At 37.4% G+C, this 144,179-nt stretch overlaps 1 protein-coding gene and 1 long non-coding RNA gene across 15 annotated transcripts in view; both read left to right on the top strand.

The window, feature by feature from the left end:
- The window catches only part of LOC103659813, a 137,412-nt gene extending 134,715 nt beyond the window's left edge, over positions 1-2,697 (top strand). Inside the window, exon 3 of the long non-coding RNA XR_567635.2 lies at positions 2,374-2,697. This is a non-coding gene — a long non-coding RNA (uncharacterized LOC103659813). The remainder of the gene's footprint in view (positions 1-2,373) is intronic.
- A 38,189-nt stretch (positions 2,698-40,886) lies between these two features.
- MAP2 (microtubule associated protein 2) lies at positions 40,887-142,384 on the top strand. 14 transcript variants are annotated; one of them, XM_040641253.1, is made up of 15 exons: positions 40,887-40,971; positions 68,018-68,302; positions 91,612-91,725; positions 93,732-93,809; positions 105,452-109,189; positions 109,385-109,591; positions 109,762-109,896; positions 112,768-112,829; positions 117,305-117,475; positions 118,441-118,588; positions 122,879-123,219; positions 135,563-135,655; positions 137,628-137,709; positions 141,709-141,821; positions 142,043-142,384. In XM_040641253.1, exons 2-15 carry the CDS (start codon positions 68,041-68,043, stop codon positions 142,256-142,258), a joined length of 5,760 nt encoding a protein of 1,919 aa, XP_040497187.1. In that variant the 5' UTR covers positions 40,887-40,971; positions 68,018-68,040; the 3' UTR covers positions 142,259-142,384. The 14 variants fall into 14 exon arrangements, with proteins under 14 accessions (XP_040497187.1, XP_040497177.1, XP_040497194.1 ...); XM_040641243.1 differs by lacking the exon at positions 40,887-40,971 and having other exon boundaries at positions 67,852-68,302; XM_040641260.1 differs by lacking the exons at positions 40,887-40,971; positions 117,305-117,475 and having other exon boundaries at positions 67,852-68,302.
- The last annotated feature ends 1,795 nt before the right edge of the window (positions 142,385-144,179 follow it).

Raw genomic sequence — 144,179 nt, 5'->3', positions numbered from 1 at the left:
TCATGAAACTTCACACTGTCTATTAACTAGGAGGACCTTGGGAGGACAGCGCAGTCGAATTGCCCGATTTCATGCTTGCAGAAAGAACGATGCCAGGGATGATAGAGTGCCTAGTATATGATGATTAAATTCAGGCTCAACAAGATAGGATCACCAAAGGGCCATCAGGCTCAATTCTTCTGATTGCCAGGCTGGAAATAAAGAAAAGCAGTGACATCATTACCCCAGATTCTTCAGACCTCCAATACAGTACAGCACAGATACTAAGCAAGGCTAGTCTCAGAATTATTGGAACGTATTTTAAAAAACGAAGATCACTGCTTTAGCAAATAAAAGAAGGCTCACAAAATCAAAGACAAAGGATGGCTTTGGAATCGTTTTTGCTTGCACACGGAATGGGAGGGAGCGTAGAAAGAAAAGCACTTGGTAAAAGAAGAAAAGCAGGGCACCTAAGTCAGGACATGGGGATGGTGTGTCTGCTGGATCTCCAGCCTGCTTTGTGACCTTGGCCAGATTCCCTGGGCCTCAGCTTTCTCACCTATGAAACAAAGGGTGTGGACTGGGCTGAGTGTTGTCCCTGAATCCAGGATATGGACAGAGGCAAGGAGAAGTAGGAATCATTTCATACAAAAGAACCATAATTTGAATATTTATGAAAGCAAAATTAGCTCGTGATCAAAAAGTGGAGAAGAAAGGTGGCTAATGGAGAATGTAAATTCATCTTTATGTGTTCAAAAGAGAGTGTAAAACTGATAGACACAGTTCTTTCCAGAAGGCAAAGAATGAAGCATATCATTCTAAATTTCCTCCACTGGAGTCTCCTTCCCTTTTCTCTATCATCACCTTATTTTTCTCAGTACTTTCTGTTTCCAGTAACCATGGTGATGCTCCCTCCCAGCAACCTTCTTCGCTGCCGGCCCTTTTGGTATACACTGAATTTTGCTCCATTCACTGATGCAGGAAGCTAATAATGATGTAAAAATTAATTTATTTCTTAACATTTTTCCCAGCTCTTCTGCCCGGGCAATAAATTCAGGGAATTATTCCACATTTAACCTCCCTACATAAGGGGCACTGTGAAACAAGGATATTCAACTGTTAATTTCAGCTGCTAACATAAAGGAGGTACTGATTATGCCGGAGATTCAATTCCCTGGCTTGGCCCTCAGGGACTGTAAGGTCCCAATACCCAAGCTCATTGCCACCTCCTTTTGCTTCTGTCTATAAACGGAATAAAATAGATTGCCCACAGAAATCACACATCAACCCTGGTTTCCTAATCCCCTTTGTTTTTTGCTGCATTCTCCTTTGTAAGGAAAACATTGCCAAGTGTGTTATTATCACAGTTACAAGGGGATTGAATTTTCCCTTAGAAAATACAACTAAATTATTTATTTTGGACTATAAGTAAACAATAAGTAAACAAACAATTTTGGATATTCAGTTTTTAAAATGTCAGAATTAACAGCCAGGGACAAAACATCAGACAATCTCTGATGTCATTAATGTAGATAATAAATATTCCCGTAAACTACCATTTATCATGTCCAGTTTGTGTAGCCAGATTTATTTGTAATCCTATATTACGCCGGGAAACTCTCTATTTAAGCACTGTGTGTGTGTGTGTGTGTCTGTGTGTCTGGCATTAACACAAAGGAGACCAGATGATGACATTCATAGGCTTATAGACTCGACTCCTGGGGACACACTTGGATGGAGGCAATTAAAATGCCTGTCAGGCATTTGATACCAGAAGCCCCGATGGTAAACCGCTAAATCATAAGCTGGGGCTGCATCTTATTGTCAGTGAATGATGGCGGAGCTGGGTGGCTTGTCATCATTCTCGAAAATTCTGAGGCTAGTGAGCTCTCTCTCCCTCTCCCACTCGCCTTATTTTCCTTTTCGCCACTGCGGGGACTTTTTCTAATTTGCAGCTTCCCTTTCCCCGACACACACAGAGAGGAGCTGGTGGCTTGCAGACTGCGTCTGTCTGGAGCGAGAAAGCTAGAGCCAGCCCGTAGAGATAATGCTCCGGGAGAAGGATTCTGCAGCAATCCTCAAAGGCTAGACTTGGGTGGTATCGCTGCATATGCACTGGTAATGCTTCGGGGTTTTTTAAATTTTATTTCATTTTATTTTTTTTCCATTTTTCAAAAGATTTGCTTTATGTGATCTCAAAGTAAAATGCTTTAAAATTCTTTACTGAGCTTCCTAAAAATTCAAGTACTGCGTTATTTGTACTACAGATCTCAAGACATAGATTTATTATCTGGATTATAAAGAATTCATTTGCTTACTGGTGAGTTACAATTTTCAATATTTAGTTAACAAATCTGTATATGTATTTTTTTTTCTTTTGTTTTGTTTCGGTAGATTCTTCAGCTTGTTGTCTCTAACCGAAGAAACATTGATTGGGAACTACTCATTCAGAAAATTAAAAGGTACCACATGTTTTGTTTGGATGTTTAAATGAGGGGAAATCAGGGGGGATTTGGAATGTTTTTATTTAAATTAATCTCTCTATGGTTGGTCTTTTATCCGTAAGCCTACGTTGATCATTGTCTATTATAGCATGTAAGATTTCCCATGCAGAGAATGCCATTATCCAAGGCTGTTTTGATTATAAGACGTCTAAGGAATTATGTCTTTTGCCTGGGTTGCAAGTTGTTAACAAATATCAACATGTCTGGCTTATTTTCAGATTTTTATTATTGTAGCAGCTAAAAAAAAAAAAAGTCCAAAATTCTCTATCTTAATGAAAATTCAGTCATTTAAATTTAACAGAAATATACTAAAGTAAAGATTTTATCTGAGAGAATCTTACTAATAAGTGATGTTTTTAAATGGGTAAATGAAATGGCTTGCCCTTCCCAGGTAGAAGGAGCGCTAGAGATGAGAGCCTAGGAATGACTCAGTATTGTTGGGTTTTGTGAATAAAATATTGTAACTTCTTCACTGATACTTTAGTCTTTAGCACCATATCTAAAGGCTGAGGTTGCTAGCTATTCAAAGAACTGATTTTATGTATGCTTTATTGGCGTAAGAAAGTAATCCTTCGTCTTGCCATGGAAGCAGTTGAATCCATTGATCCTGGGCCTTCTGCCTTACATGAAAAATATTAATTTTGAAATTCGGCGTCAGGATGTATAGAGATGGCAGTTATGGGTATTACCTTTTGTTTAATTCTTTAAGATTATCTTTGACTTTCAACATATACTCATGTCAATAAAAGCTATATTTGTTATTTGCCTTCAAAAAAATGGAAGACATTTTCTGCCTTGCTGTAGAAGATCAGTAACATCTTTTAAATCTTTCTTCAGCATTCACACAGCATTTCCTCTCAAGCTTATCAGCCCAAAATATTTTAGTCAGTGAGGTTAGTTGTTGTTTTTTTGGTTTTTTTGGTTTTTTTAAATGTACTTCAGAAATAGTTAATGTTCAACGACTGATCCTGAAATACCAGAAGTCTGTGACTGTATACCTGAGAGTGTGAATATTTGTAGCAGTTGAAAGAGACGAATGCATTGTCCTTGTTTAATTTTCTCTGCAGTGTGTAATTATGAGAACCTTAATTTATTCATTCCACAAGCACTTCCTAAGAGCCTGCTGTGGGTAGTGATTGTGGGAGAGAGGGAAGGGGCAGATGCCTCTATCATCACCCTTCCAGAGTGTAGGCAGTATCACATAATATTTTTGCACAAGAGAATGAATTCATTAAAATAAATCAGTGTGTTCTAAAAAAGGAAACTGCATTTATTGCAGATATTGAACAAAATCGAATAGACTAGGCTCAGAGATACATGAAATATATTGCGTGTTTTCCTTAGAAATTACTCAGTAGAATCAGGTATCAAATCTCCAGACAGGGCTTACTGTTCCTCCTGGATATTGTAAAACCCTTGGGACTATTTTCTCTTTTTAGGTTCCACTCAGAGTAGGTGAATATATTTCATATTTGGTGAAAAACAAAAATCTATTTGGTATTTTCCCATCTCACAAAATCCACACAGTACGTATTTTATGTGTGAATCTGTTTTATAATCCTCAGGCTCATTTAGCCACTCATTAGATTAATTTTGAACATTGAGGTATTCACATGAATTGGAAAAGGATGATGTTATTATCTAACCACTAAAAAAATGTATTCAGTGTATTGTTAATAGGAACTAATCAGCTCTGTTGGGATTTATCTGGGTATTGGAGAAGTAGCATATTACCTCACCAAAAGTCTCTTGGTGCCTAAATTTTCTAGGACCATTTTAAATTTATCTAGGGGTGTGTTGACACATTTTGTGTAATAAACCAGAGTTTATTGAAATAGATGGTTATGGCATCAAATCAGAATTGAATTTGTTTTTTGGATTGTGAGTGAGTCAGGGATCTGTATCACGGTTTTGCTAATCAAACTCATTTTGACATTGGTTAATTATTTCACTGATTTTTCACTCATATCTTCAGCACATAAAATAGTGCCTGGACCACAGTAGGAGTTCAACAAATATTTATTTAATTATTTGATGAGTAAATGATTCATCAGCTTTTTTCCCCATTACTTTTTTGTTCTTGTTTTTCATGAGATTACACACTGTAAGACAGACATTTGGTACTTTTTTTTTCCAGCTACCCCAAATATTCATTATAGGTCTTTAGTTAATAATAATTAATTAGATAATTAATACCAGGTAGAAAATCAGGCGAACCATGTGTGAAAATTTCTCCAAGCGATATAGAAAAGGATTTTTCCAGTTTTAGGTTAAAATGGAATTTTTGAAGTGTCCCTTTTCACTTTCATCAGCAAGGGAAAGAAGCCAAACTGCAGCATGAGTGTTGCTTTATGGATGCTTCCTAAATACTACTTCCAAGCTTGACATTGTTTATTGTTCTTAGTGTCTTCAGCCAAGACTTTGCTGCAGCAGAGGGGAGGAGGCCTTCTCTCCCCCCCCCGCCCCGCCGCCCCGTAATACTAGAAATGATGTCATAGTCTTCTTAAATGCTTTGTTGCTCATTATGGACTAGTATGACATCATTTCATAATGTAAAAGGAAACTTCTAGAGTCATAGTAGTTTTAGAGAACTCTATTTTTTCTTGTTGCCCTTTATTTGTATTAATACAACTATAATTTTTTGTTATTAACTATAGGCTAGAGAATATCCTAAGCCCTTAACATATGTCATCTCATTTTAATTCTCTCTACAATCCTGGGAGGTGGGTATTGTCTCCATTTTATAGATGAATGAATGGAGATTCCAACTGGGCAATCAACACAACTCTGGCCCAAAGTCCTTCAGTATTAACCACAGCATACGACATATTTTCTAGTAGATTTTTTTGGTTCATAGCCATTGTTTTAATATTTTATTTATGCACATGATATATACTGAAATAAGGTTAAAACAGTATGCCTGCAGATAGTTGTTTTTATATACTTAAGTTAGGAGTAAATATGTCCTTGAATATGTAACATAATATTCAAATTCGGATATATTTAATATGTATTTTATATTTTATATTTAAACTGAAGAACTTTATTCTTTTTTTTAAAGAAGTTTATTCTTTAAGGAGGAATATCAGAGATAAATTAGGAAGTTTTAAAATAAATTAATTCATAAAGCGCTCCAGTGTCATTACGATGAAGATGTATTACTAAATTGCATGATCTATATAAGAAAATTAGCCAGATAATTCAAGTAGTAATTGCATAACTTGATGCCATATTTTGCAACCTTTTTTTTTTAACTTGAAATAATAGCAGAAGTTTCAAATGACCAAAAAGAAATGAATGATCAGGGAACAGTATGCAGTGTGCGTACTGTACAATGTGCAGATACCACATTCAACCTTAAATACGACTAACTAAGCCATAAAAATAACTGAGGGCACTAACAATTACACAAATGGGTATTAAGATGCTCTACTCACAAAGGCGTATATAGAACAGAACACTTTCGGAGCTCAGTTGGGTGCAACAGAACAAAACAAAGAAGTAGCCTCAAGGCTCATTGGTACCATAAGAGGCACGTGAATAATTTCTTAAGGGACTTCATTGCAGGCCAGGATTACTAACAATTGAGAAGAGACTCAACAGGAAATATTTCATGGAGGATGGGTCTTTTGAGGTGGAGGTTAGGGATGAAAAGAAGTATTCAAGGGAGAGATAATGCATGGACGAGCTCCAGGAAGAACAAACATTAGCAAAGAGACCAAAGAAAGTGAAATGTGTAGAAAGTGTAGACTGATCTCATTTATATTCTAGAGTGCAGGGCAGAAGAAAGGGGTTCTTAGAAGGTAAGGATGGAAATAGTATTCAGTCGTACCATATTTAAATGGCTAGTATTCTACCCTTTTTGAACTACAAAGTAACAATTTATTCTGTTCAACCCAATACATGTGGAAGGGGACCTTAAATGCCAACTTGAGGAAATTGTTCAGTATTTGATGGGAAGCTATTGAGTGTATTTTGAATAGCTGACCTACACTGTGTTTTCAGGTGGCTTTCTTTGTAGCTCTGTGTGAGATGGAGTTGTGGGTAGAGTATGCTGAAGAAGACATCTTGGAAGCTCTACTAGGATAATCCAGGAAATAATAAAGGCTCAAAGGGGGTGTTGACAGCAGGCAGAAAAAAAAGAGATCATAAAAATGAAAGATGTTTCTGAGCTCAAAATCATAAGCAGAATATAGCAAATGCTTAATTGGCAAGAGGAATGAAAAACAGAAGGACTCAGTGCTGACTCCAATGTTTGAATTTGATAACTGGAAAAATGCAGGGAGAAAGGTAGTTAAAAGCTGCTTGAGGAAAGAGGCTCTTGTTCATTCGTCTTGCATCCTAGTCTTACACTGCTTACTACATAGTGGACAGCCAATAAGTGCTGACTGAATGAGGAGGGGAATAAAAAGTCAAGGGACAGGTTTAGGCCACGATGGGCTGGATCTGCAGGCAAACCGGTCTGGTAGATTGCAGATGACGTTGGGCTAATGCTGAGAAGAGAAACTAGGGAGGCCGGACGTGGATGACATTATCAAGAGAGAAGAGAAGAGGACCAGACAGAATAGTCTCGGCAGCACCCACATTTAGGATGTAGAATAAGGGACAGGAAGTTGCAAAGTTAAAGGAAGACCTATTTTTTTTTTAAAGAAAAAAAAGAGGACAGGTGAAGTAAGAGAAAACAAGACTAAAATTCAAATTCTGAAGAAAAGTTGAAGAATGAGAATAAGTAAAAGACTGCTCAATATATTATTTACTTCAGTAGTGTTTTCTGTTATAAAAACAATAAATCCGCATTTTGTAAAATTTGTCAAATTTGGAAGAGTGTGCAGGAAAGAAATAATAGCCATCCATAATTACACAAGCCAGAGACTATGGTTAACACTCTGCCTGTTTAGCTTACTTCCTTTCACCTATTGCATTTAAATTTACGTAACCAGGATCAAAATGATATGATTTGAATTCTGCCATTTTTTTTTTCATTCAGAGTATCTTAAGCATCTCAAAACATTTTGCCACCTGTGTAATAAATACTCTTTTATGAAGACATTGGTTATGTTTGTTCCCTCTTGTTTTCCAATTTTTTACTATCATCTTCATGCTGGAATGGACTGGAATATTTTACTCTCAGACGATATTTCACATTATTTCCAAGGACTATTTCCTAACAACAGAATCACTGTATTTTATATTGTCAAATTTCTGGTCAAATATAATTTGATGGTTTCAAAATTAGCCTCACCTTTCCTCCAACAAAGGGAGTCTCAGATGACGTTAGCACCTGCCATGCTCCAGCCTCTGTGATGGGCACTTTAATGATCGCAGTGACTGTACATCATGTTATCTCCACTTAAACAGAGGAACAGAGACTGAGACAGTTGTGCAAGTTTCAGGGCTAGTTTTTGGTTTTTTTTTTAAATTAATTAATTGATTTATTTATTTGACAGAGATAGACAGCCAGCGAGAGAGGGAACACAAGCAGGGGGAGTGGGAGAGGAAGAAGCAGGCTCCCAGCGGAGGAGCCCGATGTGGGACTCGAACGCCGGGATCACGCTCTGAGCCGAAGGCAGACGCCTAACGACTGCGCTACCCAGGCGCCCCCTCAGGGCTAGTTTTGAATCTGGGTCTGACTCAAAACTGGTCAAATTGTGGGAACAGAAGCAAATTCTTGAAAAGTGAATGAGTAAATAAGGATATGAAAGCAATACGAAAACACATTTGAGAGGTCTAGGATTCTGTGCTGTGCAGTAGGACTTTACCGTTAGTAACCTGGGAAGTCCTAAGCTGAAGGGAGAGAGCACATAGATAGGGGGTGTTATGAATGTAAGCAGAAGGACAATATTATAGAAAAGTTCCTGAAAGAAAGGGCACAAAGAACTCAGACAAGGATTTAAGCTTGGCAAGCAAAATTCATCTTCCCTATAGATAAAAGCAAGAGAAAAGAGACTGAGACTTTTCTAGTGGTAAAGAGAAGATATGGGAGGGCCCTACCTATCATCTGGACTTCATATCAGACTAGAGGAAAATCCACTTATTCATTCAGTGAATATTTATTAAACACCAAGTCCATGCCCTTGTCCTGCCCTAATGGAACCTTATTTCTGGGGTGGCGAGTGTTGGTAATCAGTGGTTGAACAAATAAAATTAGAAGATTACTCAGGCAGCTGTGCAGAGAATGGATGGTGGTAAGAGTAGACACTGGGAGATCAGCTCCTCAAACTTTAAAGCCAAGATGAATCCACTGGGGATCCCATTTAAATGCAGATTCAGAATCATTAGGTGTGAGTAAGGTTCGGAGAGCCTCCATTTTAACAAGATCCTAGGTAATGTTGATACTGCCACGCTTTGATCAGCAAAAGGTTAGGAGGCAGATGTCCAGGCAAGAAAAATTAGAAAGGATTAGAGCAGTCGTTACGAAAAAGTCAAATGGGAACCCTTCTTTCCGTGCAGCAACACTGCATACTTTCACGCCTCTTTGATGGTGAGAGAGAATTGTCTCTTTCTGACCTTTTTCAATTCCAGCCAGCTGTTTTATGAAAGATCCATTAAACAAGCCCTAATGAGCTACTGGCATTTCAATCTTTCTGCCTATGCTCAATGTTTATTATGCCGTATAATGAATTCTCGGGGCTCAGGTTTGGGGGTGTGTTCCCATATAACACTCTGCCAGTTTCTTAACTGCAGCTCTGTTTTCCTGCTTCGTGATTTCTTTGAACTTCTAACCTCCTCTCTGCCTGGGTGTTCAGCACAGTACCAGCCTGCTAAATTCTCTGGTCCCCCAGCACTTGGCATCCCTGCAGTCCCACTGTACTTAGTGGCTAAGCTTCTGGGTGTCCACAGCGCATCTTCTTGCCACCCACCTCCTCATACAAGCCTTGGGGGACTCTACTTCAAGCAGCAGGGGACTCCTGAGTATTGAGGATAGTCTCTGATTTAAGGAATACAGTTTTTCCAACAAAATCATTTCTCTTTGGTGGAATGTTTTGGTTGGTGGCAGCAACCTGCATTCCTCTGAGGAAAGAATGTGTGTGTTTGCAGACGGTTAGAGTGTTCAAAGGGGCTAAGGGTTGACAAGAAGCCTGGACAGACTGGGGGAATGTTATCTTTCAGCCTCCACCATGAGGTTCTTAGTCCTCCTCTATGGATGCAGGAACTTATGAGCATTCATCTGTTGGATTCCTCTCACACCACACCTTGCAGCTATAAAATATCTAAGAAAATAAACAATCCAATAAATATGGCATACTCATCCATCAGGGAAACACCTTAACTGCATATCAAACATGTGTGATGTTCTCACACTCATTAGCATGTCTCCTTTGTTAAAAGGGCTGCTTCTATCTCTAGATAGAAGCCATGCCCACTACCAGATCTGTGGTCTTTGTCACTGTAATCTTGTCATTTGGTATTTACTTAAACAGCCAAGTAGATGTAAGCCGTGTCATTAGAAACTTTGAATTTAAAATTCCAATGAAATACTAGTTTTCATATGAACAGAGGTCAACTTATATTGATAACCATATTTCTTCAAGGAGAACACTTAGGAAGGCACTTGAGGAAAGAAGTCAGGTCACAAACATCTTTGCATTCACTGTGTTGTCTGCTTAGAAATGCCCTTGATATATGTGCCATGTTGAAGCTAAGAAAATGAGTGTTGCAAATGTATGTGTGTGTGTGTGTGTGTGTGTGTGTGCGTGTGTGTGTGTAACTGTGGTCTTTCTATAGTGAACAGCACTGGTCTTGCATGGTCAAACTGGAATTGGTAAAATACCCAGAATTTGATTACCATGCCTATGCTTTTTTGCCATTTATTCAATAGTTAAGAGCCTCAGAGTAGCACAGGATAATCTCTGATCTTCCTAACAAATTCTCCTTTTCTCTCAAAAAAAAAAAAGTTTGAATCAATCCCCTTTTTTTGCGGATTCCATTTGGGTCTGCCTCAGATGGTTCGAATTAACCTTCCTTCAGATTCTCTCCTAGTGTTAATGACTTTGGATTATGACTATTTAAAGCAGCCGGATGTTCATTGATCCACATCTGGCAATTGTTAAAACAAAGCTACTCTATTTAACACTTACAACCAAAATATATTTCTTTACAATGAATAGGAACTTGAGAGATGATGTTTCTTTTCAAGAAGATCTGATGTTTTATTTCCAATGTGAACAATGTTTCTACTTTATGTTCTTTAAAAGTATCTTCTTGCTCATTGTAAAATTTTCTCATGGTAAGATTTCCTGGTTGTATATACAGAATAAGATACAACATGGAGGCATTAAGGATTCTCTCAGTGCCTAAGAACAGCTAATTAGCCTGATTTTGAGCATACCTGCAGGTGAATCTGTGATATTGTTGAATCTTAAAAATAAAAAACTAGACTGCCTTAAATAGCGGGGACAGAAATCCCTAAAATGATCGACTTTTAAGATTACATTGGTAGTGGAGGAAATAATAATGACATCTAACAAAGAAAAAATTTTAAAACGATACAAGAACTTAGTCCTGAGTGAGTCATATAACTGGTCAGACTGCTATACTTTTCCTCTAAAAGATGGTGGATAGTTCAATAGGCCAAAGGGAAGTAATAAATGTAATATATAGTTTAATGTGTGCACGCATTTTTAGTTGTTTCTTATGTCATGCTCACAAAAAGGCCCAATAAAATTATTGTAATAATCCAACCAGTGAAGAAGTAGCATTTAGACTTTAAGAAAAAAATAATTTCTGTACCACTTTTTAAATCATACAAAACATATGACCTCCCAAAGCTCACAGCAATCTCTGGAATAGGAATGGCAGATCTTGTTGTTGTATTTATTACAGATGAGAAAACCGAAGTTCGAAGAATGCAAATGACCTATCCAAGTCCCTCCCCTAGGAAACGGTAAATCTTTGGCTCATATCCTTGTTCTGACTCTAAAGCTTTTACTTTCAACTAATATGCAGCCAAAGCAGATAAATGAGTGTATTATCCCAAATATAGAATATTTTAATAATGCACTGACTGGATTGCTATAATAAAGAACACATTCCAAGGTAGCCCTGGCCTGCGTTATTGCTCTGCTCTCCTAAAACACTCTTGCCCTTTAGAGTCCTGGATTAGTATGGCATAGAGCTCAGTCAATACTAGTAAAAATAGCAGTTATTACTGAAATGGCTTTATACTTTACAGTATGAAAAGGAGATGAGACTAAATATATCACAAAAAAATGTAATCTTAATGATTTAAAAAGCGTTTGACAGATTAAGAAGAATCCATTGTTTTAAGTTTCACAGCATTTTAAGCAAGTGGTAAATAACTCAGCAAGAATCTAGGATCACAAAGAAAATGATTAAACTTCAGAAAATCAGATCGATGGAGAAACATTTTTTAAAACAGGCATTTTGATTTGCCTATTTTTAGGATAATTATAAGAGCTTATAAAGAATAAGCTGGAGGCTACACATCCCAGTTCTGATCTCAGCTATAGAAAGGGAAGGATAGCATATGTAAAGAAAATTATAACCTCAGAGACCATTGAGTAGAGTTAGGGCTGGGGTTAGGTGTCTTCAGGCAGATAGCAATAGGCATGGGTCCACTGAGGACATGGTCATTGCAGTGACCTATCTCTTCCCCAAATTCTCCTTTCCATCATCTTCATCCAGGCTCTCATTATAGCTGTCAGGGTTGCTGAAATGCTTTTATCTTGTCTTCCTGTCCCAAACACCATCACCCCATTAATCTCCTAGGCAAACTATTAATACAAACTCTTCTTTGGCCTTTGTTTGCTCTCTTGAGTTGTGCTGGCCAATAACTATGGAGGCAGCTAGCCACATGCAACTATTTCAATCTAAATTAAATTAAAATGAAAATAATTAAAATTTCACCTCCTTAGGCATACTAACCACGTTTTAAGTGCTCCATAGCCACATTATTTTTATAGAAACATTACCTATTACAGTCTATTTCCACTATGACATAATTTTCATTGAAGAGGGCTGATCCAGAGCATAACCATGCCCCTCACCCAGGTATCCAAGGCCTACACTGACCTCTCCTTCTCCCTGACTACCCTTGGCACACACCCTCCACGCCACACATTTTTGTCCTCCTCTTCCTCATCACCATTGCTATGATTACAATTAAAATATTAGTTACCCTTATTTATTTAGTCCATATTATGTGCTAAGTACATACATTTTCAGAAGAAGAAGAGAGAGAGGGGTGGAGGAAGAAGAAAAAGAAGAACTCTATAGAGTGGGGTTTGAAGCCAAGTATATTTCCCAAAGATAAAGAGGTTATTATTAGTGGAGCTCGAAGAAAAACCCAGGTCTATCTGCCCCATAGCCATAGTGTTTTACCCTGAACCATTGATTCTTAACCAGGGACAATTTGCCCCTTCTGCCAGGGGTCATTTGGAGATGACCATTTGAAATTACATCTTTTTAACTCAGAGAAACTTTCCTCTGGCTTTCTTTTTCTTGCTATCCCTGCATCTGTTGTATATTTAGGAGATTCCTATTGATAAATGTTGGACTTACTGGATTGATCTGTTTTAGCTCCTTTTTCACATATTTTTAAAATCCCTTTTTTACTTTTTCTACATTCAAGGGTTTTTTTCTTCTTATCAGCCGAATTATTATTTGCCTCTAGCCCGCCAATTCTATTTTTAATTAATTCATGAACTATTTATTTGGGAAATTATATATTAATTTCCAGGAACTTTTTCTTATCCTCTAATGGATACTTTTCTAAAATTCGTTTTTGGAAGGAAGTTCATTTTAATGTATGCAGTATTCTTTCAAACCTCTCTGAGAAGGATAATTGTAAATTCCCTTGTTCCCTGAATCATCTCTATTTCCTCAGGAGTCACTTTAATATATATAGACATATACTGCTGGTTTTTCTCAAATGTCTTGATTTGGAGGATTTGGGGGGTTTTGTTTTTATGTATGAAGAACTAGGATGAGGATGATAGGTAGCTGCGGTAAATTTCCTCTGTAATCGTGCAGATCTGTACCTCCACTCACCATGAAAGCTGCCTGCAGCTTCTGTGCAAGTGGGCAGAGTCTGTCAGGAAGCAGGAATCCCAGGAGGAGCACGGAGACAGGCAACTGGCAAGTGAGGAGGTTAGGACCCCTACAATTGTGTCAGTTCTGCATAGACTTATCTATACTAGACCTGGTTCCCAAACGGATCACTTTGTTTCTTTAAAGGTTAGTTCCTGTTTTCGCTGTTGGGGGCAAAATCTTCTCCTGTCACTAAAAAATGTAGTAGCAAGGGGGAAGAAGACTCGAAAGGGTCCCAATTTTTCTCAATACTTTTCTTTCTTTCTTTCTTTCTTTCTTTCTTTCTTTCTTTCTTTCAAGACTTTTAAAATGTATTTATTTTAGAGAGAGAGAGTGTGGGCAGGGGGAAGGGACAGAGGGAGAGGGAGAGAGAGAATCTCAAGCAGACTGCCCCGAGCTCGGAGCCGATGCAGGCTGGATGTCACGACCGTGAGATCATGACCTGACCTGAAACCAAGAGTTGGATGCTTAACTGACTGAGGCCCCCTAGTAGCCCCCGAATACATTTCTTAAAGAATTGCCATGATATTAGTCTCACAGCCTCTTTAGACCCTGTATTTGATAACTGTAAGCTTGGGGTTTCTCCAGGTGTCCTTGCGATGGACCTGCTGTTAACTTGGAGCTTCCTTGCAGCAGTTTCTTCTTTCTTTCTCCATCTGTATTCTAACTTCTAGGGTATCTTAAAAATTTTTTGCTAGGGTAACATTGTTTTTCAACTTTTTTTTTTTTCAAGATTTTATTTATTTATTTATTTATTTGACAGAGAGAGAGACAGCCAGCGAGAGAGAGAACACAAGCAGGGGGAGGGGGAGAGGAAGAAGCAGGCTCCTAGCCGAGAAGCCTGATGTGGGGCTTGATCCCAGAACGCTGGGATCACACCCTGAGCCAAAGGCAGACGCTTAACGACTGCGCCACCCAGGCGCCTCTCAACATTTTTATTACTTTAATAATAATTAGGGTAAAGGAGAAGTGTGTGTGTGTGTGATGACTCTTCCATTATCGATCATATGTGGTAATCTTTACTATGAATTTTTATAGTGTTGATCTAAGTTTGTACTCTTTTACACTTCTTATTCCAGTGTTCTATCTTTCCTATTTACTAGCTAGTTGGAAAAGTTACTTCCCTTTCCTGGGCCTTTTGTTTTCTGTAAAATAAAGATCATATCTGATTTTCAGGGTTGAGATGGAACACAGGAATGCATGTTACAACCTGTACCATAGAATATAAATGTAAGCTATCTTTATATATAAGACTTTGTCATAGGTTCAGAGTAAGAAATAATGCAAATGTGGAGAATAGCCATTGTTACAAGAAAACCCTTTCCCTGTACATTAGGAAATGTAAGTGATGCCACTTTGAGACTAGAATAAATTATGTGTTAATAGCAATAATAAAATAAGCAGTTTTTCATGGATATATTTTACACCTAATGGAACACCAAAGATAAAAGCGGACCAAGAATGTGGTTGATGTACTTATATAGCTCAATTAAAACAAATTTAAATCTTAGGTTTGGCAAAGAACATATGACTTAATGCTGTGTGACCCCTTTTGCTTGGCAAAATTAGGAATGTGAATATTTGTGATACTGATGATTATAATTTAGTGTTGCTAATTAGCTGCCCCCCAAAATATTACTGATTTAAGATGGCCTCAGTTAATTGAAGGTTTCTGCTCTGTCAGTCCAGACATGAAGCACCAGTAAAAGGAAAATAAAGAAAATGAGAATAATAGTAAAGGGACTTAATTGTAAAAGTTAAAGAAATAGTAACAGAAAATTAAATGTAGGAATAAAGTTAAGAGTCCCAGCAGCCTTTGATTTCAACCTACTGGGAAACTTTTGTGGAAAATTGATGAAAGGAGTATTTTCCCTAAAATATTATTAAACCCAGCATCTTATTGATAGCCTTTATTCTTAGAAACAAACAGAACACATCAAACAGACAAAACAAAATAAATCAACGTGAATGTACGCTGAGCGATGCAGATATGATTCACTCTCTGACTGCTATTAATTCTCATTTTCTGTGTGCAGTTATTACATTCTGAAGTTGAATGTCTATAGAGGATAAGGAACCAGTCATAGTTAAATGTTAATGGATCCAGTAACATAATTTAAATTCAAGGCCTCATCCAAAGGAATGTGAATAAAATGCGTTTGTTTGCCTTTTTATGGCCACTATTAAAAGTAAAGGAAATGAAACCATAAACAACTACACTCAAATATTGGCATAGTTGAGGCTGCTTTGTAGCAATAGAAAGCCGTATTTATTGATGGGGGAGCTCTGTTTAACTTACCCAGTCTATCTCGATTACCACTGAGGTTAAAAAATGTACTTGGCGACTTAGGCAAAATGTGGAATGCTAATTTAAAGTGAGTTCATTCCGATGTATTTTAATTTTCTGTTGTTGTACAGGGCCAGTACCATTCATAAGTGTTATGTTTTCCTACTTCATCTCTAAGGCCTTAGCCCATAGTTAATGTGGTACCGATTACTTTTGCCCCCAATATTGACTATCTCTTTCTTCCTCAATAATAATAGGACCCCTGCTATTTGGAGGTTTTGTGGGCACGTGGACACTCAGAATAAGATCCAGAATTCCAGCCTCCCTAGCTATTAGGTGGAACCTATTTGACTAATTTTCAACCAATTGGATATGAACTAAAGTTGTGCGTGAAACTGACATTAACTGCTTAAAAGGAAGGAGTGCGTTCTTCGTCACTCTTTCTTCCTTTCTGCTGATAGGAAGGAATTCAGACTTGATGGCTAGAATTTCTGCAATCATGCTGAATATGATATAACCTTGTCACGAAGTTCCATTTTGCTGAAGCCACTGTTTGGAGTTCTTCCGTGACTTACAGTCTACCCTAGTCATTATTTGTATAACAACTTTGCAACTTTAGAGTTACTTTCAAAGGCTCTGAAATGTCATTTTATCAAGTGTCATTGTTCTTTATATAAATAACATTTATATTAAAATTCTTATTAAACGGGTGCCTAGCTGGCTCAGTCAGTAGAGCATGCCACTCTTGATCTTGGGTTTATGAGTTCAAGCCCCACTTTGGGTGTAGAGCTTACTTAAAAAAAAAAAAAAGTTACCTAAAATATACTAGTCCAATCAGTTACCAAGTCCTATCAATTCTACTTCCTAGACATTTTTCAAAACTATCCAGTTCATCCATATCCCCAAGGACTATGTTAGTTTCCCATCGCCTCTGATCTTGACCACAGTGATGGCTGTCTGCATCAACTCCAGCTCTACATAAGCCATTATACATATAGTCACCGGACCCATCTTTTATTTATTTATTTTTTAAAAAAGATTTTATTTCTTTATTTGACAGAGAGAGAGACAGCCAGCGAGAGAAGGAACACAAGCAGGGGGAGTGGGAGTGGGAGAGGAAGAAGCAGGCTCCCAGTGGAAGAGCCTGATGTGAGGCTCCATTCCAGGACTCTGGGATCACGCCCTGAGCCGAAGGCAGATGCTTAATGACTGAGCCACCCAGGAGCCCCTGGGCCCATCTTTTAAAAATACAATCTAATCATCATATTCCTATGTTTAAAACCATAGAATTCATAATAAGGTCAGGAATCTGGCCTCTCTGACTCTCCAGGCACATCCTGGCTTTATTACCTGGGGGCTATTACCCATATTTTATTCTCTTTGCCTGGAACACTATTTCTATGCTTTACTCCCACTTCGTCTGCCCCTCTACTTATTTAAGTCCTGTTCATTGGTTAGGTCTGAGATTTCCCAGGTAAGCCTTCTCTCAGCCTCTGGCCTCAGAGGTCTGCTCATTACATACTCCCACAGAACTCTGCATTTCTTTCATTTGTATTTGTCGGTTGAATTCACGTTTCTTCCCCAAGACTAGAACCTCCATGACTGTGTGCCTCATTCCTAACCAGAATCCCAGAACCTACTGAGGGAACTGGTACAGAGTAGGTGCTCAGACAATGGTGTTGACTAACAGACTGATCCTTTATTCTCTTCTCTTTCCCTAAAAAGCATATCCAATATTTCACCCAAAATTCAACTTAGCAAAATTCTGTCCATCCTCTGGATCATCAAGACCATGTGTGCTGTCTCCTTTTAATTAGATATTTACTTTATTCCCATCCCTTTTATGACTTTATTTTTTTTAGAACAGTTTTAAGTTTACAACAAAATTGAAAGTATGGTGATTTCCCATATACCTGCTTCCCCCACACATGGATAGCCTCCCCCAGGATCAGCATCAGTCACCGGAATGGTGCATTTTCCACCAAGGATGAACACTGACACATCATAATTTACCCAAAGTCCATAGCTTACCTTAGAATGCACTCTTGGTGTTGAACATTCAGTGGGTTTGACTAATGTATAATGACATGTATCTAAGATTGTAGTATCACGCTGTCACTGCCTTAAAAATCCTCTTTGCTCCGCCTCTTCATCCTCCCTCTTTCTGCCAATATTTACTTTTCTCGTAATCATATGCTAGACCTTAATGACAGTTATTTGTGTACAGAATTCTAAATTTTGGAGGGAACACATTCTAGAAAATATGAAGTCTTTTAGAAAAGTTTTTTTTTTTTTAATAATAATAGCCTCAATTTAAAAAGCCATTTATTATAATGCCTTCATCCCAACAGAGCAGGCTTTTCTGGAAGCTATGGCTATTACTGCTTTTTGCAAGCAGAATGTCCGGCACACACAAGGCATTTAACAAACGCTGTTCCGATGTACTGAATTAAGTACGGACTTGGAAGTTAGATACCCGTGGGTTCAAAGCCAGGCCTTGCCCCTCATCAGCTATGAGAATTTGGGAATTTATCAAGCCTCAGTTGTATAAAACAGGAATGACAATAACAACCTGATTAGGCTTTGCAGGAGTTAACGAAGGTAATTTACATAGCGGAAGCCCTGTAGTTGGTAGCCATTATTATGACTTTCTGAGTTTTCATTTCTCCACCCTCTTGGCAACAGACAAGGTAGATGCTTGGTTCTTTCTTTATGTTGTTTAGAAACTGAGGGATATAAGTTTGATAAAGACAAGGCCTAACATTAAATCAAAGAGAAGACCTGTAGAGGAGGTGTTGAAGGTGTTGTACAGTTTTATTTATCATGCCCCTTTTCTCCTTTCTGCCCACTCTACTACCAGACATAAGTAAATAAACAGGTGAAAAGCAGCAAGTCAAAAGGTGAAATAATGTTAAATCATCCAAGGTCTGAAGAAAGCCTGGAAATGATATACATTCTAAATTACACCACCTGAGGCCACTCTGCTCTTGGGAGAGAAGCTGGCTTGTGGAGATGCTAAGAGTTCAGCTGTCTCCCTTGAGGGTTATCTGCAATGCAGATTTTTCTGAGTCTTTCCTAGCTAGGTTAGCCTCCAGACTGACCAGCTGCTCTCAGCCCGCCCAGCTGGCTTAATAGGATTTGTCTCTTCTACAGCCTGCTTCCTGGGGTGTCGCCACCAGAACATGTTCTAGATAAACATTTCCCCTCCCAACTGAACATCAAAATCCCTACCAATCCCCGGAGTTACAAAGAGTCCATTATTGCCTGAGTCCAAGAAAGGTAAATTATTGAGGAATTATTTTACGCACTCTGCCTCTTGCTTCACACTTGGGTTTCGCAGAAGCTGTCAGTCCCTGTTGCAGAATAAAGAGTGGCATACTCCTTGCAGGGCTGGTAGAGCCAGGACATTGGGGGTGAGCTTGGAGGCAGCCGCCCCGGAATTTGCAGGCTTGCGCCCCCCGCCCCAGGTGTTAGTGCCGCTCAGCTATCTGATTTCATATGCTCTGCTGTTCCTTCTCGGCAGGACCCAACAAATCAGTTGAGCTGGGATTGTGACTATACCACTTTCCCTGCTTTCTCTCTGTGTACAGATTCGTGCTCAGGTTTTTATGACTGAGCCCGCATACCGTTGAGCAAGGGATAACTGAGATGAGCTCAGGTCAAGGCTTCTCTCACTGACAGCTGTGTGCTCCGGCCAGTGACTCTGTAGGGAGAGGTGTCTCACCAGTAAATGCCAGTAATCCTTACTTCAAAATCGTGAGAAACAAATGTCACATGGATGATGAAGTGCTTAACAAGATTGTCAAGTACTTTTAATGCATCTTCAGTTTTAAAGACTTACATTTTGTATCTACAAATAAAAATTAGATTGTAAAGCGGACTTTACTTAATGACATTTCTGCTACGATTGGATACTTAGAGGTGGTGAATAATAGTGGCTGGTATTCCAATTATTTTTATTTATATTTAGTGATAAACACTGTTTAGAGGGAGTCAATTAATCTTTTCCAGTTTTTCCTTGTTTTTCTCTTTAGTCATAGTAATGGAAGGACTTACTTTCAGAACATTTTCATAAGAAGTGTCTCATTCATTTCTACATCTCACATGAAAAAAAGAATTTTCCTTTTAGGCTTAATTTTAACCATGTTTCGTATTTCTGGAAAATGAATTTTTTGTATCCAGAGGGAAAAAATTACTTATCATCATAAGATATTTAATAATCTTTGCTATTTAAAACGTTGCTTTAAAAAAAGTTAAATAGCTGTTCCTTATTTAGAAAGAGAATTCTTATGAATTACGTCTGAAATGCAGTAAGCTTGGAAGCCAATATGCTACAAAGGTATGCTCCTGGGAGTTTTTATTTCTTTAATGTTTGTTCCCCTTGTGTCACTAATGATTTACCAAGTGTGCAAATGAGAAGACTGCTGATTGATTCTGGTTTCATCAGTAATGATTCTTGAGTCTACTACAAAACAGTTCTAGGAAGGTCAAATTACATTTGGCTGGCCATGTATTTTTCTGCTTAAGAAGACCTGCAGATAAGAAAGGATAAAGGGTATTCAGCGTCTTAGTCTGCTTCAAAGGAGTACTAATATTTTTTTAAATAAATCTTAAAGATCTACACTTACAAACTAAAATTAAATTGTAAAACAGACTGTTTGACAACATTTGAGGAAGGAAGTGGTTTACTTGTGTGACACACATTAACTCTCCTAAACTTTAACGTCCAACTTCATAAATTCCTTTTGTCACAGACATGGGGTGTGAAAAATTTCTCTAACTAATTTATACAACATCTGACTCACACATAGAATGTGGTTGTTGTTGTTTTTCTAAACTAATTGTTTGGCTTTTGAATTTTATCTAGTTTAAAAAGAAAATCGACCGATATGCCTTACCTTCAATTCAGCTCAAACGAGGCTTGACTATTTATTTGCTTTTTATATTCCCTCAACATGAAATAAATCCACTCTTGACTAAAAAGAAAAAAAGTTGGCAGATTTCACCTACCATTGGGGTTAAAAATATAATTGACTTTTAAAGCAAATGTAAAAGCTATTAGGGTTTTGTTTTTGTTTTTTGGGGTTTTTTTGTCCCTCAGATACCCTTAGATAGAATTAGCAAAGGATGCCAAGGGGCAGTGGGCCACCTGTTCAGTGATGAACAAAGGGTGGCTGGCCATTCTTTGCATGCCCTTCTTCCACCAGACCCAGAGCCACCGTGGCATCCCTTTGCTCTCGGAAGGCTTGAGCTTTCTTTTGGCTCACTGGATCAAAATCCCAGCACTTCGAAGAGCTAGTGTAAATAGGAAGATGAATACAGAAATAGACCCTAAACTTCTATTACTAATATTGACGGTTAATACCTGCTACCAGTAAAAGTACACATTCGCACTGGGAATCTTTTTCATCAGCTCACTGAACAGGAAGCAGCTCTCCTGACAACTGAAAGAGACCAAGAAGACTCGGGTTCTTGTAAAAACCTTAGTGGATTTTGAGCACACCCTAACTACACCAATTCTCCAAGAGGATTTTTGTAAATGTGAAGTGCTTCCTATGCGGTTTGGTGTCACTTCTCTAAAATCAATATTGCACATTGGAAGTTCTGTACCAAATTTTAAAATGGCTTCATAACTTGCCCTGTTTTCTGGAAATAGGAAGCAGCCTGACAAGAGATACTCTGGTGACCATACTTCTCTGGCAGCTGTAAGGGCGAAGCTAATGACTCAGGTGGACATCTCATGTTCAAAAATCAATGGCTTGAACTGAGCCCATGTACAACAGAAACTGTTTAATCTTAAATATCCTTAAGATTTTTAAGATAAGAGTAAATATCCTTAAGTAAATAGATCATGGGGTGTGCACAGCCATTTTTCATCTAACTGCAGCCAGGCATGAAACTGGCTTCGAGCATGAGTACAATGATAGTTGGTTGAACAGGATTGCCTTTCCAAACAGACCTGAGGCCAGGAGGTGTCTGGGGGAAATAAACCCTTTCATTTACTTAAGGTTAAAGTACAATGCAGAAACTACAATATGGCATGGCTATTCTTTTTTTTCTACCTAGTATGTTCCCCATGACTGAGGCCGTAAGAAGACCATGCCACTGATCAATAATCCATAGAGAGAGCTTCATCACCTCCAGTGTGCCTTCGTAGTTATTCTCATCTGACGTACAAACTTGAAAGTGGGGTTTAGCACTGTCAATGGCATGTACGTGAACAATATCCTCCCTAATGATGTTCCGTTGACCTTTGGTACATAGAAGAGAAAAACAGGCACAGAGAAAACATTTAAGGGTGTGCTTTCAAAGCTTTTCTGCTTGATGGTGGGCGGTTCCTTTTGCTCAGTGTTAATAGCTACGTGGGGAGAGGAGTCAGCCACCCTCTTTCATCCCTGTTTAGCCTTTGCTCATCTCTTTGTATCCCCCGTTTGTGGCCAAATACCCCAATGGCTGCAGTTTTGCACATTTGTGGCAGAATCTGTTTTCGGAATAAATGTAATGCTATATAAGAGGACCCTTCTTTTTAGTAACTGTTCTGATCTTTTCATCAGTGGAACAACCCATGAGTGCTGTTATTGGTTTGGAAGTTGATCTAACAATCTAAGGATGTGTGTGCTCAGGTGGCAAAAAAAACATTTGGGAAGGTTTATATAACACCAAGGTAAAGCCACAGATGTCCTGCTTTTGCTGGGCAGAGGAATGAGCAGTTGCCTGGGGGGACATGTTACACATTCCAGGGAGCTAAGGGTTCTGCCTCGCTGAGCTGGGGTGGGTGCCAGGGTCCGCTAGAGGATTTTGTGTTGCGTACTGTGTGCGTCCACTAGTTTGCATGAATTTGCCTCTGAGATTCACTGGATCTCTTCAGCATCAAAGAGAGGTACTAAACAGGAGGCTGTAGATTAGGGTAGGGACCAAGAAAGATGAACAGATTTTACTCGTAAAATGATTGCATTTTTTAAATCATAACTTCAAGTTGGTATTCCCAGTAGATACCAAGGTATTCAGTAAATCTGTGACCAGTGCCCTTGAAACAAGAATGCTGTGCAAATCCCTGTCTTAATCTGCCCTAATCCAGATGAGCTAATTTGGTAGTTTGGCCCTTGCATTAACTACAATGACTGTCACACAGGGAGTTCAGTGCCGTGTCTACATAATCATAAATCGTAGTAAAAAGGATTTTGCGCCGGGTCTCAAGAATCTTACCAATATTCATTTTAGTGATTCATTTGTTCTCTGGTATGAACATCAGTAGTTAAAATAGAATTATAACTAAAAAAAAAAAAAGGAGATCTTCTTAATGTGACTATCTCACTTTCTCTTGGAAGCTCTTTGTAAAGGATCTCCATAAAATTGTCATTGGTATTTTGCTGGAGTAACTTACAATGGCAGTCTGTTTTAGGGAGAGCAGTTGGGATTTTTCCATATTATGCAGACTGGCAGGCCAATAACCCTGTGCATATGAGTCTTGTTTATGGGGAGAACACTGTTAGGTTCTTTTATTACTTAAGTAAAAATAACAAATAATTATCCTTCTGTAAAAGAAAATACTGATAATTATAATTTGCCAGGCATGTTGTATATGGAGACAGGAAAGACAAAGTGTTAGTGTCGGCAAATCCCAAAACAATACCCTGCAGACTGAAATAAACTCCCACATCTAACGGCCTTCCCCCGGAAATCCTAAAAACTTCAGGGGCTGAACAAGACTATATAGTTATGATATATTAGGAGTAATCAGAGAGATGGAGATTTTAAACATAGTCCAGAATTTCCCACTTTGTTTTAGGTAGCACAGCGGAAATATACTGAGAAAGAGAGAGAGAGGTGGAGAGAGAGAATACACAAGTGAATAATAAGGTCCAAAAGGAAGATATTTAGATGGAAGTCACTAAGTCACCAGACTGTTGTAAGAAACAATTTAAAAAATTCAAGATGCTTCTAGCTCTATTCATTAGTAGTCTCCATTAAACTATTTTGGTGAGACTTGAGTCAGTATCCTAGGAAGTTCTGTATGACTTTTAGATAGCAGTTCTGGAAATAGATTTATTCAAAATGAGCTCTTTTGCATTTGACACGTACAAAATAGCTTCATTTTCTGACAATAATTGGTACATGAAAAGGACACTTAACATGACTCTTCCGCAAACACAGATCAAATTTCATTAAACACATAGTGGGGAAAAACGTGTGAGGCAATCATTAATTTGAAAAAAAATACAACCAGACATTGTGAAATAAGTTGATTATAGCTCTGCATGGAAATTTTTACATTATAATTCCACCTATAGGCTGATTCTAAGAAAAAGGAAGTGTTAACCAAGGGATAGATGGATGTTTAAGTAGACGATCATTTTATAAGTGGTCAGTTCCTTAGTGACCTGTGTTCACGTTATGATGGGAGGAGACCCAGTAGAAAAGAAATCTTCCAAATTTGTAAAATGGTCTCCCTCACTTAAAATCATATATCAAGGCTTTTCTTTAAGAAATCACCCCTTTACTTGACACCACCACGGAGGATCACCAGCAATAAGTTGTTCAGTCTTTTTGATTTCTGGTCTTTCAGAGGATCACTTGAAGACTGTTGCTAAATATATGTCCGTGGGTAAAAATAGCCACCAAGAGTGGCTGGGTAGGACGCCACGTTTTGTGTTCAGGCTCAGTAAAGGGACAGGTTGTTCCTCTTGATATTAATGTGAAAAAAGAGATAAGGCAATTGGTGTTAAAGTTCTAGCAGATTCACGTTGTGGGCCCAATTTAATCAGTAGCTGGTTAATTAGCATCTATCTCTATTAAGTTGGGCATATAGAGAAGCTTCGGAAAAATCTGTACCAATTCCTTTGTTTTGATGATATCATTTTGAATGCAACAAATAATTATGACATTTGATAGTTGAGATCATGTCTCTGAGTCATTTGCTTTTGCATCTATCAATGAGGCTGTCTTCCCTTTTTGGAGCTGAGTAACTGCATAATTAAATTGTCATTTAAGGAAACAAAAACAGCAGAATGTCAAATGCTAACTCTGGTGACACGTGATGAAGAAGATCTCATATTTGTATTATAAGAGGACTCCACAGTAAACGTACAGTATTCATGATACTAAATATATCATTTGCTATTGTGTTCCTATTAAACCCCAGCAGAAATATTTATTAACCTTAAATGTATTTTTTAAGTTGCTTTATTTTTAATGATTAGAAAAACTAATAGCATCTGCCTGTTAGTGTAATAAAATAATAGCAAACCCGTTCAGTCACCAGTACTTCTTATGTTACACTGGACGTATTCAAGGTCCATTTCCAAGTAGGAGGTATTCTATTTTCAAAAAGAGCTGGGCACTTATAAACATGGGATACAATTTATCATTTAAAACATTTTCAAAAGTTGAGGGAAGTTCTGAGTATTTAATTTTTCCCTTCTACTAAATTAAGAGAGATATACTTAAATACAGTGAGAAACAACTGTTCCATTGACTAAGATGAATTAGTGAAGAGAGTATATAAAATTTGATCCCAGGGTCAGTTCATACCAAACACATTTTGATATATAATACATTATTCCCCCACCCTTTCAGTGGTCTTCATGTAATAATTCCTTGTGGCTGCCTTACCCCTGTGAGAGTGCTCCATCCCGAGATCCTGACTAGCCCGGTTCCCTTGACTCCAAATTCCTCACTGTGAAAGTCCCAAGCTAAAAGCTTATTGCTTAAACCTGCTCCTGTTTCTAGGTCCCATCTCCACCCCACTTATTGCCTCATTTCTTATCTGTCCTGTTGTCTTCGGAGCATTTACTAGATTTTTTTCTTTCACCCTTCTACCCACTGAAAACACTTTTGAGACATCTCCTGTGCTCATCTTATTTAAAAATTCAAATGGTTGCCTCCCAAGCCTTTAGACTAAATGACCTCTCTTTGCCACAGAAATAGTGCAGTGGAAAGAAAACTGAAAACCTCCTTTCAGTCTTGACTCTGCCTCCCACCACTGACTGCGAGACCTCAGACAAGTTATAAACTGTGAAAAGACTGTCAAAGATTTAATACTCTGCACATGCATGAAAGATACTATTAGTGGCCACTCATTTCTCCTTGAAATTGCTTTTTCCTTAGAGTCTGCAATACTGACTTGTCTTGTTTCTTCATTATTGTCTTTGCTAGCTTTTGCTCATGCTGCCACCCTACCGTTGGTCTATCCCAAGACTATTAGTTCATCCCAAGACACTTTTTCCACATACATTTGCTCAGCTCATCCATTTCAATTCAAGATCAATCTTCCTAAAACTCCACTGATTTATAAAACCTAAACTACCGAAAATCTCCAAGAAATCCCTGTTACTGCAGAATAAATACACGTTCTCCCAACTAAGATTCCAAGCTCTCTGTCATATGGCCCCAACCTACATTTCCAATTCCCCTTAATTCCCCGTGTACCAACCACTTGTAGTTCTCATCGCTGACATCTCCTGCTTCTATTCTTTTACTTCTATTATTGTCTCAGTTTCTTCTTCTTGTCCCTCATCCCTGCTTGCCCATATCGTGTGTAACTATAAAGTTCATCTGAAATACCATGCTGTCCTGCATAATTGAAATTCAACATAATCTCTCCTTTGATTCAGTATAGTCCCTGATTTGTACTTTTCATCTGTACTCTTCTTACCCTAAGCTTTGTGTTACAGTTAATTACCATCCCAGATAGGATGATATAAGCTCCTTGAAATCAGGGAGGGTGTTTCATGCACTTTTTTCACAGGGTCTAAGTAGACAAGGTATAATTTAATGTTTAGTGTATAATAACCAAGGAAGAAATACTCAGAATGAGGGTCCCTGGGTGGCTCAGTCAGTTAAGTGTCTGCCTTCAGCTCAGGTCGCTGTCCCAGGGTCCTGGGATTGAGTCCCGTGTTGGGCTACCTACTCAGCCAGGAGTCTACTTCTCCCTCTGCCCCCCCACTTGTGTGCTCTCTTGCTCTCTCTCTCTCTCTCTCTCTCTCTCTCGTTCAGAAATAAATAAATAAATAAATAATCTTTTTTAAAAAAATAAATACTCAGAATGAATATTCTGAATACTTTTTTCTCCTAAAAGAAGATTTCCTACTGCTTGGGCTCAAACCTCTTGGGAAACTTTAACTTCTAAAAAAAGTTAATGTTTACTGAATTATTTTGATTTTAATATTAAAGCCATGAATTAACATAGCCACTGGGTCATTGATATTTTTTAGTAACAGCTATACTGAGATATACTTCACATACAAGAATTCAGCCTTTCAAATTACACAATTCAGTGATTTTTAGTATATTCAGAGGTATGCAACCATCTCCACTACCTAACTTTAGTATATTTTCATCATCTTCCCCAAAAGACACTCCATACACGTGGCAGTCACTCTCCATTTCCACCTCATTTATACTCTAGGCAACTGCTAATCTAGTTTCTGTCTCTGATTTGCCTTTTCTTCTGGACATTTCATGTAAATGAAGTAACACAACATGGTCTTTTCAGAAGGCTTCTTTTCCTCAGCATAATATTTCAAGGATTCATTCACGTTATAGCAAGAATCAGCACTTCCTTGTTTTTTATGACCAAATAACATTCCACTAATGAATACTCTACATTTTTAATTCATTCATCAGTTGATGGACATTTGGTTTGTTGAGTCATGGATTTTTAAAACTGAAAACAAACCCAGCGATTATTTATTCAAATGTCCTCATTTTGCGCATGTGAATCTAAAGCCAAAAGAGGTATTCCTAGACTTTTAGCTAGACAGCTATTGGGTTTCTGATTATTTTAGGTGCTAGGTCAATAACAATATGATGTAAACATCTTTTTAAATTCATTCTTCCATATGGATAATAAATAGCTATAGACCACCAAGTCCTTATGGTCTGGGTAGCAAAAACAGTTATGGTCTTTGCCTTATGAAGCTTAGAGTCTAGTGGGGGAATAACCTTAAAGCAAATAATTATATAAATAAGTGAAAAATCAGAACTATAATAGCTGCTGTGAAGGAAAGATTCATGAACTAATCCTGTCAGGGAGGATAATTTAGCTATGATTTATGAATAAGTAATACTTAACTAGGCAAAGAGGATGGAAAAGAGCATTTCAGGTAGAGCAGAAGTACATGCAAATGTCCTGTGGCTACAGGAGTATGGTATATAAGGGGCAATGCCAGGAGGCTAGTAAAATAGAAGACAAGAGTAAGGGGTGCATAATATAGAATGAGGCTGGAAAGAGAAATAAGTCCTGGTGAGGCAGAGTATTCCAGGAAAAAGTAATGATTTCAGTCTTTTTCCTAAGAGCATTGGACCATTGAAGTATTTTCATCCCAGAACAATGTAAGCAAAAAGGAAATGTGCATTGCCTTACATCCTCTCCCAGGGCTGAGATGCATTTAAAAAGGTAAAACTTGGGGGCGCCTGGGTGGCACAGCGGTTAAGCACCTGCCTTCGGCTCAGGGCGTGATCCCGGCGTTCCAGGATCGAGCCCCACATCAGGCTCCTCTGCTATGAGCCTGCTTCTTCCTCTCCCACTCCCCCTGCTTGTGTTCCCTCTTTCGCTGGCTGTCTCTATCTCTGTCAAATAAATAAATAAAATCTTAAAAAAAAAAAAAAAAAAGGTAAAACTTGCTGGGTAATACATATCTGTTTTACCAAAACTTATGGTAGAATCTGTGGCATTTAAAGTTTGTTTTTACTGAATTCCTTGTTATCCAAAGTAGAAACTTGTGTTATTTTAACAGAATAAACAGTCCCTTATTAGAATTCTCCAATTCAGTTTTGTAAAGAGCTATTCTTTCCAAACCTCCTACAAAATAAGCAATCAAAGCTACTTGAGAATAAATAGATATATAAAGGTCACATTTTTTTCCATTGCACAATAACCATGTTTTAGACCTGCAAGATCTCAAGAGTACAGAAATAGTTCTCTAAACTGCAAATGGTTAATATCTAATTCTTTAGCCCAACTGCTTTTAACTTGAGGTCTGTTGGCTCCCAGGCAGTGTATGAGTGGGACACAGGAAGCTTTTGTACAAATAAAGGTCATGCCTACATGGGCGTAGATCCAAAGCTTTCATTAAATTTTATAAAGACTCTATCTCACACAAAAAGCTAAAAACCAGATTTTTTGAGAAGAGAAACAACCCATAAATTACCAGGAAAAATATTTGGGATTACTTTATATCACTAACAGAAGTTTAAGCCTGTACAATTAAAAACAACAAAAACTAACAACATTTAAACTAACAGCTATTACTAAGCTAATATCTTGAGAACCACATCCTCCTTTTTTAAAAAAAAAAAAAATTGGTCACAGTCAAAAAATCATAATTGTGCTAATAAGATTAGTTATATCTTATATAGCAGTTATTTCTCAAATTGGGACCCCCAGATCATCCTCTTCGAGGTCATACTGAGTGCTTCTGAGGGATGTAGATTCCTGCACCCACTCCAGACCTCTGGGAACAAATCCCTGGAATGAAACCCAGGACTCTGAAATTTTAAACAGGATCCAGGTGATTGTGATGTCCAACCATGTTGAAAGTGCTATAAAACACAATAAATAGCAATACTCTGTTCAATGTTTTGACAAACCAGACCTACCCAATTCACTGAGTTGTATCATAATACCAATACCATGTATCAGTGAATATACATCAGACCCTGTACAAGAACCCTTGTCTTCTATTTTACCTATCCCTAGTCCTTAAAATCATTCTCCAGGAAAGTAGATGTTATTATTTACAATTTGTAGATGAAGAAATTATGCCTGATGAAATTAACTAACTTGCTACATAGAGGTCTGGCTGGCTCTAAAGCCTTTCCACTCTGTTAAGCGGCCTCTTGCTGTAACCATTATACCAGTGACCCACAGCAAGAAGTATTCAGAAAAAAGAAAGTGAATGGAGTCATGTGTGAGTCTAACAGTCCCGGTCATCATCCACTGAAATCCACTGTCATCAACTAAATTACAGATTTAGAATGAACAAAGTATAACACATGAGCCTCTCCTGCTAAGCACAACTGTCTGACACATTTCTAAAAGAAGCTTCCAGATGTAACACTTCACAGGCAGGAATAGTGTGAATATGAGAAAATTGCTTCCAGTTGTTACAATTTAATAAGCAGAAAACATAAAGGAAAGCCAAATATTCTATCATATAAAGTGACCCTAAAATCTTTTTTATCCTCTTTTATGTATCACTACCAAAAAAGAAAGGGAAAAAAGCTCTGTGTAACTGGATAAAGGAGCTGCAAGATAGTCTGTTGGACTTCTTTAAAATATGAGCTTTTTTTTTTTTAAGATTTTATTTATTTCTTTGAGAGACAGAGAGAGAGCATGCGCACCCCCTTGCATGAGTGGGGGGAGGGGCAGAGGGAGAAGCAGACTCCCTGCTGAGCAGGGAGCCAGTTGCGGGGCTTGATCCCAGGACCCTGACTGAGCTCAGGATCTGAGCTGAAGGCAGATGCTTAACCAACTGAGCTACCCAGGAGCCCCTAAAATATGAGATTTTACAAGATTTTTGCCTGTGAGAGATGGCTCTGTGATGTGTGTATGCTATATCACTTCATTATGCATCGTCTCAGTCAACACCTTTGTTAGGCACTAATAATGAAATGATTCAATATTAAAAAACTGACAATCATGTCTATTTTATAGGCATTGATGTAAAAGAGTTCAAACCTCTTTGCCAAAATTATAAATATAACATAATTCTTGTAATTTTGAGAGTGACTAAAAACAAATTAGTTATCATTTAAAAACATGTTTGCATTTCAGTAATGAAGTCATCAGATTAAGAAATTTAATTTGAATTTTATGGTAACAATGATTTCTTTTTAAATATCTTCACAGGTTATTTCTTTTAAAGGAAAAGGATTTTAATTGTTGAATTATTTAAGAGAAATGGCTGTTGGTTTGTATAGTACTCAAAACTAAGTGTCTGGGAAACTGGAAACCAGAAGTTGCCCCTGGATCTGTTATGACAGAGTTAGGTGACCTGTCATATAGTGGCATAAAAGCTATTCCTTGTGGTCCCTGCTGGAAACTGACTTTGCTATTCAGTCGACAGCTATAGCAAGTAATTAAGCACGGGGACAGGACCCATGGGCAGAAAGAGCTGCACTGGGGTCATGAGGAGTGGCCCATTATGTACTTTCAAGTTGGGAGGGGGTTAGGGATAGCATTAAGTCTCTAAGGACTTTTGGAAGCAAGGTTTCCAGGACCTTGAGGGGGCTAGCTATTGTTGGGAAAAGGTCATTTATTACTGTCTAATAAAACCCTAATGAGACCCTTCAAATATATATTGGTGGGTCATATGCTTGGGGGATGACTGCTAACATGTATCTTGAGGGGTAGAGATAAAGGAAGTTTCCAAAGAAATTTTTATATGTTAAAGGAGACTTACAGAATCCTGGGGGTTGGGCTAAGTTTGCCTTTTGCCCTTAGCAAAGTATTAACATCGAGGCAGCTGAGTTTCTAGAGGAATGTCAGTACCCGTTTCAAGGACTTGCCAATGGGCTGTAGGTAGTAAGGAAATTTAATAATTTTTTCTTCTGCCTTTGTTTCCCACATCACATGGGTCCCTTTAACGCACTAAAACTTCATCTTAGAACAAATTTCAAAGGGAATCTTACATAAGGACAGAGAAGCTTGTAATGTTCTTCTGACACATAAAGGTCCTTATCTTTTGGCCAAGCTGTGGTATTACATGTGTTTTCTTCCAAACAATTTAGTCGAATAAGTTCCAGATTTTAGTGTTATTTTAAATTTGTATCAGGATCTAATGTGTCCTCACCCTTTCATGTCTATGCTCTACTGTAATGGCTTTCAGTGAATTTCTGGAAGCAATTGATAAGGTTACCTTCTATTAAACCAGGTTCTAATTCCCCCTGTGGTCACCAGATCTCCAAAGAGCCAGGGAGAGTAGCTGAGCAGATTGAAGCCGACTTTCTGTGCAGAGAGAAAACATATTCAGTCCACACTAACTAGATAGAGCCACCCAAAACAGGAGGCCAAGAGGAAGTCACAAATGGCTTCTAGTTTCTTTTTAAACTGCTTCCCCCCCCCCCTTTTCTTTAGCTGCATGAGTTTTCTTTTAGCTGGATGACTTTCAGTTTGGCATGACATTAAAAAATAGGATGGATGTGAGACGGAAAAAGTGAAATTATAAATAAATTCAACAAAACAAAACCACTCTGCCGTGGGACCTGTATTCCTTCACGGAGAAGCTACTTCTGAAATCCTTAAAGTTGAAGCCTTTGTGTAAGGTGAAGTAAGGCAGGTGGCCAGGTGCAGGGGGCACGCACGGGGGGGGGCCCTGGCTGGCCTTCCCAGTGCGGGGAAGAGCCTACCGGGATGGGGGCCGTCCGTGGGAGTCGGGCGGGGTCCTGCCCGTGGAGTTACATGACTCTGAGGCTTTTCTGCTGTAATTGTTGGGAACCACAATTTTAAAAGATAACACATTTTAAAACTCTCAATAACTTTGCTTAAAGACTGTTGACTCCTCTTTGGCTCCAAAGGAGTTCTAAGAACCATCCTCAGAGTGAGAGGGTGAAACCCGACCTCTGAAGCAAACTTTTGTGCCTGCCAATACCCACAGCGGCTGATGTAGTCCCAGGAGAGCCCAGGAGAACCCTAGGGAGGCGGCAGCAGCCCTCACGTTTCCTTTGGAACAACAGTAATTAGAGCAGCTGGAATATTTGCAACCTCGTTGGTTCACTTGCTGTTTTTTTCTTTTTTTTAAAGCTTAGACTTTAATCTTATTTTCATATGTTTTTATATAAATCAGACCCATGTGGCTTGATTGTAGATGTTAAGTGGCCACTAAGCGCTTTTGATAAAAGCCTTTCAGGAGCAGGCAGTGCTTGGGGTTCTCTGGAATCTGGCTCTCCAGCCCGCAGTCCCTGTCTCTGTGTGCCCCTCCTGTGTTGATTTTGGTCTGCCTCCTTCCTCCATTCCAACGGCCCTTCATCTCAGTGGTGTCTATTTACTTAAATCTCAGCCAATTAAATAAAGCATAATAATAGAACACCCTTCTAAAAAAGAGCACAAAAGAGAGGAATTGCATGGCCACTGACAGAATAATAGAGGAGGGGAAAAACCTTTTAAAGAGCTCCCCAGCAGCGGATCTGCGTCCTCCTCTGGCTCCTATTTATAGTGAGGCAAATTCTTTTGTTACCAGCATCTCTATGCAAAGCCCTCCCCTTTTGTTCGGTGAAATCTTAATGATATATCCTTGTGTGTTTTAATATTTCTAAGATTACTGATGGGAGAATTATTGTATCATGCATGCTTGAAGATTGCTATGGAATTTCCAGAGCACTGGGGAGAGCTAATATAGTAGATTCAGGTAGATGTTAAGGGGAGCTTTTATTTTGATGTATTTTTTCACCCAGTAAGTAATATTCTCACTCAATTAAGAAATCTTCACTTTTTAAAATGGGTCATTACTGGAAATTTCCTTAGTAATAAAATGTTGGCCCCCACTCTTAAGAAAATAACTTAGGGAGGAAAGAAGTGATTTCAAATTAGCATTATAGAACAGGGAGGGGTGGGTGCTGACTTAGTACCCACTATGCTAATTAAGTTATCACACGTTGCCGCTTGAACAATCTGCAGCGAAAGATGAAGGACCCAAATCAGCTGGAGATCACCCTTAATTGTCAATACTTCCCCAAGACTTAAGTGAGTTGGTGAAATCCCTCTGCTTCTAGAGAGCTCTTAGGGCTGTGGGCTAAAAGTAGATTTGCCAGAATTTCATCTTTCCTGTCAGATAACTGCAGCACAGCATGAATTTTCCTCTCTCTGGTGGAGCCCCCCCTTTCCTAAATGTATGCTTTTTCAAATTGTCTAGTCAGGATGTCGCCCTCAGAGTCCTGAAGCTCAGGCAAAGTACATCATCACTCCGCCGAATTCTGACTTTTTTAGACCACAGCTGGAATGTGCGTGCTCACAGTGGCCTCAGAAATAGCCCGGTGCTCTGGTACCCGGGTTCAACCAAATGCCTCTTCTGCTTCCTTGGCGAAATCTCTCTCTGCTCCTGCAGGTTGACAGATGGCTCCCAGTAGGTGACCTTGGGGCTATTAGTAAATGAGATGCTTTCTTTCTCTGGCACAATCCTTCTCAAAGTCACTCTCTGTCCTCAGAACTTACAAAAGGCATTTGGCTGCTAAGCAAAACTAAAGAGAAGAGTTGAAGCTAAGAAACCATGTAGTGGCAAATGAATATATAGTCTCTTCACAAGAAATACCATTTGAAGACTGATATTGAGACCTCACAATTGTCCACAAATGTCCAAGCACTTTCTACAAATGATTTTATTGAATTCTTGCAGCCGGTCTATAAGGGAAATCTCATAAATAATTTCCATTTTTATTGATAAGAAAACTAAGGATCCAAAAACTTAGAAGTTCTGCACTGTCTTCCACCAGCCGGTAGGAGATAAGCCAGTGTTCCGACCCAGCATCCATATCCAAAGTTTGCGTTGTTTTTTATTTTAAAAATCTAACTTAACCAAATTCTAGTCAGAATGGTTAGGAAAATAACCTGTTATGATCATTATATTTATTCACTCATTCAACCTTTACTAACCACCCACTTTCAAATCAGGGAAACAGGAAGCCATGTAGAGAAGATTTCATTGCTTGGAATAAAGGAGTTCATATACACAAAATTAAAGGATCAACACACTTTTCTATTTTTTTGCAGTACGTACCTCAAGTTTTCATCCATTTGCTAAACAGTTATTGAGCAAGTACTTGCCATGAGACAGGGAATGTGATAGTAAATATAAAAGAAAATGGCGTCTGCCCTTCTGGAGCTTACAGATTCGTTGGGGTGGGGGGGGTGGAGCAGACATTAAACAAATAAATAACACACAGTGTTGCTGATGGTGTAGGGAAATAGACAATGGTAGGAGTGTAAATTGCTAATACCTCTTGAGACAATTTGAGAATATGGTAGCCTTCTTTGAAGTGCATTGTATACTCTTACATGGTTTAATTCTTTTTGTTCTTCATGTGTATTCATTTTGAATTCAGAATACTATGAAAAAAGGAATTCATATATTTGAGAGAAACCAATGGCTTCTAGGATTGAAATAAAGCAGAAAAAAAAAAAAAAGATGGCGGTATAAATCTGTTTCAATTCCAGTAAGGTCTGTTAACAACACAAGGTAATTCATATGAATGCCAAATAGGTGATAAAAACAAGAGCCATACACCTGGAAGTGGCTGGGGAGACTTCTAGAAAACAGCTCTCCAGTTCAAGGAGGAGTTGACAAACCTAGAGGAGGGAGGGGAGGAAGGGGAGACACAGGAGAGAGGAAGAGAAGAAAAAGAGAAAGAAGAGGACTTTGTAGAAGGAGAGAAGAAAAATATGAAACTGAAATGAAAAGGGCAATTCACAGGTCTCTAAAGGAACTGGAGGCTTCGTGATGGTAGAAAGTTGGGGATAAAGTTGAACTCATTGAGCGTCGTCAGAAGCTCTAGAGGCCAGGCCTAGAAATTTGGTTTTTATCATATTGACAGAAGAGGTTTGACCATGAGAGTGACATCACTGGGAGGCATCCTAACCCGGTCAGTTTTGTGGCTGCCTGTTATATCCTTGGTGCCGCTCCCCAGTTCTTCCTCGTACCACATGAGCCTGCAAACCTGCACTAGCTTCTTCTACCATTTTAAAAATGGTTTGTGTTTGTATGAAAATTAGAAACAAATGAACAGATGGCTTTCTGTCAAGCAAAGAAGTGTTAGTTCTTCAGATATATTCTGATTCTGAGCAGAAAGCAGCAGTGTAAGATAGAAATAAGTGAAAACACTGGCGCATGTGCCCTGTCACTGCCCAAGGTTCTCTACATTGCAGTGCCTCCTGTATATTATTTATAAAATAAAATATTTATTTATACTCCGTCAGAGTCAGCATATGTTAACAATTTAGCAGAATAAGTTTTTTGCTGATATCAGTGAGCATTTCTTTTCAACCCTTTTCAACCAAGAAGGGATCTAAACTCCACCCTAATGGGGGCTACTGGACCTTTCATCATGCATCTTTCACTCTTGCGATGTAGATATTTACCACTCACCAGATCTCCATGTGTTTATTTATTTTTTAAAGTAATCTCTACGCCCAACATGGGGCTTGAACTCACAAGCCCAAGATCAAGAGTTGCATGCTCTACCGACTGAGCCAGCCAGGTGCCCCTCCAGAGCTCCAGTTTATCCTCCGTGTTTCTCACCCCCTTACTGAGGCAGAGCCATAGTGGTTAGTTCAGTCCAGTGAGTGGTAAGAGGAGGTAGTATGTGTCACTTCTGTGTTAGAGCATTCAAGAGCTGGCGTGGCCTGATCATGTCTTCCTCCCTGCTACCATAATCTTGGAGGCCATGAATGGAGCCACAAATGAACATACTCAGATCACGGGAGAAAGCGGGCCTGAAGCATTGTCCTGCTCACGTCGGGATTTGCATGAGCAGGATAGCAGCCTTTATTGTGCAAAGTCTCTGAGACTGAAGCTTAACTTTTCTGACTAATCCGGTCCTTTATCCTTCACCCATTTGTATCCTATTTTTATGGCCTTGAATCAGGTTGAGGTGCTTTGGACAAGACTAGCTAATTTCTACTAAGCCGGCTTAACCCAGTCTGCTAGTCCTCAGCAATAGCCTGGGTATCAGGTTTGGGAATCAAAAGGGAAAATTCTTCCCGTCTACCTTACCTAGATTCTCTGGTCAACTGGAGACCGTATGTTTTGACTAGGGCTTTTGTTAACTGTTCTTCGTTCATATATTTTGAAGTATGTTTCCTTTGCAAGAAACATAATATTCTCCAAAAGGGAATTTGGCAAAAGCCCCAAGAAAGGAAGATCTTTCTCTGATCTGTCCAAGTATCAGTGACTGGTTCACTGTAACTTTGGCTACTTACAAATAAGTAGGGATAATGAACTGCTTTTAAACATATTAGGGAATAGAAATGGTTTAGTAGCCTGTTAGACTAAATGATTTTATGTGGGCAGCTGCTCCCCTGTTTAAAGACTGCTTGGATAGTAGATCTTTTCCCAACAGTGTTGGCAATTCTGAATGTCCTCAATAGTTAAAATCTTGTTATCCTGCACAAGTGCACTGAATTACATAAATTGTTCAAAATCACACAGATCAGATTGGTAGAGGAGGTGGAGAACAACGTCACTATTGTTTATTTGAGAGCCGAGTAGGCTAATGATAGCCAGTGAGGTCAAGGTTAGCCTTCAGAAATGCTATTCAGGATTCCAGCAACTTCAAGCATCTCAGTGTTTCATTTATCTGACAAAGTCTATCAAAAGATGAAAAATAACCAAGTGATACTTACACTAGTCTGTGTTTCAAAGTTTAATGAGTAGTACATCCTGGTCTAACAATCCAGGGAAGATTTTATCTTCACTTTGTTGCTTAAGGAAACATGGGTTCTTATATCACTTGAGAAAACCACACTGTGGCAATATTTTCTTCCTGAAATTCTAAGTCTGCATGAACTTATCAGTCTAACTTCAGTGCTAGGGGTGTCACATAACTCGCACGGAAATATGCCAACAGCTGGACACGTATTACATGCAGACTAAGTGCATTATATGCACATCTATTTATCTGAGTCATCAATTGATAAAAGCTTATTTTGTCTATAGCTTAACAAGTGTCTATCTTGGGTTCCTCATTAAATGATTTACTTAACTTACTTTGCAATGCCAACATACACCCTATTCTCTATTAGGTGCAGGCTAGCCATCAAATATAGTTGTTAACCAAATTAACCTTGTCAGGTGTTGCCAGCCATGATTTTCACACCCAACTCTAAGAGGTTCTGGAAAGTGGCATAAGCAAGCCTGATAGGAATGATGGAGTAGAGAACAGAGACAGAACTGTAGTTGAGTACATTTCAGTTTGGTCAAAAAGCTGAATATACTGAATAAAATATGTGCTTAGTAGGTATTTCTAGTAAACTGAAATTTGCCATTGGTGAGACATCACTTTGTGTCAAGGAGTCCCCAAGCCTTTATGCTTGAAATTGTTTTTAGCCAGACTTGATGACCTAACACCAATTCTCAGGGCCTACAAAGAGTTGGAATAGGGGTATCTGGTTCAGTCGGTTAAGCATCCTATTCTTGATTTCAGTTCAGGTCATGACCTCAGGGTTGTGTGATTGAGCCCTGTGTTGGCCTGTAGGCTCTAGGTGGAGTCTGCTTGTCCCTTTCCTACCCCTGCTGTCCCTCCTACCTCCCCCCCCACCAGCTCTCACTACCTGTGCCCGAGCTTGCTCTCTGTCTCAAATAAATAAATGAAATCTTTAAAAAAAAGAGTTGGTATATGGTTGAAAGGCTTGTCCACTTTCTAGCTATGTGATGCTGGGAAGAGCACTTAAAGTCTCTTGGCCTCAGCTTTCTCATGTTTAAGTAGGGATGATAATAGTTACCTGTCTTAGAGGGTGGGATAGTGAGGAATGAGTGAATGAATGTATGTGAAGTACTTGGAACACTGTCGGGTGCATAATAAATGCTGCATCCGTGTTTGCTAATATTATCTTAGGGATGTTCAGCCACTCTAAGATATCAAATACTAAGACTGTGTCAAATAATATTCTTAACAAAAACTGTGTTAAAGTAATTTAATCTTTTTGATCTGGAATAAAAATGATCACTTCTAACTGCAGTGTGTTCATTTAAAATGACTATCCAATTTTATGTGCCTCATGGAATAGGCCCTAAGTTGCTTTTAAAAAAATAAATCCCAGATGGCATTTATCTCTTTCTCATAAAATAAAGTCTAGAAAAAAGCATAGGCATTTTAATTTTATAACAAACGAAAAAACACAAAAGTCACAATGATGGGTAAATGGGGCATTATTTTTATGACTGAAATTTTCTAACAGTAACCGCCATTTTCTCATAATCATCTCATTCTTTGGCCAATAATTTCCCAACTCTGTTGGAATGAAATTAGCTTTTAAGTGTTCAGGGCTGGAATTTCACTTTCACTGACATTTAACTATTGAGTTAATATTTGGAAAGACTATAAAAGACAGGAAATTAGTTTTTTAATATTGCTTTTCGTATTACTCGAATGATGAACGTGTTCTTTGATAACAGGTATGAGCAAATGTTTTCTTGTAAAAGGCCGAATAGTAAACATTTGGGTCATATATAAATACATGAAAGGCCGTGCAGCGTCTGTCACAGCTGCTCGACTGTGGCACTGAAGCACGGAAGTCAGCGTGGACAACAAAGAAGTGAATGAATGTGGCCATGTGGCAACAACACTGTACTGAGAAAAACAGGCAGCAGGCCCAACCTGGTCCATCGACCACAGTTTGCTGACACTTGTTCTGTGGAATTCTTTCTCGTTTTTTTGTTTTTTTTTTTTTTAATTTTTACTAGGGTAAAGGATGCATGCATACATGTGTAATGTGTATTTGCACACTTAGACACATACACGGACATGTACTTCAAAATCATGAAGTGTAAAACATGCATATTAAGGAATTTAAGGAAAATAGGGAATTTAAAGAGGAAACAAAGTACGATATTCTATTCAGCATTCATTGATTGAATACCCAAGGACTCTTTCGATCGGAACAAGGTGCCGAGCTGCTCTACCTTTCTGTTTTGGCTCTAAAATCAACCTACAATGTTTAATATGCTTTTAATCAAAGCTACCCTTGAAAATTCTTTAAGTAGTCTGAAGTTATTGTGTATAGAACTCTGTATAATAATGTTATATATATTCCAAATTTGAGAACCACTGAGCCTAACTAAAGTGAAGAAAAAAAAAAGCTGTGTTCAGACGTGTGGGCAGTGCAAACTTTTTTTTTCCTAAAATAACTATGAAATTATGTGAGGGATTGGAGAATTCTATTGTTTCTTCCCGCCTGCAGAATTTTCTTTTTTTTTAATGTTAAGCCTTTTTAACTTTGATATGGATTAACAGACTTGTTTGCTGCTACATATTCTGTGTGAATGCTCGCAGATTAAGTGAACTATTACATGTAAAAGCACTTAATACAGGACTTGACCCAGTCAATGTTGCGTTCGAATCAAACCCTGTCTACTCATATCCCTATACACCTTGTTCTTTGAAGGGTGATTGAGAAGAAACGAGCCAACTGCTTCTTGTCTTTCCACGTTTACATTTTCCTATTGGGTCTTGAAGAAGAGTCAGTGGCTATCACAATTTGAGCCTTAGGGCCCTTTACTTGTGGAGTGACATCTTCCTTGAGGATATATGATGGGTCGCTCCACTCTACCAGGTGTGAAATCACACAGGCCCTGGTGATAACACTTAGAGATGCATAGATTTAGATACCTGTTGTAAGCAAGCATGATTTCAAATTGGGCCTCAGCTCTGCCCTTGCATGTAAGGACAAATCACTTCTGTGTTGAGGATGATTACACCTAAATGGCTGAAGAGGTACAAAACAAGCCTAGTGCCTTCTAGTAAGTGGGTTTATGTCCAGATACCACGTCAGTAAGACGTATCCTGTATTGTTCTAGTGAAATTTCTAAGCAGAACTACTAGTCCAGAATGACTTTTAGGATTCTGAATGTCAAAGTAAGTTTAGTACACTATGGGGAAAATTTAATTAGTTGTTAAAAAATTCCTCTCCATCCTGTGCTGGAGGAAATCAATGCTACTGGGCTAGAGGCCCAGTCCTTTAAAGATATAATTAACAATTTGCCAGGATGAGTATATTCTCTTGTGAGAGAATACAATTGTCTGCTATTTATTAGCTGAAAACAATTTAGACAATTTAAAATTTTATTTTTCCTTGGATATAATACTTATGAAGCTTCACTAGAGTGAAGCTAAGAAGTGAGAATACGTGTGCACCTGTTAACATTTTTAATTCTCCATTCCAAACACCTGAGAAAGCACTTAGCTGGTTGTAAACGCTCAATGTGTGACTATAGAAAGCCATCATGAAATTCCATGGCCTCCTAGTTACCCAATAGGAAAAGAGAAAGCCACAAGCTGAATTTGGTATTGATCTACGTGATGTAATAGATTTATATGGATCACGGATTAAATGATTAATTTCCTAAATTCGTTTTTTTTTTACAGATAGAAGCCAGAACATATTATTAACCTTTTGAGAATACAACATAACGAATTTTACCATTTTACTACTTCCTTGAGTAGGTAAGACCCTGTCCTCCTACAATAAAAGAGTTATCTGCGGTTGTGAAAAATAACTCTCTGTTGACCACATTTTTAAAAAATCTTCATGAAATAAATATCAATTTGTTTTGATAAGGGAGAAATACATATGAATTCTATAGGTAATAGATTTAGGATTATTAAGTAGCATTTCATAATGTTTTGAATGATTTAATAGTAAAAGAGTGAAAAGTTCTTTTTCACTCTTAGAACTGAAAACTATGAAATGAGAATTGAACTAAGCCTGTTTCTCCTGCTATGGGTAAAAACACCAACAGTATTTTCTCAGCACTTACTATGTGCCAGATGTGACTTGCAGACTTACTTCACATAACTCACCCCTGTATCCTTAGAAGAACTCTGGAAGTAGATACAGGGATCATTCCCATTATACAGATTAGGGGTTTGAGGCAGAGGAGAGAAGGCAAGTAGATGTAAGGCATTCACCCAAGATTTTATGCATAGGCCTGAGAGCAGCAGGCACTGGGAGAACACGAGCCCCAGCTGTTATGAGAATAACTTCATGTTTTCCTAGAATTGCCTAGCCATCAGATTCTCCTATGTTTGGAATTGGTTCTATCCAAATTTCTGGAAGAAGAAAAAAAAAAAAAAAAGAACCACACATAATGCATTTACCAAAAGAGTCACGGCAGGCAGCATTTATGTTTGTACTTGTTACTTTACAGCTGTTGCATGAGTAAATATAAAAATATATATATACTTTAGCACGGTTTACAAGGAGAAAAACTTTTTCTTTTATTGTATATCCTTCTTTAAACTCAAAATTCCTATGTTAAAGCAGAATAATAGGACAGAAACAATACAAATGAATGACTTTTTATACTCGAAATGAAAAATGTATTTTAATTCTTTTTATTGGAAGAACTGAATATCCAATCTTTAATTGGCCACAGCAATACATGCTTTACTGTTTTCATTATTTCTTTATCATCATATTTTAAGCTAGAAACTTTACAAAATTTTCAAAGAAAAATATAGGAAATATTATAATAAATATCGAAGCATCAGCCACATGGATTAAACAAGTGCTGATATTAAACTTTGTTCAGATCTTTTCTGACGAAATAAATCATCACAGAGAGAACAAAAGCTCATCTTTCTCCTTTTCTTTTTGAAAAGTGTCACAATCCTGAAAATGATATAACCTTCCTATGTGTGTTCTGATATTTTATTGGTGTGTGTGAAAAAATATGCCATGTAGTTATTCACATTTTAAAAGCTTATATGAATGTTACCATACTATAGACATTCTTTTGCCTTCACCCAACATTATATTTAGAAATTCCGCCATATTGATACATGAAGATCTGGTTGACTCACTTTGTCACTAAGTTGACTCATTGTTATGTTTCAATCATGTGGTGCTTAGTATTATTAATTACTGCTTCCAGACAACTTTTAACATTTTAAAGATTTAATGCTAAAATGGTTTAACCTTGACCTTGAAAGCTCAAGGCATCTTTGCATTTGTATATAAAAATCCAAAGTTCTTAATATGAGATACTATTCCAATTCTGTTTATGTTTTAGTTTTTTTCCTATTAGAATAGCATTTCTTTTACTAGCTATAAGATTCTTGCTAACTAATGGGACTCATGGTTTTTTTTAACTGCTTTTGCCATAATATAATAATTGAAATCTGTTTTATTTACCCATGGATGAAATACTGACTATTCCCAAATGCAATGTAAATACTGCCTTCGAAATTTAAAAGATACTTAAGAGCACTCTCATTTGGCCCATGTTAATTGCTCATATTTCCTTCAAAAATCATGAGGGAAATTTAACGAGACAAGATTTTCCCTAATTTTCTCTAACATTATAGTTAATTCTAGCATTTGTTTAAGGTAAAAGAAATATCAATATGCATTAGTAAGATTTATAGACATAGAATCTTTCATAACTTATTTTCTTAAGGGAGGAGATGACTACTGTGGCTCAGTTGGGGAAGAAAGTAGAGATAAACTAGCCTTTGGTGGGCATATCTGAGTAAATGCAAGACTCTGTAAGCCTCCCAGGTCAGAAGTGCAGTGCAAATTTGCAGACGGGGAAATCGAGGTCCATTTATGTCAGGCAACTTAATCAAGATCATATAGTGATTGCAGAGCTAGATTCAAACTCATTTCTCTTGAATTCCAAAACTATACTGTCTACGAGAAAAAGAATCAAGAAAACCTACCTAACCTATTTGACACAGAAATAGCGGTTTCATTTATTCCACTAATATTTACTGGGATCCTTTTGTGTGACTTGAAGGGACTGATCTTAGAAAAGCAAGGAAGAAGGCACCTGGGTGGCTCAGTCAGTTAAGCATCTGACTCTTGATTTCAGCTCAGGTCATGATCTCGGGGTTGTGAGATCAACCCCTGCTTTGGGCTCTGCGCTTGTGGGGAGTCCGCTTGAGATTCCCTCTCTCCCTCCCCCTCCCTCCCCCATTCTCTCTATTCTCTCTCAAATAAAAAATAAAGAAATCTTTAAAAAAAGAAGAAGAAGAAGAAGAAGGGGCACCTGGGTGGCTCAGTCAGTTAAGCATTTGCCTTCGACTCAGATCCTAATCCCTCGGTTCTGGGGTGAGCCCTGGGTCCAGCTGCCCGCTCTGCAGGGAGTCTGCTTCTCCCTCTCCGTCTGCCCTTCCCCCTGCTCATGTGCACTCTCTCTCGCTAACTCTCTCTTGCTTGCTTTACTCTCTCTCAAGTAAATTAAAAAAAGAAAGAAGGAAAGGAAAGGAAAGGAAAGGAAAGGAAAGGAAAGGAAAGGAAAGGAAAGGAAAGGAAAGGAAAGGAAGACTCAATATTAATCCAGAGAGAGAAAACAGGCTATTTGGAAATGGTAAAGATTCCTTTAGTAATACCATGAAAGTGACTATTTAGTTAGATATCTCTTTTCTGCTATGCTATCTTAACATTGTTTACCAAGTACTTAACTTTCTGGTCACCTAACCATGCCAATTAGATTAAATTGAATGGGATAACAGGAGTAAAAATGCTTTATAAATGACATAATCTTTGTAATCATTTGCTGTTATTACTAATTATTCTATAAATTTAGAATTGAATATTTCAAACCTAATCCATGTAATTCTAAATGTAGAGCTTGGTATATGTATCTGAAGTTTAAGAGTCTTACTACTTCATGTAATAACATCTCTTTGACACAAAAGCCCTGTGTAAACATTACAGTAAGATGAACAACCCTGACAATCGGTTTATTTTCAGCCTCTACTACCTAATCGAGGTATATTTTTTTACCCCCTTAAGCTTCATAGCAGATAATAACAGTATCAAGCTGGTGCCTGTCCAGAATGTGATCGTTTCTCATTATCGCTACTTGTGTCATTGAAGTCCACTCTCATCTTGACCACTGCAGTGGCCTCCTACACTCAGTCTTGCTCTCCGATAGTCTGTTGTTCACATAATGTGATCTTTTATAAATCTTAATTGCTATGACTCTTTTGTTCAAAATCCACCAATGGCTGCCCATAATATTCAGAATAAAGCCCACACTCCCTACTGTGACCAGCAAGGTGCTATACAAGCTGACATCTTCTACCTCCCTGACGTCATCTCAACATCCTTTCCCCCCACGGAGGATAGAGAATATGTGACATTCTGAGCTGTGTCTAGAACAGTGTCTCCATCTTGATGGACCCTCCCTTGCTGAAGGACTGAATAGGTATGGAAGGGTTACTGTGAAATACGCACGATGTCTTTAATGAATATCAGTGATGGTTGTTGCCCTTTTAAGGATTCTTTCAGTTTATCTTAATAGAATCACTTGCTTCTGGAATGCTAAGGAGATTTCATACACAATTTTGATGCATGATTTTATAGCATTATGATAAAACTTTATTCTACTGATATATAATCTTGAATCTTAATTTATAGCACCAAAACCACAGAGACAAATTAAGCTGGGTAGAAATGAGAAATCCATTTTAAATGCAGAAAATACTTATTTTATACTTATATGCCATCCTTTATCTAAAGAACAATATCAAGACTTGCTACAACCTGGGGCGCCCAGGTGGCTCAGTAAGTTACACACCTGACTCTTGATTTCAGTCACATAATAAATAAATAAATAAATAAATAAATAAATAAATAAATAAATAAAACCTTAAAAAAAAAAAAGACTTGCTACAACCTGATATTGCTTAGATTTTGCTTTATCTTCAGAATAGACGTATATCTTTTCATCACTCATTGATGGGTGAATTTTAGCCCTTAAGACAATTTTCTGTAAAATAGGCTGCCTTTTTTTCTTTTCTTTTTACAATATTCCTTAGGAGCAGCACTTGATGAATGTTTACATTGTTGAGAACATTTGGCAAGAGAAAGACAAACAGTCCAGACCACAATACCCTCAACAGTTAGGGAAAAGAGAAAGAAAAGCCTAGTATTTTCACCATCCTCTCTGAAAATAAGTACCTTGACTTATGCTGATTACTATCTCATCAGCACGCAGCTCTGGCCCACGGCCCTCTGTGTGAATAATTTTAAAGGCAGATTAAACATTCTAAAAATAAACTCTATTGGTAAATTAGGATATCCGATGTTCCCTTCATGAAAGCCTCTTCTCTTCTGTACTGTCAGCTGGCAGTTATACCCAGACCCCAAATTGTTCTGGCTCTTACTGAGCAAGAACCTATTCCAGGGGTGAGGTTTTAAAGAAAGACGTTTCATGGTTAACTAGAGACAGAAAAAGGGAGAATTGCCCACATACTCTGGCAGGAGTTAAAATAACAATAACAGTCCTCCTACTTAACAGGCTGAGTCATAAGCACATTCTACTGATTCCTCGGCAATTCTGAGCAGATTGTTTGGGCTGCAGTTCTGTAGGCAGAGGTGGGCACCACCTGCTGCAAAAGGCTCTAGTTCTTGTCAGGGGGGTGCTGTTAGGAAGTCTTGCCTTTTAACAGTTTGGCCAAATGGAGATGGGAAAAGACAACAATGTGGTGCCGATGAGCACTTTTTCTAATACTTAGACTCTAAAAGAATGGTTATTATGCATTTAGTTTTCTTGCTGGCCATGAGTGGAAGTCATTTAAAGGAGGCTTCCTGTGGAATGTCTTAAGAGTCAAATCTTGTTGGATATTTCCCTTCAGAAAATTCTTGACCGTTGCAGTAGCCTTGTCTCAGTCAATTTGGGAAAGGAGTTGAAGCCAATAGAAATCTACTTTTTTGCTTAAGCAGAGGAAGGAAAATTATGGGTTACCGAGTTATCTCATAATCCAAGGGCTGGACACCCTTATTCCCTCAGCCTAGGCTCCAGTACGTTTCCCTGAACCTTTTAGTGCCCTTTGGTGAGTGGCCCTTTTCCTGACTCTTTTACAACCCACCTTTCCTGCTTGCGGGCACCATGTCACTTTTTTTTTTTTTTTCCAGATACATCAGATCATTTCTTTTTCCTACTTAAAATTGTCCTATAATATAAAATATCCAACTCAGTAAAGACCCTTCAAAACTGGGCTCCAAGCAGCCATTTCTGGACAATCTCTAATCCCTCTGTCCTACTCAGTTGCCTTTCCTTCATTCTAACCATGGCAGAAAACTCGTTTCTTCTTTAACTTAACTTATTTCTCTTGGTGAGCCATGTTTTTCTCACGTTGCTCTTGTCTTTGTTCTTTCTGCAACTCCTGACTAAATACCCACTGTCCCCTTGTCTGACGTAGAAAAGCTATGTTTTCAATCCACATGTCATTCCTTCTCCAGCAACCCCCCAAAATGATATTAAGTGTGCCTTTGGGGAAGGTGGGGCTTCCATAGCCCTTTAAGTGTATCTAAACTACAGAAAAGGGGCCCCTAAGAGGCTCAGTCAGTTAAGAGTCTGCCTTCAGCTCAGGACATGATCTCAGGGTCCTGGGCTCAGCAGGGAGTCTGCTTCTCCTTCTTCCTCTCCCTCTCTGCATACTCTCTCTCATGCTTTCTCTCAAATAGATAAGTAAATCTTTTGGAAAAAAAAAAAAAAGACTACAGAAAAAATCATCTTGGTGTGTAATTATTTCCATCTCTGGCTTTCTCTCCAGCTCTGAAAAGTCCTCAAAGGCAAAAGTTTTGTCTTTGCCATATTTGCACTTCCAGCACCATGTCGTCAGATTTGAAACAAAATAATATTTTAATAAATTGCCGTTCATAGTTAATAACAACAATAAATAATGAGTAAATAATGATTCAAAGAGGATGTGGCCAATAAATGAGAGATTAAGGAGGGGGAAAAGATATGGGTTGTAACCCTAGGTAGCAGGTTTACAAAATGGGTCTTAAGGTGGCAGTGGTTGTTTTATTGTCATTTCTTTTGTGTGTATGATTGCTCAAAACAGTAGGTTTATAGTCAGAAAGTAAAGAGAGGAGAAAGCAAACACCGTGAGTCCCCAAGGAGACAGTTTAGGAAACAAAGCTTTGGAGGAGACAGGAAAAGCTATGTGAAAAGACAAAGAGACTAATATTAACAAAAACGGGGGCCACCTATTTCTCTAAGGAAAGGCAAAGCCAGTGAGGGAAGATGAAAAGGCTAGGGAGACCAAAGTAGAGGATGTGTCAACACTTCTATCGTCTACCATCTTCAAGAGAGACAGAGCTTCCCTTTTGTCCTTGGCAAACACGAGACTGTCCTAAGATTCTTTGAAAGTGATTGTAAATTCTGTCTCCACCTTGGCTGCAAGACAGATGTTACAAGAGGACCAAGGGAAAGGCTGGTCCCCCTCTGCTCCATCCACCCCAGAGAAGAAGGGACATGAAGAGGGTGATTGTGTAAGAGCAGGGAATGCTCCTTGCTCAAGTTTGCCCACCTGCTTCCTCCACTCCAACACCCACAAATGATCCTAGTTGCTGCCAGGATTTGCAGTGCAGGCCATAAATGGAGTTTCATTTAACTATATTACTTCTGTTAGTCTCATCCTGTTTTTTTTTCCTAATCTCCTCATACATTTCTTCAAACCAAGTATATTAGTTGGGATGGCTAATTGCTAAAACAAATAGATGCAGAAATGTATTATCGCTTTGTTTCTTGCTCACTTAACAGTCCTGCCTGGGTGTTTGGGTTGGGAGCCTGTCTGTCCTTCTCATAGTCAACCAGGGATACAGATTTGTGAGATTCCTTTCAGACAAAGGGATCTTTCCATTCATGGTTATACTTTGTCATTGTCTCCATCCAGCTGGTAGGGGGGCAAAGACCAAGGAGGAGCGCATGGGAGTTGTAGAAGAGCCAAAATTTCATTGGTTAGTGCTGAATCATATGACCACACCTAACTGTAAGGATAAGTAAGAAATATACTCCTGCTGTGTGCTCAGGAGAAGAAAGAGGTTCTGATGAAGTGCTAGCAGTCTCTGTGATACCAACGGAAAATCTGTCTCCAGTATAAATACGTTTGAACATTTGGATCAAATAACTCAAACCCTGGTGAGAATGGATGCCAATCATGCCATAGAAACAAAACCGTGAATCATAATTTCAGTACCATGTTAAAATAATAAATGTATTTGATATATCAGTTTGTTAAAGTTAGTTTTTACAGTACTACACAAATAAGATATTTTCTAAAACCTTCCTTATAGAAAGAAGCATTGTATCGAAGAGGATAATGGTGAAAAAAGGCTCTTAATACTGCTGTTAGTTTTTTCAATAACTTCTTTTTTTAAAAAAGTTTTATTTATTTATTTGAGGGAGAGAGAGTGAGAGAGAGAGTGGGAGAGGAGGGAGGGTCAGAGGGAGAAGCAGACTCCCACTGAGCAGATAGCCTGATGCAGAACTCGATCCTGAGACCCTGGGATCATGACCTGAGCCAAAGACAGACGCTTCACTGACTGAATCACCCAGGCATCCTTTTCAATAACTTCTTGCTAAGTGAATCAATTGATTAATTAATAGATGAAGAAAGCCTCATTAGGAAACTAAATAAATGCTTGTACTTTAATGCATTTCTAAAATTCATTATAAAAAGACATGATTGGGATAGTCAAAGCTCATTTTGAACCAAAGAAGGATGTTCCCTTTCAAAGAAAAATAACAAGTAAAGGTAAAATATTGAGGGTGAAAAACCCAGTTTGTACTTTTGCAAAAATTTCTGAATAATTTTTATGTTTTGGTGAACTCACAAATAATCATGTATAAGCCTCACAGTATATTTGTTCCATGTATTTATTTGGAGTAAATATTGCTATTTATATGAAGGGTAGCAGTGCATCTATTTTTTTTATGAATGGAATATTGTGCCACAGTGTTGCATAAAAGCCGTCCTATCAGCTGAATATTCTATAAAATCAATTTATCTGCTAAATAATTCTGTCATGGAGTTTCAGTTTCCTGTGACTGTGGAGTGGTTAGGTGGGTGAAAAGGTATGATCACTGTTTTTTCCTGGAAGGTTTAAACTCCTTTTCCCCTCTGAGAATAGGTAGCAATTTAATCAAGTTCTCATGGCATCAGAGAGCATGTTAAAATGAAGAAACCCTAATAAAACTGGCCTTTTCTACAAGCATAGAAAGGAAGGAAGTCTGAGGTTTCAGCCTATGTGGGAAGAATGGGAGATGATGTACAAGAATCCAACATGGCTGAACCTGGAGGCTGATTCCTTCCTTGTCTCTGTCTAATCTTTTTTCCTGAGAAGTAGGATGTTTTACTTAAACCTGCTGATTTCTTGCAATAATTTTTTTTTTTACTCTTCTCTTCTCACCCACCCCCTGCACTTTTTTTTTTTTTAATGAATGTCAAGGACTCCAGTTTTACCATGTGCTCAGTAATTACTACAGAAGGCAATTTGAGTGTAAGACAGTTGCAGGCTCTGTAAGAGAAATTTAGAATTCACTAAGGCAAATACTTTCGTGAGGGGGTGCCAAAGCTTGAGTCATTTAAAACCATTGTGAACAGAGCTCTAGGAAAAATCCGGTCATAATCAATCCTGAATAAAGAGCAAAGGACCAAAACAATCAAAAGGACCTTTTTCCAGAGCAGACTGATGTGATACTAGAAAGTTCTTGCCACTGGGAAGCAGTTTGTACACCTTCTTGTTTTTAGTTTTTTATTCCTTTTCTGCATGTGTTTACAATCAAAGTTAGTCTTGTTTTTGGAACCTAAGAATTCTAAAGGAAACTTTGTTTTAAAAAGCACCCTCGGGGCACCTGGGTGGCACAGTGGTTAAGCGCCTGCCTTCAGCTCAGGGCGTGATCCTGGCGTTATGGGATCGAGCCCCATATCAGGCTCTTCCGCTATGAGCCTGCTTCTTCCTCTCCCACTCCCCCTGCTTGTGTTCCCTCTCTCGCTGGCTGTCTCTATCTCTGTCGAATAAATAAATAAAATCTTTCAAAAAAAAAATAAATAATAATAATAATAAAAAGCACCCTGAACAGCATTTGCATTTTCTCGGGGCTCACCTCCTCCAAGATGCTTCTCTGACCATCTTATCGAAGATAGTGCCTTCCTCTTGCCTTGCGATCTTCTTCTCATGTTCAGTTTTAGATTAAATATATTAAAGGTTAAATTTAGTAATTTAGCATGAAAATAAAGTTAATGTTCTTATATGAAATATTATATTTTACATTTTAATTAGGGGTTGGGTGAGCATATGATCACCTCATTCAAATGTAACTTTCAAGAGGATAGGAATTTTGTATGACCTGTGGCATTTTGAGAGACCTCCCTGTGTGTCAATATAAATGTCTTGTATTTTCCCCCATCTCCAATCCCATTGCTACCTTCATTCAAACTCTTGATTGCTCACTCATTAATTATTGCATTATTGGCCATCTATCTACTCTTCCTGTTTCTGATCATAACCTTCCGCAACCCTTTCTCTGGCTCATCTTACCAGCATTTGTTCAAAGTTTCTCAGTGGGATGCCATTAGTAGTGATTCATGTTACACTGCATAGCCTGACAAGCAGGGTACCTCATCATCCAGACGCTTGCCTCTCTTGGCAGCATCTTCCACTACCCTTGTTTCTGGCATTTGAAACATTCTTTATGTTTTCCAGACGTTTCCAGTTCTCTCACCGTGTCTTTGCATTGTTGTTTTGTGTGTAGAATTGTGCACTTGCCACCAAGAATACCCTTCAACATTGAAACCAAGGTTGCCATTCTGAAGTCTCCCATGAATTTCTGATTTCTTGGGAACTTCCGTTAACTCCTTTTATACCTCTATTAAAGCATTAATCATATCGTCACCTAAGTAGATGTGGGCGTGTTAGTTTCTCTCAGTGGCTCCTGAAGGCCAAAAGTGAGTCTTGATGGTATTCGCATATCCTCAGCATCTAGAACCATGCCTGCAACATAATAGGTGTTCAATACATATTGTTAAATTTCACCATCAGAGGAGAAAATTTTCTGATCTCCTATTTCTCTCTTTTATGTCCCATGCTTAAGGCACATGCCTCACTTTTTATTTTCTTGTAGAGAAGGATGAGGAAGGTAGTCTCTGTTTTATTTGTAAATTATTCCTGAAAAGACTTTTATTCTTTCCTAAGAAATGTTGATTTCCTTTACATTTCAGGTCTATGGTTTCTCAAAGGAGGTGTGACTGTCTCATAATTTGTATTATCCTGAATTTACCAAGAAAATATTTATGTTTAACTGAAATGTTTGTTTCCTTTTGTCTCTACAATAAAAAGCCAGGCATGGGATATAGTTTTAGTTGTAATATTTAATTCTAATTTATTTTTTAAGTTAAAACAAAGAGAGAAAAAAGTTAAAAAGATGAAATTAAATCTTGCTGCTTAGAAATTCACAGCCAAAATGTCCACTGGAAATACGGATCTCATGTCAAGGTAAAGAATGATGGTTTATAGCCATTTTCTTAGAGAAAAGCGGTTATCTATTTTTTATAATAATTTTTTATTATGTTAGTCACCATGCAGTACATCCCTAGTTTAAAAGCAGTTATCTAGAGCATTTTTATATCACTGAGTTTCTCAGTTCTATCTTGAGTTCACATTTTTTTTTAAAGATTTTATTTATTTATTTGTCAGAGAGAGAGAGAGACCACAAGCAGGGGGAGCAGAGCAGGTAGAGGGAGAAGCAGGCTCTCCGCTGAGCAAGGAGCCCGATGTGAGACTTGATGCCAGGACCCTAGGATCATGACCTGAACTGAAGGCAGACACTTAACCAACTGAGCCACCCAGGTGCCCGAATTCACATTTTTTACATAGCTCAACTCTGAAATTCCTAACTTAAATTTGGAGGATTTCCTCTCTTTGATTTACCTCCTATTTTAGCTAAAATAAAAAATTTGAAAAGGTCAAAGAAGTAAATCTTTTGGTCCCATACTTTGTTGGGTAAAGATATTGCTTTTTCCATGTATTTCTGCCACACATTTTTCAATAGTCTCATCTAGGATCAAGAGAACTGACCCTCAGGGCATGTGGGTGGCTCAGTCAGTTAAGCATTCAGCTCTTGGTTTTGGCTCAGGTCATAATCTCAGGGTCATGAGATCAAACCCCACATCAAGTCCCATGTCAGGCCCTGTACTCAGTGGGGAGTCTGCTTGAGATTCTCTTTCCCTCACCCTCTACCCCTCCCCTGCTCCCTTTCTCTCTCTCTTTCTCTCATATAAATAAATCTTATAGATCAATCAATCAATCAATAAAACTGGCCCTAAGTGTAGATGAGTGGTCTACTAGTACTTGGTTTGGCCAATGGAGATCTGTGAGCCATGCTCTGAAAGTCTTATACCCACGTCCTCTAATTTGATGCTATATCCTAACATTTCTCTTTGATAATAGTACATCACTTTCTTTATAGGCTTTCAGAAATCATAAGAAAACCATTTTTCATTTTGCTTATCAATGTTTAAGTATTTTGAGAAAACTTAAGTAGATTTTGTGATTTTTTTCTTTCTTTGTTTTGAACCGAAGGCTGTATATGCAGCCTTTAAAAAGACCATGTAGAAATAGCCCATATGCTTTCCCATTGTTGAGAAGCCATTTCTTAGTCTATATATTTCCTTCTGGTACCCAAGTTCTTCAGCATTGAATTGAAAAGAATTTCAAAAGATGGTTTAGAAATTAACACTGGCAGAGACAGGAAGATTCTCCAGACTTTCTTATTCATTGCTTCTATAAAAATATTCAGGTGACTTCTTGAACTTATCTATCAAAAATCTAAAAATTACAAGAGTGCCAAAGAAAGGTTCAGACAGAACCTACCTACAAGAAGCAGATTTACTGCTGTCATGCTTTTCTTGCCTCAGTTCATCTGGAAACCCAGGAAAGTGAGGAGCAGTCCATAGTGACCTTTTCTTTTTTGGAGGTGTTATCACCATTAACACCTCTAACCTGTCCAGAGATTTCTCAGCAGTCCTATCTGTCCCCATCTCTCTCCTCCTACTGTCATTAAAAAAGCATAAAGTTCCTAACCTTTATCATGTTAAAAATGTATCAGATTTAAATTAGAAGTAAGCACAATGAATATATTAAAAAATTAATATACTTAAAACTTTTGTGACTCTCGCAGAAATGTATTTCATTTTTAAGTTAATTTAACATTTTTTACATTCCAAATCATGGTTTTATTTGCTCTTGGCCAAGGTTAAGTCTGCTGTTTGCCTGACTTTCCCATGATAAGTCTATTTTTATATCAAAATGTTTTACCTATGGGCCCACCATATAATATTGCCACATCTGTGCTTACATTAAGACCTTCACATATAAGACTGGAATATATTGTATTTTTAGAAAAATTTATCATTGTGGATATTTGTTGACTCGAATATTTTTTTTCCAGCTCCATTTTTTACCTTCTCATAAACATAGACAAATTACATACATTTCAGTCCTGGAGGATTTAGCAAATTTATGTCACATCATATTTCACTCCAGAAGTTTGGCAAAATACAAATAGCAAGCCATAAAAATTGACCTGATTTCTAGAGTTCACTCCAGGGTACACAAAGATATGTCTGCTCAGAGAGAGAAGTCAAACAGTATATGAAGACAATTGGATCAGACCTGAGTTATGAGGGAATTCCAAATGCTGTGGCCCAACTCAACCGATGGGGTGAACAAGGCTATTTTCAACTTACAGTTTCCCTGAGTCACCATCACAGCCAGACATAGCACACGGGCTGCCTGAAATCCAAGAGAATGAAAAAAGAAAGAAAGGAGAATTGATCTGCAGGATATGACTCACGCTTTATTCTTGTATGACTCATAGTTTACTTTTCTCTAGAAGAAAATTAATATTAACTAGATATATTGTTCTCCATGGATGTAGATGGCTAGTCTGTTTTAAAATGCATGTGATGCAAACATTTTGCGTTCTTCCATTTTTCTTTTTAAATACGTATGACTCAGAAGGTTTATATTCATGTAGCACCTGCTATGTCCTCTCTCATTGCATTTACTGTATTATCTTGTAACCTATATTTTTCACCCATATCTGCCTCCTCAATATAGTGTGAACTGTTTATGGTCAGAATCCATATCTTCATCATCATTATATTCCGAATGCCTAACAGGATTTCTGGTATAAAGCTGGTATTCAATAAATGTTGATTGAATAAGATACCAGAAAACAGAGTAAAACAATTGATGATTGATAGCAATCTGAAAATTATATACTCATTAAAGTAGCTTATTATAAACACTGCCTCTCAAGGAAAAATCTAGTTCTTCAGGCATGTGGGCTCTGACTTTTTCTCAACATTCTTCATTTTTTTGTTTGAATATCTGATCAGATGAATGCAGACCTGACCAGACTTGTGTGTCTCTGTAACCTGCTGTAACATCTCAAAAAAAAAAAGCAATAATAATAGTAGTAGTAATTCCATCTTACATTGCACATCAAAAATCGAGTAAAATATTCTCTGACACTATATAGTTCAATGAAAAAGAGCTCTTCAGAGGTATTAGGTGAATGGACTACAAACTGAAATCAAGAAAATAAGGTAGAGGAGCCGGGGTGGCTCCGTTGGTTAAGCGTCTGCCTTCGGCTCAGGTCATGATCTCAGTGTCCTGGGATCAAGCCCCAAGTCAGGCTCCCTGCTCAGCAGGGAGCCTGCTTCTCCCTCTCCCTCTGCCATTCTCCCTGCTTGTACTGTCTCGCTTTTTCTCTCTGCCAAATAAATAAATACAATCTTAGAAAGAAAGAAAGAAAGAAAGAAAGAAAGAAAGAAAGAAAGAAAGAAAGAAAACGAAAATAAGGTAAATTTCTTTCAAAATGATATAAAACATAATATTTTTATCATTACCCTTCTTACAACAAACAGATGAATGTAAGTAGGTAGATGATACATAAAATAGAGAAACTTCGTAAGGTATTTTGTTAAAAGAAGAGGGTATGGTTTTCTTTAAATTAATTAAGTTTTTGAACTTAGAATCCAGCCTCTCATTTGAATCCCAGTCACACGAGCATAGTCCAGGCCTGCAGGCTCCTTTCCCAAAGGGACTGTCTCTAAGAGATGCTTTATCTAGGGACACCTGGGTGGCTCAGTCATTAAGCATCTGCCTTCGGCTCAGGTCATGAACCCAGGGTTCTGGGATCGAGCCCCACATTGGGCTCCCTGCTCAGCGGGAAGCCTGCTTCTCCCTCTCCCACTCCCCCTGCTTGTGTTCTCTCTCTTGCTGTGTCTCTCTCTGTCAAATAAATAAAACTTAAAAAAGAGAGAGAGAGAGATGCTTTATCTATACTCATGCCTCTTCCAGTTTGCTTCTAACACCACTGCTGAATCAGTCATTCTACAAAATATGCTTGGTTATGTCACTTCTTTCTCTCACATCTTTCATGGGTGTTCTGTCGCCTTCCAGACAGAATCTAGGCATGGCTTCCCACCGCCTTTGACAATTCCGCCATTGCCTTCCTGTCAGGCTCATTTCCCTATGCCCCACTTCACTTCTGGACCATAGTTAACAATCGTGTGCTTCACACATGTTCCTCGTTCATTTGTTTAGTAAACACACTGTACTGGGTGCTGGAGTGGAGAGAGGAATTAAACACAGCCCTCTCTCCAGCAGCGCACAGCCTCCTGAAGAGGATAGACAAAATAAGGAAGAGCATTCAGCACAAAGTGAAAACTGGAGTTTCAGGATGCCAAGGTGATACCTAGGCCGAATCTTAAAAAATCAAAAGATGTGATCCTCCGTGCTCATTTTTCCTATACAGATTCCCCTCCTTTCTTGGGCCAGCTCCTACTTGTCCTTCAAACTCAGCTCAGGTGTTACTTCTTCCTGGGAGGAGCTGTTCGTGTCCCTCTACAAATTCCTATGGGGTTTTTTTTTTTTTTTTTTTTTTTTTGTCTTTGTGAAACATTTTACTGGGGGAGGTTCACACATTCTGACCCTATCTTAGGCCAGAGAGTGACAAGAGGGTGACAGGAGCTCTGGGACCCTGAGGTGGCTCAGTTGGAAGCTGCAAGAACCATGTGCAAAGACCTGCTCCTCAGTGCTTCAGTTTCCCCTTTATGAAATGTTCCCTTCTGGGTCTGAAACACTGTAGGATAAATGTGGTGCAAAAGTCACAAGAAAGAGGTTCTCCACCCCCAGAACCTGCCCTGAAGCCCCTACCACAAACTGTGGAGCCAGAAAAAGGGAATTTGTCCAAGAAACCCAGTGGTCCCTGCTGGGGTGATGGGAGGGGTGCAGCTCTCTCTCTGAATACCTGGAAGCTGGGGCAGGGACAAAGGGAGATTCTTGTCTGGACAACATCTTGATTTTCCAGGATGCAACCTCCTGTCTTATCTGCACGTACCATGCTATATTTTTGTTGTTGGTTTGTCTGTGAGATCCTTTAGCAAAAGGGCTACATATTTTTCTTGTATCCCCAGTGCATCCATTCCCTATTGCCTATTACGTCAAGCCTTTCCATTAATATTTTTTAAAGATTTTATTTATTTGACACAGAGAGAGTGAGAGTACGCACAAGCAAGGGGAGCAGCAGAGAGAGAGGGAGAAGCAGGCTCCCTGTTGAGCACAGAGTCCGAAGTGGGGCTCGATCCCAGGACCCCGGGATCATGACCTGAGCTGAAGGCAGGCGCTTAACTGACTGAGCCACACAGGTGTCCACTCCATTAATGTTTTAGAAACAGTTTTCAAGTAGTTACTTGTTTAATGAATTGAGATTTGTAATCTTAGAATTGAAACCCATTTTAGCAGTCATAAAAGCCGTTGTTCCATCAGTCAAAACCACAATTGATTCTGTAGTATTCATAATAGGATGGACTTTTGGCTTTTTCTTAAATACATCCGTGGTCAAGGAGTGCATTAGATTCAAAAAAATACAGATAAATGCTATGACATTATATGGCAAGTCCGTATACTTAACAGTATCTGGAGTAAGATTTTAATGTAAACATGGTAGAGGCAGCGTCACATGGCTTGCGTTTGTGGGAGGAGAGCTGTTCATCAAAGATAAAGGAACTGAGTAGATCAGATAAAGTAGTAGGAAGCAGCATAACCGATATCTTGTTCATAATTCCCCAGGTCTTCATCCTTCCTTCTGTCTTAAATAGCTAAAAGCAGATTCCTTTCATGGAAAACCATAAAGTCATCAATTTTTGCATATATCCTTCTATACCCCCTTCACTTCCAATTCTCCATCATCCATTCATTTTCTTTCCATGATGACCATTTTCTTTTTTGGCGTTTATTTATTTTGTTTGTTTGTTTTCGATTCTAGTATTTTATTTTGTGATATGTAACACAGCCTTCAAGTTTACCTAGGCATGGCTCTGGTCCCACTCCTGTAAAGAAATCTCTCTGAAGCATCTTTTCCTCAAGTGAACTGGCCATTGTTTTTAGATCATAGCCACTTGAACACCAGCTAGTGCCTTCCTATGATGTGGATCTTAGGTGGCCGAAACTAAAGGATCTTCACTCCATCGTGGTGCAAGTAAATACTTAGACCTAATTTTTCCTTGGGAATGTCTGTAATTCCATAGACACACGGAATTGGTACCTGAAAGAGATTTGTATTTACCATGTTTTGTTATGTGACACTGGACAGAGTCTGACATGTCTAAAATCAGATTTCAAACTGGAAAAATTTTAAGACAAAATCATTCATTGTCTAAAATCCAAATTATACTTTCCCTGATGCTTCAGTTTATGCTCATTTAAGGAAAACTTCAGTGCAATTATTATGATTGAATTTCTCCTTGTATAGAAAAGAAAAATACCGATGTAAGGGTCAAAATGTATTTGTTCAATGCTTTGTAGTTTGTTTCATGCTTATGAAACCAACGCTTGGGTTTAGTGCCATGTCTAAGTTTACAAACCTAGTAAGTTGGAGAGCCAGGATTCAACCCTGATTTTCTGGCTGTAAATCTATTATTTATTCCACCATATCTCAGTACCTAAGTGCTAGTCTTTAGCTAAATATCATCAGTAGAGGCTAAAGCTTTAGAGCATTTTAAGTAGTATTTTTTTCTGATATGTGTATAAGGTATGTATTAACCCTCTTATATACTATGAAAGAGGGATCAGAAATAATGCAGAGCCATGAAATAGAGGTTGTACACCATGGTCAGATAAAGTGTCTTACCCACTTCAGTATGTTAGATTGTTATCAATGGAACAGGCTTATGAAATTAGTGTTATCTGGATTGGACTTTCTAGTTGCAACCCATTCCACTAGTCTCAGTACTTGGTGAAAGGCAATGATATGGTTATTAGTGGATTTGGCTTCTCCTTCCAGATTTCCCTAGCGGTGTCTAACTTGGTCAAATGATTTACTCTCTCTGGCCTCAGTTTTTCAATACAGGACAAACTACGCACTGAATCCTGCTGCTAAAAATGTTCAAATAAAAGGCATAAGTAATAAATAATAGGTAGAGTTTATTGAGCACTTCCAACTTGCTTGGGATTATGCTTTATTTCTATATCTTATACAATTCCATCAATAACCTAGCACTGGGTTTTGTACTCTGTGTTCAATATCACAAGAAATAATTATGCAGCCATCAACTCTCTTTATACAAGTATTTATTAGTCATGGTGTGTAAGGAAGAGTGAATCATCCTTACAGGTATTTTATAGTCAGCCTGAAAAGAACAAAGAAGACATGAAACTAATATCTGGATTCTCAACTTGTAACTTTTTCATGTCAGCAAGAACTTTTTACTCGTGGAAGACAGAGAAGGGATAGAGCGCTATAGTCAGTTCATCAACAACTATTTAAGCTTTGAACTCAGCATTTGTAAGCAAAGATGTGGATTCCACATAAATTTCTAATACTGTTAGGGGCCAAAACAAAAGTTTCTGTTTTGCTATACTGGTATGGATAGTAATAATATAAAGCATAATTGAGCCTACATGGAAAAGGGAAACAGTATTCATTAATTGTATTATATAACTGGTTGTTTTACTCTTTTGTTCATTCTTGGATATGTAGCAGTACAAAATTACAATCCCAGTGTTTTTATTGAATTGGTACATTACATGATGACAGGGCAGAATATACCATAGAAAACATTCTAGAACTGTCTGTGCCAAGAGCATTATAAAAATGGAGACATGCCTTTCTGGCACAGAGTGTATTTTTCCTTTAGATTTTCCAAGTTTTCATTGTTTCTCCTTTTGCCAATTTTTGAGAGTATTTAATGTTGCCTAGTAATAACTATAATCAGTGACTATTTCTGTGCTTTGTGATCTTTTTAATATCGTAATCCAAAGAAAAACAGTGAGGTTTGTGGTTATATGGGAATCCTGAGAGAAAAAGTTCTACTCTACTAAGTGACATTTTCAGCATGTATCTAAATTATCTAGATATTAAAACATTCAATTACTTCCTTGAGAACTTTGCTAGTTCAGAATATCACATATTCACAACATGTTTATTACCCTTCATCCATTTCTAAAATGGTCTAATGGATAAAGAAAATTATGACTGGGTTCAAAATATTTTAAGCAAATGTGCTTTTATCCTAAACCATTAAATTGAATACCAAGGAGTATCTAAAATAAATATTCTAAAGAGCGTTTGAAGATGTGGATAGACCGACTGAGGACAAGTTACTGCCTTCAAAATACAAAGTAGATTTTACCACAAACAATGGGCAATTTTAACCATTCTTCTGAGATATTTCTGTCTCCCTCAAGTAGGATTAGACAACAGCAAACTGGCATATTCCCAGGAAGCTAAAAGCAGTCAGTCCTGTGATTGGACCCGATTGCCTCCTCGTAAATGTACTAGACTGAGGAAGTGAAAGCTTCAGCCTCTATATGTGAGAATGACCTGTGACCTATCGAGATTATTGTCTCAACCTTTTACTTCAGTTATGCTACAGGGTGATTCGTGTGTGTATTTCTGTCACTCCCTGTTCTTTTCTGAAATCCTGTGCAGCAGGATTTCCTGAAAGCATGAGTCTCCAAACTTTAGTGTATCAGAATCACCTGTTGAACTTGTTAAAACAATTTCCAAACCCCCCCTCCCAGAAATTCTAATTATCAGATCAATATCAGAGGTAACTGGCTGACAACAATTTAAGGTACATTGGAGTGGGTGATTGCCAAAGACTGTGTCAGTTTCATGATGTAAGTACCTTTTCTGAAATGGGATAGAATAGTTTATCTTAAAGATATTTCTAAACTTACATGTCACATGGTCTCTCTTATGTATACTAGGTCTTACTCAGGTCTAGTTATTCATTGCACTTGGGTGTCATTTTTTACATGCCCTTCAATGGAGTTAGAACTTGAGAGAATGTCAACTCCTAACCATTAGAGCACCAGGGTGCACCTGGAATTAGAACTTAAATCTGAAGCTACCATGTCTGAAAATTAGATTCAAAATCATTCTCTTCTCACCCAGTGAGCTAGGGTTGGCCAGACATCCATAGCTGTCAGAACGTTTTTCCATGTATTTATCTCGAGGTAGGGGATTGATGATTAATTAATTCAGCATTTAACAAATATTTGAAACCCATCTGAAGACTAAGTGGCATTTTTCCCGGTTTTTATATTACTCTCCTGTGTTAGTTATGTACATCTTACTTTTGCATGACCCTTTTCAGACTTTGAAAGAGAAATATGAAAACCTCCAACTAAGTAGGTACAAAATCAGAAAATGGTTTCTTTTTTTAGTACAATGTGTCTCTGCATTGCATCTTTAGCCCTGAGAAAAGAATTCATCCGTAGCTCAGGAAGACAATGGAACTGTCAGGGACATTTTCTTCTAGGTGTTTCTGCTTAGTTTTTATTTCTTCCCTTAAAATAGTGGAGAAAATGTGACAGTTGTACCTTATTTTCTTCTATCTGCAAGCCCTCGGGGCATATACACTCAGGAACTTCTGTTTGATACACTTAAGTAAATATATCTATGTGCTACTTGCTCTAAAGAACACAAAGTATAGGAACTATCAGAATTTAATCAAACTATTTTTTTTACATGTACAATATTCTAGTAGTCCAATATTCCGGTAGTCCAATGATAGATGAAAGTCCAGATGAAAATGCCTCTTTTTAAACCAGTCTTTAAATGTATTAAGTTTTAATGTGCACATATTAAACCATTAGGGAGAACCAACAAACGTGTGGTTTTTGGCCACCTCCAATATAATAAGTCAAGTTACAATTCACTTATTAGCAACATTTTCTTGGATGGTAATAGAAAGAGTATTCTAGGGAAGATAGATAAAAGAGAAATACAATTTTTTAATGGGGCGCCTGGGTGGCTCAGTCGGTTAAGTGTCTGCCTTCGTCTCAGGTCATGATGCCAGGGTCCTGGGATCAGGCCCCTCATTGGGCTCCCTGATCAGTGGGGAGTCTGTTTCTTCCTCTCCCTCCGCCCCTCCACCCACTTGTGCGTGCTCTCTCTCTCTCAAATAAATAAATAAAATCTTTAAAAAAAGGAGAGAGAGAGAGAAATACTATTTTTAAAAAAACTAAGTAATGTTAGTTTTTCCAAGAAATCATATTTGCCATGAGAGTTTGCTAACCTATTAGCTATCTGAAAGATCTAGAATATTAAGTAAGGTCTTATAAATATTTTGTGTGGAAAAAAATTTAAGTCTATTTTGTATTTTATTTACTTTACATACATGAGGGATAACGTGAGAACTACTGTGTGCTAAATAATAATACATAATTTTCTTAAAAGAGTGATACCTTAAAATTAATTGTTAGAAGGCAATAGGTACAGTTATTATTTATTTATAATATATATTCTGCCTCATTTCAGAAAAGATTTGATAAGTTTTACAATTAAATTATATATAAAATAAGAAACAGAACATAGTACCAAAGTCTTAGAATGGGGTAAATACTGCAGCTAAGCATTAAAGTTCCTAGTAATTAAAGGAAGATGTGGGAAGTGATACATTACTTGATTGTCTAAGAAATATCAAAAATTGGCAAAATATACATCTTATTTCTAAATTCCAATATAAATTAATTTATTTTGTATATCCTTGTGCAAGGGATATCACAAAAGGCAGTGTTTCCAAGAGTGGTTTTACAGAATTAGAGGCAGACTTTTGGTTTGCCTGTGGGCAAGTCCCAATTTTTTCTCAAAGGAAAAAATAGCTATATAGATAATATATGAGTTCATGTAAATATCTGGATAGATACTTAAGTAAAATCCCAGTGTTTTGAAACAGAGCATTACAGTCTTAGGCCTGGACAGTTTGAAAAGCAGATACATTTAAATACAATAGAATCTCAATATAGGAGAAATCTAATTATTGATATTGCAATCAATATTCTAGAAATCTGATAAATAATAGTGGTGTTAACTAATACACCCATCCATAAGCTACAGAATGTATCTCCAAGAGCCTATATTATCATATTAGATATAAATTTTTCTATTTATTAAATAATTAAAAATTGGAATATATCTATCCCAAACCATGCAATGTTTTGCCATACAGACATGTTTTATGTGAAGTTAGCTATTTAATTTTTTTCTGTTCCTTTTCGTTGTTGCTGTTGTTCCTTCTACTCCTTTACTTGTATATCTCTTCTCTTTCTTGGGATTTCTTAACTGTAATTATCCAAGAGATTTGACTACTTATAAGGCTCCTGATTCATGGTACTAAAAACCTTCTACTCAATATGTGGAAAAGTAGTCATTTTAGTCAGCAGCATTAAAACATCTATGCGTCACATCTACCTCAAAACAAAATTGAATAATTTTACATAAGTAAATAGACAAGGAATTAATCCATATACCATTTCAACTGGGAATTTGATCTTTAGAAAGACTGTTTTCGTTCTGGTTTTAATATAAGGTGATATACGTTGAATCTTCAAAAGGTTAGAAATCTAATCCATGCCAAGCCATATCATTTGGCTCGTAGCCTGAGAATCAAAAGTTAATGACAGATTGCCAAATACTAATGAATCTTACTTTTTTATAATTAGTCATCAAAGAAATGAATTAGAGTGTAGCCATGATCAGTGGCTTAACCACTGGGATGAAAGCATGTGTGCTTTTGCCAAGGAGCATTAGATTGAGAGAACAGACTGAAGGTTTATTGAGGGAAAAAGCTAGAATTTTAAGAACTGGAATTTTAAAAACTGGAATTTTGATCAAGAGCAATCTTTTGCTCTTGATCAAGAGCAAAGATCAAGACACCCAGGGGACGTCTGGGTGGCTTGGTCAGTTAAACATGGGACTCTTGGTTTTGGCTAGGGTGGTGATCTCCGGGTCCTTGGATCAAGTCCCACTTGCACTCCACACTCAGCCCGGGGTCTACTTAACAGTCTTTCTCCCTCCCCCTCTGCTCCTCCCCCTGCTCGCACTCTCTCTCTCTAAAATAAAATGAATAAATAAAATCTTAAAAAAAAAAAAAAAAAGGTAGCAAAGATTGCAGGTTACCGCTCAAGTCCACAACTGACATTTCTGGTCCTACAAGATCTTCTCTCAGCTTTCGTTCCAACTGTGTATCTTAATTGAGACGAATATGCAGCATAATAGCAGTGACATGATCAAGTCAAGTGAGATATCTCATTCTGATATAACAAGAAATTTTAACCTCTCAGATCTCTTTTTTAAAAATCCTCATTACAGATAGCTGTATCCCCATTAATACTGGCATTTGTGTTTATCCCTACCAGGTAAGAGTCCAACTGCAAATTTTTATAAATTGGAAATCAGTGTCTTGGACTTAGTACATTTCTTTTCAACTTAATAATTTCCTTGCCCACATTATCAAACTAGACTGTTGGAAGGGAGGTGGAGGGAAGAATTCAGGTAGCTTTTCAGTTTAATAATCAAACCAGATGATTGTGTGGTAGACCCCCAGAGCTGTTCAGCTGTTAAACACAGTTAGGATCTGTGATCTTTTACGATATTAGGATCTGTGATCTTTTACGATATGGAAAGAGGAGAGTCTTTCTTATTACACAGTAGGAATGGAATGTTACAATTCCTGGTACCTCACAAGTTTCCTTTTATAGGTTTGGAGGGGATTAGCGTTTATCTCAGCTTTCTTATCTTCTTCCATACTACATTCACAGTTTTCAGGGAGATTCAGGTAAAAGTACTACTGTACATCAGGAAGAAGAAATTAAAGGACCCTGTGATCACAGTTAGCTATATTGTAATACCATTGTGAAGAGTGGAGATAATTTATGACGCCAAAACATTGATTAGGAATTTAAGTGAAATTTACCATGAATGGGTGGTATTTTAATAATACCATGTTGTGATTATAAGTGAGTGTGGTCAAAGAGTGTCTCCTTTGATTCCAGCAGCTTTTCAGTAGAGCAGATGAAAATCTTTCCAAATCTTATTTTCTGTCAAAGTAGTTTTGTCAGAGCAATGCTGATTATAGCTTAAGATCTCCTCAAATGATTGTCACTTAATAGATGGTTAGACTGTGTACATTTCTAATACTGACAAATTAGAAAATGATGTCTGATTAATCTGCAAGCATTTTAAAGTGTATTATTTTAAGTCTTATCAGGAAGTCAGATGATGCATTTTAGGTAATTGACTCATTGTATTGGTACCTCTGATATTAATTAAAGCAGCATGGCCAGCCAGCTCTTTCGTTTTCCACAATGAGCTTTTATTGATTAATTGAAAAGAATCCAAAACTCTAAAGCATTGACCATTAAGGAATTTACGTTTTAAATGCCTGGTATTTTGAAAACAAAGTATCTTAACATTTTAAGTGGATGGTTACCAAGTGATACTCTTCCCCAGTCAGGCATTGTTTTTTTAGGTTCAAGGTGAGGATTTTTTTGTCACTGACAGATCTTTTCCAAAGAGCCCTGGGGGGAAAAACTGCCGATTTTAGCTGGGAGTTTGGGTGTTTATATTATTTTTTTACTTTGAAGATCTGTGGCTAGGACTCTCAGCATTAAACAAAGGCTAAAATGCAAACCTAAGCATTTCCCAAATCCTTTTGGACGTGTTAATAAACATGGCATTAGAAAAAGTTTTCTATGGCCAATTGGTTGGAATGCTTTGGACATCACTGCCCCTTCCTGAGATTCCAAAATTCCAGTAGTGTATCAAAAGCTCAGAAAGCTCAAGTTATACAAGCCCCTAAACTCAGCATTTCTCAAGCTAATTTGAGCATTTTAGCACTAACAGTCTTCCTCCCCAAAACACAACCCCAAACTAATCGTGAAAATACATCAGACACATTTCAATAGAAGAATTATTCTATCTATACCTGACCAGTATTTTTCAAGGTCATCAAAAACAAGGAAAGACTGAGAAATTCTCACAGCCAAAGGAAACCTAAAGAAACATGAAAAGAAATATTAATGTTTGCAGGATAGAATTCTAGAACAACAACATAAAAAGGAAATTGCTAAAATTAAGGTAATCTAAGTAAACTATGGACTTCAACTAATAATAATGTGTTAATATTTTTAATTAATTATAACTAATATACCATACTGAGGTAAGATTTTAGTAACAGGAAATTGTATACAGGGGTGCATGGGAACTCTTTGTACTATCTGTTTAATATTTCTGTAAATCTGAAAGTGTTCTAAAATTAAAACCCATTAATTTTTTTTTAAGTGGCATTAACAAGGCATGTACTTCTTTTAGGGAAACTTCCTATTTACACGTATTCACTCAGCATGCAAAATAGATTGGACAACGTAAGAATATGGAAATTTTTATTAAGCTATTTTGGGAAAAGAAATATAAAGAAACCAAAGCATGTAAAGATAAGGATGCTGAGCCAGGGTCTCAAATACAAAGGTCACAATTGGAATCTAGATATTTCTTTGGTCCATTAGACATATGAAGATGACACAACAGCTCAGTAAAAATACAGTCCTTAGACTCCTGAATGTGATCCTTTGATATTTGACTGGAAGACAATGTCAGAATGCAGTCTAGAACATTGCAGAATCATCTTTATAAGGATGAACTAGAGTTTCCAGATATATATATGGAGTGCTGAATTCTGAGGGTACACTCCTCCCGTTGGGCATCCACGTCTTAGACATTAGCCATGTCTGCCTTGGAACATTCTTTCAGTCCTGTATAGTACCTGGAGACAGATTTGCAAGTAACTCTTGTTGTACTCACCACGCTTTCAGGCTCTTGTTCCTATAGCTTAAGCGCCTGCCTTCAGCTCAGGTCATGATCCCAGCATCTTTGGATCGAGTTGGGCTCTCTGCTCAATTGGAAGTCTGCTTCTCCCTCTGCCCCTCCCTGTGCTCCTGCTTTTTCTCTCTCACTCTGCTCTCTCTCTCTCTCAAATAAATAAACAAAATCTTTTTAATAAATTAATAATAAAAGCTAAACTTCTATCCTTTTTAAATATGTTATTAGGGACACTAAATAGAACCCTTATGAAAAGCAATTTGGGGAGAGGCTTGGTATTTTAGTCAAGGTAGTTTAAATGAGTTATCTAGCTCTTCCTGGAATTAATAGAAAGCTAGAATGAGAACCTGAGGAAAGCATTGAAATTCAGTATTTAAAAAAAATAAAAAAGACAAATCCTTGTTAGGAACCCTGTAGGAAAGCTTACTTTGTTCATAGCTTAATTTATTTGTGATGTCCCTAAACAGAGCTAGTAACAGGAAGTAGATTTGTTTTAATACAATTTTGTTTGGAGTTTTTTACTTGAGCTGCTGTTTTTGAAAACAGGAAAGTGTTTCGTTTCTGTCAGAGACCGTCATTGCCTCTGTCATTATCCTCAGTTTGGGGACAATAGGCCATCCATGAGACTACATTGCTGGCAACAGCTTTCTAGAACTGAGTGATGAATCACTTTCTGGGCTACATCTCTAAACCTAGTGGCATCAGCGTGGAAGTGAAGGCCACGCATTAGCAGTCATTCGCTTACCGTGTGCAGAACACCCACTCCATGACTTATTCAAACTTTACTATAATTTACAGCTACCTGGTCTATGTCAGTGACTTAACTTCTCCAGATCTGATTTGACTTAGCTGTGAAATAACATTATAAGGTAGGATGTGGGCCTAATACTGTATTTTTTATTCTTTCTCCATATAAGATTTATACTAAGAGAAAATCTTAGTATATCTATATATACTATTAATCTGTAAATAGGGTTTAGGAAAGCTTGCTGAAAAATTAAGTCAAAACTATCTTTTAATATTCAGCATCCAAGAAAACATATCCATCTCTGGTTTGAATTGAACACCTTTGAAACGGAACGGACTAATATGCTAGACATCGTCTTTTCTAGGGCTTGGGGGGAGTTGTGTTTTTAAAAGAGTACTTGGAGTAATCTTCCCTAATTTATCATTTCCCCTTAGCCATTTCTTTTCTTACCTTTTTATACCCAATTTCCTCATGCTGCAGTTTCCCCTGTCCTGAAGGATTCTTCGACTCTACTGTACAGTCAATATCATATGTCAGTGAACGTCAGATATATCCTTAAATGCCAAACACTAGTTTAAATATATACATATGTAAATTGTTGGTGGTCATATAATAAAGGAATAGATAGCCCAGAAAAGATCTGTTAAAAACCCAGGTATTAACAACAATTATTTGCTTGATATTAACAGTGGATTATTAAGCATGGTTTTTCAGCCATAAATAACCGTTGAGTTTGCTTTAAGTTTCCCGTGTCTTAGTAAGAGTCATATCAGATCAGATTTTCCCAAAGTGATGGCTACTATGTTTCTGATTCCAATCCCAGGAGAGGTCACAGGGCGTGGAAGAATGGCAGATGATCGGAAAGATGAAGCGAAGGCGCCTCACTGGACCTCAGCTCAACTAACAGAGGCATCCGCACACCCACACCCACCTGAGATGAAGGATCAAGGCGGGGCAGGGGAAGGACTTGTCCGAAGCGCCAATGGATTCCCATACAGGGAGGATGAAGAGGGCGCCTTTGGAGAACATGGGTCACAGAGCACCTATTCAGATACCAAAGAGAATGGAATCAACGGAGAGCTGACCTCAGCTGACAGAGAAACAGCAGGTAACTAAGGGCTCCTCTGTCCCCAGGCTTTGTGCTTTGAAGTCTGTTTCATCTGAAAGTGAATTAATTTACTGCAGTGATCTTCTTTCACTAGTGCTAGGACTGAAATTGCAGTCAGTCAGGGGAAATAGACACCAAAAGAAGAGAAAAATCTTGGGAACTAGCCCAACGTTCCCCCAAATTTGTTGTATTCTTCATCTCATCTCCCTATTTAGTTTTTACCACTTTAATAGACAAATGGCTCAGTGTGTGTATGTTTTGCTACCAACTGTCAGCATTTTAACTCATTGAAAGAAAATTTCACAAATAGTTACTTATTGATTCCCTGGAATAATATTAGACCTAAATCTGATTGACTAAATAGAAACATGTTTACTTTTGCAGGCAGAAAGCAATTTGGAGTCTGTCTCCCAGCCTTTAAGAAAAAAAAAGAGAGATTGGGGTGCCTGGCTGGCTCAGTTCGTGGAGCATACGACTCTTGATATTGGGGTTGCGAGTTCAAGCCCCATGTTGGGTGTAGAGATTACTTTAAAAAGATAAAATCTCTGGGAGTCATACGCAACTGATGAATTGTTGAACACTCAAAAACTAATGATGTACTATATGGTAGCTAACTGAACATAATAAAAATAAATAAAAAATAAAAAAATAAAATCTTAGAAAAAGAGAGAGAAGGAAAGGAAACAAACACACACATACTTCTTCAGAGAGCTTTGTAAGAACTATTAGTACAGATGCTTGAAGGAGAACATAATTTGATTTACTCTTAAGTACTTACTTTTAAAGTATAATTTCTACCAGTCGTCCTCTTTACCCTGTCATTGATAATATCATCATGGATTGCATAGTCATTATATACCATTAACAACATCAAGAAACACTCACCTGCACTGTATTCTTTACCATTATTTTCCTTTTTTCTGTAATCAGAATATAATGTGTTTGAACACAGTGACTTGAGGACATGCTGCTCCAGAAAGAGTAGGTAAACTACAAGTTAACAAGGAAGGCTATGCCCCCTTCAAAGTCATCCCTTCCTTATTCAAACCCTGGTTTCCTGCACTCCATCTATTAGTCAGCAACACTTCTCAACTGTACGCTTTGTTCAAAAAATATATTTAAATTTCAGTGGGGTACGATTAAAGGCATCTCGAATCACTGGGGAGCAATTACATAAGGACATAGTGTAATTTTTTTAATCCCCTCATTCAATAAACTACTATTGAGCGTTTTCGACATGCAAGGTGTGCCCACTTCTGTGCTAGGGCTCGTGCAAGGAACTTCACAGAGCAGAGGATCCAGGAGCAGGCATGAGACCTGTGCACACACTTCAAGTGTGACACACAGTGTGTTCCGTGCCAAAAGTATAGAAAGGCAGCGTTGAAGAGGGATCATTTCTCCATAGGACCAAATTTCCCAAATTGTGCACAGAAGCATCTGGAGAAGTCACAGCAAACTCACAGGGGGGTAGCAGAGGATTTTAATTGCTCAAAGGGAAACACAGTGATACTCAGCATCCGTAAACACCGCCTGACCTCAAGATAGTTCACAGTTTCAACATTTGATCACACCACATTCCTTTTTAAGACTTATCAATGCGAAGTCGGGTTTTCGGCAGCTGCTGTGATAGGAAGCAGGTACCCTGGAGAAATTCATGTAGAACAGGAGAGGAGAGTGAGTGTGCAATCTAATTCAAGCATTTGAGAAGCTATGCAGTGCTCAACAGACACATATGCCCCATTAGCAAGAAACTGTGGATACGACTGAAATAAAAATGTTATTTTTGCCTTTCATGGTCAAAATGAGGGTTAAATGAGATGGTAAAGTGTACAAAGTCAACAGATCAAAGAACAACATCTGTTAAGTACCATTATTGTTATTGGTGGTGGTGGTAGTCATGTCAATATGGACAACAGGGCACTCTTGATCAAGGCATCTTTTTCTACAGCGGAGTGTAATACGGCTTGAACAGGGTGGGACTTGGGTGTAAGGACAACTAACGAGGAAGGTTTTGAAGAAATTGAGGCATGAGGAGATGAGGACAGACTGGAGCAAGATGACTGTGGGAAAGGCAAGAGATAACGTGATAGGCCAAGATTTTTCTCATCATCCTGTCCTGCAACACCTGACATTACACTTCATGTGATTAATTAAGATATGTTGATGAATGAGTGAATGCATGAGTGCATGAATGAACACAAAAGAAAAAAGAAAGTCCTTTTCAAATTAATGGTGAAAACGAATGAAAAGTCTTATCTTACCAGTTGAATCTTGCAGATGATGATAGAAGCTTGTAATACACAAAAGAAAAAAGTCACTGTGCATGCTCGGTCAAGCAGTGAAGAGCCAACATCACTCACTATTTCTTTTCAGTGGTCTTAATTAAGTATTTAAGAGCATCAGAAAAATCTCTTTGCCAGATCAGTGTGTCTTCACCTGTTTCTCTGAGAAAGTAATATAAATTAAAAAGAGATTAACAGATGTTTCTTTTAATTTATGGGTTCAGGATCATCCAGAGTTAATCTTGAATTCAATTCATCATATTTCTCATGAATCTTATGTTACCTTTGAGACTCTGACTCCAGAAGTTCTATATGTATGTTCATAGTGACGAAAGTTGTGAACAGCCAGCTGTGGGTTACCAGAGTAAGGTGTGCAATCCAAACTAGGGTGTGATTTTAAATAACCTCCCTCCAGAAATAACAGGCCATGTATTAAGTCCATACAATGTGAAAAGCTGCGGGAAAGGAAAAGTGTACAGTATTGTCTCCTCATACCTACAGAGGATGTTCCAGTGATAAGTTAATGTGCAATTAGATTTCTCTCCAAACTTTAGCTTAATAAAACAGTACCTTTTATTATTGGTGGTTTATACATAACTGTTTCACAAACAAAAATCATTCCCAGTAAAAAGTGTTCTTAAATCTGAAATATGGTCTTTAAAAATGCTATCCTTTGATGGTAGGGATCACTAGCATGAGCTGGCATTATATTTCAAGGTGATAATTTTAAAGAGGACCAGAGGAGCAATACATTAGCCTCCTCTTTTACCATTCACATGTGATGTATCAGTACATTGCATTTTTCCCGTAGAAAAGATACTTCTCAGGACACTGTTAACATGGCACATTTTCCAGTAACACTGGGTCTTGAGCTATACATTGTGGTGGCCAGGCCACCATGGTTGAATCCAAAGATCTTTCTTATCCTCTCCTACTTTGCTATAGTCCCTCTTCATTGTTAGAAACAAATTTATCCCCAAGGTTGTTCATTTTTATTCATCTCTAAAAGCAAAATCACATAATAAATGCAACGTAATTACTGCATCTCCCTCCCCCCTTCGTCAGGAGGGCTTACTTCAACCAAAGATCTGACCTTGTCCTCTCTCACCTACCCTTTTCAATGTTCACCTTCATTTCTGGGCCATAATAATTTTTGATTTTTACATATGCAAGTGCATAGGCAGGTTATCTTTGATCCTGTGTGCTGAGACTGGGGGAAGAGGGGAGAAGGGAATTCTAGAAGGCGATATTTTAAATTCTATTTCTTTATGGATTCCTCTTCTAGATTTCATCTCTTTCCTCGCAATTTAAGGCTAATCCATAGAAAAGTAGACAGAATTATTTGCTCACCTGTTGTAGCATAACTTTTGATACTTTGAGAATTTGTCTTCCATTTATTCACTAAAATACCCTTTTTAGAAGTCATGCCAAAAAAAGCCCCCCAAAAAGAAATGAGAAACCATTGAGAATCTAGTCACTTAGGAAAGCTATTATTATGAGACCAAAAACATCATTTTTTTTAATTTATTTTTTTATTGAAGTATAGCTGACACACAACGTTACTTTAGTTTCAGGTGTACAACATAGTGATTCAACTTCTCTGTACGTTGTGCTCTGCTTCCCACAAGTGTAGGTCCCATCTGTCACCATGCAATGCTATTACGGTGCCACTCACGATGTTCCCTAGGCTCTGCCTTTTATTCCCATGACTTATTCATTCCGTAACTGGAAACCTAAACCTCCCTCTCCCCTTCATCCATTTTGCCCCTTCCCTCTGCCTCATTCCCTTTGGCTACTATCAGTTCTCTGTATTTATAAGTCTCTTTCTGCTTTTTGTTTGTTTTAAAGCAGTCATTTTTAAATTGTCTTCCAAAGCATGAATCATAACAGGCTTATAATAAACCTTTCCTCTATTTTCCACCTTAATATTGTTGAAGAAAGCAAGAGGACCACATTTGGTACCCCCAGAGTTCCAACTCTGAGTGAAAGTGAGGAGCTCTACCTTGAAGTTTCTTATCTGAGGGTGGGGCCCAAACTCACATTAGCAATCCTATCAAAATAACTGGAAGGAGGCAACTGGGTGTCTCAGTGGGTAAAGCATCCACCTTCGGCTCAGGTCATGGTGCCAGGGTCCTGTGATCAGGCCCCACGTGGGGCTCCCTCCTCAACAGAGAGCCCGCTCCTCTCTCTCCCTCTGCTGCTCTCCCCGCTTGTGTGTGCTCACTCTCTCTGTCTCTGTCAAATAAATAAATAAAATCTTTAAAAAAAAAAAAAAAAAGGAGAGAACTGGAAGAAACCAGTAAGTGAGACCACCTTTCACAGCCCTCCTCTTTACAGGTGTAGTCACCCATCCGAGATCACATGACTACAACTGGCCTGCAGGCCCCCCGCTGCCCAGACCCGGGTGCTGTCCACTACCCCACACTGCCAGATCCAGAACAGCACAGCCAGCTGTCACAGCTCTCAATTATAGCCCCTTCTGTTGTAGAACAGCCACATCCATGGACCCTGAAGCACGACAGAAAACCATGCTTTAGTCTCGTTCTTCAGTATGAGTGGAGCAGGAAAGGAGGGGGTTCTCAGAAGTGTGTAGATGCCACAAATTGAAGTATTGAAAATCATGCTTCTGTGATTTTGACTGTCCTAAGGTACAATGCTTTCAACATGAGTAGGAAACACCAGTCAGAGTATAAAGTGCCTTTGTGATCATCAACAGCCAATATCAGCTATCTCTTGGAATAAATTTAAAGATTAAAGAACATAACCTCAGTTACCTCCCTCACCCAGATCCCCAAGACTGCTTTGTTTTCCCAGCATTCTGGGGGTCCTATTCAGGTCTACTCCCTCCTGAAGCAGTGAGATCTGGAAAAGGTCTTCCACACTATCGCTTTTCCAGAACTTACCAGTGGAGCTGTGCCTTTGGAAGTCTTAACCTGCCCTTTCACATCCCCATAACTCAGGCAGCCAAACGGTGAACATACTCAGATATGTACATGTATTGTTGCTGGAATTGTAAGTTTCAGCTTAAAAATATATGATGGAGGAAAAGTTTGTCATCATTCCTGTGCAAAAGCTGAATATACCTTTAAGCTTCTCTCTGTTTCCCCTTCCAGTCTTAGAAAATTTGAACCTGCCTTTTCTTTCCTCTTTCATCCTTCCCGCCTCCATTCCCAGATTTGAGATTCACTAATAGGAGTCATCATCCCATTTAAAATATGGCATATTGTATATGATATTATATTAATATACGCAGAGCCAAAAAAGTACAGAACCATTTCTCCTATGACACGACTAAAGCCATCTGCACCACTCCGCAAGGCAAATAAACACACAGGCCTAACAATGCAAGAGGTTGCAGATTTTCCTTTCCTTGTTGCCATGGCAACCACTCATTGCTCTAGCTGCCATTTCCCTGCGCTCCGCAGAGAGAGAGGAGTGTGCAGAGCAGAGTTATTTAGCATTCAAGGCTGGATCTGCAGAAAAGCACACGGCCTCACTGCGAAGCGTCTGGGCCTGGCGGCGACAATGGATGAGTACAGAAAATGGGGATCTTGTCAGTTTTTTTCCTTTGAACCGCTAGGCGTCTGAGGCTAGAAAGAGTAAGAAAGACAAGGATTGATAAAAAGGGCAAATTCCACCAGGTTTGTATTTGTCATGTGTACTTTGTCCTGTGTGGTCTCTATACCATCTGAAGCAGATTTGGGGTATTAGCTTCAATTATACTATGTGGCTTGTCTTGTTTGTAAAGAGAAGAGTCTGTACCTAACTGAGAGTTAACTTACATGGACATTATAGTAAGAACTGCATCTCTTACTCTTGGTTAAAATGTGAGCTTATATATAGTAGATATTGCTAGCTACAGCTTAAAGTGTTTTTACAAAGTGGAGGAAAAGACAGGCACCGGATAATGTTGTTTACTTAAATGTGCAGTTATATATAAGGTAGTTCTTCCTATAAAAATCCACTTCACATCTATCTTTGCTCTTCAGCACAAGTCTTAAAGTAGGATGAGGTTTGTCTTAAGCCAATAATTCTGAATCAAAATATAAGGAAAACTTGGTTTCTCTAGACTTCTTTTAATTAAACCCAATGACTCAACAAATTAAAACATGTTTTTGTTCCTTGGAATTTTAATTGCCTACAAACACTTCCAGTTGTGAAGAGCAAGGCTCTATCTAACACAATGTAATATGATATTTAAAAACTAAGATTAATTTGCATACACATTTACTCTCATGTATATTCTTCCAGAAAATTCCTCCCATGCACTTGCTAGAAATCAGTCTCGTTTCTTTACCATCTCGTTTTACACTAAGTGTCAGAATCACAACCATAAGCACTAAAATAAAAGGTGTTTTATCATTCTCTTTGGTCCACTGACACTTTGAAAAATTGTTTTATTGAGTTTGATCTTAATCATTGCAACAGATTTGAGCTAAGAACAATTCAGACCTTCTTGTAAAATTCTGTCTGGCTTGTTTTTAAATGTAAATATAATTTAATTATCATTGTTATTTTCTTACTTGACCCTCCCTCCTGATCCTGTATTTTCCAAGATTTTATCAGATTTTCTCCTCTCTAATTTGCTGTCACGTTTTGTCATCCTATTTTTTTTTCTTTTAAGGTATTCCCATTTTTTGAGGTTTTTAAAATCTCCACTTAGGGAAGAACTCTAAATGTTTCATAAAATCTTTTTTATTTGCAGTGAGCAGATTTTGAAAATAATCAGTCATGAAAGCAAATCTTCTTGCATTCATTTTTGGACAACCTAAGCCTTTGTTTTGATGAGGATTATGCATGCCCTTTATCTGTCTCTTGTCATATTTCTAAGAAATCTCTCCTCACAAAAGAAAAGAAAAAAAAAAACAAGATAAGAGAACAGCTTTAATAGTAATTTGCAACAAGTAAATTGCTCTAATATCTTTAGGATATATTAATCACTGATCAATAATGTATTTTTCGAAAAGAATAATGTACATATAAATTGATTCTATTGCTTGGATGTACCTGAGAAAAATATCTGCCACTGGATACCAAATACCACCTCAAGGGCCGGCTCTGGTTTTGCTGTTACTGCTGCTAAGAGGTTAGCAGACTGGGGAGTACCTCACGGTCATCACTCCTCTCCATTTCCTCCCCAGGCTACTGTGATGAACCGACTCTTTCTGCTTCAGTGTACCGAGCCTTATTCTCTTCCTCTCATTCCCTCACACTTCGCTGCTCCTTAGCACATTACATAAAGCACGTGCTTTGTCTGTCAGGGGAGTCTGGAAATTCATCTCAGGAGCAGATGAACAGAACAACTGGTGCTGCCTTGCAGATCTGGTCGTGAAAGCATGATCTGACTTGGCACCAGGAGTCCTGAGGGGAAAAGGACACTGAGCCGCTTGCTGCCCGCTCACAGAGTGGCTCATCTCCCAGAATGAGTCACCATTCAGCAACACGCATAGAAAATACAATTCAAAACCCAGCCAACTGATGAGCAAAGAAAGAGGAACACATGTTCCAGGGTCTCGTTGCAACTTTTAACAAATATGCAAATGCGAGGTGATTATTAGAACACCGAAGTGAGAATAAAATGTCTGTTTTTACAACATATTTCAGTAATCCTCAAAACTTAAGACAATAGTAGGCAAAATGAGTAATAACGGAGGAATCAAGATTCAGAGAAAAATCATCTTTCCTAGTGATGACTCAGCTTCAGCAGCCTGCAAATTAGACTCAAGATTTTCAGCCCAAATTTTCTATTTGGAAAGATAGTTTGAGACAGAGCTGGGTTATGAGCACCTCTGGTTCGTCCGTAAATGACTCCAGCATGAATGGTCAACTCCTCTGAGTGAACTAACAATCTTCCCTTTTGCAAAACAAGTTACATTTGCCCAACTAATCTGTGGTTTCATTCATTTGCTGCATTGCAACAGTGATAGGAAAACATTTTAAAAGGGTGCATACCCTGCAGGAAAGATTCTCAGAGTCCACGGTCAAAGATCTAGAGCTGATATTGATTTTGTTCTCTCCAGGGAATCTCTTCCTCTTGTGAACACCTCCATGTAACATGTTCATATCTTGTTAATAGCACTAGTCATACAGATCATTCTTCCGAGCTTATTGGTTACTTGTTTTAACCTGCAACGCTAGGTTATAAGTGTTTTGAGGTAGTAGTTATGCGTCATTCATCTTCATGTCCTTTTGGTGTATAATGCAGTGATTGTTTTCTATAGTGCTAATACATTTTTTTGGAATTGATATAAAGAAGAGAAAGAGTTCATATCCATCTTAGGTTTTGAGATTGGAAATCTCCGGAGCAAAACGGAGTTACAAAAATTATACCACAGTATGAGCAATGCACTTGTGGGAATGATGGTGTTGGGAGGAATACTGGATATAAAGAAGCAAATGAAGAACCCAAGAGAGGAGGCTAGAATCAAAGTGAGGACTATAGAACTGCTGGCTTGAACAGAAAGGAATTGAGTAGGAACTCTGAAATACTATAGTGAACAGAGGGTCAAGAAAGGATATAGTGGAAGATGACATGGTCTGAAAATGGGGGTGAAGGTGTAGAGTAAAGAAAATATACCTTTGACTTAAGATAGCAGTATGACATCTGAGGAGAGATATTTTCTTGATGAAGAAAGTTAATGAACTGGAAAGAATATGGAAACTCAGAGTAAATGACCTTTCTAAGAGATATCTATAATTTAACAGCTAAGAAACACTTGGATAGTGAATAACTTCTCGTGCTCATTCCCACAAAATTGAGCCCAAGGTAGCAGTTGGCTGCAGTTGAAATGGCACTGAAATATCCTGCAAAAACAACTTTAAAATCCATGTCCCTGCTGATCCTCTGGGTGTCAGGTAAGGATTGCCTCACTGTTCTAGGTCAGGAACTCACATAAATTTCAATTCTGACAAATGGACAATCTGAATCTTAAAGCAAATGGATGTTCTAAGTCATAGATTTAATTATTCTTCTTCTTTAAAGGAATATAGCAGTATTGTCTTGGAGAGATGTATCCTGTTTTTGAAGGTCAACCTAAATAAAATATCACCAATGCCCTTTTTTCCTCTACTTTGTCTTTGAGTCTATAATATGATTTGCAAATAATAAGTTCTAAGGTAAGAAAGAGCATTTCTCTACTGAATAATAGGGATATTTATTTGTTAACTTTAGGAAAAATGTTTTGATTTCAATGAGATATACTTCTCTAATTTCATTATTTTAAAAATGATAAAAGCTTTTTGTAGCCCATTTTTTTTCTTTTTGATGGATTAAAATTGAAAGATGCTTACATGTACATGTTCTGATTCTAATCATGAAGTATTTCAGTATTTAAAGGATATTTTTCTTCTCTATAAGAGAAAAATCATCATCATCACTTACTATTACTTTTATAAGCAATTTTAAAAATGAAATTTTTAGATACTTTTTCTCCTTGCTACATTTTGCACATTGCCATCCTTTATCTTAAAGCCCATGTATCTTTTCTTTTTCTTGAAAAACTACTGGTTGTGTTTGTTTTTTTTTTTTCTCATCAGCTTAAAAAGTAGATATTTATGATTAAAGTATTGGAAGGATTGGAGTAAACCTGCGTTTCTCAGAGCTTTACCAGAACAAACATGCTAATGTAGGGAAAATTGCTTTTTCTCCAAAAAAAAATGCACCAACTTGACCAAGGTGCCAAAGCATGTAAGACATTCCTCCAGGTCAGTTCCCACCCAATTCTTACAAAGTCTTGATTTCAATCAGAAAAGAAACAAAGAACTGAGTTTGAAGCAAGTGCAGATGCTACTTTCAAAAGTCACATTTTAGGAGGGGAAGTTCATTCATTCAGGATAACAAGATTCCTGTCCTCATGAAATATCTGCCTATGACAGTCATAGTGCCTGAAGTGCCCTGTGGAACATAGTGAACTTGCACGTATGATCTGAATGCAACATTGAAAGTACTGCTCAAGAACTTGGACGTTTTGGTGACACAGATTTCCTTTCTAGTTGGATTTCATTGTTTAAGGAAGGTGAATTGAAGCCACCCTCACTGATAATTGAATATCTTAGGACTGAAATCACCAGATAAGGTTGAATCTATTTTTTTTAATGTGAAAGAGTATAAACTTCCCAAATTATGTTTAACTTTTTAAAGTAAGTTTTTTAGATGTTGAGCATTTCAATTCTAATTAGAAATGCTTGAGTCTTCTGTGTCCCCAAATAATAGTGAGTTTCAACTCTCCCTTATATTCTCTGATGCAATTGGATGTGAAAAAAATATATAAATACAAAGTGCGTTTCTTCACCAGGTCTGTAGAGAAATGAAAATTACCAAATATGCTTTTTAGAAGGTATTTTGGAAAACCTGTTTGATTAAAATGTTGAGGTGGTTCTTTTACTTTGTCCTATAAAGTTTAAAGTATGATATTTTAGTTAATGTGATTGCATTAAAACCGTACTTCTCTTCCTATAGCTTTTGGTCACCTTCTTGTTACTATCATGCCTCTGTGTTTCATGTTGCATTTCAGAATTAATCAAGAAAAAAAGAGCAGAATTCACAAAGTTCCCTGATTTTCATGAGAGTTTTTCTTTTTACGGCAAACTTTTCTTCAACAAAAAAAACCCCAATACAAGCTCAAATATAACATTTTTGAGGGGTGAGGATCTCTCTAAAAGTTGGGAAGAAGGGATTGATAAACTTTCAAGGGAAATAAAAATGAATCAGAAATGTTTTCAGGCATATTCTTAAAACAAGGAATTGGGTAACCTCTTTGTGATCAAAGTTACCATATATGAAATAATGAAATTGTGATTTCATTTTGAAAAATAAAAAGCTACAAGTCCTGATTAAGAATTTTTTCTTATATGCCAATAAGAAAATAATATACCTTTTGATATGTTTTGTAGTAGATTAGATTTTTATTGCCATATTTTACTAAAATGAACTGAAGATTTATGAAATCTGATTTACCATATCATGAAGAAGCCCCAGATATCCCTTACATAGGATTGTGTTCTTCATGCCCAATGTTCTGTGTTTTTAAACATAGTCTAGTTTGTAGTTACCTTGACATTGGCCTACCTGGACCTGCTGTGAGCAAAATTATGAAGTAAATAAACCTTGCCTTGAGCACCTTTTCATTTGCTTCCTCAATCCTATTTCTTCATTTTCTTCAGGTTGTCAGCCGTCACCTGAAGCTGCCTCCTATAGTCAGGATCCCACCCTCAACCCCACTGCGAAACCCTGTTGCCTTGCCTGGTGTCACCCTACCTATCTAGATAGCATCCTGCTCTTACATTTTCTCAACTCTGCCACTCCATCAAAATTGATCCACTTTTCTCTTTCTGCTGGGCTCCCACCATAGAACAACCAGAGTTATTACCATATGCTTTCTAGATGTCATTTACATTCTGATATATAGCTTCAGTGTCTTCCAACAGGGTGAATACTTTGGCTGTTTTAAATATGCTATCAATGGCACCAAGGATTTGCAAATATTTTTAGAATATTGGTAACAATGAGATCAATATACAGAGAAGAGATATAAATTGATATAGTAAACAACATTGAAGCAAAATCATCAGTGTAAAATTTTATTTCAACAGATCTCTAAGGGGTATTTTCTAAAGTAGAATTTGTATGTTATTTGTAAATTTCTGAAGATAAGTTTGAAGTTACTATTACTTGTTTATTTTATGTAATGAATCTTTTGTATCTGTGGATGAAGAGAAATTCATTTAATAGTATTTTCTATGGGATGCATTAATCAATCCAGATACAAAACAAGTTGTCTTTATTCTAGAAAAATTTTTGTCATGAGGAAATTAAAAATTCTATTAAAGTCTTTTTCCTATCATAATATGACCTATTACAAATATAACATTGGACTTGACACTTACTGTCTTACAAAAAAGTAATCTTGCAAAGTCTCCTGATTTTGCTACTCAGAGGTCCTAGAAAAAGGTCTTTAACTATTATCAATTTTACTTGTTTGGAATTTTCCAGAGAACGTGCCCACCCTTATCTTGCGTTGTGGCTGAGCTTCTATTTAACAAAAATTATTGATGAATAATAGAGGGATAGCTCAAAACTATATCTTCTTATTTTTCATTTTATTTTCACTATGGCATTTTAGTTTTCAGAATTTCATAATGTAATTAATTCTATTATACCTCTTCTACAGGATTATTGGAATATCGTTCTCTGGTTTTATATATATATAAGTATATATGTATTTAGGTACAATTTGAAAATTATGAAGAATTACCATATACACTTATTAGTGACTCAGAGTCTGCCAAGTGGTTTTAGGGCTGGTGTAGAGAGAATATTTGTGGGCGATATTTTATATAGCTACAATGGCAAAAATAAAATAGGCAGTTACAGAAGATGGAGAATCACTTACTTAAACCATTTATAGTTCATGAGAGACTTGTTAAGAAGAAAGCACATAAGGTTGATGTTGTATGCTGCTATTTACACATTCATTCTTAGAAACATGGTAGGATTGGAGGTTGGAGCAAACTATAATTACATAAAAGTCATGTTGATCTCTCTATGTGCTGATTGAATGTACCCTACGATGTGTTGGGAACAAAGTGATTTTCCCATCACATAGTTCCTAAATTCCATATGCTTCTAGGTCACAAGACCTCCAAAGATTTATGTAAGCTATACTATGATGGGGATGAGAAGGATGGAGTGAACAAAACGTGATTTTTACCACTTCATTATAACAGTTTCTCCTAGAAGAAATAACTAGCTTTATACAGGTAACTAGTAAAAATTATTCCTCGTAGGTAGAGAACTTATATTTTGAAAGTTTACTCCAGTGACATTTTTTGGATCCTGGAATATTTTTCCATTTTTCTGTCATATCCTCTGTCTCAGGCATTCCTGGGTTTTGAAACTATAGAAACATTAATTCGCCCAAATCCTAGCCTTGCTTCAGGCGATCAAAGTCTTTGAGGTACTCAAATACAGGTGAAAATAAAAACGTGGAGAGAATTTTCTGTGCATGAGTGCTGGCACATGCTTAAACACACACACACACACACACACACACACACACACTGTACTGCATTTCTACACACACCTTTAAATTTTGTTTATCCCACAGTTACTCTAAGTGTGCATTTATTTAAGGTCTCTTAGTTTCATTGATATTTCATCTTTCCATTAATGTTATTAATAATGCCTCATGCCACATTCTTTTGACAATATGGTATGTTCAGGACTTAATGCAGAAGATGATTCAATTTCTCACAAGTCTACAAGGACTAGTACAATAGTAATGCCTTTGATAAGATGCAAAACCAAGCATTGACAAGCTCTAAAAACATTATCAATTCCCCCAATGCCTTAATGATTATATTCAATGTATTGATATTAAAGCAGTTTGAAAATTTGAAAGGGGAATAGTCCCCAAGAAATTTCTCTTTCTCAAACTAATCTAAGATCAATGAAATATTATAATCTAGTTTAATTAATAAATGTTTAATATATGCACTAAAAACAGCAATAGAAATATGTGTACATTACCACATTAGAAATCCCCGACACCACCAGCAGCAAAAACTTTTATCTATAATAGTTAAGTATAAAGCTAGACTATATTCGCTTACCATATTTCTTCTGCTTAAATGTGTTTTTTCCTATTTCCAAGTGAACCCTTAAAATTAGAAGCAAAATTTTCCAGTAGGTAATATTTCTGATCTGTGCTTTGCTTTTCTAATTTCTTTTGACTCCATAATACAGTATGCTTAACCTGTGGTATCCTTCCACTGATAACCATCTTAATTTACTACGTTCCCCCCTTGGCTGAATTTAAATGCTAGGCAGATTTTGTTCAAGTTCTAAAAACTTTACTTGAGTAGGTTAAATTGTCAATCTAAAGATGATTGTGAATTAGAGCCATTGGTTGAGATAGGGAGAAAAAAAAAAGAGAGAGAGGCAGAGGGAAAATTTTCCTATAAGCTTAACTGTACTCCCAACCGTAGCCTAGCCAGGCTGCAAACACATTTCAGAAGAGGGCCATAGGAGTGATTGTGGATGGATGAGCCAAAATCTGTGGCCATTTTTCATAGAAAAATATTTGAAAACAAAAACAAAATTTGTTCTTCAATGAGATAGCCCCACTTCAAGCACAACTTACATGTAGGAATACCATGTCTTATCTTTATATACCCCATAATGACTAAGAATATTTCCAATGTCTATAAGGGGTGCAAAATAAATTTTCTTAAATTTAAGTACTCATCAGAACTGAACTTTTGCAGTCATGAGTCCTGATCTTAAATGTGTTTATCCCCATAAACTAACTTTACCTCAAATGCATTTCTTCCAGTAAACTAAATTTACCCGTGTTTTAACCAGTAAATCTTTGGAAGAAAACGCTGATAGGCAAAGATCTACAGCTGCAACATTGGCAAGGGTGACATTTGAGATCAAATCAGAGTCTGACTAGGGATGGAGATGCCAATGCCGACCTCTTTAATTAATGCTAAGGTGCCAGGAAACAAACAAACAAAAAAACAACAATCTGCTCTTTTAATTTCCTTCTTCACCAGTTGATTACAGGAAATAGTTTTGGAGCAACCATTTGCTCTCCAAATTAAGCAAGGAACTTTTCATCTCTCCCTGTTTTTGTGAATTTATCAAGGGTATTTGTTTAGCAGAGTGCTTCCAACCACACAGTGCTTTCCTTGTGGACTAGCTTCCAGCAGCAGCCGCAATTAGCTGCGGTTTCCTAGGCAACCATTCTGTACCCTGCTGAGAAAAACCTTTTCTTGACAGGAGCGTTCTGTCTAAAATTGTTTTGTTTTCCTTCTTTCACAAGTGTACGGTAGGCTTACTTGTCATTTCTTTTAACACGGCATTTTGATGTCCATTATTCTTAAAAGCAGAAACATTGACTGGCTTTTATATTCCATATGGTGGAATTCATTGTCAGTGTCTCTTACTTCTCTCTTAACAACCTTAAAGAAATCAACAAAAATATGTTCTCAAGCATATGCCAACTTGTTTTGGATTTTTTGTTGTTGTTGTTCACAGCCTAATTGGTGAGCCTTTGCATGTTCAAGTAATCACAGCTGGTCCCGACGAAAACTCAAAGGGTATACACATTCAAAATCAAACTTCTGTGTCTACCAACAACGTCATGTGTTGCTTAGAAGCGAGTTGAAATTTCCAGGCCACTGAGAAAGTTTTCACTCCGTTGCTTTTATTATACATCAACCGGGCACTATCGATAGATTAATATAACAAAATAACTGAACTAGAAATATGTACTAAAAACAGGGCCTGAGACTGTGTTAAGGAATTTGACATGATAAAATGCCAGAAGAGCATAGCAGTGGTATAGCATGAATCAGCACATGGAATAAACCGGAAGGCTACAACTGCTCTAGATGCTGAACAGTATGGCACAAAGGTAGAGTAGAATTTAATTTGTCATTTTAGCTTAAGTAGGAAATGGCAGGAGCCTGATGTATTGTCCGTGAGGTGGTGGTTCAGCATCAGGCAGGGTGGTACTCATTGGGAAAAATAGATAGAATTATCTCAGTGAATGACACTTTCAGGTCTTTATATTTTGTAGATCAAATGATGGTTATAGACTTAGATGACTACAAGACGGCAAGAGTGATTAAAACAGTGATGCAGAATTTATTTATTTATTTATGTATTTTAAAGAGGGGGAGAGAGAGAAAGAGAGATGGAGGGAGAGAGAGAATCCCAAGCAAGCTCCACACCCAGCACAGACCCCAACGAGGGGCTCGATCCCATGATCCTAAGATCATGGTCTGAGCCCAAATCAAGAGTCGTGCGCTTAATTGACTGAGCCCACCCACACGTCCCAGTGATACAGAATTTAAATAAGCAATTGATACGTATTATTCCACTTAATTGCCACAACATATGAAAGGGTGAACACGTTTTATTCCCACTTTACAGATGGGGAATCTGAAGGTTAGAGAGATTGTCACTTACTTGCACCTAGGAAGAAGTAAAGGCAGAATTTGATTTCAGGTTTTCTGACACAGGGATCTACTATTATAAAATATTTATACTACACTGATGTAAGTCAAAATGATGTCTAAATGGGACAGTAAGTGACCTTTATCCATCATTTTGCCAGTTTTCCCATCTAGAACATGTGTTATTGTGTGGATTCAATATATTGATGGGGAATAAAAGTGCCTGGGGTAGCAACTTATCTAATAAACTTGTAGCACAGTATGATGTTTATTCAACATTTAGGTGAAATGTAAGTAGCTTAGCACATATCCTTTGGGTATTATCAGGAAGGTTCTATAGATAAGAGCATGTCCCAATTTGTCTCTTATACCTATTTACCTCCTATATATATTTCTACCAATTTATTTCCCCAATACCTAGAAAATATATTTCTTTTCATAATTTACTTTATCCACCAAGGGCTGCTTGATACTGCTTTCAGAATACTGACCCCATCTCCATTGCCCAGAATAAGTTCTCAAGATGGACTTCACTTTTACTTTTAGGTATTTATCTATATAGTGATGATCTGTTATCACCTATGGCTCTGTTACCTGGGTTCTATTTAAATCCCTTATTTTATATCAGCCTGTAGTCAACAGCACTTTTTCTTAGATGAATTTATTTTAAATAAGTTGTTTTTAATGTTTTCCTGCAAACTGATTTATGGGCAGATTACTTACCAGGTTAGTTCCCAGTTGTCATTCATTTTACTTAGATATGATATGACTTTAGAACCGTGTCATGAGGTGTTTTTGCATTACTTAACAGCAACTGTCTCATTACTGTAATGACACTACTGAAAAATAATAATATTCAAATAGTGGTTCTCATTGCAATGCAAAAACTACTGTTAGTTAATTACATTGAAAACCTGACATTAACAAGAGAGAGAATAAAATACATATTACAAACACTCCTCAACTAAGACAATTTTTAGCCTAAACTAAAAATGCCCACTACCAGAAAACTTTAGATGTTCAAAAGAAAGACAACTGAACCTTGCATAATTTCAGTTTATACTAAGAAGTGTAATATTCTAACTGTGAAGATCAATGTTACCTTTCAGTTATATATAATGAATAATTTCCCATGAATAATCCATGTGTAGTCTAGATTCAGTTTTAATCTTCTGAACAACTAAGTCCTATTCATAATTTTATACATATAATGTCTCAAAGAAAAAAATAACAAAAAATAGAGTAGAAAAGGGAATAAAGAAGTCAAAAAAATAAGCAATGAGAAATTAAAATGTACATTAATCTCTAACCTCAAAAATTGTTTTTATGTTGCTAATTGTCCTCAGGGGTTATCATGCCTTTTGGCATACTGTCAAGAAGATGGTCCTGAATTGGAACTTGCTAGCAGAAATCTAGAGCAAATCACAGCCCAGGACCTGCACAGCCAGGAAAACGAGTATGAAGCCAGAAAACAAATAACAAGGAAAGTTTTTACTTCCCTCTACTTTTGTCTAGGAAACAAAAAAAACAAAAAACAAAACACTGTCCCTGGTATCAGCATAGATAATTGCAGATTGACTATATTATCTGATGTTCATAAGAGTAATAACCTAGTTGGTGGGGTGCCTGGGTGGCTCAGTCGTTAAACATCTGCCTTTGGCTCAGGGCGTGATCCCAGCGTTATGGGATCGAGCCCCACATCAGGCTCCTCCACTAGGAGCCTGCTTCTTCCTCTCCCACTCCCCCTGCTTGTGTTCCCTCTCTCGCTGGCTGTCTCTCTCTCTGTCAAATAAATAAATAAAATTAAAAAAAAAAAAAGAGTAATAGCCTAGTTGGGTTGGACCTTTAGTTGCACTTTAAAAGAAAAAAAAGATTTTATTTATTTATTTGAGAGAGAAAGAGATAGAGAAAGTTGGAAGAGGAGCAGAGGGGGAGGGACAAGCAGACTCTGTGCTGAGCATGGAGCCCAATGTGGGGCTTGACCTGGGCCTTGACATAGGCTTGGCATGGGCTCCACTTGGGGCTTGACACGGGCTCCATGTGGGGCTGGACACAAGACTCAATCTCAGGACCCTGAGATTATGACCTGAGCCGAAACCAAGAGCCAGAAGCTTAACCAACTGAGCCACCCAGTTGTCCCTAGTTACTCTTTCTTTAAAGCAGAAATACTTAGGTGGAAGACCTGAAAGAATGTATAACTGGGGAAAATAAAGACACCTTGGTGAAGAACTATTTGCAAGTCTTGAGTTCCTTGCTGTGCCCAGCCTGTTACATAATTACTCAATTGATTCTGCACAGCAACCTATGAGACAGGGCCATTATTATTTCCATTTCATGGATGAGGCATTGAAACCCAATGAGTGTAAGAAATAACTAGAATGTAGCAATGCTAGAGTTTGTACCCACGTTTCTCTGAATTAAAGTCCATGTGACTTCCTTTAACGTACAATATAAGACAGTGATCTCTTGTACAGAAAGATATGATGGAGAGATGGATGGTTGCATGGATGGCAGGTAGGATAGATAATGGGTAGAATGAGTGATATATATAGAGAGAGAGTATAGAGATCTATATCTCATACACACACATCATAACTCTTATGTTTTGATTTTCATAGGTCTGATTTTTGACTCTCTTTGTCTTCTGTGTTTGTTTGGCATGTTTACCATTAATCTTCTCTGAACTTTACCCAAACCCTGGGTGAATTTCCTCCTGTCCCAGGAGCCAGGCTATAAGGGTAAAACTTACCCCAGGAGATCTGCTGATTAGGTTTCCATTGGGAAAAAGCCATCTCTCCTTGGGGGAAGCTGCCACCTCTGCATTGATGGCAGCCTTTGCTTAGAGGAAGATTTTAAAGTGGCTGGACCAATTGAAACCCTCAGAACAATCCTATTTTCATTTTTTTTTTCACACTGTGAAATTAATATTAAACAACGCAATATTGCCTGTTTGAAGTGTTAGCAATATTATTCTCTCCAAAAAATTGAAGATAATATGTCATTAACTGGGCTCCCACACACCCTGTTTGATTGTTCTAAAATAGCATTTCTTAAAGTCTGTTAAATTATTTCAAGGAAAAATAGTTAATTTTCCCAAGATTGAGTTAAATTATTTTCCTACAAGTTTTGCTTAATGTACAATGTAAAATTGCCTTCTTCATAAGCTTATATTCAACTATGAAACTCAAACACACCTATAAGTGAATTTTATTTGAAACAACAAAACCGACAAAATTCAAATGTCCTACTACTTATCATGTAAAATAAATAGTATTGTTTTATTGAAACTAAATTATTGCTCACAAGAAATGTGGTTCTGGCTGAGACAGTGCATTTTATTTAGGTTGGACATGTCCATTCTGATTGGAGAGAAGTAATGATTCAATTTTTCTTCCCCTTGTCTCTAGAATATTTTGAAAATCTGTTGTATAGTGTACCATGATGGTTTTTGACCTACATCTTGTGTGAATGCATTTTTTATTGTATAATTTTCACCTCTGTTCTCTTATTAGCCTACAACAGATAATCTAATTGTCCAAGTTGTCAAAATTATTCTGAATTCAGTTCCAAACGAAAAGGCAAATAATGTAGCACTGCTCATTTATCATGCTCAGTTATAATTTGTTCACATAAACCAATAGATGCTTTTTATTATTTTTATTGGATTATTTTCCCAATTTAAGAAATTTAATTCATGTTAAACATTCTTGGACTCTGAAAAATTGATCAGTAGGTACACAAGAATCATCCTGTTTTAAAATCATCAAAACTTAAACAAGAATTCAGTAAATGATTAATTGGGGGGGCTAAGTTAGTAAATATAATAATGAGCATGGGTTATTTCTAAACTTATATAAATATCATGAACAAAACCTTTCATGTTAATTTTTCATACTTTCAAAAAGTTGTGTTAAGCATCCAGTCTGAGTAAAGATCAATGAGAGGAGCATTGCATTCAGAGATTGCAACAATGATAAAGAAAGAGTCCTTGACTTGGGAAACTTTACATAGCCAGGCAGATAAGGCATGTGTACCAGCACAATTCCGTGCAAGATGTACCAAATGCCATAGGAGATACTATATTTTGTGTAAATGCTCAGCGGGGAAATGCAGGAATGATCCGTAAAATACATGGGTTTTATATATGTCCCAATTTCTGCAGTGTTTGCTGCACCTCTCCATTACACTAAATTTCCTATGAAACACTGAGGTTCTAGAAGTGCTAAAAATCACTTTATTGATTTTTTAAATGTCTGAATTTCATCGCAAATTAATATATGCAAGTGAGGTCAGTTATCTGTTATACTAACTAACATTATCTACAAGATGTATAGGTAGGTAGGTAGATGATAGAGATGGTAGGTAGGTAGAAAGATAGATGATAGATGATAGATAGATAGATGCATAATACATGCATGAATATATAGTATTGCTCAGTTGCAGTCAGTTGCTTGTTTCATAGTCTCAAAACATATTCAAGAGCAGCAGTTTTGTACTTTAGGTAGACAGCAGGTCTGAGAATTATTGTGTTGCCCTAGTTCATACCTTTAGAAAAGTTCATGTTTTTCCGCTGATCGTTCTCACATGACTGTTAGAGAAGTTTATGGTTATTTTCTCATTTTTTCTTCTGCTCTTCTTCTGCTTGGGAGAAAAAAACAGCATCATAGTCGGGAAACCGGGGTTCTAATCTCAGTTTGCCTCCAACGGCTGCGTGCGCTTGAGCAAATCTCCTAACCATGCCTAGCCTTTATGTCCTCATCTACAAAGTGAGAGGATTTAGATATTGTCTACCTCTTCAAGCCCTTTTAGACCTAAAACTTTGATACTGTGAGTTAAATTGCATCAGATAAAACAACCTTATAAGAATAAGTCGTATCCTTATTATTTTAAAATCGTAACAATTCTTTACATTTTTTGCAATATTAAAAAAAGATTCTTCTTAGTTTAAACTAAATTGAAAGTGCGAAGTGTATTGTGTGAAAAAAAGTTTTATGAAAAGTACTTGGTACATAAATATCTGAAACAAATTTGCTGGAGCCTTTCTTAGAAATTAAAACATTTTCAGGAATGATTTTTAAGTAGCCTGTCAGTACTTGCTCTTTCGATACTTAAAGTTTGAATCAGGTCTTCAACTTCGTAAAATTATACTTCAAACATAAAAGAAATATTAAATCACATTTAATTTAGTTTTACTACCTAAGGCATTTTACAAGGTCCTAATTGTTTGAAAGTTGGTTTTCTAAGTATGATATTTATAATGAGAATGTCTGGCCTAACCCTATTAGTCCTCTGTTTTCTCTTCTGCAAAATAGGAGTAATAACAGTAGATCATTCATTGAAATAATGAGGGCAAATACCTTAGCAGAGTGTTAGGCACATAGTGAGCACCATAATATTTTTTAAATACTGCTTCTATTGCTGTGACTGCTACTCACTCTAGATAAGAGTGTTTAAAGTGCATCCCTTAAGACTATAGATAGGTTATAGTGTCAAGTCGCTATTAAAAAAATGAGGAAGTTAGACATATAAAGGCAAATACACTCAATCAGGTAATCTAGCTTTTAATATTCAGGTATATCCTATTCAAGTGGATTGCTCACCCCAAAAGCTGGTTCTTAAGCACTAGTCTCTCAATCATCCTGGGTGGGGTAAGGAAGGCTTTCCAGAGGAGGCGGAATCTAAATGAACCAGGTAAAAACAGGATTCCACTCCCCGCTCCCAACTCCTGCCAACCCGCTTGCAAATGTGTAAATTCTGATCATAAAAAAGCTTCAGTGAAGTATTCTAAAGTCTTGGCCAAAATGAAGAGAACAAATCTCATTACCCCTACCCTCCTTATCCAGTACAACTTGTTTCTATAAGAGCTATAGGTGAGATTATTTGCTAGTATGATAGATGTTTGTAAATAAAGATAATGAAAAGTTAAATTCTGGAGAATTTATTTCTAATCTAGAATGTATTTTTAATCTCAAAAGTTTTCTTTTTCTTTCTTTCTTTTTCTCTTTCTTTCTTTCTTTTTTTATTTTTATTTTTTTACAGATGGGGTGAGGGTAGGAACAAAGGGAGAGAGAGAATCTTAAACAGGCTCCTTGCCCAGGACAGAACTGGATGTGGGGCTCGATCTCACAACCCTGAGATCATGACCTGATCCAAAATCAAGAGCTTAACCAACTGAGCCACCCAGGCGCCCTTCAAAAGGCGTCTTCATTTTTTGTTGATGATGTATAGAACATTATTTCTTGAATATTTTTCTGACTTGGTTATATAAAATTAATATTGGGATATGCTCCAGTAGGTGCCATTTTAGGCCAAAAATTAGTTATCTGGTATCTCACAGACTGGTCATTTTAATGATGAACCTCCCCCAAGTTTTTAATGAAATGATTACACTGACTAGGTAAGTGTATATCATATGGCCTTAAAGATCTTTAAAACATCTGCTATCTAGAAAAGTAGTAGCTCTTTAGAAAGAGGCCATCTGATATATCATTTCCGTGTATTTCATTCAAATTTTCTCTTCCCAGGTCTTTCTTAATCAGTCTCGTTCACATCGATCCTGGGTAATGCTATTTGATCACAATTTCACACTTTGAGGCATCTCCTTTAGGTTTCAAATTATAGTATTTCTGCAAATCAGCATAAGAACATATTATAAGGAAACTTTTCTAGAAAACTACAAAACATTTTATATTAAATCCAAAATGAATCTTTTCTTTTCTGAATTTGTTTTAGTTGGTACAAAAATTTTAATTCTTTCTGTTTGTATGAACAGCTTTTAAAAATAAACTGCCATACAAATTATTTTTCTTTCATTCTCTGTTCATTTTGCCTAGCTCCCAGAATGCCCATCCCTTTTATTCCTCTTTTTTTTATCTTTTCTTCTGATTTTGGTTACAATATACGTATTTGTGTTTTATCTGCAATTTAATAAATTCTATTGTACTTGTTGGGGGGAAAGACAGAAAAGAAAATTCTGATCAGCTATATTGTTTCATTACTTTTCCTCTTTGCTACCCATTTTGGACATCTCATTCTTTCATTTTCTTTTGTTACTATTTATTACAGAGGAGGTGTCTGCAAGGATAGTTCAAGTCGTCACGGCTGAGGCTGTAGCGGTACTGAAAGGTGAACAAGAGAAGGAAGCCCAACAGAAAGATCAGCCTGCAGCTCTGCCTTTAGGTAAATGAGGAAGACCTTAGTTCAAGAGCTGTATCCACTGCCCCCTGATCACAGGACCAAGTCTTCAGGGTCGAAGAGAGACCCTATCTCATACTTCATCCTTACTTGGAACATTGATCAAACACCTCTGTTGGGAGGCCCAGGCACCTATTTTCACCTTTCTTGACAGGCTCATTTGTAGTATTCGGACAGTCTTCAGGGTGATAAGCTTATAGTTAGACTTTGCCCCTAAATTTCTCTTAAATTTTCATTTATAGACCACTAGAGATATTTATTATAAAAATAAAGCCAACGCACGTTGATGTCATGGCACCCACTTGTAAAGAAAATGTGTTAATACTTTAGTTAGAAATGAGTATTTCCCTTTAGGGGTTTTGGTGAATGCTTGTCTCGTCTTGTTTGGGTCTCCCTGAATCAGCTACAGAAAACCTATAGTCAGGGCTTTGTTAGAATCTTGAGTGACTTTGTAGCCCATATGATATACTGGTCTTCATTTGGTTCATTTAAGGGCACTGAGATAGCATTGCTCTCTCCCTTGGTGACAAGTCTGATGCTCTCAGGGCCAAACAGGTAATATAATGGTGCTTGCTGAAGAAAACACTCCTAGCCAAAGGCTTGCTGCCCCTCCTTTAGATAGATGATGATAGATGATAGATAGATAGATAGATAGATAGATAGATGATAGATAGATAGATAGATAGATAGATAGATAGATAGATAGATAGATAGGAGATAGACAGATAAATAGATGTGGTGTACATACATCCAGAGACAGGAAACTCTCTTAGGTTCAACATATGTCTATTTTACAGGTACATATAACTAAAACCATAAGTATGGTTTTTAAAGTCTAAAAAAAAGTACATATCCAATATTGTCTCAAATAGTCTAATGTACCTTTAATATTTGATTTTCTGGTCAGTACTCCTTTAAGCAATTTAAATGACTAAAAAATTAAGCAATAAAGATTCTGTTCTCCCAGGATAACAGATATTCATTATTTGCAGTAAAATGTTCTTTAATTATAAAGGTTTATTTTTCTCTTTAAACAGGGGGAAATTGTCTTATTCAAAACATTCACCTTCAGTTTGTGGTTCACTTCTATACCTTAACTAAAAGACACCCCTTTTCTTAAATTTGAAGCCTTCAAATATGTTCTATAGAAACTCACAGGGTCAAGGAACCAAGAAGTCACCTGTCATCCCAAAGCTGCTTTCTGAGAGTGAAGAACACATGCTCTGTAAAATAGATTTTCCTGCTGGCCTTGATGATAAATATTTCCTTTTTGCAATCCCTTACCTTCATCTGAGTGATCAAGAAAAAAGAGTTAACTGTGGATGAATGACATTTGTTAGAACCTTTCTCTTTGGTTCTTCATGCACAATGCCAAGGCCAGAAGATTACTCGGCTCCCACTAGTACATGTTGTCTGTTTGAAGGTTGCCTTGGGCTGTGACAGCTTCATTTCTCGTTTCTGAGGATACATACAGAAGACGCATTTTGACCTTAGACTCAGTGAACAAAATGTTGCTTAAAAAATACATCACCTATAATACTGTGAATGATGAAAGTTACATTTGTTTCCCTATCAAGAAGTTGAGCAATATAGAGTTCTGATATTTTTTCTGTCAGTCAAGCGAAATCCAGACTAAAATGCTTGCCTGTGTGTTTGAATATAGTAGATTAGGGCCAGAATAAGATATTTTATTAATTGACAAGCAGACACAATTAATGGGATTAATGATAGAACTTCAGCAGGCATCTTTAATCCATTTTTACAGGGAAGACAAAATGATTTTTTTTTAAATATTAAATGCTTTTCTTTCCTTTTAGATTTTTTAAACTATGTGAATCAGGTAATGGAAAAAAAAATAAGTCAAGTGCAGCTTACTAGTGACTCTTTTCTAAGTTTCACAGAGAGGCCTTTTTACAGATGGCAGAGCTGTTACACATCTAATGACCTAACAGGATTAATTGTATCTCATTTTTCCACTATTTGATCTTTAGCAGCTGAAGAGACCGCTAATCTGCCTCCTTCTCCACCTCCGTCACCAGCCTCAGAACAGACCATCGCAGTGGAAGAAGGTAAGGCCTGGTGGACTTGGAGGTTTGTCTTCTGATAACGGGTAAATTAGCATCAGTCCATAAGCAGTGGACTTTGGTGTGGGTTCGTATGTAGCCCAGCCTGAGAGCTGTCTGTATCAAACAGTCCAGAAGAAACAAAGGCTTTACATAAATATATCATCATTTATCTACATAAAATCAGAAGTAGGAGGAATATGGTAAATAAAAAAGAAAAAATCTGCTTGATCCAGGAGAAGATAACTTTGTGTTTAAATTGCTAGAACAGCTACAGAGAACCAGTTCACTTAATAAATAGAAAATGTTTTGACATATAAGACAATCCTGTCTTATTAGTGACTGAGCAAAACTAAATTTATTGATGAAATCATAAGGAGGGGTTGTCAGGAATTGTCCCTGTTTTGCTCACTAGGTGCTGCCGAGGGCTTCCCTAGGGCAGCTCGTAGCAAACTCTCAATAAATGTTAATGAATAAATGAAGAAGTCAGTGAAGGGCTCTGATAGTGAGAGCAGCGACTGGACGCTGCGATCTTGGCTTCTTTCCTGCTGAGACCTGTTATAGTCCATGAATATATTTATGCATTTAGTCAACATAGACTGCTATGTCAGCTTTTCAGTTCTTGTTAATAAAGCAGAGGGATGCCTTTGAAGAATGTCCATTCAGAAACTGAGCTGAAAGGCACTATTTAAAAGCAAACTATTATTGGTTTTCTGACTTAAGTCAGTTAACTTTTGTGTATTGTTTGAGTTACAGAAGACAGAGAAGAGCCATAGCTAAAGTGTTGGTTCAATATAATTTAGTTTTCATATACTAAAATCAGAATTTTAATACTATTCCATTTTATTCATTTATTTTTTCATTTTTTCCATTTGTTGTCCCTTTTAGCAATTATTTTATTGTTAAAAATTGAAAAACATCACAAAAGACTCCTGTCTTTTTATAATTTGTAATTAGTTTCATTTAAAATATTCTTTGACTTTGTAAATACAGATTTTCCTAAATTACGGAGCTAGGAACTCTCAATAAACATAATTTACTTTTGTCACAGATTTATAAACCTAAACCTCTTTTAGTGAGCTTTTTCTTTCTTAAATTGAGACTTTTTTCTAATTTACTGCCTGAAGTCACGTTAAATGAACTAAATTTTTCTAAAGAATAAAAGAAAATTTGGGAATTATAATCAGTGGCAGTTACGATTATTAGTTCATCTCCTGAAAATGTGATTTGATCTTTTAGTTCATAGATTTGAAAGATTTTTTTGCCCTCCTCCATTCACTGGCACATACTTATGGAGCACCTACAGTGCACTCTTTAAACTCTAGCTACACCCCCCGTGAACAAAACAGACATGATCCCTGCTTGTAAGGAACACACAGTCTGGTGGAGAACAGAAATCCAATAAAGAAGCTTGCCAATAATGTCAAGTTGCATTAGCCCAAGGAAGGAAAAGAACAGAAAGCTTGAAGATAGAACAAGGGAAATCTTAATTTTTTGGGTGGTGAGCTGAAGGTAAGGAGCTGAGCTCAGAAGCATGAGGAAGAGTTGGTCAAGCAAAGATGGAGGGAAAGGGCATTTGGGGCAGGAAGACCAGGACATGCAAGGGGACTCAGGGGAGCAAGAGCATAAAGTTTTCCAGGAAGTGAAGATGTCCCATGGCTCTGGGTAGTGAGAAAGGGGTAGAGTTGTGAAGGCGTTGAAGAGTCAGCAGTATCCGCCTTGCTTCGGGATTCTCAATTTCACTTAGAGAACAGTAGAAAACCTTCCATGACAGCTGTATTTCCCTCAGGTTATTGGAAATGTTTCTAAGCCCCCACTTCAAGGCTTTCGGAGAATCTTCTTAAGCCAAGATGTTAAACACTGGGTATGGCGTTCACTCTAAAGTCAGCTGGAGGTCAAGTAATTTACGCTTCTTGCTCTTATACGGAAGCTGGAGCAGAAGGAGCAGTAGGGTCCACCCATCCACCTGGGAATTCACCCAGTCTGCTTTCTGGCAGGTGATATCATGGATATAATGAAAATATAAAAAAACCATAGAATCATTTTCACATTTTGGTACACTTTCCAGAGTAACTGTTTCCTTATTTTGGGGGATTGCATTCCCCATGTTGTTTGAGTGTATTTGGGAAAAATTCCAACTTACTTCCTATTGAAGATGATTGAAGATATTTTATTCTTAACATTTTTCAAACCAAACTTGTATTTTTATTGGATTATTATTTTTCATGTTTTCAGAAGAAAGCATTAAACTATATGAAGGCCTAATGATTTGCTTTTAAAAGGATAACCGTTTTTTTAGTTATATGAAAAAAGTATGTATTTTATAAACTCTACCTCATTAATTTAAAAGACCAAGTAATATTATTACCTTACATATGTGAAAGACGTGAGTCTAGATAATCATACTAGCCCCTGTCTTATTTTAGACCATTCTTACAACACATACAACAAATTTTTTTGTTTTGTTTTTCAGAAAATATATTAGTGAAAAGTCACAAGACAGGATTCAACTCTTCAATTTTTCAAACCAATTGGTTTGCAAGGCCCAGGAAAAATTCTGTGAATGTATAGCTCATAGCAGTTTGGGTGGGAAAGGAACATGTGGGTTTTTTATCTAGGAGATTTTCTTACCTACTTCAACATACCCTCAAAGAAACTTTAATCTAAAGGCACATGACTGCCAATCTATTCATACAAATGTAAGAGAGCTCTTGGATTAAATTGAGTAACTCAATGGTTTTGAGGATATGATTACTTTTTTTTAATTATCAAACATTTTTAAAGCTGTTCTTTCCTGAAGGGGAACCATGAATGCTTCCACCAAAGATCATTTGAGATATTAATTACTGTAAGTTGTGAATATTCATTTGTTATAATTGATGTAATATTAATAATTCCCGGGTTGTGTGCTTATTCTGGGAAACAAAGAGATTTTGGTGGAAAAATAAACAAGTAGCACACCTAAAGGGAGACTCAGGTACAACACATCAATCCTGCACTAGGTGTAATGTTTGCAAATTAATCTCCTTTTTCTTTTTGGCCTAACCATAATAGTTGTCATTTGGACTGAACTGTTAGGATTTGGAAGCCCATGCAAGAGCAATGGAATCATCTGAAAATAGAACCAGGAAACTTTCTGCCTTCTTAGGTTTGCTCCAGAATCCTAGGGTGTTTTCCTGTGTCAGCGATGTCACTAATCTGAAAGCATTTTCCCCTCCATATCCTTCTGGGCAGCAAACACAGTTGGCAAACTAAGTCCTCAGTTAAAAGCCTACAGCATGGAAAGGGCTTAGAGAGAGTGGAGAACAATGTAAGCAGAGCCAGTTGCCCCAGATGGTGGGGCAGAAGATGTGATGTCAGGGCAGGCAAAATCACTGAGTCACCGATATCCCCCAGAGACTCCGTCTCTCATAAAAGTGACTACTCATCTGTACCAAAGTGGGCTGACAGACCAAGGCTGGGTTTTATGTGGCAGACCTTAGTTTAACTCAAAATAAATTATCAAATGCTTTAAAAAAATTATATGAAAATAAGTTAGGAAAATGTATTCTTCCACTAAAGTGAGGTAAGCTTCATTTTTAAAGATTATCATTATGCAGCTGAACTACATAAAAGTCCAAGGTTCATAAGGCAACCCTATCCTTTAAAATATCACATTATTAAATGAAACAGAATATTTCATGGTTAAAGCAGAGCCCCCCAAAGCATGTGTACTCATACTAAAAGGACGACATTCAATCCTGGTGTTAAACAACAAAACTAACTTATGAAATGAACTCACTTTTTATAAATCTCTCAAGTCTAGATTCGATGTATCAAATGAAGGGAAACCAGACAACTTGTCTGAGTATTTTGAAGACAAAGATGCTAATATGTGTGGAGTCCAGCATTGTGCTTGGCACTTTCTCAGATCTCTCCTATTTAATCCTCCCGGCAACCCACAGAGGTAGATAATATTCACTTCCACTTCTTGCCCCTGGATGTCATGGCCAGTAATTCAGAATTCCAATCCAAATCTCAGTCCCTGCAATCACAGCCCCACTGTGTCCCTAAAGCCATCTCTTATCTAGGTGTTTAATGTGGAGCCAAGAAAGGGAAATGATCTTCCAATGAGAGTTTCGTCGTTGTTCAAAGTACTCGACCAATTTCCTCTTTTTTTTTTTTTGAAAGCATACCAAAATAAAGACTTCATTACTTAAAATTAGTATGTATCATGTATCCCACCTCCATTGGGATGCCATACACGATTCTGTAGCAACTAGGATCTATTTCTTCTTTCATCATTGTTGGAACCAAGCTCACTGTTATGGTCCGCTTACTAGAACTTCCTAGCACATCTCTGGAACTTGCAGATGGGCTTCAGGCTCACAGGTCCCAAGCAGAGACATGGAGCACACACAACTCATAGTACCAAGACTGGGCCTCGCCGGACATCCTTTTTGAAGTTGCTTGGCTCAGTGCCATACGAATACTACAAAGACTCTCCTTTCCACTGCAGCCTTTAAAGTTTTTTACTCTTTTTTGTCATTCTCTGTTTAGAGTAAAAGTTTTCAGAATAGAAAATACTGTTTCTTTGAAATGTTACGGATCTGAAGCAAGACTGGGCTGTTTTCACATGTTGGCACTTTCAGAAATGAGCAATGGCAACAAAAAAGTCAAAATCTTCAAAAGGTTCAAACATCCAAGGAGTATTGCCATTAAACTCCCAGCTCTCGGCTTCAGATTCTTTAGGTTTATATTGTGGTCAGCTCTGCTCTCCAGAAGATATGGCACAGCAGAGAGACAACTGTGCCATTTTTACTGACTGATCGTCCGTGCAATCTCTTGAGCCTGTTGAAAGTTTTAGAAGTAACTTGTATTCACGCAGTGTTTAGAGCCTCAAGGAATTCTGGAGGAAATATGAATGGCTAGGACATGTGACAAGCCCAGGGCTTATGATTCAGCCAGTGTTGTAGGCCAGATCTCAGCCAATTATCTGCTCAGCTGAGAAATCGTGCTGAGTTGGAACTAAGAATATCAACTGTAATTTTAGGCTTCTGCTATCCATGACATAATAAGCAGCGTGGCTGAAAAGTTCTGAGCACCCATCCAGAAAAAAATATCACGGAACAATCAGTAAACAAAGTGCTCAAAAGATTAAAAGTATTCCCTGTACAGAATGTTATTTTAGTATCTTTATGATTTCAAATTTATTTCTGGTTGTCAGCACTTGGTTGCTGAAAATAAGATACTGCCCTAACCATACAGTGCATTTTCAAATAAATGCTATAATGTGGCTGCTTAAATGTTGGTAGAAATAAAATTAGATACACAGACTTTTGATAAATTTAAATAATTCTTATTATTGAAAGATATGAAGTTTAAAAATTATTTCTCTATATAAGTAAATATATAATGATTAACAAATTCAATAACCTGTCGTGTAGGCCTGTGTCCGTACCACATCACAAGCCAGATATTTTTTATTGCCATCATCCTTAAAGTTCATTGAAATATACCAGAATCCAAGTGCTAAGCAGACTGACCTACACTTGTGTACTTAAGGAAATATATTTAAATAAGGCAGGTTTCTAAGCCAAGACACTGGAAAGGACAGAAGTGAGAGCCGTTACTTTAGCATTTCAATGAGAAATACGCAATGAGGGTTTGAAATATAAAAACAGCCAAGAGCTAGAGGTGTAAATGGAACCACATAGAATAAAGTCTTGGTGAATCTGAAGCCAGCTCTGTAGAAATAATTGTATCTCTTTTGAGCTTTCAGAATAAAAAGAAAAGAAAACGAGTTTATATTATTAGGGACTTTCTTAAAACCATGAAAACCAGTGTTTGAAAGGATGCCCCTAGGAGTTAGCACCCAAAGAAGGAGCTACGCCACTGTGCTCTCCTTAGCAAGGCAGGGAAGAAGAATGATGCATTGTAGATTGTTCTTAACAGGACTGGAATTAAAAATGGCTTTCTGGTAAAAGTCATTAAGGAAAATTACATTAACCAAAATGCTGAGTATGTGAGCATCCTAGATAATTAAGGTGATGCCTCAAACAGGGCTCTTTTCCCCTATAATTGTATAGCATCAGGTCCTAACACCTTTCTTCTTTTTTAATTTATAAATGCATTGACAGAAGCATGAAAAGAATATGCCTGAAAGAATTTCTTCCAAATAACGCATTTGTATTGTAATGCTTTGTTTCTATTGCAGTGTTTTTGTGGTGATTCTGACTTGTTTGAGGGGAATGTATAGATAATTTCTATTATGCAGTAAGGGGTGTGAGTGCCTTTGATTTATTTAAATCAATGGCAGGGTTACCTAAAGGCTAGTGTAAATTCAATGGCGATTGAAGCATGAAACATTCACCGCCTCCCATCCTCCATCAGCTTGGTCTTGCTAATTCCCCTCCATCCCACTGTGCTCCTTCTGTGGCCCATTGTGTCCTTGTGCAGGTGTTTGTCTCGTCCGTCTGATCTTGTGTCTGTCTTGTCTAGTTCTCCCTGCAGTTTCTTCCTGTGTGTCTGTTTGTAGATGAAGGGGCTGAGGATCAAGTGGGTCCTCTACACAGGTTCCCCAGCCACGAACCTGCCACCAGCGGGGAGAGGCGTAGACTCCTAGCCCCCTCCATCTCGGTGTCTGTGCCTGATGATGACCCTTCCAATTCCGATGAGGAGTACTATGAGCATCCTTTGTTCCGCTCACAATGGACTACCTCTAGTGTGCTCCCCAGTGTCCCAGCGCAGAGTGCAGAGGCCCACTTAGACCAGGAGAAAGGTGAACCGAGCATGGTCCCCTTTTGCTCCTCCCCCCAGCCTGCAGCTTTGACCACATGCATCATTCTAAGTGTACCTTCGGATGTGGGGTGGGTGGGAAAGGAGCCTGTTTTTTCCATATGAAAGTGAAGTCCCTATATAGTTTATATGTCTAGCCACATACCTCATCTACAAGAAGCCTTATTTGGGGCATAGGAATATTTTCTTTTTCTGTATCACTGCTTCTGAAAAGAAAGCCAAAAAAGGGTTGGGGGTGGGGGAGGGAGCAAAAAGAGTTCAGTTAAAGTATGACTCCTTCCTGCTCCCTGTAAATAAATCAGTGGGAGAAGAATGCCTCCTCTTACTCAAACTGAACAAGAGGACCCTGTATATAATTTTTTTCCTCCTTGGGTACAGAATATTACTAGGACCAGACTTAAATAGAATTAGCCTTCTTTTTAGTGTCGTGTCAATACGATAGCTCCTTAAAAGAGAAAGATCCTGAGTCTGTGTAGGGCAGGATGCATGTTACAGAACGAATGTATTTCTCCAAATCACTTAATCATCTACAGAAACTACAGAGGCTCCCCCAAGTGACTAAATATTGGCTCACATGAGCAGACTTGGGCTAGAGTGAAGTCTTGAAATGATCCAAAGCCTTTGTCATTCACCCTCATAAAGCTAGCAGCCCCTCGTGTATAACTGGCCATGATGAGGGCAGTGGGCTGAGATTTATCTCATTCTAACTAGATAGTTTTGTAAAGGAAAACAAAATTAGAGCTAAAACACATTTTGCATAGGTGAAGAGCTTATTCTCAAATAGGGAAAAATGACTTGTGTGCGTGAAGAGTTTATTTTCATACGGGAGTATTTAATGTAAGGCCTTGTTCCAAGGCAACGGGGAATAAACTCATAGTTTACCAACCACATTCATGATAATAAACTTCTTCGAGGGTCCTTTGGAAAATAAAGAGCACCAATGGCTCAGACACTCTGATAGAGAAATATATCTCATATGGAGTAAAAGTAAGTTCTTCTAAGAGTGTGAACTTAAAATGATTAAGAAAAATATGTGAAATTTTGAATGAGAAACAGGTGTAGTGGAAATAGACAGGAGTTATACAAAATGAGGAAATGGGAAGCCGAAAGGTTACGTAGATTTGGAAAACAGGTCGATTAAATTGATTAGATTTTACCCAAGAAGGTGACATGAGTAAAGCAGCTATAGTAAAAGTCTCTTATCCGAAATCAAAATGTCATTCCATGGCATTATAAAAATGGCCTTAATAATAATTTGGAGTCCGAATTTTTAAAATGTTACTTACATAATTAAATGACAAAAATGAAAGTCCCTGAGTGCTAAGTGGGAAGAAATAGATGAAGTAGTTCTCCCCTCCCCCACTCCCTGCCCAGGAGTCTTAATATTTCTCAAAAAAGAAAATTCCTTTGCATCTCTAGTCTTTCTCACCAGGCCATTTAAACAATGTTTCATAAGAATTTCATATGAATCTTTCATTTGTAGAACTATAAAACAGCTTATATATTCCCCTCTAATTTCTTAAGCAATAAAACGGGATTTATTTTACTGGCATTTGAAACTGCAAATGAGAAGCAAATGAACATGATAATATATGGCCTTCATATGTGTGCTTTTTACATTTTAATTGTTAACATTTTTCCACGTGATATACATCTTTTGGGAAGATATTTTTTCAGTTTGGTTGCCATTCAATTATCTTGGTGGTTTGGTTTTGAATTGCAGAAACAAGACTTTACAGGGGCGCCTGGGTGGCACAGCGGTTAAGCGTCTGCCTTCAGGCTCAGGGCGTGATCCCAGCGTTCTGGGATCGAGTCCCACATCAGGCTCCTCCGTTATGAGCCTGCTTCTTCCTCTCCCACTCCCCCTGCTTGTGTTCCCTCTCTCGCTGGCTGTCTCTGTCTCTTTCAAATAAATAAATAAAATCTTTAAAAAAAAAAAAAGAAAGAAACAAGACTTTACAGGTAACGTGCACATTGTCTCACTCAGGAGCAAGGGCAACTGTACATGAACTACCTTATTGGTATTTCAAGGGCGTAAGCAATATGGTAACAGTTGTGTCCCAGAGGTAGATTTTTCTAAATGCTGAGATTCCATTTTACCTGGACCTTGCTTTTCTAAATAGTTTGCTTACTCCTTGAAATTTTTTACATTCTCCCATATCATGTAATGCAATATAAAACAAATGGAGTTAAGGAGGTCTTTTTTGCCTTAAAAATATTACATAAATTATATTTTAATTTAATTTAATACTTTAAATATTAGAGACTTTGGCCTTTAAATACTAAATAAGATAGTGTTGATGGATTCCATGATAAAGCTGTTAGGGTAGTTGATGGCTATTATTTTGAGGCTGGGTGTTTTTTATTCCCCTTTGCATGTTTTATATAAAGTAATCGGAAATTCATATGTAGGGGCTTACTGCATTGGAGAAAACAGCCCGTGTCTAGCAAATGTAAAGGTTTTTTTCAGTACGTCAATGCATCTGTCTTTTCATAACCATCTGTTATCAGCAGCACCATCTCTTATTTCCAGCAAGCTTCCTACGTGTGTGCAACTTACTGCCATTTCCACTAAGGGGAATAGAGCAATAAAACCCTTTCAGCTCTCAAGTTTTAAAATAAATAGGCTTTTAATGAGACTTTAAAAAGCATCATTATCAGCAGATTATATATATAATCATTTCCCAAGCAATACATAATGCACGTTGCATTCGAATATTAATCTGCTCTGCCAAATGGTTAAAAAGGTTCTGGCGAGGTCAATGTGATGGAGCTGAAAGTGTTCCTTGAGTAATATTTCTGCCATTGTGTGTATTGTTCTGTGGTCATGATGTGAACATCTTTTTCATCCCTAAGAAGAAGAAACACTAGAGGGAACAATGGCTGAGGAAGAGACACCTGCCACTCTTCCTGGGAAAGAGTGTGGGGCTGCCAAGGCCTCAGACCAACCCCAAGGCCTCAGTGAGGGCCACGTGGAGTCTAGTGCGGAGGCCCACATAGCTCCTGAAGAGAGTGCCCCAGTAGGGGCCCCACAGGAGAAAAGTGTAAAAGAGGTCACCGAGGTGTCTCCAGAAGTAACAATCCCTTCCTCTGCCAGGGAAGGTGTGTCTTTCCTAGGATTTGCATGTGTTTTGTTGCAAATGATCTCTCCAGCAGCTTACCAACCTGATGCCTTTCCAATGCTATTCCATGGCTTGGTCTTCTCATGACCCCGAGACCAATGTTGTAGGTTTAATGAGCAGAGTGTGGCTTGCACAGGTGCTGTGTGGCAGCTAGGTTTTCCACTGCTGCAGCTGATTCTTGGTTTTACTTTGCCATGATACAATACGCTTTGCAGCCAGGCTGATGATGCTGTGTGAGCTTTTTGTCTGCCCCCCCCCCCGCCCCATCTCCAAGTGTTTGCCAGCCACATTGCTAATACATGTATATTTTTATTTTTATTTTTGGGACAGCGATTCATATGCTTTTCTTTCAAACCGTAGAGTTGGATTTTGGCACATAGAGGCTTAAATGGTAGAATTGTTTTTGTTTGCAACCGCAATGTGCTATATTTTTTATGCTTCTACGAATACTGGTTTGGTTTCCTTAAAAGCTCCTGCTGATGCTTCTCATATCATTTCCTCTCCATGGCAGCCAACGTCTTTGACCATCACCATCTCTCTTGAGTTTTCATTCATCTAACCTCTAGTAGAAGTTCATAAAGTATTTCTTTTCTATTGTTACAACAGGACACACAAGTACATAAGGTAATGATAATCCATACACTTGCTCTTCGAGCGATGACTGAATTTTATTATTTTTCCCCAAATCTTTTCCAGATACTTACATTTAGCCCTAATGACCACAATGAAATACCTGTGACCTTAAAACACAAGTGAGACTCTGAAACCTTCCGGGTCGGTGGACAAACGAAAATAAAGAAAGAGCCATTTAGTTTCTGTGGGGCATCTCCAAAGCCACTACTTAGTGCCTTACCGTTCGCTGGTCATGTTCCGGGGAATGAGGTCATGACCAGGGAGCGAAAGATACTATAATAATTGGCTCTTTTTAAAATTTTTATTCATATGACATCCCAGTATTTTTTTAAGATTTTATTTATTTATTTGACATCCCAGTATTAACAATATAATTCAGATTTTCTTACATCTGTCATAAGGTTAACTAATAATTAGGAATGAAAAATTTTGAATTTGTGGTAGAAATCACCTTGTCCATTGTTAGATCATAGCATATAAAGTTAATGGCAAATATTTATATTCCTGAAGTTTAATCTCAGATGACTCCTAAAAAATTATGTCAGTAACTTCTCAATGCTCAAAAAATTGGTTCTGGCATTCGTACATCAATTAATTTGATTTTAACATAATACTTATTATGAATGGATTGGCCTTCTGCCCGTGGCCTGCCAGTTCATTTTTAAGTGAGAACACAAGGGAAAAGTTCAGGAGATATTTGTCCATTTTTCATATTTAGTCCTTAATGTATTTTTGTACCCTAATATTACTGACTTATTCAATATTCTTTAATTTATCATTTTTGTCTGCAGAAGGCACATGAAATTTTTTTTTCTACTACAATACACATTACATAGTATTTAGGAGAGCCCGAACAAAGGAGAAAAGAGTATTCGAAATACACAATTCCTGTCTGCATTAATTCGCAACGGGAGTTCATTTCAGCAATAGTACAAATATATCTCAGTCCTAACATTTTCATATTGATTTTTAAATGGGTAGCATGCTTGCATGTTCCATAGTTTTGTTTTGTTTTCTTACCTTACCATTCATTTGTCATTTCAAAATATAATTTTAAGCTTACTGCCTGAAAGCACTTGCCTATTATTTGTTTAAAAATCAACCCAATTACTTCAGGTTTACTTCCAGCCTCGAAGATGGAGTTCCATGATCAACAGGAATTGACTCCCTCTCCAGCTGAGCCATTAGACAAGAAGGACAAGGAGTCAGAGAAACAAAGTAAGCCTGGTGAAGACCTTAAACATGCTGCCTTAGTTTCTCAGCCTGAGACAACTCAAATTTCCCCTGACAAAAAGGACATGCAAGGCCCAGAAGAAGAAAAAGCACCTCCCAGTCTGTTTGGGCATCCTCTTGGTGCCGGGCTAGAAGACACAACACAGAAGACAGAACCAAGCCTTGTGGTGCCTGGTATCGGCCTCTCTGCAGAGCCCCCAGCAACAAAAGAGCAAAAGGACTGGTTCATCGAAATGCCAACAGAAGCCAAAAAGGATGAGTGGGGTTTAGCTGCACCCATCTCGCCTGGCCCCCTAACGCCCATGAAGGGAAAAGATGTCCTCGAGGATATCCCAAAATGGGAAGGGAAACAGTTTGATTCTCCCATGCCCAGTCCCTTTCAGGCTGGCAGCTTTACTCTTCCTTTAGATGTCATGAAGAATGAAATAGTTGCAGAAGCATCGCCCTTTGCCCCGGCCCTACTACAACCAGATGACAAAGAATCTCTGGAAGAAACCGGTGGCCCAGCAACTGCCAAAGATAGTTCTAAAGCTGAAGAGCCTCATAAGGATACACCTGACAAAATGGCAGAAGCACCAGCCCCTGAGGCAATCACCGTACCCAAAGATGCCCACATTCCAACTGTGGAAGAATGTGTCCCAGAGAAAGTTTTAGGAGAGGAGAAAGAAGAGATAAAGCAAGAGAGTGCCCAGAAAAAAGAGCAGGAAGTGATACTTACTGAAAAGGAATCTCCGCTAAAGCTTGAAGAGAAAACAATCGTTTCTGACAAAGAAGCCATGCCAAAAGAGAGTGAGCCCCCAAAACTGGCAGATGGAGAAACAGGCGTAATTCAGCCCTGCGTGGAGCACACCCCCTCAAAAGAAGAACAGAAGGGCCAAGAGCCTACCACAGATCCATTAAAACAGGACTCATTCCCTGTCAGTTTGGAGCAAGCAGTGACAGACTCAGCCGTGACCTCTAAGACACTGGAGAAAGTCATGACCGAACCAGCTGCAGTAAGTGAAAAGAGTGCAGCCCAGGACCTTTTTGAAGAAAAAGTTGCAGACAAAGATATTAAGATGGAAGGGGTTGGGGCTGCAGCATCAGCAGAGCTTGACATGCCATTTTATGAAGATAAGTCAGGAATGTCCAAGTATTTTGAAACGTCTGCCCTAAAAGATGAAATGACAAAAAGCATCCAGCCAAGCAGTGATTACTATGAACTAAGTGACACCAGAGAAAGTGTCCAAGAGTCTTTTGAGACCGTATCTCCCGTGTGTAAAAACGGAGACAAGGGACTTCAGGCGGGTAAAGAACCCCAGCCCAGTGCCCCAGCACAAGAAGCAGGATACAGCACACTTGCACAGAGTTATCCGTCTGATTTACCCGAAGAACCCAGTTCTCCTCAAGAAAGAATGTTTACTATTGATCCAAAAGTGTATGGGGAGAAGCGGGATCTGCACAGTAAGAATAAGGACGACTTGACGCTAAGCAGGAGTCTAGGACTTGGTGGGAGGTCTGCAATAGAGCAACGAAGCATGTCAATCAATTTGCCCATGTCTTGCCTGGATTCCATAGCCCTGGGATTTAACTTCGGTCGGGGACATGATCTCTCTCCTCTGGCTTCTGATATTCTAACCAACACCAGTGGAAGTATGGATGAAGGGGATGACTACCTTCCAGCCACAACACCTGCACTGGAGAAAGCCCCCTGTTTCCCAGTAGAAAGCAAAGAGGAAGAACAGACAGAGGGAGAAAAAGCGGCCGGAGAGGAAAGTACTCAAGTTGAGACCACGTGTGAGTCACCATTCTTAGCCAAAGATTATTACAAAAATGGTACTGTCATGGCCCCTGACCTGCCTGAAATGCTAGATCTGGCAGGCACAAGGTCAAGATTAGCTTCTGTGAGTGCAGACGCTGAGGTTGCCAGGAGGAAATCAGTCCCCTCAGAGACTGTGGTTGAGGAGAGTAGTACCGGCTTGCCCCCTGTCACCGATGAAAACCACGTCATTGTCAAAACAGACAGTCAGCTTGAAGACCTGGGTTACTGTGTGTTCAATAAATACACAGTCCCACTCCCATCACCCGTTCAAGACAGTGAGAATTTGTCAGGGGAGAGTGGTTCCTTTTATGAAGGCACTGATGATAAAATGCGAAGAGATCTAGCCACAGACCTTTCCTTGATTGAAGTAAAATTGGCAGCTGCCGGAAGAGTCAAAGATGAGTTCGGCGCCGAGAAAGAAGTATCCCCGCATATCTCCGGTGACAGATTGGGACTGGGTAGGGAGTTTGATCAGGAGAGGAAAGCTAATGATAAGCTGGATACTGTACTGGAAAAGAGTGAAGAACATGCGGCTGCAAAAGAACACACCAAGGCTACAGAAGAGGCCAGTGATAAAGCTGAACCTTTTGGCTTAGGAGGAACCTATGAGCACATTCCAACCAAAGAACTGACCGTATCAAAAGACTCGTCACCTCCCGCGGATGAGAAAGCTGAGAAGGGTCTTAGTTCAGTGCCAGAAGTAGCTGAGGTTGAACCATCCAAAAAAGCTGAGCCAGAACTGGATTTTGTTGCAAAGAAAGATGACCAGGGTCAATTAGATGTGAAAATCAGTGACTTTGGACAGATGGCCGCAGGGCTGACCATAGACACCGGAAAGGAAACAGAGCTTAAGCTCGAGGCTACACAAGATCTCACCCCCTCATCTGCAGCACCTCAGGAAGCAGATGTGTTTATGAGCATTGAGTCTGGCCACGTGAAAGAAGGCACTAAAGTCAGTGAGACGGAAATCAAGGAGAAGGTGGCCAAGCCCGACTTGGTGCACCAGGAGGCTGTAGACAAGGAAGAGTCCTACGAGTCCAGTGGTGAGCATGAGAGCCTCACCATGGAGTCCTTGAAAGCCGATGAGGGCAAGAAGGAAACATCCCCAGAATCCTCTCTAATTCAAGACGAGATTGCCATCAAATTGTCAGTGGAGATACCTTGTGCACCTGCTGTTTCGGAGGCTGATTTCGTCCCAGATGAGAGAGCTGATGTCCAGATGGAATTTATTCAGGAGCCAAAAGAAGAAAGCAAAGAGACCCCAGATATCTCTGTCACGCCGTCCGACGTCACAGAGGCCTTACCTGAAGCCACCGGGGCTGAACCGGCAGAGGCTCAGAGTGAGGAAGAAGAGATCGAAGCCCAGGGAGAATATGATAAACTGCTCTTCCGCTCAGACACCCTTCAGATTACCGACCTGGGCGTCCCAGGTGTCAGGGAGGAATTTGTGGAGACCTGCCCTGGTGAGCACAAAGGGGTAATCGAGTCCGTTGTGACCATCGAGGATGATTTTATCACTGTGGTGCAAACCACAACGGATGAAGGGGAGTCAGGGTCCCACAGTGTGCGTTTTGCAGCCCTGGAGCAGCCTGAGGTGGAGAGGAGACCGTCCCCCCACGCCGAAGAAGAGCTCGAAGGAGAAGAGGCAGCCGAAGCCCAGGCGGAACCCAAGGATGGCTCCCCAGAGGCTCCAGCCTCCCCTGAGAGAGAAGAGGTTGCACTCTCAGAATATAAGACGGAAACCTATGACGATTACAAAGACGAGACCACCATTGATGACTCCATCATGGATGCTGACAGCCTCTGGGTGGACACTCAAGGTGTGCATTATTTTTTTAAATTTTCTACTTCCAAATAAAATCCAATAACCTAATGGATTTCCTTTCCGTTTTAAACATGTTTAACTGCCCCTTTATCTCTATTTTGCATTTTGTTAACTATATGAAGGATTTTGTACATTTGTTACTAATGTTTTCATTGTTGTTGTTGTTGTCATGGTTTGCTTTGATCCGCAGATGATGATAGGAGCATCATGACAGAACAGTTAGAAACTATTCCTAAAGAGGAGAAAGCTGAAAAGGAAGCTCGGAGACCATCTCTTGAGAAACATAGAAAAGAAAAGCCTTTTAAAACCGGGAGAGGCAGAATTTCCACTCCTGAAAGAAAAATAGCTAAAAAGGAACCTAGCACAGTCTCCAGAGATGAAGTGAGAAGGAAAAAAGGTTCATTTCACAATAACTTCTTTAAAAATGTTTTTGAATTCATTATTACTCTTTTGTAGAAGAAACTTCCTAACAGTGGTAACTAATTATTTATGAAATTTCGTTCGGTTTTGCTCCAAGTGTGTATTTTCTCCTGATGGTATGCTTTTTTGTGTTTTCTTTATTCGTAGCAGTTTATAAGAAGGCTGAACTTGCTAAAAAAACAGAAGTTCAGGCCCACTCTCCCTCCAGGAAATTCATTTTAAAACCTGCTATCAAATATACTAGACCAACTCATCTCTCCTGTGTTAAGCGGAAAACCACAGGTGACTCTTCAGTTCTGCAATGTGGCTGGCAAACATAGACATGTATTTTTTTTTTTATCTCATTCCTGTAGCGGCTTCTTCATTTTGTTTTCTTCCAAGAATCTTAGCAGTCATGAACAATTTCGCTATTAAGTGTCTTGTATCATTATTCTTTTTTTTTTCCCTCCCTTGCAGAAGAGGTCATGACCATCTGTTTCTTTGTCATGCTCAGACTTAGCAGTGATTTTATCTTGGCATTGTGCTGTAGTGTCACGTTCTGGGGATTCCTCTTTTCATTCTGTGTGTTTGGTTAGACGATGACGATGAATATAACCGTGGTATGCATTCTCATTATTTTGCTTATTTATCTCTCTCACGCTTAAACCCATACTATATTTGTCCTATTTTCTACATGGTTACTGCCAAATCTGTTACTGATGTTGACGAATTTGCCAAGAATGGGTAGTGATTTCAAGATGGAAAATGAAAAGCAAATCTGGGGTAAAATTGTGATTGCAAAATTACTTTGCTTCGGATGAAAGAGAAAAAAGAAAGAAAAGGAAATTGCCTGCTCATCCCATCAGATTTTATTCCTGCTAATCCAAAATTAGCAAGGCTTTCAATTCGCTGTACTACATCTCTTCACTGACACTTTGTCATTGGGATTTTCTTAAATGTGTTGGATTCAAACTGCTAATTTTTCTATGTAATTTAGTATTCAGAATTCCCAGATAAAACTCCTTCCCCTGGAATTTCTTAGAACTTAGCTGTATTTCTATGTTGCTACCTTCTTACTTTTCTGTCTTCTTCAAATATACTTGTTTTTAACTTCTTAAAAAAGCGGTGAAATGAAGGAGCAAAACATTACAAATCACGATAAAGGCTCATACAAATATCTGTAATGCAAACTCCTAAATTTCAGGGCAAAGTATGCCCGTTAAATGTATAACTATCCTAGGATAATCTTAATTTGCAATGCATTTTATTTTAGCATTTATTACATAGCACACTTGCAGGCTACAAAATAAGATATCAGATTGCTAAGTCAGAAAGAGATATTTAACTTTCCATTGTGTACTAGAAGTGCCTTTATATAGGGATAAAAGAAAAAGTGCCTTTATATAAGCCTTCTGATGGCTTTAGCGATTAAGAGCAGCATTAACCTTTGTAAGAAAAGAAAATCAAGGTAATTGATGGTTTTATGATAGTCAATAAAATTCCAAGTATTTTGTATCTGTGTTCTTCATATGGGAATCATTTCATGAGCTTTCCTCCAAGAGCTAATCTTTAAGGCAGTATTTGAAAGTGGAGGGCTCATAAATTATACAGAAACTGTGATGATAAAAGTTCAGGCTGAAGAGTGTTTCTCAGTTAGAAATTAATATGACATCTCCAACTCTTATATCACATCTTAATTCATTTGCATTAAACTTGGAATTTTCCTTCTAATTAGACCAATGCTTGGACAGGCAGACTCTCTTCGTTGGGCATAAAAATCCTATATCATGTGTAAGAGGATGAAAGAATAGATCAGGATTATGAAATTTTGGAGGAAACATCAAGTGGTTTGGTGAAGTGTCTGGCATGTCATTGGTATTCAGTTTACCACACTGAGAGTGAATTGCCTTTTTAACTCATTCATTAAAGGAAATTTAAGCTCTTTGGACTAATTAGGATCTTCCCTTAGTCTGTTCAAATATCAAGATACTCGAGCAGAAAAGCATATACCAAACATGGATGGCACTGGCTTGAAGCAAACTCTATGTCACAGAAATTTAAGAAATATTACAGAAATAGTAGGAAAGCATCATTCGCACTGCTTCTTTAAAAAAAAAAAAAATCATTCCAGAATCTGTGAATAATCTTACTAGCCAGTCCTAAATCTCATATAGCATCTTGTAGACAGTTACATTTGTGTTAGAGCTGCGTGTGACCCAAGAAATCTTTTTGATCATTCGGAGTGCTTATAAGCATAAGCTTTTCTTCCCCCTGGGGTTTTCTCTCTTCTGAAAGAAAATTAAGGAGGTAACTACGCAAGCTTGTTCCTTTCATTTTCTAAGCACAATTTTTAAATAGAGATAGTTTTTCCAAAGCACAAAGGATTGTTTTCAAAAGTCAAGTCAGGTAAGTCATTAACAGAAAATGTGCTGGAGATGGTGAAGTTTAAAACTGAAACCAGAGGTATCAAACAGCAGCAAGAGAAACAACAGTAACAGATGTGGTAATAATGTCATACAGGAAGTGCATGTATAGAACATGTTTTATATTACTGAACTTAAAATTCCTCTCGTGTTTTCCTTCCTTGACAAGCTGTTTTTCTTCTCATGTGGTGCATTTCACGTCAAACAAGTGTGTCATTCATATCGTGAAATGAAGGGGTGCAGAGGGAAAGGGGTTGGCTGATCATGATAGTTTGGAATATGGAATGTAGAAATATCTGTAGGTATGTCATTGGCTACAAAAAGAGGGCTTGGGAATCTCCATGAACACTCTTTAATATCATACCAACCCTAGAAACCAATCACTCCCCTTTTCTTAAATTCTACAGCATTGGATTGTTGTTCTGTGACTTTCGTTCTAAAGGATCTATGCTCGTGAAGTAACAGTATTTAAAGGTACCTTGGTAACCAATAGGGAATTATTTGGTGTGCTTACCTGTGCTTTGGTAAACACTGGGTTATATTAATTAGCACACACAATAGTGGAAGCCACATGCTAGAATGTTCTTATTCATGTTTCTTCAGTTACTGAATTCGAATCTCAAAATAAGCAAAGTTTTGCTTTGCATTAGTCTTTTGACACAATTGAGTACCCAAAAGATATTGAAAAATGCATTTGTGTAGTTGTTAAGCCACTAAGTTTGGGGTTGTTTGTATCTTCTTTTTTTGACAGCAACAGGTGGTGAATCAACTCAGGCTTCCAGTGTATTTAAACAGGCAAAGGACAAAGTCTCTGTGAGTAAAATAATCTTTTCCTTGCCCTCCGCTTAAAGTTCCCTTTGGTATTGGTGACAATGTCTCAATAACTTCAGATATAAGTTAGACTTCAGACGTTTACTGTTAAATGTTATTTTAAATCGTTCACTCATCCAGAATGATTCTTGGTGGCATTCAGGCATGTCTCAATGTCTTCTGGAATGACACGTATAGTAGTTGGTGAGGTCAGAGCCGGGATGTAGGCTGCCTCTTTTTTAGTAAGATGGAAACAACCAGCATGATAATCTGGCAAAAATAGGGGAGCTCAACTTATTTACTTTTCATAGAATTAAGATAAATCATTATAATCCACACTAAGCTCTTTGATAATACATTTTCATTATTGTTACTACAAAATAAGAATATGAGAAAATTAAACAATGTAGATGAGCAAATATAAGTAAAAGTGTATCATAATCCCCTTATCTAAAGAAAACTACAGTTACCACTTCGATGTAAAGTCTTTATTTTTTTCTATTCATTTATGGGTATAATAACATAAACGGAAACACTGCATCAGTTTTTTAATTAAACAGTAAACAGATTTCCCTGTCGTTAAACATGCTTGTACATCACTTTAATGACTACATTGCATTGTGTTTTATTTATTTATAGTAATATACTTGATCAGTTCCCTATTATTTGACTTTTAAACTATTTTTATTATCACTTTAACAATATTACTGTAGAAATCTTTTTGGCTTAATCTGTGGATGCATCCATATGCTTTTCCTTAGGATAATGTCCGAGTAGTGAAATCACTGTTGTAAGAAGAAAGTCCACATTCAAAGTTTTTGCTACATATTGTCAAGTTGTCCTCCAGAAAGGTTCTACTGACTTATATGTCCTGTATATAAGAGTGCCCATGTTCATTATTGTTACTAGATATTCCTATGCTTTTCCTATATTTGCCAAGTTATGGAGATAAAATGTTTTAATTTGGTTACATTAATGATATTTAACTTCTTCATGTTTACAAATCTTTCATATTTCCTTTTTTTATTTTACTTTTTATGTGATTACCATTATTTTTTAAACTTCCAAAAGACCAAAGCCAACATGAAGTATTTTACTCCTTTCTGATTGAAAGAAAAAAATTAAAAGACTACTAAAGAGGGGCACCTGGCTGGCTTAGTTGGTGGATCAATTCTTGATTTCAGGGTCATGAGTTCGAGCCCCATGTTGGGAATAGAGATTACCTCAAAATAAAATCTTAAAAAAAAAAAAAGACTACTACAGAATTCCTAAAGTTACAACAAATAGTTTGAATGATGTTGTTAACTAGTAATGCATCACAGTGTTCTGGGGTTTAGACATCATATAATATGTACATCACAACTCTTTGTAGCATTCTAAAAACTAGTAAGATTTTAATGCAAGCTGGTGCAGCCACCCTGGAAAACACTATGGAGTTTCCTCAAAAAGTTGAAAATAGAGCTACCCATCCCAAGGGGCACCTGCACCCCAATGTTTATAGCACCAATGTCCATGATAGCCAAACTATGGAAAGAGCCCAGATGTCCATCGACAGATGAATGGAGAAAGAAGAGGTGATATATATAAAATGAAATATTACTCAACCATCAAAAAATGAAATCTTGCCATTGCAACAATGTAGATGGAACTAGAGGGTATTATACTAAGCAAAATAAGTCAATCAGAGAAAGACAATTATCATATGATCTCACTGATATGTGGAATTTAAGAAACAAAACAGAGCATAGGGGGAGGGAGGGAAAAATAAAACAAGATGAAATCAGAGAGGAAGACAAACCATAAGAGACTCTTAATCATAGGAAACAAACTGAGGGTTGCTGGAAGGGAATGGGGTGGGGGATGGGGTAACTGGGTGATGGACATTAAGGAGGACATTTGCTATAATGAGCACTGGGTGTTACATAAGACTGGTGAAGCACTGAATTCTACCTCTGAAACTAATAATACACTATATGTTAATTGAATTTAAATCAAAAAAATAAAAATAAAAGGATTGAGAAAAATAAATAAAAACTAGTAAGATTTTAGACTTCCATTTTTTATTGTGAAAAATAGAGATTCATTTCCAATGACAGCCAAACTTTTTATATCATTTTGAACCTAAGGGACCTCATGTTAATTTAAGAAATTGATTTTTATATAATGTTTTCAGACATATTCCTGAACATATGGCAAGCAATAGTATCCATGTATTGCCTTTGTAAATATCAGGCTTGAGAATACTGTAACTTCAAGATTTCTCTCTCTTTACCTTTTGTTTCTGATGGGAAACCAGTGAGTTGTGGTGGTCAAGGGCAGGGTTATGAAGCAGACCAGGTCCAGGACTTGAACCTTTATTAGCTCCATGATCTTTTTCTCCCTGTGTCTTAATTTTCCAAAAATAAAGGGAGGAATAAAAATTCCCGTATCCTAAGTTAGTTGTGAAAATTAAATATGGTTAATTATAACACAGTACACTGTATAGTGCCTAGAGCGTAGTATTTATTCAATAAACAGTGATAGTTGTTGTTATTTGAAAGGTAGAAGTCTTTAGGAGCATATATAGAAAGTAAGTCAGCTTTCCTCCATTAAAAAAATTTTTTTAAGTGGATATTGTTTAGAAAAATTTTTTTTGAACTTTTAATTTTTTTGGCTTTTAATTCCAGTTAGTTAACATACTGTGTAATATTAGGGTCAGTGTACAGTATAGTGATCCAACACTTCCATCCAATGCCTGGTGCTCATCACAACACCTTTAGGTGTTAAGGGCACTTCTTAAGGGCACTTCTAAGGGCACATTAAGGGCACTTCTTAATCTCCATCGCCTATTCACCCATCCCCCTACCCATCTCCCCTCTGGTAACTCTCAGTTTGTTCTCTATAGTTAAGAGTCAGCTTCTTGGTTTCTCTCTCACGCTTGCTCTCGCTCTTTCTCTCCCTTTTGCTTATTTGTTTTGCTTGTTTGAAAAATATTTAGGAAATTTTCAAGTCCCTTGGTCTTCAAGTAACTCAGTGGGAATTGGTGTTCAATGCTTACACTTAGGAAAGAAACCATATACATCTGACACAAAACTCATATTTTTCCCTTATAAATGCCCATCTCACCTTTCTGAAGAAGAGAGATTAGACCACCATTCTTTCTAACTTTTTCTCATTTAACATTTTTTTCTCCCCTCATAACTTCATCCTCTTCCTAAAAATTTCCTAAAACCCCAAGACCAACTCTTATTTATCTGTGACTTTCGGTACGTCCATCAGAACAATTCTTTCTGATTTTTCAATTGCTCTTTATCATGAACCTGACCTATAATCCTTCATTTCTTTTGTTGTGCATTTGTTTTGTTTTGTTTTGTTTTTGTTTTGAGCAAGTTGTCTCTCTTAACTTGAGGTAATCCAATTATTTCATTTTTTTCTTTCCTGTGTCAGTTTTGAAATTTGCTATCCTGTGGGTAGCATCAATCAGAAAAGAAGGACGTGGGTTGACCCAGGCACGCTGCCCACTCACAACGCTGGGTTGTAAAACAAGAAGCGATGTGTGCAGTCTGTGAATGTGTCTGCCCTGGTTAAAGTAACCGTGGAGCTTAAAACTTGAGATGAAGCTGTCAATTTCAACTGCTATTTTTGTAACAGCTACATCATATCAATTATTGAAGACAAAATTTCCTTGGCTTCATCATACCTTTCCGTATTTTTAACAAAGTCCCCCCATGAGCCTTGTGGCATTCCAGCGTAAGCTTCCTCCAAAAGCCGTACATCCAACCCACTGATTTTCACTTGCCCAATATCTCTCCGGGACTGTCGACACCTGGAAATTAAGCCCTATGGTTTCCATGAGCAATATCTTTAGCGCTTTCATTGTTAGAATTTATAACACATTATACATACTGGTCTATGCATAAAAATGTTATTAATTCTATGGTAAACTTGTCCCTCAGTAGGCATTTTACTCACAAAATGAACTGATTTTATACAAAATCTGTAATTTTCTGATGAAGTCGATGTAGATGTGTGAAAATACATTTTCTCAACTTTAAGAAAGTATTTTCCATTATGAGGCCTTAAATATACCTTGTTCTAAAGTTCTTGAAATGTGATCCAGATATTGATTATAAATACACCGTCAAGTTTATATTTATTAAAGGAACGATTCTTACAGACTCTCCAGACATTTTCCAAATACGGTATCACTGGAAGACTTATGGATTGGTCAAACCTTATATGTAGAATTCATGAAGAATATTTTGATCTATATTCTCAGAGATGAGTATTCTTAAGTGAGTTCCAGTTAAAAATGAGTTGCTCAGTGAAAATCTCTTGTTCTCACATGAATATACATTTCTATCATTGCTTATAACCATTTATCATGTGGTCTTATTAAAAGTAGGCATTTAATCTTATATGTTTATACATTTTTTATTTTCCTTTTAGTTCATCATTTGGTTTATTTTGTGATTTTGTTTGTTTTCTTTCATGGCTAGAATTCTACCTTGTCAAAGATTCCTGCCTTACAGGGTAGCTCAAAGTCCCCAAGATGCAGCTCTGCTTGCCCTAGTCCGTCTCAAAGGGCTACATTTTCTGACAGTTTTTCAGTACAGCCCACCTCAGCAGGCTCCATAGACTGTTTGCCATACTCAGAATCAGGGAACAAGGTAAGGCAGCAGGTCAACCGAAGGTGCAGAAAAGAATATAATTTTGGAAGTTATAAGATGCGATTCAGTAAATATCTAAAAAACAAAGACTTAACTCTAAAATATTTGACATATAAACAATAGACCCTCTTAAACACAAATAAAATTCTCAATAGTTATTAATAGTTAACCAGTAAAAAAAAAAAGTCTCTTTCTAGGTGGACTCTTCCTTATTAATTTATTATTTATTTATTTGGTATCTGGTAAAATTTCAAATAGAAACCAATAAAATAAAATGTATTATATATAATATACATAATATATATAATAAACATATATTACTCATAGTATATAATATTGTATCATCTAATAATGGCAAATTATATATAATATAATACACCATTTGGTCTCAATCAGACACATTAGGATTTAATACTCCCTCTGCTACCTACCAACTCGGTGATCTTGAAAAAATTACATAAACTGATTGAACCTGTTTCCTTGGCTATAAAATGCATATAGTATTTTGTGGCAAGAATTAAATCATAAATGGATGTAAAGTAGTTAGGATTCCAATCACATAAATGCACAATATATGGTAGTGGTCATTGTTGCCTGGTGTGCATCCAATGCCCCTTGGTAGCCCTTTCTGATTAATAAGTTATTGCGCTAATGAAGATTTTTTGTAGTAAAATTGTTAATTTACTGGAGAGTACTTGAGTAAATTCATTTTACCTATGTTATTATTTAGAATTTGAATTTCATGATCAATTATTAGCACTACCTCCAGAATAATATATTTTTGTAAAACTTCTAAGCAAACTTTCTTTTAAGTTTCAAAGTAGAAATGCTTACAAATATATGAAATTCAGTAGTGCGTATTAAAAGAAATTTATCTACCGGCACAGTAGGAAAAATAGAGCAATGTAATCACTTAGTATAATTGAAGATGCACAAGAACCCAATGTGTTTTTTCCCCCAATCAGGATGGAGTAACCAAGAGCCCAGAAAAGCGCTCTTCTCTGCCCAGACCCTCCTCCATTCTCCCTCCTCGTCGAGGTGTGTCAGGAGACAGAGATGAGAATTCCTTCTCTCTCAACAGTTCCATCTCCTCTTCAGCACGGCGGACTACCAGTAGGTTTATTTTCATTTGGCTTCCTTTTTAATCCTTTACGTGGCATAGAGCTTATTAGGTATCTATATGTTACATCTTCCAAGGAAAACATACACTGAAAATAGATTATATTTCCTCTAAGAATGAGAAAATCCAGACTATTGATGGATCCAAACAGCTGTGTGAGTTAAACTGATTGTTGTGGAAAATGAGTACCTACCAGGAAGTAATTAATAGAGAAAACCAATAGTCAGGAATTTTAAAAAATATATACCTAATATATATATATATACCTAAGAAGCTCAACCCTTCTTAGGAATCCAAGTCCTAAAATCTAACTGGAAAGCTAATAATCAATAATCAAAACCTAGGATTCTGCTCAATTTGTTAAGAATTCTCATTCCAAGGAGGATGTAAACATAACATGTTCAGTGCAATAGTTTCAGATTCTTTTGATTGATGGCCCATAATGAACCGGTTAGCACTTATCGCAGTTTAAATAAAAATATAAAAGTGTTCCAATCATTACCCACTCAGGTGTTGTGTTACTACCAAGATTATCTAGTTAAAGCATGGATTCAGATTATTTTCATAAATATGTTTCTATTCCAACAAAAATAGCTACCATTTATTGAGCACATATAGATGCTAAAATCTTACGATACATTTTTCACTCAGTTTAATTAACAATGCTGTTGGTTAGGCATTAATAACCTCATTAAATCTCCTGATGAGAAAAAAGAGGGTAACTTGTCCAATGCTACTAAGATAGAAAGTGGTTGAATTTGGTTTTCAGCGGACTGATAACTTCATGACCTGCCCTCTTAATGTCTTCTTTATATTTATTTGGAAGAAATTGTGCTAGAAAACTGCTATGTAGAATCACTTGGAGAATATCATCTCTGTTATTTAAAATGACATTTAAAATTTAAAATCCATTAAAATCTCTGTCATTTAAAATCCATTCAAAATGGTAGAAATTGCTACTACTATCACATTATAGTTGATTTTACCACTTATTTTAAAAATATTTAATAATAATTGGCCCACTTCAAATCTGACTAGTTTGTGTGACACCTAAAGCATAGTTTTGCCTAGAATGAAAGTATTTATTATATTTAGAGCAATTGTGACCTACACACTATTTAGTTTCATGAAGTATTAACATTCTTTGAAATATTTGCCAGGACACTTTAAAATCACTAACCTCTTTCTTAACAAAAATAAAGTATTCAAATGAACTAGCAAAGAAGGCATTTAAGAGATAGTAATCTCTCAAGAAAAGATTTTAACTCCAAATATTTGGAATTGGAATTGGGCATCAGGAATATAGAAGCTGTTCAGATAAGACAAAGGCACCAAGTGCTTCCCAAAGGTATATTTTGAGTTATGCTTCTATTTGTGGTTATAGAAGCAAAATGGCACTTAATCCATAAATCCACATCTTCAAACCACTGTGCTCTGCCTTTTAAAGTGCATCTGTATATCAATTGTTTTTATTTCTGAACCAATTCTGTTTTGACTTTGTAACTTACATTCATAAGTATAATGCATTTTATGATTTGGTAATGATCATAACTCCTAGTCTGATAATCTCAGGACAGAGGGTTTATTTTCTCTATATGTAGCAATAGCTAAAAAGCATAGAGACAACTAGAAGAACAAGCAATATGCCTCCTCCTGTTCACTCATAATCTCTGTAACAGCACAGACACATCCTGGCATTTTGTACAGCTATTGAAAAGAGCTGAAAGAAACAAAGCTATGCAGTTAGCCCAAGTGGAGAGAAAGGCATTGTCATTGAGGAGTTGACAAGATTAATAAGAATACAACTTAATGAAGTAATTTGTAAATACATTTTTTCATAAATATTTTTAAGTTGTTTTAGTAATTCAGATTTAACTCTTTCAATTTCAGAACAAATAGGAAATGCTCAAATTTGTCATTTTGATGACAAGAATATAATTAATACACTAAAAATTGATCGTATCTATTGAACAGTGGTGTTAGGGCTTAATATATTATACATTTGGTTTTTCTTCATTCTCCAGATGTAACACAAAACCTTCATTCCTTAGTTTTCTGGAGCTTAATGCCATTTTCTATGAGTATAGAAATGAGTCTTACTTACAAAAATTGTATTTCTTCTAGTGAAACTTGTTATGCACATGCAGAATATTGCTTCAGCTTAGTCTCCATAAAGTAAAAAACACCTCAACACATTTTGATAAATTCTGAATCCAATTTGTACTGTTAAAAAAGAAAGTATGTTGAACTCCTACTGTATTCAGTTCCCATGAAAGGTATCAGTGCTAGGTACAGTGGCAAATAACAGAGAAGAGATCCTGCTCCCCAAAAGACCTGAGCTATTCAAAGGTGATGAAGTCATAGAGAAAATATTTGAGGAAGAAATGAAGATTCTGAAGAGATTTCCTGAAGGACACAGTGACTGACTCAAACATCAAAAACTCGGTCCAAAAACAAACTTTGTAGCAAGGAAGCCACAAAGAGCCAAGTTGGATGCGGCTGTATCATCCTGGTCTTGAAGTGTCCTTTTTGTGGAAAGCGGTAAAAATCACAGAATGCACACTAATCTATCACATTAGTCTTCTTATATCTCATTTCACGTTGTCAGTTGAGGAGTCTACCTATCGTTTGCCCTTACGTTAAAAAAACCAAAAGGACACAGGACAACTTTCACTTGATACGTAAAAATTGTTCACTGAAAGAAGTAAAATGATCCTATTTCTTCGGGACACTGAACCCAGACCAATAGGTAAACAGATATTGTCTGTGGATTATGATTATCTACAAAGCTCTCTTGAGCTCACTCTTGTAATTACTTCAGCAAAGATTAATTATCCCCTTTCTCAGGAAGAACTTCCCGTACTGATGACTGGTTGTATTAGATGACTTAAAGATCCCTTTCACTTCATTGATTTAAAAGTTAATGAGTTATACCTTTATCCTCTACAAAATTTCCAGAAGATTTATTGATTTTACAAAGTATGCATACTTAATAATAAAAAATGAAATTCATGCCCTTCCAATAAAACACCAAAAAAAAGTGAAGGAATTTGAGTAATAAATGTAAACAATGTTAATAAGTGTTCTATTATTAAAATCAATGTGTTAGTTTAAGCAAAAAGATTTTTAGAGCTAAGAAACTAAAGATCAGACCTGGCTTCGAATTTTGTATCATCTGGGTAAATGAGTCCCAATATCCTCATTCTTAAATTAGGAATAATAAGAGCTGCCTCTAACTACTGTGTTTGTTTGGTCATCCAATGTTTGGTATTCACAAAAGTGCTTTGAAATCTGTAAGGTGGTGTAGTCTCATCTATAGCACTTTGCTTTCAAAAAAGCATTTGGAATGGCATTCAAACACACAGTTAAAAAACTAATATGAAAGAAACGTAGTATAGGGAAATGGGAGGAAGGAGTTAAATAATAAAATGACCCTAAGGGCAAGCTGAGGCAAAGAAATGCATCTCACAATAACCTGTATAATTGACAGTGGGGGGTTATTGTTTTGACTCCAAACTGCACACTAGTAGTAATGAAAGTAGAGGAGAAAACAATCAAGTACAAGGTTCACTGTGACTATATTGTTAAAACATCCTATTTTTCTAAGAAGAGAAATAGATATTTTTTGGTATTAAGAGCTGAGACAAATTTCCATATAAAGGAAATACATGATAGTGTAGAACAATGTCTGACATCATTGCATAGCTTTTAGTAAACATTTACAACTCACAGCATTCCTCAACGTAAGCTGAAGGAGTAACATTGAAATACAATTCAATAAATGACGTTGTACACAGATCAAAATGATTGCTATCAATACACAGTTGTATGTTGTATGTCTGCCTGAATCTCGGAATGAACTTATTGCACAAAAGAACAAGCAATCCCCATATCATTCAAGGAAATCTTTAATAAATACTAACCCACATAGAATGTGAAGTGCAGATTCTTCTGCCAACTCACAGCAGATATGCATGCCTTAATGATCCCACAAGTATGAAAAACTTCTGATGCCTTCATAATGAGAAATAAGAAGAATAAATCAAGAAAACCCAAGTTCTTTATTTGCATTGATAGCAATGCATATTCAAAAAAATGTCACCCGATTATAAACCTTAAAAAAGGAACTTTTACCTTTTTGAGCATTGTCATAATCCATAAGTATTCTAAACTCTTTAGAAAGTTCATGTATTATGAGTTCTAGCAACCTGAGGGAAAAGGATGTCTCGAGAATTTTCTGACGCTGTGGTTTTGGTTTGGTTTGGTTTTGTTCACTTATATAGGGTCAGAGCCAATTCGCAGAGCAGGAAAGAGTGGCACTTCCACACCCACTACCCCTGGATCAACTGCCATCACTCCTGGCACCCCACCAAGCTATTCTTCACGCACCCCAGGCACTCCTGGAACCCCGAGCTATCCCAGGACCCCTCACACGCCAGGAACCCCCAAATCTGCCATCTTGGTGCCCAGTGAGAAGAAAGTTGCCATCATACGTACTCCTCCAAAATCTCCTGCTACTCCCAAGCAGCTTCGGCTTATTAACCAACCACTGCCAGACCTGAAGAATGTCAAATCCAAAATCGGATCGACAGACAACATCAAATACCAGCCTAAAGGGGGGCAGGTAAGAATCACATGAACAACATACTTGCGGCCAGAAGTAAAATCCCACTCATGATTAGAATACCTTCCTCGTATTGTGAACGAACAGTTCTTACAGTGAAAGGGAGGTGGAGGTGTTAAAAAGTTACCAATTGCCAAGAGTTTGGACCTCATCCGAGAAGGCTGACTTACAAAATATAATGAAAATCACGTGACATGTCCATTCCTCCTGGCTATTATCGGGTAAAAATTGATTTCCCCATACAGGAGAATCTTTCCATTGATTGCCTAGCCAGTCTTTTCTCAATATATCTCTATTGCCTTGTGGACTTTAGCATAAGAGATTAAAATTACATTTCTGATATGAATTTGAGTGTTCTAGCTTAGATCATGATTGTGACCTCATTTGACAATCTTTTAGTGATTTCGCTTTTATCTCCTTCCTTCTTCAGTGATTTCCTATGACATCTACTACCATGTCCCCATGTCGACTCCCAAATCAGAATGGTTCACCAAATTTCTTCTCTGGTCTCTCAGGCTTGAAAATTGCAAAGGGTGGATATACATGTTGATGATAGATAGTTCTGTATAGTTCTGATGAATGAAATTATTCTATTAGAACTTCTCTTTAAAATTGATTGTATTGAAGAGGATTATTAGTAAAGCTCTACCAATTTACTCTTAACTTCAGCTCCAGTACAAATATTCACATTTTTTTTTTGCCAACCAGGGGCTTTGAGTTTTGCCTTGACCCCAACCTTGCTTCTATACTGTGTGTTTAAATGAAGAAATTAGCCTGGAAGGAAACAATACAAATATCATTTAGTATTTCCTTTGTGATATTGATCTGCCTATGGAATAGTTTGGCTTTTTTTGTTGCTAAAGAGATAAAATACCCATCCTTGAGAGAAAGAAGAGAGAGCAATAACTTCCTTTGTCCATCAACAAACTTGTGATGCCCTCTCGACATTCCCGAAAGACTTTCTTTTAACTTCACTGTTCTTTTCTGCCATTCTTTCTTGTCTATCTTATATTTTCTGCCACTGATTTTAGGTGTCCCTCTTTCATGCCAAAGAAAATGTATTTTCAGGCAGGTTTAGAAGAAAGATCCTGCCAAAATGTGAAGCTATCAAGGACTCCTACTCACTGCTGAAACAAAAATTCAGTGTTGCTTCTTCCTTTAGCAGCAGACTTATTTGCTGTCTCATTGTGATTCTGTTCAAGAAAGCCCAGGAGTTATGAAATATCAACTGAAGGAATTGGGGGAAGCAGAGGGTGGGGGTGGTGCTCCAATGCCCTTTGTGGAATGACTATAACATTCTATAATAATAAAGTCATAGACAAATGCTTTTTCATAAAAAGATGTTATTAAAATATGAGCTACAAGAAATCTTTTTAAGCAAAACAAAACAAAAAACTGATTCTGCCAAATTTGATCCTGTAATTTCATAAATCTCATACTATTCTTGCATTCCTCAGAGTTTTGCACATCCAAGAGAATGAAATATTTTGGGCCTTTTGGAAATACCCAAATGCTGTATTATTTTATATTTATACATAAATAATGGGCTAAGTTGAATAAAATCAACTTAGTGCCAATTTGAAAGTTTATTATTTTAGTTTTTGGTGAGATACCTCTTAAAATGGTGTGACTATTATGTATATTTAAAATCAGTTCTTTTTTTTTTTTTTTTTTGTAAAGATTTTATTTATTTATTTGACAGAAAGAGAGACAGCCAGCGAGAGAGGGAACATAGGCAAGGGGGGGTGGTAGAGGAAGAAGCAGGCTCCCAGCGGAGGAGCCTGATGTGGGGCTCAATCCCAGGACTCCGGGATCACGCCCTGAGCCGAAGGCAGAAGCTTAACAACTGTGCCACCCAGGCGCCCCTAAAATCAGTTCTCTTTCTATAAATATCCTTGTATGTAGTATTTTCCTTATTTAAATGTAGGGTTTACTGGCTTATATTCCAGAAAATATTGATACTGAAAAGCATATGTTTCTTCTTAGAATCCCAAGGCAATATAATTTATCTCTAAGGTATTTTCTTGAAACTCAAAAGAAAATTGAACTAAAATGGAATAATTATTGATATAATTTGACATGAAAATTCCACAATATATGATCTTATTCGAACAACTCCTCAAGGAAGAGAGGCATGAAGAATGGTTTTAGCCTCAGCTTTGCCAGAATCACTAAGGTTAAACCAATCCAAAAAATAGGAATACTTCTTTTTCTTTCTGCTTCTTTAATCTGTGAATATTTTTATGTCTAATTTCAGTTGACTTCTGCTATACTCAGTAATTCATAAAACTGACATAAAGATGCCTTATTCTTTTGAACTCAACTAGAACTGCCTTAGAGATTGTGGTAATTAAGGACTAGTAAAGACATATGACACAAAAATTACAGAACAGAAGCAGCCTTAAACTCACAGTGTCATTTGAAGAACATCTCTTCTTTCATAAGACGAGTGTTAACCTGCTGCAAAATTATCCTATCTCAGCTGCAGGTGACTTGGAAAAAATCCATAACAGTGGAGTTATGAAGTGACTTTTGTTGGAGAACCAGGAGGTATTTCCTCACCAAGATAAGAAACAGATGGGAGGAAGATATTTGCCTTCTATTTTGTGATAGATGGGATAATGTGTTCAAATTGGAGGGGGAATGAATTGGGAAATTGAGGTGAACTGCAGTTGAACTGTCTTTGTAGGAAAAATACATCACTTAACACTTTAACATTATCCCCTTAAAAGCCTCAAAGACAAGGAGTAAGGTGAGATTCTTTTTCTGTACACGTTAAACTGCAGGTTTTGACTGGATTGTTAGAGTTTCCACTTTATAGAATGACTAGAAAAGCTTTTTATGTTAAAGCTTCTTAGAAATTACCAAGATGATGTGCGAAGGACCCTTGTTCTCTGATTGAGGATCCATAACTGCACTCTATTGGGAAAATTGAAGCTACTGGCATGTTGTTTCCGACTATAAATTGAATAATCCTAGGGTGTTGGAATGGATAGTGGTCAACTCAGAATCAATGAAGAGGACAGGACAATAGCAGTACTTTCTGTAGGAGGCAAGTTTTGTAATAGAGATATGTAGTCTGTAGATATGGAGAAAAATAGTCACACAATTCTTATTAATAAATAAGGGAGCAAATTTATAGATGTAACCTTAATTCTTCTACACAGGCTCCCTTGTTATAAAATCTGGAGTGGTTAGATTGTATGTAAATGATTTAATTTTAAAAGCGATATTATTGCTGTTTGTGCAATCACTAAGAATTGGGAAGGGAAATATATAGTAAAAAATATATGTGTCTTGGAAGTTCAACAATTTGCCAAGTTGGGAAGCCTTATTATTTGCCTCAATTTGAGCATTTATTGCTCTTCCGTTTGCATAGGTTGTATGCTTACAGTGATTATCACTTCTATTAAAGGTCCGATTTTGTATTGGAAGAGAGCCTTAGCTGTGTGGCTCAGTTCAGTGATGTAAATCAATGCCTAATGGAATAGATAAAGAGCTGAAAACATGAGGAGCTTTACAGAAGCAATAAAGTTAATCTTTTCAGCTGAAACACAAACTCATTCTACTGGAAAGAATATACACAATCTTAGATTCACGGTGGATAGTGACCTTGGTTAATTTAACTCAAGGCTCGGGTAAGACTGGCTTAGTAAGTGTATTAATTTAAAACTATCTCAATATAGTTAGCTCCCTTTTCTACATTAAATCTCAATCTAAATTTTAGACTAAGTAGTGTTAGCTTTTTAAGAACACAGCTGTTTATTTTAAACAAAGTAGGAAGATAAACAATTTCTCTAAATGCGTGGCATAAAAAAAGTAGGCAGGAAGCCAGTGAATGATACTTCTTACCTTTTCTAACAATGCATCAGCTTTTTTATAGGTGCTTTGATTTATGTAGAATACTTTTACATGCTATAACAAGTTTCTTGTTTTTTTCTCCATCAGCCTTTTGAAGATCAGTATATAAACCACAATTTTTGTACCCTTATCATAGTTGAAAGTTACTGGTGAGGTGGTTTCACAAAGGCTGTTTCCCTTTATAGTTGTTGGGTAGGACAGTTATTAGGTAGATCATGATCTCTGCAAGGCCATGTCTGTGGATTTGATTGATTGCCTTGTGAATTATATATTTCTCCTTCATTCATGGAGCAATCAGTCATTTTAGGTCATATGGACTAAAAAGATAGTGGCATCTTCAAGCAAGTCATTTCTGTTCAAGAAGAGAACAATGCTTCTCTTTTATATAAAGAATCTCATAGAATTTGTCAATCTGTTTCCTTCCCAGCCAGTGTTGCCCTAGCATCTTTTTAAAAAAATTTGTTTGGATAAATCTATTAGACTAGGACCTGTGAAGTATATGCTCCCATTCTAGAAATAAAGTAGTCTGTCTTCTATCTCTCACTTTTGTATGGATCCATTGAATTAAGGAACATTGGATGTCAGAGATATTCAGCTCCTTATAGTCCAATTTTCACATTTTCACAGAGTAGAAAACAGGAGTACTTATAGTACCCACATCCTGCATATAGGGCTTCTAGTAACATCCTTTAAAGGCTGAGCTATAAATTCAAGTTCTATAATTTTGTATTTAATGAATAATCAGTTGTCTACAAAGTATGCTATTTAATGAACCTTAGTTATTGTTTTGTTTGCTTTAACTTTGGTTGCACAACATGAGAACGGCAACACTTAATTAACACTCCCTCCCACACCAAGGTTTTATCACATCAGGATTGAAATTTAAGGGTTTTGATCTTTTACAATATTTATGTGAAATAATTGAATGCAAATAATGTGTTAGAGTAATACACTACTGAAAAGTGGAGACCATTAAATTTGAAAAGTTATGTTGTATTTCTTATAATATTTTGTATTGTCCTACAACTGACAGATAATTTTTAAATAATTCTAAAAATCAATGTTTTGAAATAGAGTATAGACACTAACTTTCAAATTCCTATAGATAATATCAAGGACAAATAATGAAATATTAATTTTAAAATCTACCTTAGTCATCTTTAAAATAAATGGTGAGCTGCCTTGTATTTCCTCAATAATTCCAGAAAGTCAAAGTTGTACATTCATTTTACTCATCATTTATCCAACAAGTATTTATTGAGTACCCACTGTGTTCCATGCTGTGTTCTAGGTACTGAGAATATAACAATGAACAAAACAAACAAAAATTTTTTAAATTCCTACCTTCGTAGAATTTACATTCTAGGAAGAAAAACAAGTCAGAAAATATTATATAAGAAAAAATATGTAACTAGTGAGAAGGAGAACAACAAGTCAAGGGAGAGATCTAAAATATGTGGAGAGGAGATGACATTTCTCAATAGAATGACTAGGAAAGCCCCGAGAAGGTGATAATTTGTAATACTTTAAGGAACTGAAGGACTGAGCCATGTATGTAATGGGGGGAGAGTATTTCAGGCAGAGGATACTGCAGATGCAGAAGCCCTGGGGTGGAAGGAAGCAGGCCCGGCATGTTTTAGGAACAGCAGGAACATTCATGGGGCTGATGCCACATAGATATTTGAGAGTGGAAAGTTCAAGTTAAATGATTCTTTTTAAATATCATTACACCTATTCAAATAGTAGGACTTTGCCAAATCAAAAACCTAGGAGTCATCTTGTCATCTCCCTCTCCTCATCCCCTACCCTGGCGATCATGAAGTGCTAATGGTTTTGTGTCCAGGTTAGCTCTTAAATCTACCCATTTCTCTTAGTTTGCTCTACACCAGCCTAGCACAGGATCCATTATCTCTTGTCTGTGTCACTGCAATAGTCGTTAAGTTCTCTAAATGGTCTTTCTGCATCTGTTCTTTTCTCCATCTGATATACTTTCCATTATGTAGCCAGTGCTTCCCACCACACTTGTAATTAAGTATCCCATTGTATAATTAGTTATTTAATGTCTATCTTGTCTCACCTACTAGACTATAAGCTCTGTGAAATCAAGGATGAGGTTGATCCCATCCTCAGCGTCCAAAACATAGTAGGTGCTCAGTAAATATTTGTTGAGTGAAAGTCGAATGAATGTTGAATGAATGTGGTTCACCATATGCATGGAGAGATGCACTCTTTCTAGCGACTTGTTGAATGAGTGGGAATGCTTAGTGCCATCACTGTTATGACCCAAAGAGACTGCCCATGTTTGGACCACAGTGAATTTTGGCTAAAAGAATATTAGACCAGGACATAAGAGCTGAGTTCCTAGTCCAACTTTTCTGTTAAAGTATTATGTGACCTGAGATACTGATGTCTCTGGTTTCTTACTTGTGTAAGAATAGAAACAACAAAATACACTTCTTTTTGTGGCACCGTCTCATTTAATGTATTAACACCATCATAATGTAGCAATATCTCATTTAAGCAGACCACGAGGTCACTTTAAGCTCTCAAATTCATGGTTCTACTTAGAGTATGATGGTATTTTTGCATTAGAGCTCATTAAAAATATCCATTTAGTTATTCTAATAGATTCCTTAAGTATTTGTACTGCAAAGGGCAAGCTGAACTTGAGTAAAAACTCAGCACTTCTGAAGTAAGAGGAATGTAATTGGGGAAGAGGGAGCACTAAGAGAGAGAGGAAGGAGGGAGTGAAATGGTGAAATGTAGAGAGGAATCTTTTTTATATTTTCTTATAAAGTTTTAGGCATTTTCTTGAGACTTTGTTAGGGCTTTCACATCTAATTTGAATAAGTTGCTTTGAATTTTATATTTAAGGAGAAAATGGAGTTAATGCCAGAGGCAAGTAATAAATTATACTGAAACAGGGGTTTTTTTCTCATTATATAAAATTATGATGGCCACCATTGTGAAGTGTCTACTGAGTGCTAGTAACATAGAAGTAAATTTATAAAATTATAAACTTTATAAACTAAAAGAGAATTGAAACATATTTAGATTTATTTCTCATTCACATGGGTATCATTTTGGCAAACATTTACTAAGCCCCTGCTGGGTACTATATGACAAAAGGAGAATGAGATGATAAGGCATGGTCTCTACCATTTAAGCAGAAAAGAAGTGGCTTTTTTTTTTTTTTTTTCATTCTCATCTTCCCCTAGTACCTTGCCCTTATGTAATTTTTAAGTTCTTTCCAAGCCATTTCTTTCCATCTTATTGGGCTACAAATAAGTGCTAAATAAGAAAAGTAATAAAATACCCCATGAGCTTTAAAATACTGTCAACCCAGCATGAAAGAAAACTGTTCACTGAAATGCATTATATTATATTGACAAGGTTGTGTGTGTGTGTGTGTGTGTGTGTGTGTGAGAGAGAGAGAGAGAGAGAGAAAGAGAGAGAGAGAGAACATTATCTCAAAATGAAAGCTCCTTGATATCACGGACCCTGTCTTTATGTAATAGAATGTACAGAGCTATAATTCAAGTATCTTTTGTAGGGAAGTGAAAAGTTTTGGAGCTAGGCTTCATAAACATTAATTATTTAAAAACTGTGAAAAATAATTACTACTTTGCGTTTACAAATATGATACCTATAGAGTCCTGTTTGTTTGTTTGCAGTTCATTTAGAAGCCAGGCAAGAACATGGGAACAGCCTTGAATCTCAGGTTGTTTTCAAACAAATGAACAAACTCTTTAAAAGTTACTGCCTTTATGCTTGGTCCTCTATTCCTTAAAATTTCTTTAAAAAATTAAACTGAAGGAATAAATGTAATGCCAGTGTTTAACAATGAGGCCAATGCCTGAACTCAATGTCTGTTTCACCAAACAGTTCTTTACAAATTTTTCAGCATGGTTTATTCACCTCAAGGTTTTTAATGTGGTTCTCTTTTCTGTGTCGTGTGGCACAGCCTGCATAGAAAAATTTGTCTGACCCCTTCATGGGCCCTCCAACTTACCCTTTTCCTTTATAGCTCTGTGGAATTGTATGTTTTGACATGACCCGTAATTTCTGTTATTTCTATTTAACTGTGTACTCCAATATATCTATTGCTTGTATCTGATCCATTGAGTGTTGAAGAAGTTATTGGTCAGTATAGACAGGGTTATTTAAAATTTGGAGTAGACTATAACGTTTCTATGCATTTTGATCTGAGCACAGGGTTGTTAACAGATTAATCTTTGAAAAACATCATCTATTCCAGAGAACTTTGATTGTTCAGAAATATCTGATGCGGTCATTTTTTTTTTGTTTTAATATATGATATCTCAGGACTCTATATGGGATAGATAAATAGCTTTTGTTATAATTGAATGTTATGGAATGGGAAATACTTTTGGGAGAGATAGAGAGAAGTGTTTTTATAATGCAAGGACAAAGAAAGGCTTCATTTTAAGCACTCCTGAAAAATGATGTAAAGCCAAAGGAAAAACTTAATCTCTGCTCAAGTTAAAGGGTTACTGGCCACTACTACCCTTTCAAAAGAAAAAAAAAAAGCATTCTTTCTAAAACAACACTGGATGAAGAAGAAAGAAACGATACAGCAGTTGAGGTTCATACTTAAAGGGTGCCCATAGAGCATAGCACTCTCTTGTAGGAGAGCCAAGAACAGAATCCAAACTGCTGGACCCCTGGTTACTCTCCATATCTTGCTATCTTGAGCTGACATGGGGGTCTTTTGATGAAGAAAGCAGCATCAGAGAGAGTCAAATCAAAAAATAAAAAAATCAAAATCCCATTGCTTAAGAATGCAAGCTGACGCTGTGATCAATGCCTCTGGTTTATAAATTGTTTTACCAAAAGTTATAAATTAGGATTGCGTTTTCTTTCATTTTACATGTCTCATATTTCCAAATAATCTCTAGGAAGAGAGATTTGTTCTTGCCCATAGAAATATCCTACATTTTGTCTTCCTGTCCTTTCTTAGAGTAACCTCACTTGGGGAAAAAAGAAGTGTATTTCTCTAAAGATACATTTAAGCTTATATGCAGAGAGAATGTAGTGGCGTATCATTTCAATTGAACCAACTAGAGTCACATCAGGAATATCCAGAAAGTCACTACACTGTACTTCCCTCACATGGTGGAAGAAGATAGAATTAGTAAAAAGCAAAATAAAATAATGCTGATTAATTATTCAATTACATTCACCTATTCTTTTTAACTCTTTAAGCTTAAATGACTCTTATACGAATGAAAAGCCAACTATGAATGCAAGCAAGTCACCAACCTTTGTCCATGAAACTGAAATCCTTTTTTGCCAGCCTCCTGTGGGAGGAACTGATTGGGTTGATCCTTGAAGAATGATGAGTTCCAGACTCAACTTGGAATGAGGGCATTCTAGCAAGAGATGATAACATAAAGCATGGGAACAAATTCGAAAATGTAAACAAGGGCCTTAAAGTACGGAATGTAAAGTCTGGCCAAAATATAAAGTTTTGAGAAGAGCGCTCAAAAATCAGAATTTCTGAGAACCCTGGTTGCCTACCTAAGAAGTTTTGGTGCATTTAATAGGAAATAGAGACTTCGGGAGAATTTTGAACAAGGCAGAGCTTTAGAAAGATGATTCACTTGATTGAAATAATACGTTTTTCCCTTCCACTGTGAAGTATACAGAAGGAAAAATTGTCACACACTTTCAAATCACCCCATTTTGCATTAATAGTACAACTAAAAATTTTGATCGAAAGAAATTGACAAGGATAAAATGTGGTTTAGAGTTAACCTTGGATAATGATTATTCAAATATTTTTTCTCCATATCATGAATATAGAAAATTAGTTCATCAAATAAAGGTTCGTTATATTTTGTCCTAGACCGTCTCTGAGATGTTAAAATACTTTTCCCTTGACGTATAGGAAAACAAAAGCTCAATAGAAATTCCTTCCCCAAAAAAGTCATTTTTATTTAGACCCATCTATAGAGCACAGAGAGTTAAACTTGGCTCTCTGACTTAAAAATAATAATAATAACAATAATCTGGAATAAAGTTTTATCCTTCACAGCAGCCATCTATTTTTCTACCTTATGCAGTGGTTTCTGAGGTCTGCGGGTATTTATAGAATTAAATAATTTGTAGAATTAAAGTGTTAATTATTGGTAAATGATCCCAGAGATCTTTGGCATGAAGTATTTTGTAATTTTGCTAAAGCGTAAATGTGCATCACACGGAACAGGTGGTGCTCAGGTGCAAGTCGTCAGGCTAGAACATAAATCTTACTCAACATTAAGCATCCAGTGCCCAAAGTGATTTTGTTTCTGTCTATTCAACCATCAAGCAAAATGGTGAATTTCGTATTCTACCTTATTTGAAACAAAAGCAATATACTCTGAAACTATTGCAAATATGGAAATATGTAAAGAACATGCCATTAATCCATGTCAGATGTCTGCTTCATGTTATGAATTGATCAGATGTAGGTTGAGAAAGTCTCCCATTGAAAAAGACCAGCTAGTTATTTCACTAGAAAATCTATGATTCTCTAGAAAATCTGGGGGAAATCAACAGAAGTCAGCCTTTAAATTTTAGGATTTTTTAAAGTTTAAATTGTCTCTAAGTAATGCTGGCAATGTGCCCCCTTGGAGTTTGAATCATTTGTTTTAGAAATCATAAAAATTGCCAGTTGATTAAATGTTAGAGTCAAACAGATTCATGCAACTGAATTTGGAATTTCCATTTTTGCAACAAGTGAATCAGATTTAACATTTAGCTTTTGATCACTTGGTAATGAGTCACTTGATTGGTACTCTAATGATCTCTAAATTAAAATTTGCAAATGAAATATGAGACCCTATATATCCCCAAGAATTAGGGGAAATGGCTTAGATGAATTCTATTTCATTGCCAAAATATAGACTCAAAAAGGAAAATTAAAAGTTATTATTTGAAATAATAAAATTATTTGCTTTCTAAAAATAATTTGTCTATGAGGCTTGAAACGTAATGGCCCTTGTTTTCTTAAAGTTATCTGCATCTACATTTTATGTGAAATTCTTAGCGTGCCACTACATTTATTGTTAGATACAGACTGTGATATTCCCCCCTTCTTTTTAAATTAGGATTTTTATCATGCCCTATAGAATGACCCAATCATCATGTTTTCTGACTTCAGATTTTGACAAGAGGCCCTTTCCTTGGGCTGCCAATGAGAGCTGTCAATGATATTTCCCTGTAAGGGACAAGCTTTCTTGTCAGTGTCGGGCAGGCACTGCAATTTAAGCTTTGTCTGGTTAAAAATAGTCAGGATTCAATGTCATCTTGAATTTTTTACTCTTTTTTGCAAACACCAAGAGATGTGATACCATTCTTGGAGATGGCTGTATTTATTTATTTGGCTTTTTTTAATAAGAGGACAAACTTTCCCTTAAAGCATTGAAAACATAATTTCTCTTTAGCTATTAAGGGGACACAGGAAGAGTAGAAGTAGCCAAAGTAAAATCAAACAAACAAACAACAAAAATAAACCTTTCTTTCCATGCTTACGTTGCTCATGTGCTCTCCAAAACACAAAATTTAAGACACATAGAAGAAGTTCCAAGAGCTATTACTTTGCACATTACATTACACCAGAATCACATCTGTCCAGATTTAGATTTGCTATCGTCTTCAAGATGAATACTGAACTTTCTGAAAATAGAAATAAAACACCTAACCTCAAATCTTCTGGACCTACCCAAGGCCTGGACTACCTCTACATGACCTGCTATCAGTCAACTAGTGGTCCTTGATTTGCTCCCCTGTAAAATAATGGAAAGAATGCTTTTGCATTCCAAGGGTTATGGCTGTTTATGAGCAGCTGTCAGTGAGAGGACATTCAGAAGACCACTGAGCCAAATCTGCAAGGCAATAGTGAAGCCCTTCCATCAGAGGAGGCCCTGAGCCTCCTTGTTGACCCTCTTGGGAAAGCAAGGGATCTGCGGGATGAATGACAACCCACATTTGTGGCATTCAGCCTGACCAGTTGTGAACCTCACCCGTGCTGTGTGGACCAATAATACAATCAAGTGTACCAGGTGATTTAGAATTGTGATGGCTGACACTGTAGGATTGAAGGGAAGTAGGGCAAGAGCTACACTATTGGACCTTTCATAGAGTGGAAACTGAGTCCCAGTTTCCAATATGGGAAGCCTCCCAGTCATAGATGATCCAAGTTTAATTTTTCTATTCTTCTAATTGTTTCCCGGTTACACCTGCCTATGACTTGAATATCTAAAGTTTTTGAGCATTTGGCCCTTAGAAATTTAGGGGACTAGGAGCTCATATTAAATGATAGAGCCATTCTTCAGTTCCAGTGTTAGTTTTTTTCTCTTACATGATTATGTAAGTGGAAGCAAGTTTAGAGCCTCCTTGGCACCAACCCGTTCTGGCTCCCTATGCCCAGCATACTGAAAGAAAAATGCACAATGAAGTTACCTCCAATTCCTTTTAGGTTAGGATTTTAAACAAGAAGATCGATTTTAGCAAGGTTCAGTCCCGATGTGGTTCCAAGGATAACATCAAACATTCTGCTGGGGGAGGAAATGTAAGTAGAAGCTTCTATTAGAAAGCTATCCTGATTGTGTGGAGACCTCTGCACAGCCAGCCCCCTGTCTCTTTTCCTGCCTCCCTCCCAAGACACACCCCCTTTCTTGTTGCTGCTCCACATGTCCCCTGGTCTGGGAGCTTGTCACCCTTGCATTTTTGCTGGTGGGCTTCCCATCCTTCTCTGTTAGATTATCAGCAAATTTCTTGCTTTCAGTTGTGGAATAAAACCTTACTGGGCCGCACCATGTCTTTCAGGGGGATGGCAAACCCACCTCACTTGCCAATTTTGTTTGCTGGCCTTTGGCTTCAAGGTATCTCCTCATGCCGTCTCTACTCCCCTGCAAATGTCAACTGGTCACACACTTATAGCTCCATTTCAATTACTCTTGAGGCAAAAACTCATAGACTTGAAAGTACGCAAAGTGTAATGTCAATCTTTTGTGCATAACTATTCATGAGTTAGGATATCATTTGGAATAATGCAAAACTAGTGAAGCACAGTTCATCTGTCATTCAAAGTGAAAGGATTCAAGTCCCAGTATAAACTTTGTCTTGATGGGATTTTTTTTTTTCTGTGTCTTCAATTGAGTGGAAATAATATCCTTTGAGAGGAAGGGAAAGATGAATCCGTGTTTCTCAAACATAGTTGAGGCAGAGCTGAAACAGGCAAACTCAAGGTATAGGAAACATGGTTCTTCACAAAATAAGAATAATAAAGGTGACCCAGGCTGACTGCTCTATGGATCCTTGTCACCTTAACTTCAGAATCTGGTAATCTGTGACAAAAGTAATTTACAGAGTAGCAAGTCCAGAATTCTTGCCTGTTTAATAATTCTTGGCTCCTTGCTCCTCAGCTGGGCAGAGATGGAGTCAAGCAGTGAAAGGGGAAACAAGCCAGTGCCTTCTACCAGGAGCTGTCACCTGTTGCTCGAAGTAGTTCCACTGAGCTTGAAAATGTCACTGTCGTAGGAAGTCCATAGCAAAGTTTGCTAGGCTCCTTAAGGATGCTGAGCTAAGCCTCAGGATCAGTATTTACATTGACACGGTGGCCCTCCTCCCTGTGTCCTGACTATAAGTACAAACTATGTGGTACTCTCACAGAAGCAGTCTCAGTCCTGGGAAATACCTGGAGGGTGTCAAGGGTGACTCTTGTCCTCTCCTGCAGGCCCTGCTGGCCAAAACAGCTAAGTGGCAGAGGATAAATTGAGATAACTAACAATCTTAAAGCAAGTAGGGGAGCTTCCAACCTCCAAAACAATAGTCTTAATCTTTCCTCTAGAGAAGAATCACTTGTTCAAATACACGGATTCTGTGGCCCCATTTCCACAATGTCCAATTCAATAATACCCTTTTACTTCTGATGCCAATGGACAATAGACCACAATTGGAAAAGCACTGTTTCTAACATGGGGAGAGGAGATAACTTCGAGAAAAAAATGTTGCTACCATTTTATAATTTGGTGGATAAGAAAAATTCCATTTAGCCAAGACATGACAATAACATTGTAGAAAAGCTTTGAGCTTTCTTCTTCTTCTATCTCAAAGCAATGTTGGTCTTCTTATATCTATGAGCAATGTTGGTCACTTTTATGTAAAAATAATTTTTTAAAGAATAATTCATCTCTTCACTTGGCTCTTTGCTTATGGAAAGGTTTAACATGGTGTGGCTTCGTTCTCTGAGTGGAAGCTTGCCTTATTAATCCAGGTGTTTCTATCCTCTTGTGGCATGATCTGTTTCTACTAATAAAATCTTCTATTCTAGGGTTATCTTTCATTTTGGTCCTTCTTTCCAACCAAACGTGGGAGGACACTGGGAGGTTATGTTTTCCTATGTGTGTGTATGTACTTCAGTTTGGGTTTCTGTGTTGCTGTATGTTGTGAGTTTGGATATGTTTCTGGATTTTATATATGAGCTTGGGGGCTTGTCTGTGTCTCAGCTATTTTAAGCATATTTTATGTGGTTCATACAGGTCCAGATTGTTACCAAGAAGATAGACCTAAGCCATGTGACATCCAAATGTGGCTCTCTGAAGAACATCCGCCACAGGCCAGGTAAATAAATACTTCCTTGGTAGTTTGGGAAATGTTAATTGCTCAAGAAATCAACAAGCATAATTCATGTTATGAAATACCTAATTGGAAAAAAGTCTCAAAATCCTAAAAACTCATGCTTCTATTAATAGATACTTAAGTTAGAAACTTTAAGTCATCTTCATTTGAACAAGTAAACTCAATTATCACAAGGAGGCCACATATCATAGGATAGGTTCAAAATTAAAAGGTATATAAGATGCATTTATCTCTATGTACTCAATATGCTTATTGGAGCTCTTTTGAAATATATGGTCTATAAAATACCTTGGGCCATGTATTCATACATAATTACATGGATTGAAAGCAGCATTTCCAAGGATTTTTCATGGAAGTATTTTTTCTATATATGTGAAAGAAGGATTGTGTTTAAGCAAAGCTGATGAAAGTATTTATCTGCTAAATTTCTCAGGTCCTATAGTAAGTCAGTAAGCACTATGAATCCTCAGCAGAAAGCAGTGCTTAATTGACCCATCGCTTGACTCAGTGCTTGTCCCAACTTATTACCATTGGCCTCTTGTTTTTCTAGAATATCGGACTAGTGCTCTGGAATAGGACTAGTGCTCTAAAGTATATAATTTACATTCATACTTGTTGGGGATTTTTTCCTCTTTAAAGTGTAAATCTAACATATTATGAGTCATTTTTTCTCAGTATCATTATGATATATTTTTGCTAAATTCTACCTCCATGCATATGTAAATAATGGACAACTGTCAAATTTGTCATTTTCTTGAGAATATTTTGACAGTATATACCACTGAATTATAGAAGGACAAGAGGAAGACTTTGGTATGCTCGATATCTTAATTAAACCAGGTAATAGGTTATTTCCATTAATCACTGTCTCAAATGTTATCAGAAACAAAGTATAAGAACGATCGAGCCCAAAAAGGTTTCTAACCAAAAAAAGATTATTAGAAAGAATTTATTAGTTGAAAAATAAAGGTAGATAGGATAAGTTTCAAAATGGATAAATGCTTGGAAACATGTCTAGAAGTCAGGCTTCATTTTGACAAAGGGTGTTCAAAAAGCAAGTCAAGGAGTTAGAAAATACACATGCAGAATCTCTACTGGTTCACAACCCTCTTGGGAGCTTGCTTCCCTGGTGTAATCTGAAACTGGCCCCTGTACTCAGAAGACTGGAAGAAACCGAAGAAAGAGGCAGGCCACTCCAGGTTAGTAGGTGGCAGTTTTAATAAGTAAAGGGAGCTTACATATGAGGCTTCTCTTGGGTAGCAGCAAGATGGATCCTCACACCCGCCCACCAAATCTTAAAAGTTTATAAAGAGGCCTTAACTAGGTTTAGTGATGCGTGCAGTGTAGGTGTTCTCAACACCACATCATTATCTCAAGGCTCTGTCCTCGGAGCAGCCTCTGGGAGCAGGAAAGGCAAGCAGGGGAGGGAATGAGAAGCCTCCGAGTGCCCAGGTCCAGCTTTCAGGTTAATCAGTTTTCACGTCTTGTTGTAGATGTTCCCCAACAATCTCCAGTACTAATTTCAGAACCATTACCCTGGAATTAGCTTCTCTGTCATTCCTGAGGCGGCAGGGACATGGTCTCTTGCTGCATATCTTCACAATTCTACTCTCTATAACTCAAGCTTACAAACACTTAGTTGACCCTGTACTGCTGTGTCAACAGTATGACTGAAGTATTTGGCCATACTGCCTATTTTCTTCCAAAATGCAAAAGAAAATATTAGATTCTTTAATTTAGTTAGTAAGTATTCCATTAGCCCAATTCAACTGGACTCTTGATATACAGGAAAAGGTGACATAGTTAAGAAAGTAGTCTATGTAAGATTTATTGGTCATAAAAGACTATTATCATGGACTCCCACCTATTTCTAAATCTAGATCTTTCTTTTATAAGAACTGAATCGGATGACTAAATTCATAAAAAAGTGTTAACGCAATGATCCTTGACAATGGCAAGCTTTTCACAAAGTTCCTTTGGAATGTGAAATATCTAAGGAGAAAATAAAGGAAACAGTTCAACACGTGGAATCCCAACTTTAGGACATATGGAGCTCGATAAAGATTATAGTCCTTCACAATTCCTGCTGCTGGTAGTTGCCAGAGTTCTTCGGAGGCAAAGGCATAGTTCTGTGAATTCACATGGGCTTCTCTAACAGTTACATAAAAATTTCTAGTAGGATTTCAACAAAAACAGACTTCTCAAGCTTCCTTTTCTGAAGGAAAGGAAATATTTTGGGTTAATGTTACATTTTTTTCTCTTTCTCAAAATAGAGTTCAATAAAAATTTTAACAGGGTTATAACACTGTCCAACATCTAATCATAAAAGCTTTCAAGAGTCATTTCTTTTAGTGGCTACAAAAAAATAGAAAAGATCCCAGAAAGTTGATCTCATCAGGTTGAAACTCAACATCCTCCAGCCTCTAACCAAGATATGTATGTTTTATGAATCACCCTAATCCCATCACAACTAACATATGAGATCCATATGGCTAGGTGAAATGTTGGAAGAATAACACTTCCTGGAATAATGCATATTTTGAGGGAAGGACAAGTACACGTCTCCTATAAACACGAGTTAAATAACAATGTGCACATCCTAAAGTTTCAGGAGAAGAATGAAAGGCTTTATCTTCAAAATGTAATCTAATAACACCAGATAATTTCAAGGGGCCCCTGGCCAGGTAGTTGGGTGTCAATATAAATGTCTAGGTATCATATGAGAAAAATACCACAAGTCCTAAGTCTGTGAAGACTTAACAGAGCTTTCTTTTTGACCTACAGAGATAAATAAGCATCAAGAGTCCAAAATTAAAAAATCTTCCCCATGTTTCTCCCAAGTCAAAATCCTGAGAGAGAAGCAATAATAATAGTAGATGTTATTTACCACTGGCCTTCCAAAGAAATGCACAGAGACAAAACCAAATTGCTAATGAAAGTGAAAGCAAATCTCAGGTGGAGTGGTAAAGGGGTCTAATTCAGCTTCTTTTCAAGTCAAAGACATCAGCAGACCCTCGGAATTGCTAAAGGACAGGCTAAAGGACAATGGGTACCTACCGGGATTGAATTCCCTGCATTTACAAGCTGGGAAAGGCATGCAGAGATAGGGGCACCACTCTGCACTCTCATCTATCAGCAGATCCTCAGGTTTCAGACTAATTACCATTTAGGGAAATGGCATGGTCAAAATGGCCTCCACATTATCTGATCAAAGTCGGTGTCAGATTTGTCCACATTATCTGATCAAAGTCGGTGTCAGATTTGTCCTACGCCATCTGTACAATAGTAGGATTTCCTAAGGTTCTCTTCCTCTCACTCCATCTGCTAATGATAATGGGAAACTCTCAAAGCTCACTAGTCATAAACAACTTAGCTTCCAACTCCAATTTCATCAGTCAAGGTATCAATGTTGAAAATTTACAAATGAATGTATAACCTGTATGTGTACCATTTCTAACCTAATAGTTTTTTTTTTTGAAAAGTGACATATTGCCATCAAGAAGAATAAAAATCTTCATTTCAATTTACTTTGCTCCCTTAAGAGTAAGAGAATAAATGTTCCAAGTTTTAGAAAGGACTAAATAGGATATTTCCATGTGTTCTTTTAAAAATTTTTATTATACAGATAAGAAAGCCCCTCTGATATTGTACGTTAGACATGAGTAGATTATGAAGAATTTATTAGTTGAAAAGAAAAGGTAGATAAGTTTCAAAATAGGTAAGTGCTTTGGAAACTTATCTAGAAATCAGGCTTCAGTTTGGCTTAGAAGAAAAAGATAGTAATATTAATACGTAGGTCAAGCCATATAATGGTACAAAAAGGATGTCATTGGGTGATGTGGGAACAATGGTATGGACTAGAAATTCTAAAAAATTCCTGTGCTTTATGATGATCTATCTACTATAATCATTTTGGGGAAATAGTCACAAGTAGAAGATGTCATTGTAGCAAGGCATTTAAAAATCTTTCTTCTCTCATAGGTGGTGGGCGTGTGAAAATTGAGAGTGTAAAACTGGATTTCAAAGAAAAGGCCCAAGCTAAAGTCGGCTCACTTGACAACGCTCACCACGTCCCTGGAGGTGGTAATGTCAAGGTAAGAACCAAGGTTGCGAGCTGATCCTGCCTTCTGCTTTTTAATCCTTCTGAAATACTCCTCATCAAAACTGGTCACAGATCAAAGACCTGGACATATAGGCTGTAGGAATGGCAGAGCTGAAGAAAAGTGACATTAACATCAGCTCTGAGACATAGTGAAAGGTCTAGGGGCCAGTTAAGATGCTTGAGTTAACAAGGACTGATGCTTGTCTTGAACAGATCGACAGCCAAAAGTTGAACTTCAGAGAGCATGCGAAGGCCCGTGTGGACCACGGAGCTGAGATCATTACGCAGTCCCCGGGCAGATCCAGCGTGGCGTCCCCCCGACGACTCAGCAATGTCTCCTCTTCTGGAAGCATCAACCTGCTCGAATCCCCTCAGCTTGCCACTTTGGCCGAGGATGTCACTGCTGCACTCGCTAAGCAGGGCTTGTGAATATTTCTCATTTAGCATTGAAGTAATAATATTTAGGCATGAGCTCTTGGCAGGAGTGGGCTCTGAGCAGGTGTTATATTCATTCTTTACGAACCATAAAATAAATAATCTCATTCCCAAACTGTAGTAATTGTTACAATTTTATAAAAAAAAAAAACAATGAATAGTATATGCAGAAATTGACTTGATTTCCATTTGCAACAGGAAGACACTGGCTTTACATGAGTACAATTGGACAATTATTTTTGCTCTGCTCTGTTTTGCATGGAGTATTATTATTTTTAAAAATTGCATTTTTACCTTTCATGTGCCTGAAGGCTATCCATACATTCTGAAAGGCCTTGTTGAAATCCAAGCTGCTCATTCCACTATTCTGTTGCTGGGTGAAAAGATAAAAGCTGCCCATGTTAACTTATTACAGGTTAAATTAAATCAAGGAGTCTGATTGCAGGAAGGAAAGAGCATGTAAGAAATAAGTTTTTTTTTTTTTTAAGTGTTATTTTGTATAAATGGGAAGAAAGATTCAGTTAAGTTATTAACATTTGGGACCTGGATAATTATATCAGAGTATAAGTCAATCCAATAAATTATTTAACTAATTAAAAATAGTTACGAAGCATTTGAGCTGTGGTTGAGGAAGCGATATCAAAGTGCATCTCTTAGGAATGAAGCACTTTCATTAGGATGGACTCGTGTCTGATTAGAATGTCAGTTGATCAGCTAGATTTGTGTCCACACTACCAGTTTCACACTCCCTTTCCATCTGTTTGATACAGTATTATAGATATAAATATATATATATTTCTCTGTGGCCATTTGTGATACTTCCTCATATACTTGAATATTATACTTCCTTATTCACAGTATCTGTGTCTCCTGCACCCTTTGGTGTTGCAATTTTAGGTATGTGAAAGTAGATGTTAGCAGGGTTCTTTCCCTATTAAAAAAAAAAAATACATTAAAAAAGAACAAAAAGTTTTAGCATGAAGTTGCTTCCTGTAACAACTCAGAGCTGTAACCCTGTTTTAGTGCCAGATACAAGTCTCTCCCGTGATGCTAGGAAAATTTATTTTTCTTTGCTTTCACCAACATGGAGTTTGTGGGGGTGGGTCCAGTTATACATTAAAAGGGTTTACAGATTGTTGGTTTAAGATTTTGGATTTATCTCATTTTGAATTATGGAATAGTTTGAGTTTTATTCCTGTAATCATTCATGAAACAGACTTCTTAAGATTTTTTTTTTTTTTTTTCCATTTGCTAAAGTTGAAACTGAGGGAGTTTGGGACATGTTGTCCCACTCTTCCAAACAGCTCCTGCTAATTAAATTATCTGATAGAAAATATTTGGTTTCCTTACCCAAAGTAAAGATCCCCTGATCAGAAAGGACAAGTACAGTAATTCAAGAAGCTATGGCTACAAAACACTTGAGATACAGGTATCTAAATCAGTTTTTCGGGGATTCCTACATTGCCCTCTATAAAGGAACTCTGTATGACCTAGTATTACTTATCAACAGATAATACTGGTCTCACTTCATCTACAGTCTGGGAAATGAAAAATTAATTAATTCCTCTCATGAATCATTCATTTTAGACTTGTAAATAAGCAATGAAATAGTCAATGGCCTGAATAAGCAATCAGTTACCAGTCTGGGTGGATATTTTTTAGTATTTTATCTGTTCTTTTTCTTGCTCGGGGCTGGTAGATTGTATCTGAACAGTTAAAGGCAAATAGTCTGATAGGTGTCTGATCCCCGTGAGCCTAATCAATTCCTGACTATATAGGAGGAAATGATGAGCATGGATGAGGCAACGAGGAAGTAGAGTAGCATCTAGGAAAGCAGTCAAGGGATGCAAAGACAGAGAGACACAGGTGCCATTTTGTGACCTACTGGATATTGCAACAAATGTGACTTCCTCCA

This window comes from Ursus maritimus, unplaced genomic scaffold (assembly GCF_017311325.1).
Source record: "Ursus maritimus isolate PB19 unplaced genomic scaffold, ASM1731132v1 scaffold_1, whole genome shotgun sequence".
Lineage (NCBI taxonomy): Eukaryota > Metazoa > Chordata > Mammalia > Carnivora > Ursidae > Ursus > Ursus maritimus.
This window is presented reverse-complemented; position numbering and strand designations above follow the sequence as displayed.

Excerpts from the sequence above, each read along its gene's own strand:
- MAP2 (XM_040641243.1), top strand. The coding sequence starts at position 67,987 with ATGGCTACTATGTTTCTGATTCCAATCCCAGGAGAGGTCACAGGGCGT. Across the intron at positions 109,592-109,761 it reads TGAAGTGAGAAGGAAAAAAG|CAGTTTATAAGAAGGCTGAA; the intron begins GTTCATTTCACA and ends CTTTATTCGTAG. Across the intron at positions 117,476-118,440 it reads ACTCAGAATCAGGGAACAAG|GATGGAGTAACCAAGAGCCC; the intron begins GTAAGGCAGCAG and ends TCCCCCAATCAG.